At 37.4% G+C, this 121,896-nt stretch overlaps 1 protein-coding gene across 1 annotated transcript; it reads left to right on the plus strand.

Moving 5' to 3' along the window:
- Positions 1-21,580: 21,580 nt before the first annotated feature.
- LOC150091750 (CD151 antigen-like) lies at positions 21,581-121,450 on the plus strand. The gene is made up of 7 exons (XM_090376802.1): positions 21,581-21,741; positions 85,702-85,890; positions 89,771-89,845; positions 92,442-92,534; positions 106,785-106,901; positions 110,584-110,667; positions 120,716-121,450. Exons 1-7 carry the CDS (start codon positions 21,676-21,678, stop codon positions 120,776-120,778), a joined length of 687 nt encoding a protein of 228 aa, XP_090232928.1. The 5' UTR covers positions 21,581-21,675; the 3' UTR covers positions 120,779-121,450.
- The last annotated feature ends 446 nt before the right edge of the window (positions 121,451-121,896 follow it).

Raw genomic sequence — 121,896 nt, forward strand, 5'->3', positions numbered from 1 at the left:
AAGAAAAGGGAAGGGAAAGTTGGATAGAAGATAAGGGGAAGAAGAACAGACATCCCCTGAAATAGAAGAGAAAAGTTTAAAATAGTAAAAAGAAATAGTGTGTAGTGAACTACATTCTATTACAGTATATATAAACTCTAATCTAATGATACTTAGACATATTAGCTGCAAAGCTAGCAACAAAATAGTATCAATGAAAATTATATACACGCCTAAAATTATATACAAGTCTACAGCTTGTAGACAGGAAGTAACATTAACAGCCGTATGTCTTCTGAAAAAAAAAAAAAAAGAAAAAGAAAAAGAAAAAAATATTCGCAATAAATGTCAACAGCAAGAAAACATTGGTGTTTTCGACACTGTCTTCTAGAACGAAGATTCCTGAAAGTCAATACCTTTTGGTCTTGTACGCAGTCATTAAAATTCGATACATATAATGTATATCATTAAGAGGACTTATTTTCCTGCAAGACATGGCCATTAAACCTCTCATAAACAGAAGATTTAAATTTTCAACAACAGTTCTTACGAACAACTTACAATACAAGACTCAGTGAAACTCAGAGCCAAGAAAACCTTATAAACTCTTTGGTGTAACACCCCATTAAGGATTAATATTTACAATTTACCAACCGTGGAAAATCAGCGGGACTATATACATTTGTCAAAATCTGTAGCTGATTTCTAACATCTAAATAGTGGTTACATTCTAGGATTAAATGATCGACCGTCTCAACAGCTCCACAAGTGCAGAGAGGCAATGCGGACAATCCAAGTACATTTAATTTGGAGTTTACACTCCCATGACCAGTAATCATAAATGTGACATTTAAGCCTGGACAAAACCATTTTAACTGCTTAGTGTATTCAAAGACATTACGAATAAAACTATATGGAACCCTGCCCAAAAGAGCACCATTCCATTCCAATTGCCAGTTTCTCATAAACTCAGATCTTAATCTAGCAACACCCTTCTTTTCAGATAAATCCATGTTCAATGTATAGTTACCAATATTAGCTGGGGGATCCTTCTTCGGTGATATAATAGATACTGCAGTATTATTTCATAGTAAACAGGTATTCGGTCATTCAGAACCTGCTGAGCAACAGAAGAAACAGTTCTATACGCTCTGGAGGTGGCAAGAAGGAAAAAACCCTGAGATTGGATAAGATATTTTTTCACCATGCTATTAACCACCCTAAAGCCCCATGCACCTGCAGCATAGCATATGATAGCCAAAAATAGACTTTTATGTACTTGATTTTATACCCCAAACGTTTTTACTAATTTTAAGTATTTTCCCTGTTAAAGCCTTAATCTTCTTCAAAATATACTTTACATGTTGAATGAAAGAGAGTTTATGATCAAACATTAGTCCAAGATATTTGTACGTTCTTTCTAGTTTGATGCTTTGATTATTAAGTTTAATAACAGGCGGTCTGTTTTTAAAAAGAAGCTGTTTCGTTTTCGAAACCGAAATAACTAGTTTGTGCACATTGCACCATGAGTTAAGGTCATTCAAGATGTTATTTGAATCGCAATGGGACAGTACGAAGGGGGCCGTCGATCCCTTATGTGCGACCCAAAATTACCTGTTGATGTCACATTTCTTATGGAAAATAAGCTAAGGAGCGCAGAAATTAACCCTTTCCACGACTCTGTAACCTCTAACCTTTTGAAGAGATTATAGATTTAAACATTCTCGAAGACTTCTTGAGAAAATATCCTCGTGCCTATTGTACGATGTAGAAGAACAGAGTTGGCCTTGTCCATTTTAATTATAAAAAATGAATGCTGGTATTATCCTCACAACAAAAGATTAAAAATACAGTAAGAATGAGTCCGCTTTTGAGGTCAGGCAATTTTCCTCTGAATGTGAAAAGTGAACAGTTGAAGAAACTATTCACGTTTCCTTGAAGGTCTCACCAAAATTATATGAAGTTATTCATATAAATTCGTCTGCTGAAGTCTTTCAATGTTCGTCTATCGATGCAAGAAATGGCATAAACAACACCGTGGAAGGTTGAATCACATACTTTTACCTTCTTTCATTGGACCAAATGATGTTTTGTTTATGCCACACTTAGCGATGCCTATTATGCTTTGCGGTTTTTCAAGTGAGTCAGCTACGAAATCATGAGTTCCGCTAGCACGCTAAAATAAACGCGTGTTTCAGAAAACAGAAGAAAAATAGTAGAATACTGTTAACTTGTAAATGAAACCTTTGATTTATCGCTCTTTAAAAATCATTTACAATATAGTATTCGGGAGCAGTGGAAGGGCTATTATACCGCGAAAAGTCTGAAGGGGGAAATTGATCAAATGAACCTAAAACTATCAAATTAAAAATTACTACGGGGATTCATGAATTATACAGAAACGAATGCATCAGAATTCTTCATCCATTATTACAGCAATAAAATTCCTTGCTGTTGCGGTCATGTTCGATGAGTTTTAAAATAAACGGAAGTGGTATGTTGTAGTTCAAACTTCCTCCAACAGATGATGGTACAGAGATTGCCCAGTTGGCTGACAGGTTGTAAAAACTGTTTACGGTGATGAAGCATTAAGACGTAGCAGTGTGTTTGAATGGTATAAAAGGTTCTAAGACGGACGTGAGGATGTTCGCGTTGACCCAAGAAGTAGGCGTTCGTTAACCTCTCGAAATGAGGACAGAGTTGCAAAAGATCGGGAAATTGTGGCAACAAATCCCTCAGAATGATGGCTGATGAGCTGCATATGGATAAGGAGACGATTCATCAAATTCTGCATGAAGATTTAGGTTGTTATTGTTATTATTGGGTTTTAGGAGCACCAGCGACTAAGGCCATATTACTCCGTATATACTGTCTGTAAACTGCGTGTATTTTGTGGTCGACTTTCCGTTTGCTGGACGAAAATCCCGAGTTTCCGGGAGAAAAACCATGCTATCCTCGCCCGAGACCGACAAACTCGGCCACGTTGTGAAAAAGGCCATTAAAAATTCTTCTCATCATCGATAGGACTTGAACCCCGGTCTTTTCCACTCGGTGTGGGGAGGATGGTGATTCTACCAACTGTGCAACCCACGAGGGCATGAAGATTTAGTGAAAATGATCTGTGCAGACTTGTCAAGACAATCCTACTTACTTTACTTCCCCGACTGTATTGTTACTGGACTGGACTTATTTTTTCCTAAGGTGGAAACTGCCTCAAAGGAAAGAGATTTCCTTTGAGGGATATTGAGGGCATAAAGAAAAACGCAATGGCCGAACTAAAACATCATATCTTATTTATTTTTATTTTTATTCAGAGATTATTCTGAATAAAAATAAAACACTTTTTGAGTCCCTTCACTTTTTCTTTTTACTGCACCAGCCCAGAAACTTTACTGCCACACTTCGTATAGTATAATTAACATTAATATTAATTATACTATATATTTATGTGGTTCTAATGATTACGGAAAATCTAATGAATATAAATCTCGCACAAGAGTTGAACATTCAATTCCGTGGTAAGCTTAAAAATTTCTGGGAGATTTTAAATTAAACCGGCGTCGTAATCACTTGGTACATAGGCAATAAATAAATTTGACACATAATAAACTTATTTTTTATTATGTAACGCGTAAGAAGAGACACATAATAAACATATTTATACATTTATTATATGTATAATAAAGAAATATATAAATAAATAATTCGTAATAAACTTATTTACACTATTTAAAAGTTTGTTTCGCCCACTTCAATGATAAAAGAAAGCAATACCTTTATTGTCTCTTCTTACACATGACAAGGATCTTAACACTGTTGCAAAGCTAACATTAAAATCGCATCTTTATCGGTCATTTTTTTTCGTATGTAATTAACTTCATCATAAATGAAGTTAAGTATAAAGCTCCTGGGCGAAGCTTTATTGCTCGAAAGGACTTAAAAATATTCAATTAAAAATTCTTACAGAGGTATGAGTCATTCATGAATTAATGGGAACTAATACAACTGAATTTCTCATTCATTTTAAATAAATATAATTAACACTAATATCAGTTATCCTATATATTAATGACTAGTACGTGAAAAATAATGAACAGAAATAACACACAATAGTTGAACAATCAAATTCGTGATAATTTAAATTTTTGTTTGATAAAATATTGGGAAGATTTTTAAATCAAAAATTGCCTCGTAGTCACCATAAACATTTGGCATACCGGTAATAAATGTGTAGGGTGACACGCGTTTAATAAACTTATTCATAGGTTTATATGTAATAATAATTCATTATTATAAACTTATTTACATATTAAACTATACATAAGCCTGCTACTCACCTCAACCATAAACACAAGCACAAATGCCATTCTGTCAGTCGTCTGTTCTTTCAACCAGGTCTCGCGTTGATTGGAACGCTACAACAATTTTCGCAAGAAACCTCTACCGGTCGATTTATTATTATTATTATTTTTTTAATTTTTACAAAATAAAAATATTTATCCCTTTCGTAATAAACTTCATCATACGAATTTCGTTTAAATTCCCGTTAAAAAATTTTTCGTTAAAATGATTTAATACATCACACACACACACATATATATATATATATATATATATATAACTGAAAACAGTTAAAGGTAAATAAATATATTTCAGTTCAATTAATCAACAGGGTGCCAGACGAAATGGGTTTTCCCATATATGCAATATTATAAATTGTCAGCTAAGGATAAAACAACTGGATCGATAGTTGGTGGGGAGAAGTATCCCTTCAATGTCCGTAATCAGAGTTTGCTATTCAAGAACTTAATAAACTAAGTGGATTGGATCAAAAGTGGCAACTGAGGTTTAACATCAATAAATGCAAATTATTGCATTTGGGTAGTAGTAATCCTAGAATAAAGACCATTTGAGTAACAGCAAACTTAAGGAAAAAGACCGAGAGCAGTGCAAAAAGCGCTGCTTACGCGTCACTGAGCAATGCAAATAAGCTGCTAGAACAGTCTATGGGGTTTTGTCAATGATATACAAAACCTTTGTATATCATTGACGTCTCTTGACAAAGCATGTACTGTACATGCAGTCAACAGTAGATTACTTTTGCCAATGCAGCAAAAGCTTCTGGCTTCCTCGTGCTATATGGCTAACAAAATACCATTGCTATCCAACTTAATTAAAATTAAGTTTCTTGAGTAAGGCATCATCCTAAGCGCTACACCGACATCTCATCAAAACAAGACAACCAAACATAACTTTGGTTATGAGATTCGCGAAATTATCTTTTGTTGTAATTAAAGTTAATTCAACTAGCCAACTTCGATGAAGTAATTTGGCGTTGTTGAACATTGAGAAAGAAGTTCTCGACAAAACTGACGTTGATGAAATAATTCCAGACTGACTGGATTTATTTTCACAAAGAGGACAACACTTTTTTTCGTTTCGATGAATAAAAAGAAAAAAAATTGTGATATTAGGGTACCCTGTAAATGATTACATATACCCATATATTTATTTTGTCTGTAAATTACGTGTGTTCTGTGGTCTATTTGCCTGTTTGTTGGACGAAAAAACCACAGTTTCTGGGGGGGGGGACCCTTGCTATCTACGCCTGAGACTGACTAACTCAGCCACGGAGTGAAAAAAGCTCACTAAAGTTCCTCGGGTCATCGACGGGATTCGAACCCGGGCCTTTTCCCCTGGTGTGGGGAGGACGGTGACGATACCACTGTGCTTCCCGCGCAGACTGTTTCAATGAATAAATCGCTTACAGTTATTTCAAAAGAGTCGTTATTTGTTCATGCAAATTCTGCATAAATATAAATGTGACAATATTCGTTTTCTTTTATGTAAATATCAACGTCAAAGTCACTAACAAATAAAATGACCAAGTATGTACTACAAAAAGAACAATATCTGCTCAAAAATTAACGTTTTTATATTTATAATTAATACTTATACTGTATACTACTATTTTTCCTATGGTGTCAATGAGTTGTCTATGGTGTTTTTACACCGACATTAAATAAATATTTACAACTCATAATAATATTATAACTAGTTGCATTTAGTCTTACTTAAATAATAAATACTGAATCTTGTAAAATTTTAATAACCCACACTTTAATAAATAGGTAGAATAAATATACTTTGATAAATAGGTAGAATAAATATACTTTGAGCATATTAACATCACCCTTGCTTTTAATATTTTTTTTCGCGAAAATGATACAGAAATTTATACGGCAGTATGATAAAAACTAGTTTTTTGTAGCATGTTTATAGCCAAAGTATTTAACTGATGTACGCCCCCTTGTGGTTTCAACGGAATATCATTAAAAATTTTTTTTGTTGAAACAGGATTTTGCTGTAGTACTGAACATTGTAAAAAATTACATGTTGTAAACTTCCCTTTTTAGCAGCAGTTTAGTGTATGCAATTATGATATCACTCTATCATTATGCTGTATCTTTGGATAATAGGCTAGCACACAGTCACACGACAAAAAATTGTAGGTGTACAATCAACCTCTGACATATGCTGTACTACTGCCGTTCATCTGTTTATATAGGATGGAAGGTGCAGAATTTACCTAGTATTAGAATCAGGATATCTTACTCTAAATTGTTGATAATTAATGTTCAAACAGACCTCTTATATAAGGGAGAAAACAGTAGTAATTAAAATTAAATAGACAAAATAAGAATGTTATTTGGCTTTGGTATTTACACATGATATTAGCTCCAAGCCCGTGTTTCAAATACACGAGGGTGAAGCTACTTATTCAAACACCACTTTGTTTACATAGTTCAGAGTATAGACTCCATGATTTTTGCCCAACAACACATTGTGTTGTTGGGTAAAAATCATGGAGTCTATCTGGGATGGCCCTAATAGAACTAAGAACTTTTTTGCTGTAGTACTGAATATTGTGAGAAATTACATATTGTAGACGTCCCTTTTTAGCAGCAGTTTAGTGTATGCAATTATGATATCACTCTATCGTTATGCTGTATCTTTGGATAATAGGCTAGTATAAAATTAAGATAAGCAAAACACTACCCGTAAATAATGTTTCAGATCTTGCAAATAAACTAAAACTGGACCCATTATTTATTATTAGAATATTTCATGAAGCAGCGTATGGGTTCATGATATGGCCCATGTACACTTGTAATCCGTATGCCATAACAAAAGTTCAGGGCTCCCCATTGTTAACTGAGCGCTGTTGTAATAGCTACCGCAACAGTGATGTTGCAAAAGCCTCTTGCCTGATGATTGGTTATTCTGGAGTATAATAAGAAATTTATTAATTAAAAAAAATAGCTGTTAAATTTTTTATTAGTAGAAAATATGTCCTAAACCTTTTTATATGTTTGGGGCCACTACTCGTTTTTATTTATTTATTTATTATTATTATTTTTTCTTTAAAAATTCTGTATGTTCTGTAACAAAGGTTTAATATATAATATTAAAGATATTAGTATACCATAAGGTAATTTTCTTCATATTTAACTATTACAAGTTGCCAAAACGAAATCAGCATTGTAACAGAGGTAGGAGGCCAATCAACAGTGAACTTCTGGTTTGATTGTGGAACAGTGGAGTTTATGCAACTTGTTGCAATTAGAAGGTTCAAATAGGGGTTAACTGAACGACTTTTTTAGGAGCTATTGCTGTAATCTATAACATTTTTCCTCCCAATTAGATGTATGTAAGTTTATTTATTACAAATCTGCAGGGTTCTACCATGACCTCAAGGTAAGACAAAAGCTTAATAATTGCGACATTTGTAAACCAGTAAATGTAATGTAATTAAAATAAATCGCTTGTGGCAAAATACGATTAAATCTCCTTGATATTTGTGTAAGAGTGAATGCAGTAATGCGAGATGCAAGAGAGTCATGTACGTTTACTTTTAAAGAACTTTGTAAGTGTAATACAAACAGACTTTAGGCAACACCCTTACGGGTGTTGTCTGAAGTCTGTTAGTTCCCGCCTCTAAAATGTCAACAAACCTTACGATATGCTTGATAACAGAGAAATTTCCTTTGAAGTCCATTGTTATTTTATAAACTTGCTTGTCATCTCTAAATAATAAAACAGAGTAATAAACGAAAGTTTCTGATGATGGTGGATGTGTAACAATGACACTACAGTTTTTAATTCGTTTACCTCTACCTGGATAATTTTACTGGCAGCTGCATTTCCTCTCACCTGCGTTTCTTCAATTGAACGTGATCCGTAACTTCCTGCTTGACTGATATGTAATTTTAAGACAATGCCAATATGTATTACTTTATTAGACAGTCTGCCAGTGTCTTTTATGCAGCTGGATGAATGAAACCTAATTTACAAGCATTTTATTTACAACGTTTCTACACTGCAGCCCCTTCTAATAATTGGAGCCAGGATGTGACATGGGAAAGTAGAACTTCCAATGTATTAGCTAAGAGATGGCTGAAACTTATATTCAGTGTAATGGAGGTTAACAGATTTGAAGTCCCCTTCTGAACAGAAATGTGAATTTTGGGCGGGGGGGGTGGGAGGGAGAGATGAGAACATTGCTGTACCTAAAATTTATTGCTGTCCTTTTTTTTTTAATCGGAAGGTTTTGAATTTTATTTTCTTATATCTTAGTTAGCTTCCAACTTTGTATTCATAATCATTACACAATGCCGTAGCATATCATCCTATGATGCAAGTGATACAGCTGCATTAAAAGGAAAAGAGACACATTACCTTGAGAGTCAACAAAGCAACGTTGTACCAAGTTGTTGTTATTGGGTTTTAGTAGCATCGGCGACTAAGGCCATGTTGCTCCGTGTATATCGTCTGTAAATTGCTGTTTTCTGAGGTCGATTTTCTGTTTTTCTGGAAGAACCCCCGAGTTTCTTGGAGAAAAAAAAACCATGCTACTCTCGACTAACTGAGCCACGTTGTGAAAAAGTCCCATAAAAATTCCTCCCATCATCGACGTGATTTGAACTCAGGTCTTTTCCATCCGGTGTTGGGGAGGACGGCGATCCTACCAACTGGTTGCACCAAGTCTCATGCTCGTGATAACACGCCGCTGGACATAAGGCTGATTATTTAAAATACGGTCCTTATTTAAAATATCTGGACATGGTTGTGGAATGCATGTATTCTACGGTCAGGTTTTCTGTTTTGAGGGATGAAAAATTCGAATATCCCAGTTGTTGTTGTTGTAGAATGGTTTTAGGAGTGCCACATTGCTCTATGTATACTGTCTTCAAATTGCGTGTGTTCTGTGGTCGATTTTCTGCTTGCTGACGAAAAACCAGAGTTTCCGGGAGAAAAACCATACTAACTTCGCCTGCGACCGACTAACCCAGCCACGTTGTGAAAAAAGTCCATAAAAAGTCCTCACCTCATCGACGGGACTCAAACTCGGGTCTTTTCCACCAGGTGTGGGAAGGACAACGATTCTACCAACTAACTGTGTTACCCACGAGGACTGATTATCCTAGAGAAAGAACAATGGACAGGGGTAAGGGTAATTAGGTTTTTCCACTCCAACGACACCTGGATAAATTAGACAGATGGGCTGAAAAGTGGCAATTGAGATTTAATATTGATAATGCGAAGTACTGCATTTGGTAGCAATAATTACAGATTGTATACCAATTGAGCGGTACTACACTAAAGATAGTGGACAACAAAATGGTCTAGGGATAATTGTACTGTCCAACATGAAGTTCTCTGATGGTACAGACAGGGTGCTCGAACAGATCATGGAGTTACGTCAATGATAAACACAAATTTTCGTGGACAAATTCGTATTCAGCGAAAGAGTAATTGATTGTTGGAACAAATTTCAACCTAGTGTTGCCGAAGTTGACAGTTTGAATATCACAGTGGCTACAATGTTTCTTCCCTTCTACACCACTGTATGAAAAAGACTTGGGTTCACATATTAAAAATTCGGTTTAAGAATATTTTGAGGCTTTATTCCCATCTTTGCTCAGTCAGTGTTCGGTTAGAGTTGCACGATTCCTCCTTCCCCGTCCCCACCCCAAAAACTTTAGTTGTTTTTTTTTTGAGCAAAGCAGGCAAACCGACAGTGAAGCTTCAGCCTAAGTTGCTTTGCGAAAAAAAAACTTGAAAGATGCATATCAGCTAAACACCAAAAAATTTATATTTGTAAAAGAAAGGTGACTTGGTGTAAATCACAATTAAAACAAAGATAAAATCAGCACTAAAAGTAGATTTCATGGGCCGCCGTAGCCTAGTGGTCAGGCGCGCGGGTGTATAAGTACACGTGCCTTTAGTGACCGGGGTTCAAGCCCGTGACTGCTGAATACGGTGCTGTTTCTTGTATTCTGTGTATCATGTAAACTCCTCTGACCGTTTGGTCGTCCCGGAGTATAAACAGAAAATTTATTTATTTATTTATTTTCAGTATTTGCATTATAGCTTCAGAATAATGCCCTCACAAATGTACATAATCACCGTCACCTCACCACAGCGGGTGGAAAAGATCTGAGTGCTCTCGCCGATGACATGAAAACATTCTTAATTCTGCTTATTAATTCTTCTAAGAGATTAGAACTGAGAATCATGTTAGAACTGAGAATCATTATTCTAGCATCTCAGAATAATGTTCTCGCAATTGGAGGAACATTAATTTTTTTCGATGGCGAGTAATTCAAATAAAACAACTTAGGGTTTAATAATAATAATAACGGATAAGACCATCCCGCACAACAGACCGGACATAACCCTTGTGGACAAGGTGGAAAAGGCTACCTACCTGATTGACAAAGCGGTGCCCAACACTAGCAATGTCCAGATAACTCATGAGGAAAAAATTAGGAAGTATACGAACCTGAGACACGAGGTCAAGGAGATGTGGCATATGCAAGAAGATAACGACCATACCGATCATCGTGTCAACCACCGGTATGGTGCCAAAGATCCTACATAACAGCCTAACAGCAATAGATCTCTTAGAGAACACCTACATGGAACTCCAGAAAAGTCGCAATCCTGAACACCTGGTAGGATAGTCAGAGAGTTCCTCGACCAACAGTAACACCAGGACATTACAACCAACCTGTGTACTTGGTAGTAGTACCCGTCATGGTGTGGAATCACCCAATCAGGGAGAAATAATATAAGAGCAACAATAATAATAATAATAATAATTTCAGAAGGTACATAACCCAAGACAGGAGATCAAAAAGATATGGCATATGCAACAAGTAACGACCATCTTAGTCATTGTGTCAACCACCAGTATGGTGCCAAAGTCCCTACATAACAGCCTAGCAGCAATAGATTTTCCAGAGAACACCTACAAGGAACTCCAGAAAGTCGCAATCCTGAACACTTGTAGGATAGTCAGAGAGTTCCTCTACGGTAGTAATGGTAACACCAGACGTAATAACCACCCTGTGTACTTGGTAGCAGTACCCGTCACGAAGTGGAACCCCCCAAAGAGGGAGAAATAATATAAGAGCAACAACAACAACAATACAATACAATTTTATTTATCAAGAGAATTCGTTTACAATAAATAATAATAATAATAATAATAATAATAATTTTACAAATATTATTTATAAAGTTGCATGTCAATGGGAATGTTTTGTAAACATGATCCGAAATATTTTTACCGATACGTCGGAGCGTAACAAAATGTTTTACTACTAATCTGTAGTTTCAGCATTAGATGAAAGCCAAGTGCGTTAGAAACGAGGAGAATAAAATATATATATTTGGCATTTGCATTGTCTGAAGAAGTGACGTATACAGATATCATTGTAAGGAGGGCATGGCTCCCATTCAAGTATCATCATAAGGGGGACATGGCGACAAAATTTTTGAATTTTTTTATAGAACGCCTCCTGCGTTCATTTTCTTTAATTTAGAATTTTTGATTTGGGGGGGGGGAGGCATATGCCCTCTCTGCTCATCCCTGAATATGCCCTGGTCTGAAGTACAGACATTACTTCAGGAAGTTTTCATGACTGCTATCATTACTTTACTAGATGGACGGAATGAGGGCTGAAATCGAAACCGATTGCAGAGAGAGAAATTTTTTTTTTCTCTTCAAGCTGGACGAGTTAGTCCGTCTCGAACGAAAATACAGTACTTGCTTTTTTCTTCCTGAAATATTAGCTTTACATCCCACAACATACAACCATAGAACACTTTTTACTAACGTGATATATTGGCACCTTATGGGCTTAGTTGATTTGATGCCTATTGAAAAAAAAAAACACCAGCTCGTTTACTAACCTGTCAAACAGCGAGGAGCCCTATGTGACCAGCACAGTGGTTATTATTGTTGTTTATCTACACCATAACTTGAGATCAAATTTCGTGTGAGCCGGAGGTACTTTTACAGGCATTTCACATTGTTTCCTAGTTAGCGGTCTCGGGAGTTATTGCATAGATTTCTTCAAGAAATTACGGATTTTCATCCAGCAAATAGAATATACACAGTTTACAGACTAATATGTTGTAGCCTCATGGTGGTAGCTGCCTAAACGCATCATTTAAATCAAATAAGCAAATAAATAGAGCAGACAGATTATAATTACGGAGGCAACCCTCCACACCCTATATCAAGGAAATTTTTGGAGACTCGTAAATAAAGGAGAGAGAGAGAGAGAGAGAGAGAGAGAGAGAGAGAGAGAGAGAGAGAGAGAGAGAGAGAGAGAGAGAGAGAGAACATTATTAAATGTATATTTAAATATGCATAATTTAGGTGCAATATCAATTCTAACTACTGGATATGCAGTGCTACTGATGAACTTGATGAAGAATATCATCGTAGTTGGAATGAAACACGTAGGGACAAATAAATAGAAAACACAAACAGGATGTAGTTAGTGAGATGTTACAGCTCCATGCTCAACCACGTTGAAATGGATACGAAATCAAATGGCACTGTTCTTCTACAAAGGAGTCTTCAGTTCACCCTGGGTTTTATGGAGGCGAAATCAATGTAGTAGATTTTTGTTTTCAGTCTCTGTTATATACAGTATTTTGCTGGGCTCAATTCCATAGAGCATTTGTGAAACTTCAAAGAGTCTTGCAAATTCTCTATGGAGTCCTGCCGTTGGGAGGGATCAATAATGATCACTCATGATCACTCATGATCGCGCTGTATAAACCTTGGCATATATATCAGAATGAGTGCATCCAGATCGTAACAGAAAAATATGTCCCACATCACTGTGCAACTGACCAAAACCTTCTACTACTGAAACCAAACATTTGCAGCTGTAAATCTCCTAGTAACACTGAACCTACAAAGGGCGTTGTCGGTTATTATGAGCAGTCTGTGCACAGCAATCCAGCTATTGTATACACCCTACGTAATTTCTTTCGGACTGTTTTCAAATACAGGATGATCACAACCCACGTTCAACACAGCACACAGTTTGCTTGCGATTGCTCTCCTGTTTCGCCTCGCATCCCGACTAATGCCTGAATAACTCGCTTGTCGAGTGTGTGCTTCCGCCCACTATTGCCCTTCGACTATGACGTATTTTTCTTCTTTTTCTCCCAGGCTTACATTACTTTAGCTAATGTCCCTCGTGACAATTTAGCAATTTTTGCAGTCTCTATCACTGAGTCGCCTGCTAAGCACATACCAACCATTTGCCAACAAATAACCACACTGTGTACTCCATTAAGAACCGACATTAATTAATAAATAAACAGGATTAAGTTTCGAGACTGGTTGTATATTGTCTTTTTCAAAGCAATATTAAGGATATATTGTACAAAACTACATCTTTTGTTTTAAACTATATCGACTTTTCATCTAGGGTTGATACGTTATAAAATCCAAAAAAAATAAAATAAAATAAAAATGGCACTACTATAAAGTTTACTAACTGTGGGTATGACAAAGTTTGCAGTTGCTGGAATTCCCACAGAAACTCATCTTCTACTGACTTATTTTTGCACTATCTGGTCACTGGTATGCAATGTTATACATTTGTTGTATGCAGTAATCTTATATGCATCTATGTGATCCATGCACTCATAATTGTATATCTAATCAGATAGTTGTCTATATTTTTTTCTGTTTTTCTCTTATAGCATCCGCTTCAAGTCAATTACCGTATTTTAAATATTAGAATAAAAATTTTTAAATTTCGACTTTCTATGAAGAAAAAAATTATAAACATTGTATAGATGATTGTTTCAAAAAAATTAAATTTTTACATGAAGAAGGCAAAAAAAAAAAAAAAAAAAATATTGCTTTACAATAGAATCTACGCATCAGCGGTGAATAATATTTTCACTACTTAGCATTGTCAAGGTAAATATAACCATATGGAGAACGAGATGGACAGATGAATTTTGAAACAGTATTGAGACAACTTTTACTAGGTTTTACTGATACTGGAAGTAATTAACAACTCGCTGTCTAAAAGGAAACTTCCTGCAATCCAGTCTAAACCTCTTCCGATGTAATCTGAGTTTATGGTCCTTAGTTCTGGAATCAAATATCAATGACAGTATTGATTACATTGAAAATTAAGACAGTGCAAGGTGTCAGCTCTGAATATGTCATAACCTATAAATACTATAGGTTATGAAAGGGAAAAAAGTATAAGAGATTGTGTTAAACAGAAATCTGAATAGAGTAAAAAAATCAAATAAATAGATTCATTCGCATTTGCGATAGTGAGAACGGCATTACTGACGGTTTTCAAAGAAAAAAGGAACTCGGTAGAAAGACGAGAAGACTGCTGATGACGTTATTTGGGTATTATCACCTTAGGGAGAAAATTGATCATTTAGGTGTTCCTGGAAAAGACGGAGGAAGAGCAACTACTGATACTGGAAGTTGATAGGATTCAGACTAATCAATAAAGTCCTTTTCTTGATTCACAAATTTCACGCGTTCCCCAAATTCCAGAACGAGTGCAAATAAACAGATTTGACATAAAATTTAGCTATGAATATACACCTCATTTTCCTAAAATAAACTAAAATTTAAAATATTTACATATTTTTAAGAAAAAACATGTTTCAGCTAAAATGACGATATCTCCCATTTTTAATTATTTCATAAACTATTAATTCACATATAAAATTGAAAAACACTCCTCTCTGTAAACTGAGTGTACATGGTTTTTTCTCCCGAAAACTCGGGTTTTTCGTCCAGCAAAACAACAAACCGACCACAGACATATTTTATTCGGTGCAATATGGCCTAAGTTGCGGATGAAACCAGAAATATTTTTTTAAAATCATTTATTATTTTAAATACAACAATTTCAGAGTTTATCTACTTCAAAGTACTCTCCAGCTGCGCCTACTCAGCGCTCCATTCGCAATTTTCAGGATCTAAAACAGCAGCGGAAGCCCTCGGAAGATATTGCCTTTAATTGCTGCATTGTGTTCTTCTACATGTCTGCTAAGTCCTCAAATTATTATTATTATTATCTTTATTTTCTCGTAAAAGACACCCGCTTACAGCTATTAATCAGGGGCCTGCACATTCATATATACAAATATAAGTTATATACATAATTATCCATTTATAATTTATACAAATCATCGTCTTTATAAATTATACAAATTACACAGACAGATAGAAAGATAAGCATAAGCATAATTTGTAATTTTACAAGGAGTTAGAGAATGTTCACATCTACACCACTATTTACAGCGAGATAACAGAAAGACAAGATGTCTAATATAAACATAACAGGAGCACCAGTGCGGAGCAAAAACAGTCCCGACCAGTTCATTCTTCATTTCCTGCATTCTCTTTTGTTTTCATCTGTGGGCTTCACTCAACATTTATAAGTGGAGTAATGCATTTAGAAACATTTCAGTCCTGTACCTCTTCTCTGTGCAAAGCTTTTCTGGGTCTGCTTGAAGATCGTTGTAGATCTGGTATTAGAAGGAAAAAATCGCCGAAGGCTTTCCAGCTGCGTGAGCGCGCTACTGATTGGAGGAGATGGTGTTCTATTCGCGTCATGCGGGGCCAAGTCAGCAGGTAGGCAGTTTTCGACGAGTCCAGTCTCCCAGTCAGCAGTTTTGCAAGCGTGAGAATGTTCTTGACGACAATTATGTGAGACCAAGGCGTGACATCCAAGTTGTCATATAAAATGGCTCTTGAGATTGTAAATGGCAGCGTAGTGATCCTGTTTAACCATCTCAGCATCCAGTACTCTAAACCCAGGAAAGCCTTGATGATAGCATCTAGGGTAGAAGACCAAATCTGAGATGCATGGAGAGGGATGAGGATGACGCATCTTAAAATATATTGTTTAACAAGGTCAGGGTTCCTGATACCTACCAGTTCTTGTTTGGAGGTCCATAGCGCTACGTAAGTTTTCTTCTTTACATATCAGAAATGGGGTGTGAAGTTTAGGTTTTCGTCCCATTTCAGACCAAGATCAATATGTGTCCTGACTTTTTTGACCACGCTGCCATTTACGCGTATTGATATGTGGTTCTTTATTACCTTGTTGGTGAAAACCATTTGTGCTGTCTTGTGTTCATTTAGTCTGAGCCCCATGCAATTAAGATATTCTTGCAACTCGGCAAAATCGTTCTTGCAAAATCGTTTTCCTTTGAGATGGATTTTGAGTTTTTGGAACAGAAAAAGTCGCACGGCGCCAGATTTGGTGAATAAGGCAGGTGCTCCAATGCTGTGATCTTGTTTTTCGTTGAAACTCTCTCACTACGACAAAAGAATGACACAGCGCATTGTCACGATGAAAAACCATCTGTCAAAATTATCCTTACTGTTTCTTTGTCAACGTTTAACTGTTCTGCGATTAGTTGAGTGCTCATTCGACGGTCTTGGAGCATGATCTCTTGAATTTTTTCAACATTCTCACTAGTAGTACATTTTCACTGGTAGGGGAAAACAAGAACCAAGGGACACAAATGTAAAATTTTGGAGAGTAACAGAAGGCAGAATATCATGAAGTTTACGTTCGGGCAGCGTTTAGTAGATCATTAGCATGAATTACCTGCCACAGCGATCGAGGCGGATAATTTCGTAAAGTTCAAAGCAGAATTGGACCGCGACGTTTTGGCAACGCGGAAGGTATGAATGATTTTGACGGATGCAAAAAATGTCTTCTTCCTCACATAATTTAGCCTTTATAATACTATACTAATACTAATGTCAATGTATCGCATGGTATTGTTCAATTAACGACGACCAATAATCTAAGACCAAACTATGAATAAACAACTGAACTCCGGACGGTGACAGCACCTCTGTCGACCCCCATATTTGGGACTACACCAGGAGCAGCCATTCACATATATGACCTAGGTGGTGGCCATCTGAAAGGAAGGGGCAAATTCAGGGAAAAAATGAAAAAATACATAGAAGGATATCATTATTTCAAGTCCGTGCGCATAAGGAGGAATATGACTTAATTAATTTCTTTATAAATCTGAGAATTTATTAATGTTTCAAACGTTTTATTTATTTCAAGGATAAAAGAAACACAAAAAAAATGGGATTTTAGCGCCCCTAGAGAACTAACTCATCTGCCTATGTGTAATATGTCCATAAATTGCGTGTGTTCTCTAGTCGACTTGCCTGTTTTGCTGAAGAAAAACCCGGGTTTCGAAGGGAGTTTGGGGAGAAGCCTTACTATCTATGTTTTGGACCGAATAACTCAGCCACGGAGTGAAAAAGTTCCTCCAGTTATTCGAGGGATTCGAACGCAGTCCTTTTTCACCCTCTGTGAGGAGGATGGAGTTACAACCACTGTGCTACTCGCGTGGACTTACTGCAGCAATAAATAATTTTATAGAGAATTTTCCTTTTAATTTTCGATGTGGGAATGAAGGTTACCTGCTCAGCAATTTTGATAAGCAATAACTCAGCCGTAAAGCCACCCAGCAATTGTTTCTCACTTTGCAAAAAACCATAACCTGAATCTGCCCTTGAGGTCTGTGGAGCATCAATTCTGAAGTTCGCATAAGACACCGATTTTAAGCTCCTGGTTTGTAAGGCTCTGAAAGGAATCAGTAAAATTAAATTAATGAGGGAGGTATATTTTCCCCAATAGAAGATACAAGAACCAGGAGGCAAAATATAAAAATTTTAGGCGTAACAGATTTCTGGATCTCATGAAGTTTACTTTTGAGCAGCTAACTATTGAAATCTATTACATTAGGGCCACCCGGAAAGTTATTTCATGTACCCATGTGTATTGTGTCTGTAAACTGCGGGTGTTCTCTGGTAGATTTGCCTGTTATGCTGTACGAAAAACCCCAGTTTCTGGGGGAAAAACAGTGCTATATACGCCTGAGACCGACTAACTCAGCCACGGAGTGAAAAAAGCCCATAAAAGTTCCTCACGTCATAATTTTGGGCAACTTATCAAAAAAGCATCAGTTGCTAACAGCTAATTTACAGCTACTAATGGACTGTATACGCTGGTAAATAACATTCTCCGGGCACCTGCCATACTCAACGTAAAAATCATGTATATGTATATTTGTTAGGACGGCACCTAGAACGTTGGGTCATCTCTGCCTCGTATCATTTTACAGTACTGTACTCTGGAAAAAAGACCAGCTATGTGACGAATGTGTAGGGGATGTGTGTTATGTTGTTTTGGCCTCTTGGCTACCCAAAAGTAGCGATCACCTGGATACTCTACCATGGACATGGGAAGGTGGGCCAGGTCCCGTAGAATCACGCCCAGTCTGCAGAGAGACCCACCCAATGGAGGTAGTGCGAAACCGCTGTGTGACGGGAAGTCCTTGGTAGCTCATGCTGGGGAGATGGACACTCACTTAAAAAATATATATATAATAATAATTAAAAATAAATAAATAAAAGACAACAAAATAGTAATTATATACGTGCTGGCCAAAACTAAAAAACCAACCATTATTTAAGACAGTCACAGAAGAAATGTAAATAAATGCAAATACCTGCAAATAAACTATGACATGTTGCCTCGTTGTGTATAAAGACTGCACGTGCTGTTCAATTGCAGTAATGTGAAGCCAAAATGGGAAAAACGCGTGATCTATCAGACTTTGAAAAAGGTCTTATCGTGGGGGTGCATTTAGCAGAAATCATAATTATAGAAACGAAATATATCACTGGCTTCTCAAAAAAACATTCCATCTGAAAGGTTTTTAATGACTGGAAAGCAAACTTCTTCCAAATCTCAAAGGCGTAAATGCGGCAGAGAAATAATACTTCAAGAGAGAGAGAGAGAGAGAGAGAGAAGCCGTCGTACTCTAGGAGCACTGTACGGAAAAATAGGACATCCAGTGTGCAGCAAAAAAACATCTGAATTCAACCAAGCCCAGAACTGCCCTATTTCAACCCGTACATGTGCAGGGAATTGAAGAAATTGGGTATTGGCAGTTGCCTGCCTATTCGGAAGCCACTGTTTTCAGAGAAAAATCTGCTTCGAGTGGTGCCCAGAATCATGATTGGAAGAAAGACGAATCACGATACACTTTGTTCTTCACTAATGGTGGGCAGAGAGTGTAGCGAGAACCTCACGAAGCGATGGACCCTGCTTAGCTTGTTAAGACAACCAAATAATCTGGAAGTGGTATCATGGTATGGGGAATGTTTTTTCTTTGGCACAGACTGAGTCCATTGATACCGGTGGAAGGTCGAATGCCATCCAGAGAGTACCCGAATTTTGTATCAGATGTGCTGCACCCTGAAATGTTACACTTTTATCTCGAATGCGATGGCCACTTTGTGGATGACAATGCAACAAGGCATCGTGGCAAAATCGAGAAAGAAATTTTCGGAGAACATGGCAAATTTCCACAATCTTTCCTGGCATCCACATTCACCTGATCTCAATCCTATTGAGAATGCATGGGATGTGCTGAAGAGAGCTATTTGGCAACGAACTCATCTTCCTTCAACTTTGTTGCAGCTGCGCGATATTTTCCTGGAAAAATAGTTACAATTAGACTAAAACACCATATAAAATTCATGCCGCGCCGTACACTTGCTGTTATTCGAAATTAAGGTGGCCCGATTCCATACTCAATAATGGTTCGTATTTTTTTGGCCAGTATACGTATGTAAACACTGTTGGTACTGTAATAATGCGAAAAGGGATGATTTATGATATCGATTACACGAAGAAAACAGGAAGAGAAATAATTCTTAGATTGAACACTCTCATTCTAACCACTACTTTTATTGAATTTCTGAAATCATTCTGGTTGGATTGAAATCCTTTATTCGAGATAGAGTATATCACAGCAGCTTACATCCTTTACATCGTAATACCAGCTTCCTTCTCCACTCTAAATACGAAAACTTTCTATAGTTGTAAATACTCACTCAGTTTTGAAAGGAATAGAAAAAATCGCAGTCCTGATTTCCATTTCTTTGCTAAAGCTGTTTCTTGCAACTGATGTCCACCTCTACTTTTAAGTCCACGTAATTCCAGTATGATTTTAGATAATGTTGCATTATTAGCAACATACTTTTCCTCTAACTCCCGCTTTGGTGACTAGCAAATCTCTTCAAACTATGCTCAATACATCTCACTGAATAGCTCCATTGATATTTCATTAGAAAGAGATAGAAAGAATCTGAAATATTTTGATACAAATAATAACTGTAGTAGTGATGGTAAAATGTATCCAACGTCAATTTCATCGAACATCCAATATCACCAAAGGAAGGCAGAAGCGGCCCCGGGTCTATCAGCGCCCTGTGCGAGATTTTTTGGTGCGCCTTCTCCAACTTAAAATTTACAACAAATCAATGAATTTTTCACCCTGTTCGGGGGAACCCCTCGATCGTGCCTTAAGCCGGCCCTAACCAAAGCCTTAAATGTCAACCTTCAGTTTCTATATCTCTCAAACTGAATCTGTTTCACCTATAGTCACTTATATACTCCAGCACAAAATCGGTCGCTCTGTTTTAATCTTCACTACATACCAGTACTAGCAATGTTTAAAATCCAAACCAAACAGCACAAGCAAATATGTCTCGCTTGGGGGACACTTGTTGCGTAAAACTTAAAATCACTCAATGGCATGATCTACCTTAATATTTATCTTCTGAAAATTACAATGATAGAGATTTAAGTCCCATTTGTTAGTGAGTTTCTTTTAATATTTAAAGTCCTTAGCCCATTAATTGTACTAGAATTGTATAGGTATTTCTAATTCAACAACTTTTGCATTTGTGATTACCATAATATATATATATATATATATATATATATATATTTATACTGTATACATATTTTTTATAGTTTATTGCGAATTGTTAACAAGGGCGCCACTTATCGGTTTTGAATTTTTGTAAGTCTAAATAATGTCTATCTGTTGCTTAAAATAATTAAAAACACAGCATTTAAAAAAATATAATAAATGTGCTCTAGTATAATTATGCTATTATTTTTTCCTATAATATTTATATTACTGCAGTTGTGTTTCCAATCATCATTTGCGCTGGATTTATTTTTCAGTCATTCATACAAACTTAGCACGCTGTTTAAACATTATGCCTGGAAGCTGAATGTTAGTAAGCTTCCGGTGCGTCATGGAAATTGACGTAATGATGACGTTTACAGTGGCTGCGTTATTCGCTTAAGAGCGGTGCCTTAAGTTGTAGTTGGAATAACTGGCTTAGTTTTGGTCTGTAGCGTGTTCTCGAAGGATATTTTGTTCTCTGCTCCAGTTGTTCTTAACGGCATTTTCGTGTAATCATATTTCAAGATGGTGCAAGGTTGTGGTACAAGTTGTATAAAGTATTTGTTATATACTTTTAACTTTCTATTCGTGGTAAGTATAAAAATTCATAACTTTTATGAAAAGAAAATTTAGTGCGTGGTAGTTTCGGTACTTTCAAGAAAATCGTAACTACGCCGTTATAAGTCTGTTTGTGACAACGCCTTTATGTTCAGAAAAGTGTGCGCATCATTGAATAACTGGATTTCAAAGATTTAGGTAGAGATTTGAAGATAAAAGCACTTCAGTTGCGCAGCAAATGTACTTCTTTGTCCAGTTATCGAATAATAACCAAAATACCGTTATGTTGTCTTTTAAAATTCATTCAACCCACCCTTGGTGGATTGAATGATCTTAAAATACAGGGGAAATAATTACTCCTCTGATTATTCCAAAAGTGTAATATGCGCGTGTATTACATGTAAACAGAATAACTCTATTCATGCGTTGTTACCCATCTCAAGGAGGGTTCCCTTGCTTTTCTTGCTACTACCCACCGTCTCCTTTGAAACACGTAATTATTCCCTAAATTTAAGAATTCCCTAGATATAAGAATATATTTTTATCAAAACAAAATAAATAAAAACCCCTTATATTAAAACCAATGCTCCAAGGGGTCCTTGTTTAGTTTGAAGTTTTATAAGAAACAAATAAACCCTTCTTTCCCCATAACTGGAGTGCGCCAAAAACTAAATCATTAACCAATCGACTTATTCTGAATATTGCTGCTGAATCAGAAGTTAAGATCATTTATTTATGAACATTCGATTTTTAAAGCGTCAAATCGAATTGCCATAAGCGTATTCTTCGTATTTTATGAAGGTGAGTAAGTTAAAACAGGAATAAGATATGTTATAATTAATTACTAATATACATATATTGATACACCTGCAGTTAAATATAATTATGGCGGATTAAATATATGGCTTATAGTGGCACAAATATACTCTACCATTTTTCTATAAACTGGAAAACAAACTGTCTGCATAATACAGCTGGCATTCAATGTCCCTGTACGTTCATTTGCCCTGTATTCGGAAATATGTCTAATATTAAGTTGTGGTAATGTGTATGGCTATAAAATCTGTATGCAATGGTTTTGGCTGACTGGTACAAATACAATTTATCGACATTGTACGAGGCCATTGATTTTTTTTTTTTTTTTTTTTTTTCTCTCGCTCTAGTCTGGTTTCTATGGCAGAGATGAATATACGTGCTTTGTAACACGAGGTACGAGTAAACAATTAGTCTCGCAGGCAATATTTACGAATTATTTATATATTACGGTTAAATATCTTACAATTTAGTTCCAAAATTATTGGAAAGAACTGTTTTCAGCAATGCATATTGTCTCAAATTAGCGTCTCCAATATCATTTGAGTTAGTTCCTCCGGCCACATCCTGCCCCCACCCTCAAGGGCTTCTCCTGTATGGGCCCCATGTACTTTTTTTTTTTTTTTTTAGAAGGGTCAAAAAGTGTGTACCCCTTTCCCGACAAAGGTTTTACTAATAGCTACAGCTAGCCTCATTAATATACAGGGAAGAATATGGATCATAAATTGGACTTTCGCTTTAATTCATTTGTGCTGCTCGTTAACTGATAGGGATGCTACTTACAAAATAAGTAGCGCAGCTAACCTTCTTCGAAGGGCGTGACTTGGCAATAGTACAGTGGGACCTCACAGTTGGCGTGTGTTGTCTGCGGCCGGCAAGGATAAAGGGCCCAATGGGGAAAAGGGTTATGCTTCCATGGGCAGTACGACTCGCAAGGTATTTTGCATATCGACTGTCTTAATTTTGCCAAGTATACGCAGACAGTAGAAATATGAAGTCATTTGATTGGCTACGAATATTAAATACTTATTAGTCGGAGCTTTAGGAGATTCCCACCTTAACGATTTTAATTTATTACATCTGATATGATCAGAACCCTGTTTAGATTGTAGTTTAAGATATCGAAACTAGTTATACATTCTCGATGGGTACTGTTTATTTTCGCGGAATATGCATTCCGCGAATGGCAACCGTTTGTAGGACTTAATTTGTAAATAATTTTTGGCAAAAGTTCATGTGAACACAGTAATTCCAAGAATAAAGATTACTCGAGCGTGTAACCATCCTGCCATTTTTATGGAACCGGAATTTTATTCTTATTTATTATCTCTATACATTAAAATAAATTTTCCTCCTAGTGAATATTTATTCGAGTCAATGAGAGAAGAGCGCGGGGGAAGTACGTCACTACAAATGCGCAGGTAAATAATTACGTAGGTCCATTTCCTGATTATAAATCGATCATTGCGTTGTAATGTTAGTATAATGTTTTTGTTGTTATACAAATATTTACAATCATACCTCTAACTATATCGGGACGATGGGTCCGTTCATCAGCTGACATTTAATATACAAAAACGTTACAGTGGAACATCAAATTATGCCGAGTGAAGCATGTGCACGTGCTTCATTCTCTCCCCTCCCCTGGCATTTGTTGTTCCATTGTAACGTTAGCTAATGAAGGAACCCGATATAGTTTAGATATTTTGTAAATATCTTAAATATTTTAGTCCTGCTCTTTCGGATGCAATAATATTCCGCATGCATTATTGGAACCCGAAGCAAAAGTCACTTTTCGTAAGTGACCTATGTAAACGCGGGTAAATAATTAGTGATATTTATCAGACCTTGATAATGCTGTGTGGTGGGGTAGCCAATTGCCCCTCCCACTTTGACCATATTGGTCACATGGTAAAAGTGGGAAGGGCAATTACGTCACTACAATGCACAGGCAAATAATTACATAGGACATTTTCTGATTAGATATCGATCAGTGCGTTTCGACACTTTTCTTAAGTAGAAAAGATTTGACTTACTCCGTCATGTATCCGCGGGGGTGGGCAAGTAGAGGGTGGAGCCCCCTAGTTATTTATATATATTATTATTTTTTTGCGTATGGTTTTATTTTCTGGGTTAGTACCTCAAGGACAGTTAACTTGGTATAACACAGATTTCTGATACCTGTGACCCGATATCAGAAATGCGCCTGATAGTTTCATTAAAGTTGTTTATACTCCGCCACTACCACAAGTTCATTAGTCGCTTCACGAGAAAGTTAGTTTAACACATTGTGATCACCTGAATGCGAAGTTTCGCTCAAATGAATGTACTACCATACTTTTGCGGCTTTATGATGGACAGGTATGCCACAGAAAGGATGTGATTGAAGGAACAGTAATTGAAAAGGTGGAGTCATATACTTATCTGGGACAAGTCATTAGCTGTAATAATGATAAATGGCTGGAAGTCAAGAGAAGAATAAATTTTGGATGGATAGTATTCAGGAAATAGTCTCACACTGAGGAGCAATATCCTGATTTGTCTGAAACGTAAAATAATGAACCAATGTATACTCCCCAACATGATTTATGGAAGAGAAACTTGGGCACTCACCAAAAGAATGGAAGAGAAGCTGAGAACAACACAGCGAAGAATGGAACGAATTATATTGGGAATCACTGTTAGATAAGAAGAGAAACACATGGATTAGGCAGCAAACTCAAGTAAAGGACATTCTTATCAAAACTAAAGAACTAAAATGGTCTTGGGCAGGACACATAGCTCGAAGACATGATGACAGATGGACTAAGAAAATAACAGAATGGTACCCAAGAGGAGCTAAGAGAAAACCTGGAAGGCAACAACAGAGATGGACAGATGAAATTTGAGTTTGTGGGTAGTAAATGAATGGGCATTGCACAAAACAGAAGGATCTGGAAAGTTGCTGGAGAGGCCTATATCCTGCAGTGGATTGAAAATGGCTGATGATAGGTTGCCATAATTATAATTAATATTGTTTTAATTGAAGTGCTGGGGGGCTTGGCTGCGCTCGCTTATTTTGATAAAATATAAAAATACAGCAGCTTTCGACAGCTATGAATACGTTATATATGGAAATCAAGAATGGTACGACGTTGTCATGCTAGATAAACAAAGCGCGTGCACGAGGTTTATCTAACATGATCACGCTGAAAGAAGCGTGTTTTATCACAGTGAAACAAGCTTCTATTACGTGTTTTAGTATTTCTTATGTAACCCGCATCCCTTATTCTCCCATTGGCTGAATAAATATCACTAGTAGGAAAATTATTTTAATGTATAGAAAGATTAATTGCAATAATTGATTTATATAGCGGTTGTACTTTAGCTTTCAAGGCGACTTTTTCTCTTCTCTTGTGGTATTTAGATTATAGTTCTCCTGAGTAAACAGTTCATAGTTCTGTTTGAACTGCATCGTCTGTTTACAGGATTCATAGGACGCCGAGAATTAATTATGAGAGCATCCTTGGACTCAGGGGAAGTTCCTATGGACTGGAGATGTGCAAATATATCCCCAATTCACAAAGGGGAAGTGAAAGGGTGACAGCTAATTACAGAACTATTAGTTTAACTTAATTTTCCCAGGAAAATAATGGGGGGGGGACACGGGTTAAAGCTGCAGTGCAGGATTATCTAGACAAGACTGCAGTAATAATTCAGACACAGCATGGGTTTATTAAGGGAGTCTTGTCTGACAAATGATTGGATACTGTGGTTACGAGGGAACTGGATGAAAAAAAATTATCATGTATATAGTGTACTTCGATTTCAGGAAAGCTTTTGACACTGTTGCGCATGGAAGACTTGTGCAAATGCAAAATACTGCATATAGGTAGAAGTAACCCTAGTGAAACTTACACTTAGGGTGGTAGATAATGAAAAAGAACTGGGAGTAATTATGCACTCGGATATTAAGTTTTCTGAGTAGTGCCAACAGGCTGCTATAGTAAGTCATGGGGTATTGTCGATGATATACAGCAATTTTGCTAGTAAGGAAAAGGAGGTGATTATCCCTTTGTATAAGGCGATGGTCAGGCCACGCCTTAAGTACTGCGTACAGGTCTGGAGGCCACGTGTTAGGAAGTATTGAGCGTATGCAGAGAAGGGCAACAAGATTGGAAACGAAGGGGTCCTCTTACCAAGAAAGGCTCAAGTTCTGCAAATTACAGCGGCTGGAGTCCAGGCACCTGCGAGGTGAGCTGTTTTAGGTCTTGAATGGGTTGAGCACGCAGCGTTCTGATGGGGTTCTTCTGCTTGCTCAGATTACGAACTTGAGGGGGCATATTTTCAAATCGAGGAAAGACAGTTGTAGTGTAGAATAGATGCGGGGAAATTTGCCTTTAGCCAGCCGGTGGTTAATTGCTGGAATAAACTTTCATCTGCCGTTGTTGGAAGTTGATAGCTTAAATTCGAGGAGGCACTGGATTTTAGAGGGAATGTATGTTTGAACTTTTTTTGATGCTACATAAGATAATAAGTTTTCTTTCTTGCATCGCATGCCTCCATTACTACTACTATTTCGCTTTTGCACAGACGGGATTTAATGAAACAGTGTTTTAGAATTTGTTACCAAATCGAGATCTTTGTACTAATCTTTTGTTTTGTCTTCGTCACTAACAGTGATTGGTGTAAGCTTTTCCGCTCTTTACAGGTTATAGTTTAGTCCCACTGTGGCCTGTGTTCAGTGGGGCTAAACTCCTCTGACCGTTTGGTCGTCCCGGAGTATAAACAGAAAATTTATTATTTAAATTTATTTCGTTGATTTTCAGTTACCAGTGAACCCAAACATTTTAATGTATAAAACGCAGACTTCCGTCTTATGCACCAGACATTGGTTTGTATGTTGGTTATCAGTATTTCAACTTCGCCCCACATTATTCAAAAGCGTAATAAACAAGAAAGCACAACGTACGCTATAGGACTGTCACGTGAACCGAATCGGACGAGAGGTTCCAAATGAGTAAGCCCACAACCAGATTATGATCTCAGATAAGAAAGAAACAATAGATATAAAGAACAGTGTACGCAAAAAAAACCACGCTGGGTCTATCTGCTAACAACTAGGCACAAGTGACAACAAAAATGGGTTAGACGAAAAGTGCACGGAATCGGCCCTAAACTTAAAGCTGATTTCAGTGGTAGTGGAATTGTACAGGCAAATTATTTACAGTTAATTTGTTGCCTCCAGTGTATACACAGGGGGGGGGGAGTCAACACAATGGAAATACCCGATATGAAAGTAGTTTTTGTAATGGCTGTATGACGTATTTATAATCATACAATGATTGTTTCTTTCACACAGTACTGAAGGAAAGACTATAAAACCTTATATTCATTTAGAGGTGATATAAAAAGACATCAGGAAAATGATGGACCCTGTATCAACTCAGAGACACCAATTGTTGGTGCACGTTAAAGCGGGATCGGTGACTAAAACTGCTAATTTTGTTTAATGTATCAAGAGCAGCTGCATCGAAAGTGATGTCTGCATTCATCAAGTATCACAAAATCGAAACTGATTGAAAGAGACCGCAAGGCACTGAAAATGATTATAGCCCGAAAAAGATAAACGACTGCCTCAAAAATAACTGCAGAACTTAATGCGAGCGTCACCACTCCAGTTTCAAGCAAGTTCGGCTAGAACGTAATAAAGCTAAAATTATGACAGAGCTACCCTTGCCAAGTCACTCATTAGTGATGGTAACTCTGGAAAGAGGATGTAATGGTGCAAGTTGCACGAAAACCGGACACTGGAAACGTAATATTTTGACCAATCATCATTCACCTTTTTTCCAGTATCAGAGAGCGTTTACGTTAGGTGAATGCCAAAGGAAACTCATCCTGACTGTCGAACATGAGAAATCAAGTGGTTTAAGCAATCTATTCCAATCAGGCGACCCTGACAGACCAACCAGAGAACAGTGAGCAGCCTGGCTACATTCTATCGTTGTGTGCGGGCAACGTGGCATCCCACCGGGGGTCCTGCAGCCAAATGTCAGAACACAATACTACACATTGAAATAGAACATTTTTCTGTTATTTTACAATAGTACTATATTTCTTCACAGCGTACATATTGGGCAGATGTGGGAAACCACAGGTGGCGCCTGCACACTATCTTGATATTCTCTAGTTCCTATCATCCTGAACAAGCGAATTACTGCCACTGATTATTTTGAGTGACCAAGTTTATCCCATGGTGCAAACATCGTTCCCTGCAAACGCCATATTACAAGATAATGCTGCAATGCATTAACCAAGATGTGTCCAGATGGTTGAGGAGCATGGAACTGATGCTAAACATCCGATTACCTGCACAATCACCACTCTAATGTTATTAAGTCGTTGTGGACATATTTGGAGAGGAGAGCGAGAAGTAATTTTTTTTTCCACCTTAATCATTCAAGGACTTTTCTGTTCTTCCATGAAGAATGGTTCAATTTTCCTCTAAAGACAGTTCAAGATTTATTTGAATCTGTTCCACCTACAATGAAACCACTTTTAAAAGCAAAGCATGGCCCAAACCATATTAGTGCATACCTGTAACTTTTTCACAGGCGTTTCTGTTATTCTGTCCACCCCGTGTGTGTGCGAATAAGTAAAAGCTATTTTTGCTCCTCCCTCACCCCACTTGTGCGCCACTAATCTAAAGTATCTTGCATTGTAAAGTGGATATACTATATTTTAAAGAAATGTTTGAAATTTTTAATGTGGAGTCTTTAATAATAGCTTGATACATGTGTGAATAATTCTGGGCCAGTTTCAAAGTAGTAAGTAGTTTAGCTGAAATGTCAGGTAGGGGAGTTCACCTTCCCCGATTTGGTATTCAACTCCATCTGAAAACTAGTGCCATTGGATTTGGGTCAGGATTATACGGGACAAACCAATTGTCTTTTGGTTCTTGCTTTAGGCTCAGCACTGTAGCTGTCTTGCAAAATCAATTTCCGTATTACTACAATTTAAGCAGTAGGGTTACTTGATGTCTGTTCTGATATCAACGTGATCGTTCTGGGGAGTAGGATGAAATGTCTATTCCTAATTCCCCAGACTTCCTTGCGAATATTCCATAGCTCTGCATATGTTTTATTCATCATCGTATTGATGGAATGTTAAACTGTTTGGAATGCTACGTTAAGCGAAGATCGGTATGGGTCTCTTCTTTGGCGCGCCCCAACTCTTCTGCTGCTGGTTGCTACATTCCCGTAGTGGTGGACGTGTATCTGGCTTTGGTCGACCAGGTGTTTGCTGATTCCGTGGTAACCAAACGACCAGTTAAATACAAACATACCACACGCATCTCGCCATTTCTGGAGTCTTATCTTCACAGTGAAACGAGGCGGAGTTAAACTTTCCAGGTGCTGCCCTACACAAATACATACATGGGATGGTACTTTCTTCACTGTTGACTCAGTTCTCAGATTTTTTAAATTGCGTGCAGTGGGATCAGAAAATTCTAAATGAGAAATATTCAGGGAAGTAATCAAAAACGCTACTAGGCGTTTCATACCACCAAAGATATACTGTTCAAGGCTTATACCTAAATGGATGTCAGATGAACTACAGAGACATCTGACAGAAGTAAAGAGCATGGGATACATAAATTATCAGGTGATACAGAAGCTTATGGTAGATATAAATTAACCTAATGTCTAATCAACTCGCAAAGGTTAAGCAAGCTAAGGTAGATTATATGTAGTCACTGGCAAAGACTATGCTTATATTAACAGTAGAAGGAAGAGGTTGGACCACTTGACGGCTATGGGTTAACTGTTGCTGACAAATTGAATAGGTATTAGAGGTTGTCACAGACATTCTCTCAGATAGGCCAGACAAGCAGTACTTGCTACCTGGGAGTCTAAAATGCTGATGGAACTAATAATAGGCTGACACTCAAGTGGACCCAATTTCGGCGAAGTCCGGACGGTCTGTGACAACCAAATCCTCTGCTTTCACCTTCACGATGGTGGGACTGTTAGTAATTCTGGGTATAACCTCCATGCACAAGCACACTGTGGATGACCATCCAAGTGTGAACCAACGTAAGCAGGGGTCGAGGTGTGGCGCCCACACCACATGGAGGAATGCCGCCCCTCTGTTACCAGGCGTACTAAGTGGCAGATGACTCAAGGCTTGAAGTGGTGGAACCCATGTTTAGTCTCCAGAGCTAAGTTCTGGTCAACCCTTCCCCATCTCTTCCATCATGCAGTATGACTGACTTTTGAGGTTATGATGAACATCATGGCGAGATCCAATCTTACTAACATTTCGAGGGTGCAGCCCTAAAACGGTGTTCGCAAGCCGGCCGCTAGTGGAGGAGAAATTGATGGAATTAAAAAAAAAAAAAAAAAAAAACCTGGGGTAGATGTTTTTTACAATTATATTAAGGGAGGCAGCAAAGGTGGTAAGCAAACTCTTAGCCATAATTATAAGAACATCTCTGGATTCAGGGGAGATCCCTATAGACTGATGTGCAAATATATCCCCAATTCATAAAGGGATAAAAAGGCGACATGGATAATTACAGACCTGTTAGCTTAACGCCTGTTCCAGGGAAAATGAGGGAATCGCTGGTTAAAGATGTAATGCAAAATCGGAGGGATTTGTTAAGAGTGGTTAGACAAGACCACATCTGATAAGTTACTATGATGAAGTGACCAAGGAACTGGATGCAAAAAATAATGACATAAATTTGGATTTCAGGATATCAGACTTTTGATACTGTTGCACATAAGACTACTGTACAAACTAGAATAATGTGGCATTAAAGGCACGTTACTTCTATGGATACAAGTGGAAGAAGACAATGGTTATCAATAGGCACAGCTTTTGTGGACCAATGTTATTGGTGGAGGTCACCAGAGTTCAGTGCTATATCCATTGTTTTCAATATTTATCAATAATATTGACTGTATGACAGGCTTAATATCTGTTCGCAGATATACACGGGTTGGCAGGGTGGTTAAGTCATCAGGGTTCAGCTACTGCAACAAGATTTAGGAAAATTGGGTCGATGGGCTGAGAAATGGCAGTTGAAGTTTAAAATTGACAAATGCAAGGTTAGTGCAGATGGATAGTAGTAACATCAGCTGTGTGGCACTACACTCAGGGTAGTGGAAAATGAAAAAAGACCTGGGGGTAATTGTACTGTCAGACATGGAATTCTGAGCAGCATTCTGCCAAGACAGCTAATGGTGTTTTGTCAATCATATACAGAACCTTTTTTTATCAGGGATAAAGAGGTTTATTATCCCTTTGTGTAAAGCCATGGGTTAGGCCGCATCTTGAGTACTGTATACAGGCCTGGAGCCCTTTCTTTAGGAAGAAGGTTGTAGGGTGTGCTGGAATGGGTCCAGAGAGGGCAACCAGACTGAAGGGGACAAAAGGGTGCTTGAGCCTAGAAAGGCTTCAGTTCTGTAAATTACAGCGTCTCCAGACTAGGCACCTGCAGGGAGATCTGATTGAGGTGTTCAAAGCCTTGAAGAATTGAGTAAGCAGACTGTACAAGTACATAATTTTCCCAGCGGATAGAATAAATGAGTCTTTTCCTAGGTTAAGCATTACTTATTCGAGGTAGTGCAATATCATGGCAACTCGTTGTGAAAGTATTCACAATATCTCATTGTGAATACTTTCATGATGATGCCAATTTATAACTACTTAAGTAGTGGACTATGTACTGAAATGATGCAATTGCACTAACTTTTACATTAAACTCTTTACATAACCTGAGGCTTCAGCCCTAAACTATACCGTAAGCAGGATGTTAACTGCATTCTTTCACCTTCCTACACTACACACATGAGGAGGCATAAATTAAAGTTGAAGGATAGATGTACGGAAGTTTGCCAGCAGATGGTTGATTGTTGAAACAGGATTCCGTCTGTTGTGGAAGTGGATGGGTTAAATAAATGGGTTGAAAACAAGGGAGAACTAGACCAATCCTTGGAGGTTACGGATGGGTGAACTGTATTTATTATTTTTGTTTGATGCTATATAAACTTGCTTTTTTGCATCGTTTGCTACTACTTGCCCGCTTTTTTTTTTTTAATGTAAACTGCAGCCCTTATCAATCCTTTGCAGAATGGAAGTATCCTCAACGATTCATGTTGAGGGAAATCGACCATAACTGCCACTCTGGTCCAGTGAGGGTTGGCAGATCAACCGTATTTAGCAGTGACGGTCTTGAACCCCGGTCTACTCAGAGCGTGTGCTACTGCACTCTCGCTGACACTGTGTATAAACAAACATGACGTAAACAATCATTATTAATGATAGCATCGCATTAATACTACATTTATCACGTCTATAATACATGGTAAGTTTACATTTTTTTTTTAAAAAGATTTCATTAAATTATGCTTCTTAATGACAGACAAAGTTGGTGACAGAGCAAGCGTAGACAGATAGTATAAAACTATAAACCATTGACTTTTTTCGCAGCGTTTTTGAAGAAATATCTGGCAGGTAAAGAACTGTAGGTAATTGTATACTCAGACAATTTTCTGAGCAGTAGTAATGAATCAATAGTAAAGCTAGATTGGGGTTCTATCAATGAAATGAGGGAACTTATCCAGCAGGGACAAGCGATTATCCCGTTGCGAAATGCAATCGAAATGGTTGCATTTCGAGTACCGCAAGGTTTGGGAATCTCCTTTTAGGATGGACATATTCGTTGGAAAGGGTGCAAGATTAGTTGAGGGAGGGGAGAATACTATTTTCTTACAAAAAAAGTGACGAAAAGCCACAACTGTTTTTCGTCAATTTGCTAGTGCATAGCGTACCCACGCGGGATGAGGTGAATATGGGTTAAATGGTAATACGGCCATTTATAATTTGTCATTTCATATTTTATTTTTAAGTAATTTTTTACATGCAGTATGGAAGGGGTACCCGATAACGAATCTCGACCAACTTTTTATATTATATAATTTTATTTTTTTTTCTGTATTTATTGTATGAAGCGTGACCCTCTGAAAATTTGGTACCACCGCCATTCCATTTAGATAATTATAAACCACCTCCACCCATAACTTCTGGGTGCTCTAAAAGTCCAGTGGCATCTCAACATGCCATTGACTAATCATTTTACATATGCAGGCTTTATTTTCCTTAAAATTGGTATCAAACTTGACTATAGCTATAATACTGTCTTGGTTGACATTTTTCAAGCCTGTCAGGCAGTCGCTTTTATATGCCTCATTTTTAGAACCAGGTGTAAGATTATCATTTTTAATCTCGTTTCTTAATAAGAGTGCTTAGACTGTTCAGTTTAGCCACAAACTGGAATGAATTTCCAAATCTCCTGTTCTTTGGACGTATGCCACAATACTGAATACCCCTCTTTATCAAGTTGTGCACCAAGATTAAAATTTTTGGAAATGGATCATTGTATTGCCCATCTCAGTCATCCAGTGAGAAGCAAAAGGTATGCAGTTCGATAGCCTGTCAGGCCAGCGGAAATCTAGGTCTGTTAGATGACAGTTGGGAGGTCAATATGCATATTAGCTGTTTGTCACGTGTCTAATTTGCTTGTCTTGGGGTGCTTCGCATAAATTTTTAGCAGTAACGTTTGTCATCAGAAGTAGTTGATCTTTCTTAGATGTTTTGACAACTCGGTGATAATAGTTTGCTTGCGCGTTTTTGGCATATCCCCTAACCTGTTTCCCATTGAGGAAAAGTAGTATCTCGGCACAGATGCCTGTTCTCGATGCTTGCTGGTTCCTAAAATAGGTAGCCCAATGCGCGAGACTACGTCAGTGAGTCAGTTTCGGACAGCTATGTAGAGAGAATGTCTTAGCGTGCAGTGAGGATGATGGAATGATGTAGTGGGATAAATTTTGCGTGATGGTCAGAATGAAATAGAATATACTGTATCTTCGCCATACTGTAGGTGATTGGAGAATTCAGTCTGGGTTAAATCCAACATCGATAGGAACTTTGTTTTTATCACAAGCAATAATTGTGATTTCACTTAATGCGAGTTAAATCGAGCATCTATAGGAACTCGGTCGAATTTTTCAGCATTCAAAAATTTAATGAATTTAAACATTGGAATATGTTCTACGCGAGAGAAATTATGCTGTGCATATAGCAGCTGAACGTACTCTTCGGATATTAGCAATAGTGTACTGTATCTAAATGTACGTTCTGTTGCTAAGTAACTGTTGTGGCTTCTGACTTCTTGTTATGTATACAAGAACAAGTTTTTTCGTATTTATGGATACGAAAACCTGTGTAAACAAGGTATGCACGATGGAATAGTACCGTTTATATTACTGTACTGTATTTCAAAATTCTATTACATCACACCTGTTTTCTTCGAAGTGATCTGTATTCTAACGATAGTATTTTATAAAACAGTCATTCTCGTTTTGTCGTTGCTTTATAATCGAAAAAGGAAGTTTCGTTCCTTCTATTTTAGGAACTGTTACTGCTTTATAACAAGCCCACCACAGCCAATGGTGGGCTTGTTATAACAATCAACAGGACTTTCAGTCAACAGGACTGAAAAATAAATTAATACAAAAAAAAAAACTAAAATTTAAGCTAAACTTGAATACAGATTCCAAATGTCTTCTGCCATTAGCCCGGCAGACGCAAAATAACGTGGTGCACTTGGTGTTTACAGAAGTTTACTTTTTGAAGTAAAAACATAAAAAAAAAAAAACACGAAAGTTTATTTTTAGTACTTAAAACAATAGTAAATGTTTACTGCCGCGTTATAGGCTGCTAAAATGGAGCATATAAAAAGTCAATATCATGGAGGATACACAAATCTTGTTACGCCTGGACGGTCGATTAGGAGTTCATGAGAAGAATATTATTATACTTTCTAACATCACTTGGATTCAAACGCATGGCCTACTTACTCTGGAGTTGATGATTCGGCGATGGTCATGTGGCAATATCTTGAGGTAGAAAATTGAGTCCACAGGTCCCAAAATTATGAAATATCTACTGCTGTTATGAAGAAATTCTATTAATTTTTATGGATAAAAAACTTTTTTTAAATATTTCCCAGTTGACAACTGTTAGTAGGGTCGAAATCGATTTGCCGCTAATTTATCCGTACCAATGCAGTGGGTATATACTTTGTACCCATCAAAAGACACGTTAACTATCAAATCTCCAAATTGCTTGCAAATTTTGCTATTGTGAATATCGTGTAAAACGGGAAAAATTGAAAAGTTTGTTTATGGTGGCGAATATACCACCTCACAAGAAATCCCACCGATGGGGTACCGACAGTAACTTTTTTTTAATTCTGTTTATACTCCGGAACGACAACCAAGTCGAGTTTACAAAAAATCGTAAATACAAATATTTATCGTATTTAGTAGTCACGGGCTTGAATCCCGGTCCACTCGAGGAACGCGTGCTATGCACTCTCGCTTCTGACAACTCTGCTACGTCAGACCTATTTTGGTGAGGCATGGTTGTTTGAGATCACGTAACTACTGTTAAATTCTCGCGGGGAGGGTCAAAATTTAGTTTTGCCACTGACTAAGAATCAAAATAAGGCTCTCCAAAAAATGGCAAAATATTGATAAGAAAACTGGAACACCAATTTACATCAAACTTGGAAGTTAAACTGGAGTTATTCAACGAATAATGCAGGAATTTAAGTTTTCTACTTGGCGATTTTTATAAAGATGAAATACAAGATCTATAGAAGTCTCAGGTTATGCAACTACTCATGGAATATTAGTATTTACTAACAAGAAAAAATGTCACTGAAAGACTTCATATTGGAATTTTTTTTTTATTAGCTGTAATCAACTTCAGATTTTATACCTTATCATTAGCCATATGGTGCAAGGAAGCCTGGGACTTTTACTGCTGCACTAGCCAAAAAAAAAAAATCTGAGGCCAACCAACTCAGGACCCTGGGTGTGCCAAGCCCATACTCACCAGATCTGAGCCCCTGAGCCTAGGCAGTACCCAAAAGACTAAATACTGCTTACGATATTTTTTTTGTGGAATAAAGACAGCCAATTTGAAGTGGAAAACATAACTACCCTTAAGTGATACATTAATGCTGAATTATAGCGAAATTCGCTAATAACAGCGTTCTGTTATGCCCAACCTTATTTTAAACAGATTATAATCTAAAAAGGACTGTCGGATCTTAAATTATAATGTATAATTATAATAGTATATACTAGCTTTTTTGTATCTTTTTCCTCTCGCAAAATTGCAGCTATATTTAATTCTTAACTTAAGACCTACACAGACAATTAGCTCTTTAACCAAAGTATGCGCATGCTCCGATGCTGAGAAACTATTCAAAACAACTGTACGGTAGCACCATTTTGTTTAGGCACGTGTTAATACTGTCCTGCGCAACCATCGACATAAAGCTAGCATTACTTAATTTGCACGCGCAATTGGTAGTCAAACGAGTCAAGTTTCCATTTTGTGTGACGGCAGATGTCAAAATCAGCAAGGTTACATGTTAGCAGAAGAAAGATTAATACACGATTTACCGGTATTTTTATTTTCGTGGTATGAACTAGCCACGTAGTTATAACCCCCCCCCCCCCACTATTCTTTCACCACTTATTTTTTTATTACAGAACGGAAGAAAAGCGATCCAGCCTGTTTTCTACTGCATGAAGGTCACTTGTGAAGTGAGCCTTGAATTTATTCCAGAGTCCGGAAGGGACGCATGCATTTCAAGCATGACTTTAAATTACGGCAGTTGAGAAATGATTAGTTGATAATGGCGATAAGTTTTTGTATGCATATTTTTAATGCCGCGCCGACCTAGATTCGCAAGATCAGTTTTGATCACTGAATACGAGGATCAAGATGCCATAAATTAAGCAATTCGTTCTTAACCAAGTCTCTTTAATTTTTCTTGTGTTCATGCATGAGGCACTGAAGCAGATTCGGAAGTACTGTATTTATTGCTCCACGCAGCCAATGATTGCCACAGACTCATGTTTAACCATCTGTAATCAGACTACATGATGTGTAAAGTTTATTCTGGATTGTTACCTGGCCGTAACAAAATGGAGTCTAAGATATAATACGGTACTTGTTGTGTTTTTTTTTTTCGAATGTCTTCCTAGCAGGAAATTAATCGCTCCAGGATTACTTATATTGCGCACTCATTAGCATTAGTAGAGCCATTCGATGCAAGCTTATGCAGCATCAGCCAAAAAACCCTTCCCATTTCGTACCTCCATTCGTTCCAAATGCCTGTCCAGCCCAGCCTTAAATTTATTTAGGCTATTAGCTTCAACAACAAAAGATGGAAGCCTGTCCCACCAATCAACTACCCGCTGGCTAAAGGCAAATTTCCGCACATCTATTCTACAACTATCTTTCCTCAATTTGAAACTGTGCCCCCTCAGGTTCTTAGTCTGAGCAAGACAAATCCCATCAGCATTCAGCTTGCTCAACCCATTCAAGGCCTTATACACCTCAATCAGATCACCTCACAGGTGCCTACTCTCCAGATGCTGCAATTTGCAGAACTTAAGCCCTTTCTTGGTAAGAGCACCCCTTTGTTCCCCTCACCAATCTTGTTGCCCTTTGTACTCTTTCTAGCAACTCTACATTCCTTCCTAAAATGAGGTCTCGAGACCTGTACACAGTACTCTAGGTGTGGCCTGACCATTGCCTGGGAGGTGATAATGGGCTTATCACCTCCCTGTCCCTGCTAGCAAAATTCCTATATATCATTGACAAGACTCCATTAACTGCCCTGGCAGCCCGTTTGCACTGCTCATCGAACTTCCTATTTGGCTGCACAATTACCCCAGGTCTTCCACTTTCCTGAGTGTAGTACCACCCAGTCAGTATGTTTCTCTTGGGTTTTTGGTACCCATATGCAGTACTTTCCATTTGTCAATGTTAAACTCCAGTTGCCATTTCTCAGCCCATTTTCCCAACTTATCTAGATCCAGTTGGAGTAGCATACTGTCGTTAACAACCCTGCCAACTTTGTATCATCTTTAAACTTGGACATTAAACCTGATATACCTTCATCAATATCATTGATAAATATACAAAACAACAATGGGCTCAACACCGAACCTGGGGAACTCCACAAAGAGCAGTGTCCATTGATTACCACTCTGTCTCCCAATCAACCATCCCTTTATCCATTGTAGCAGCTTACCCTTGATGCCATATCTCTCCAATTTGTACAGCAGTCTTCCATGTGCAATAGTAACAAAAGCTTTCCCGAAATCAAAGTATATATATGAAAATTATTTTTGGCATTCGGTTCCTTTCTGACCACATAATAGTAAGCGATCAAATTGGTCAGACAAGACCTCCCTTTGACAAACCCATGCTGTGTCTTAACTATTACTGCAGTCTTGTCTAAATGATCCTGCAATGCTTATTTAACCAGTGATTCCATTATTTTCTCTGCAACATAAGTTAAACTAACAGGTCTGTAGTTACTTGTCACCTTTTGAACCACCTTTGTGAATTCGTGATTCCCTGAGTCCAAGGAAGCTCTCATAATTATGGCTGAGGGTTTGCTTACTTCCTTTGCTGCTTCCTTTAATATAACTGGATAGATCCCAGTTACCTTCCTTATGTTTAACTTCAACAATTTCTCCTCCACTTTGCTCTCAGTTGTTACAAAATCACTTAGCTCCCATGTTAGCATTTGAACTTCTGGCACGCTCATGTGTGAATGTAGATTCAAAATACTCATTCAGTTTATCAGCTGCCTAAGCATGATCATTAATAGTCACCCCATCTATGTTAAGTGGTGTAATCCGATTCATCCCTTTCCTTCTAGACTTTACATAAGTAAAGAACTCCTTGCTGTTTTTCTTTGCCAAAGATTTCTCATAATCTGCCTTCGCCTGCCTAACCTTCTTTGTGACTTAATCACAGACTAGTTTATACCTGCCATAGGCTTCTGTATCGCCTATGGCAGGTAGGTCTCAGACTTTTTTTTTTAAATTCTGTACAGTGGGATCAATTGACGATGTTACCAACAGTAAATTCTAAGTGGGAAGCATTCAAGGAATTAATCGTGGATGCTACTAAAAGTTTCATATCTATTAAAAACTATTGTTCAAGGTTTAGGCCTAAATGGTTATCAAATGAACTAATGAGACTCGTAACAGAGAATAAAAATTCATGGATGCATATAAATTATCTAGCGACTCAGAAGCCTATGGTAGATATAAGCTAGTCTGTAATCAGGTCACAAAGGAGGTGAGCCAGGCGAAGGCAGATTACGAGAAATCCTTGGTAAAAGATGCTAAGAAAAACAGATTACTTTATAAAAGTAAACTCTAAAAGGAAGGGGATGAATCTGATTGGTCCACTTGATATCGATGGTTCAACTGTTGATGATCCAGCTCAGATCGCAAACAAACTGAATGCGTATTTTGCATCTACATTCACACGTGAGGAATTATTACAATTTGAAAATGGAAGAAGGTTATCAAATTGTAGCAGGGTACTTAATGATTTTGTAATAACTGAGAGCAAAGTGAAGGAGAAATTGAAGTTAAACATAAGAAAAGCACCTGTGGTGGATGGGATCTATTCAGTTTATTAAAGGAGGCGGCAAAGCAACTAAGCAAACCCTTAGCCATAATTATGAGAGCACTTTTTTTTTAAACCTTGGACTCAGGGGAGGTTCCCCCTGACTGGAGATGTGCAAATGTATCCCCAATTCACAAAGGGGATCGAAGGGTGACACGAGTAATTACAGACCAGTTAGTTTAACTTCTGTTCCGGGTAAAATAATGGAGTCACTGGTTAAAGATGCATTGCAGGATCATCTAGACAAGACTACAGCAATAATTCAGACAGCATGGGTTTGTTAAGGGAAAGTCTTGTCTGACAAATTTGATTAGTTATTATGATGTGGTTACAAAGGAACTGGATGCAAAAAATTGATATCATATATTTGGATTTCAGGAAAGCTTTTGACACTGTTGCGCATGTAAGACTATTGTACAAATTGGAGCAGAATGGTATTAAGGGTAAGTTGCTACAATGGATAAAAGGATGGTTAAGTGGGAGAAGACAAAGGGTGGTAATCAATGGGTGCTGCTCTTCGTGGACTAATGTTATTAGTGGAGTCCCACAGGGTTCTGTGTTGGGTCCACTGTTTTTTGTATATTTATCAATGATATTGATGAAGGTATATCAGGCTTAATGTCGAAGTTTGCAGTTGATACAAAGGTTGGCAGGGTTGGTAATGGCAGTGTGCTACTGCAACAGGATCTAGATAATTTGGGCAGATCGGCTAAGAAGTGGCAACCGAAGTTTAACCTTGACAAATGCAAAGTACTGCATATGGGTAGAAGTAACCCCAGAGAAAAGTACCAACTGTGTGGTACTACACTTAAGGTGATAGAAAATGAAAAAGAACTGAGACTAATTGTGCAGTCTGATATGAAGTTTTCTGAGCAATGCAGACAGGCTGTCAGGCAGGTCATGGGGTTTTGTCAATGATATATAGGAATCTTTCTAGCAGGGAGGAGGTGATTGTCCCTCTGTATAAGGCAATGGTCAGACCCCGCCTTGAGTACTGCGTACAGGTCTGGAGGCCCCATTTTAGGAAGGATGTAGATTTGCTTGAGCATGTACAGAGAAGGGCAGCAAGATTGGTGAGTGATGAAGGGATCCTCTTACCAAGAGGCTTAAGTTCTGCGAATTGCAGCGGCTGGAGACTAGGCACCTGCGCGGTGATCTGATTGAGGTGTTTGACTGGGTTGAGCACGCTGAATTCTGATGGGATCCTTCCACTTGTTCAGATTACTAACCTAAGGGGGCATAAATTCAAATTAAGAAAAGACATGTGCGGAAATTTGCCTTTAGCCAGCGGGTGGTTAATTGCTGGAACAAACTTCATCTGTCGTTGTGGAAGTTGATAGGTTGAATAAATTTAAGGAGGAACTGGACCGGCATTTGGAGGGAATGGTGTTTTTTTTTTGCTGATGCTGTATAAGCTCATACTTACTTTCTTGCATCGCATGCCACTACTGCCTGATACTTTACATGCATCCTATACATTCTTTTCTGCCACTAGCCTCATTAATTCATCTGAAATCGATTTAGGCCTAAACCTTGAATAGTATTTCTTAGTTGGAATGAAAAGCCTAGTAGCCTCCCAAAATTAAGTCCCTGACGGCTTCCCATTTCACTGTTGGTAACATCAGTTGATCCCACTGTACAGACTTTAAAAACTGTGAGACCTCTGTAGTCTTTCGTAACCTTTACGAAAGCAAAAGCCCTTCCCACTTCTATTTTAAAGCCTTCTCCCACTAATATTTTAGCCTTGATGGTAGTTAACATCTTTAAATAATTCCCACATCAATACATTGTGATCACTGTCGCCCAGTGGCTCCTTTATCTGCAGATTCTTAATGCATGAAGAATCACTACTGATAATCAGATAATGAGTATTACTCCCTCTGGGTGCCTCCCGAACAGCTGATGTAGAAAACAGTCATCCAATAAATCCACAGAAGTCTTGCTAGTGTGAGAGTGACTAACCCACAAGTTCCAGTCAATATCTGGAAAGTTAAACTCCCATTATAAGACATTTACTGGCCCACTATTTCTCTGCACAATTGCTCATTATACTCATCAGATTCATTAGGCCTATAACACACACCTCATTTTTCCTTTCCCAGTGCTTATTTCACACGAGACTCAACGCTGCATTGTCCACTAACATTAATTGGATGCACTTCCTTAGTTTGTTTCTTAACTAACAGCATAACCCCTGCTCCCCGTCTATCCTTTCTATACACACTGTACTCCCCAAATTCCAACTCTGCACTGCCAATCTGTGTGACACCACGTCTCTGATATCCCAACAATATCTGCCTTTGATGTCTTCACTAACACTTCAAGCTCATCAAATTTATTAACTATACTTCTAGCATTGGTCTACATGCAATCTGTTCCTGCTCCTAGCCACCCTAACACAGCCCATGTATATACTTGTTCCAGTATGACTCCCAGCAGTCCTGGAAATCTCCATTACCTTGCTTTCCAGTCTGCTGCCGCTTTCTAATAGAAGCGGTGAAAGAATCACTTTTGCTTCTCCCTGCGGCCACTTAACCTTTTAGTCTGTGTATTCCCCCCACCTAACACTGCCTCAATAGCATCAGCTCTTTTGGTAGGTTTGAGATACTGCACGTCTGCTAACTGTTATCAAAAGAAAATTAAACAGATTGAGATAAAACCACGTGTTCTTTTATCAGTACTTGCCCCAAAACTCCCAAGTATAATCTTTAATGGCGTTTTGTATGTAATTTAGTATTGCAATATATATTGATTTTGTCTAGATCACGTTGTATTAATCGCTGAAATAATTGTTTTATAATTTATGCTAATTTCTTTGTAAATTGTATATTTTGTATATAATGGTGCACTTCAATGTTAACTAAATCTCTTGTTCTCCCCATTTACGATTAGCTCTCGCGGAATGACACTTAATATAGTGATTACCAGTTTTGTTAAATGTCCAATTTTTTAATTAAAAAACCAGTGTGTTTATTTTCGAGTTCTGATTTCTAAGAACTTTCTATAGTTCTTTATTTATTCCAATTTTACTGGGTTCAACTTCCGTCGTCGTAGACTCGAGAAATTCGTTAGGCCTCTTAATCAGAACTATAAATAGATCTATCGCAGAAAGTAACTTCCAGTTATTTTGATTTCAGTCCATTCTAGAATTAGCAAAGGCACATGATGCAAGAAAGCAAGCTTATATAGCATCAGCAAAAAAAAAAATCATTTCACCCATCCACCCGATTTTATATCTATTCATACCCGAACGTGCTTCTATGTACACTTCATCACATGAATTGGTGCTGTAGTCAAATGTCTAATAATCCCAAGCTAAACAGGTCGTTTGTCGAAAACATTACTTTCGTCGTAGGCGGTCACGGTTAAAATTATTTTTACCGATTCTAGAAACAGTAGTACTGTTTACTTTCCTGTTTATTTAAAACATGCAGTATTTATGACGTGACAGGAAAATCTAATTTTCGTTTTTCTTCAGTATGGAAACGAGTCTGAATAAGAGGATAAAGGTAAACTGAAGCCATTATCAATCCACTGCAGGATGAAGCCCCCTCAACGATTGATGTTGAGAGAAATGGACCATAATCTGCCGGCGCCTCCGTAGCCAGGTGGGAAGGAGCAGCAATGCGTAGCACACGCTTCTTGATTAGACCGGGGTTCGAGCCCGTCACCACCAAATACGGAGGATGCGGAAAGGTCAGGGATGACCACCGCATATCTCGGAGCAATATGGCCTTAGTTGCTAATGCTCCTAAAAACTAAATAACAACAACCATAATCTGCCACGTTGGTCCAGTGCGGGTTGGCAGATCGACGGTATTTAGCAGTCACGGGCTTGAATCTGTCTTCTCAAGAAGCGTGTGCTACTGACCACGGAGGCAACTAATGTACGTATTGCTGCATAATCTGAGGATTGTGTTACTGCAGTCGGGGTTTCTTTTAATTTAGTGTTGTATTCAAATGGAAGAGGGCGGCTCTCCTTCAAATCATGGCTTTATAAAATGTGCTACTTGGTGTTTGCAGAACTAACTGGAATCGCACATGAGACTGACAAAGGGGGATGCCTTTGTGTGTGTATTCAGTGAATATACTGAGAGGAAATTAGGCACTAAGTTCTCATGGGCGTCAGAGCTTGATGAGCATGGTTGATCTCCTCAAATGAATTAAATTTGATCCCATCAAGCTTTCAGCTGCCTACCTTAACGTCAGAACTTCCACTCGTCTATCAGAAAATGCAGTGATTATACCAACAAGCGCTGGTCTTAGAAGGGGGCAAATATTGTTGACGATTCTATCGTCAGAGAAACGTGAAATATTGTGCAAAACAAAAGTGGAATAGGACTAGGGTATGTTTGCCAAAGGCAAAAGTTAATGATGTAGAACAGTAGTCATCTTTTAAAGGCATTAATGGTGACTTTTGCACGTTGGCACTAAAGAACTTCAGAATAAGATCTTTGCTGTGTACCGGCAATGTTTTGGAAGTCGCAAGCTATGATTTACATTTGGGAGTACGTGATGATTAAGTTTGTCAATTGATTCCATCCTGGAGAAACTGGACAAGGCTCATGGGGTAGAATTTTTCACAGCATGGACTGTACTTGTTAACAGGAAACTTTTTTTGCTTTTACAGTGATGGAATACACTTAAATAAGAGGCGCAAGCACTTGCTTTGCTATCCAGGAAGTGTTAGGTAGGTCAAATCGCCCTCTTGGGGGGAGAGGTTGGGATACAAACTAATAATTTTATAGCAGCCATAGGCAGAGGTAGAATTGTTTCTTGTGATTATGTTATTGGAACACAATCAGGAAAACATGGTGAGGGGAGTAAAAGATATGCTGGCAGCCCTCATGGGACAAGCAGTTAGTAGCGGGTTACCCTATAGGCAAAAAAAGACATCTGTCTAGGACCCCGATCAGAGGGGCCCCCAAAATCACTGTTTCAAAAACTCATTGCCGGTCTGCGCGTGTAGTACAGTGGTATCGTTCTCCTCACACTGGTTGGAAAGGCCCAGGTTCCAAACCCCGTCGATGACGCGAGGAACTTTAATGGGTTTTTCACTCCGTGGCTGAGTTAATCGGTCTCAGGCGTAGATAGTTTTTTGGGTCCCCCCTCCAGAAACTGGGTTTTTTTCGTTCAGCAAATCGACCAGAGAAAATACTGTACTCAATTTAGACATAATAAATAAACGGGTATTTGTAAGAAATTACAGGTGACCCTAATATAATAATTTGAATTTTTTTGTTTTTTTTCTAATATTTAAGTGGTTTTTTTTTTTATCGGAAACTGAACTTTCTACCTGCCAAGGTCAATGAAGCCCTGGGGCTCCCATCTGGTGAGTATGGCCTTGGCAAACCCAGGGTACTAAGCTGGATATCATCATTCTTCTCTTCCTTGCTTTTCTTGGTGATTCCCTTCTCTCTCGAATTTTTTTTTTTTTGGCTGGTGCAGCATAAGCTTCATACTTCCTTGCACGATATGGCTAATAATAATAAACCCTGGCGCTCGTCGCCGTGATGGGATATTGTGCTGTAATTCTACTTCACAATAAAGATTTATTTATTTAAACTTCCAGATTAATTTGGAAATGACGCTTTTTTTCAAAAATGGTTTTACCAATTTTGTTAATTTAATATTTAGTTATGCCAATTTTTTTTTTTGTTGTCACAAAATGAAATTGAAAGTGTTCTTTAGTTTTTCCTTTAGATGGGGCTCCAAATTCCATTTTGCCTTGGGCCCCATGAAAGTATAATGCATCACTGCAGTCAGATGTATTAGGAGCACAAACAGATCTATATGTAATTGCATTGGACACTAATGCTATGAGTTTAGCAAATTCAAAGTATTGGTTGAATTCATGAAAGGTGGACATTGTAGGAATGTCAAACGTGGTGCCACTCGTATATAGGAAATGAAGAATTTGAATATAGAATACAACTTTCAATATTTAGACATAATTAAGACATAATTTAATGTCAGTTTTGCAGGTGATTAATGATCACCCTGCCAGAGAATCGATGTATTACTTCAACAAGACCTAGAAAATTAACTAGATGGGCTGATAAGCTGAAACTAACTTTTACATTCCCAAATGCAAGGTAAGCATATCAGAATAACATGCCAATTGAGTGGCACCGCACCCAAAGTCGTGGAGACGGAAAAAAAATTAGGGGTAATTGTAGTCGCTCAGTTTTCTGAGCAGTGTAGACACTGCTTAGACACTCCACGGGGTTCTGCCTGTGAAATGAAATAAAGCATTTTTGTCCAATAGGGACAAGGTGATTGTTCCACTCTTATAAAGGCAATGGTTAGACCGCACCTTACTGTCTGGAAGCCTAATTTTACAAAAATGTGGATCTGTTCGACCCGGTCAGTGAAGAACAAAGGTTAGTCAAGGACACAAAAGCCCTTATTCAGCTTTTCAAGTTCCGAAAAGTGGTTAAATTAGTTCTTACTTGGTCGTCACACCTTTAAATTGAAAAAGGGGTTTCAGAATGAAAATACATTGAATGAGCATGCCGACTATAGAGAGATGGAACAACGGTGGTGACTTTGAAATACTTCTGTGATCCACAAATTTCTCAAGAATTTGTCCATCAATTTTCCTGACCTGACTTTAAGCCAAAAACTTCTTACCCACAGCCCTTCGGTGACGTGTGCCCAACGTTAGCTGATCAAATATTTGCTTGTCATTTCCGCCTGCCCCAATTTGTTTAGCTTATATTGGGTAGTTAATCAGATGTCTTCAAGTCGGTTAATTAAGGGTGTTATGGATTTTCATGAATTCAAATGGGAAGAGCATTTTCCTTATTTGTCAATTCTCTCCCCCCCCCCGATATAGAACTGGTAATGTCACACCATTATAGTCAGAAATTAAAGGTCATTGGCCTTATTATGAAGGGTTTACTTAGTATGGTAACACGTTACTTTTCAACATACTCCCCATTGGAGTCGGTATACTTTTGCCACAGATGGTGCAATACGTTTATTCCAGCTGCGAAGTTTTTTTTTAAGATCTCTAGGAATGCATCCACTGTAGCAATGACTTCACTGTCGTGGAAAACGGATGCCAGGCAAGCAGGTATTTCTTCAAATAGGAAATGGTAGAAATCCGATGGTGCTAGATCTGATAAATATGGAGACGGTCCTAGTAGCATTCCAAGATAATTTCTTTGAATGCTTCCCATTTTGAATTTGCTGTTGGTAACATCAGTTGGTCCCACTGTATATAATTTAAATACTGTCTCAGACCATCGTAGTCGCCTTTACGAAAGCAAAAACCCTTCCCTTTATCCCTGATGGTAGTTACCTCTGAGTAAATCCCACTTCAGCACTATGATCACTGCCACCTAGTGGTTCCTTTATCTGCAGATTCTTAATGCATGAAGCATCACTACTGATAATCAGAGCAAGAGTATTGCTCCCTCTAGTTGCCTCCCAAACATGATGTAGAAAACAAACGTCCAATAAATCCACAAAAGCCTTGCTAGTGTGTGAGTGATCAACCCACAAATTCCAGTCAATATCTGGGAAATTAATCTCCCATTATAAGACTCTCTGATGTACTGGCCCACTATTTCCCTGTACAGTTTCTTATTATAATCATTAGGCCTATAGCACACTCCTACTCAGTTTTGATCTCACAAGCTTATGTCACACCAAACTGACTCGACACTGCACCATCCAGTGATGTCGACTAGCTTCACTTCCTTGGATTTTGTTTGTTAACTAATAGCATAACCCCTCCTCCCTTCCTATGCTGTCTATCCTTTCTGTACACATTGTACTCCCCAAATTCCAGTTCTGCATTCCTCATCTGTATGACACAAAGTCTCTGATATCCCAACAATATCTGTCTTTGATGTTTTGAGCAATACCTCAAATTTATTTACCAAACTCCTAGCATTGGTGTACACGCAAGTATACATCCACCTGTTCCCATTCTTAGCTACCCTAACACAACCCATGTGTTTACTTGTACCGCAATGACTCCCAGCAGTCTCTGAAATATCCTGCATCTTGTTTTCCAGGCTGCTGCTCATTCCAATAGAAGCAGTGCAAGAATCACTTTCACCTCTGCCAGTGGCTACTGTTAATCTATTAGTCCTTGTATCCTCCCAAGCTAGCAGTTTTCCGACCCACCTAACACTGCCTCGATATTATCAGCAAATATTCTTGCACCCTTTCTATCCCATCCCTGTAGAAGCAGTCTTCTGTTAACAAGTACAGACCAGGCTGAAAAAAAATCTACCCCTTGAGCTTTGCACAATCTTTCCAGGGTCGAATTGATCGACAAGGCTCTCATCATATACTCTCTTCTATTGTGTCTGGGCAGAATTGCACACACTTTCAAATTCAACCCTAATTCACGGCTTTTTTCAACAATGACCTGTACTTGTTAAGTAATCTTCTGTATTTAGGTATAACTGAAACGACACAGTTTCGTTTGGTGTACTTTGATGCATTGTGGGGAAAAGTTTTTTTTTTTTTTTATTTTTAAAAAAAAATATATATAAAAAATAAGCAGAACACAGAAACCCTAGTAGACTTTGTCACGTAAACGATTCAAAAGTGAAATGTTCGCCACTCCGCTTGGCTAATTTTGCAAAATAACCAGTCATTGAACCTTAAATCTCAGATACGATTTAGAAATGCTAATAAATAAAGTTTGTTACTATCAATACTTTTTCTATAAGGTTTTGCACTTAGCAGTAAGGAAAATTCTTTTTGTCAGAATGAAAATAGATCTACGGTACTTTGACTTGCTTACTTTTAACAAAGACATCTTTTCGGCTTTGTTGGACACTGTTTTATGCTTCTGATATATTTTATTATTATAGAAACTTTAAATCGTTATTTGCCAGTGCTTTTTTTTTTATACTGATGTCATTTCTATAACGGTTTTTTCCCCCTAACGTACCACTTAGCGGATTTGTCATATTAATCAAGAAATCATGGAAATATTACAACCCGATAGCATGGGTAGGACGGTGACTCACAGACTGTTCGTGAGAGTCACCTCCCCACGTGATCTGCAAGCGATCTCGGATTTTTATTCTTAGAATAAGGGTCTAACCTAATTAAAATCCTAACTAAATGTAAACAAATTAAGTAATACTGAAGAAACTTAGGGTCAAAAAGTTAAGGAAACGTTGTTTCTTATTTTGTTTACAGGCAATGAACGTCTTGTTTTTCTTTTATGGGGACGGGGCCACGTTCCACTAATTTTAACTTTAAACTGTTGCAAGTTTTCTGAGAGCCTTAAACAATTAGCTTTAATACAACTGTAAACTGAGCTAGTGATGAAGAGTAAATGGTTGCAGGATCCCGAAATCCAAAAGGGCCTTCAATTCAGGCGAGACGTATTTTTTCCACCATTATATCCCCGGGACCCTGAACTCTAGGATCATGTAAGCCACAGGTAAAGGTAAACTGCAGCTATTATCAACCCACTGCAGGATGGAAGCCTCTTCAGCAATTCATGTTGAGGGAAATGGACCATAATCTTGCAACGCTGGTCCAGTGCGGGTTGGCAGGTCAACCGTATTTAGCAGTCAGGGGCTCGAACCCCTGGTCTACTCGAGGAGCGTGTGCTACTGCACTCCCGCTCCTGACCACTTGGCTACGGAGACATACGAAGCAACTAATTCCACTTTTTTTAATGTATTGGCACAGGCATGTTATAATGGCTGTAACACTACAGGTAAAATATATTCTGTTTTGTATAGAACAGTATAGCTTCAAAATTCAGGGAATTCGTGCATTGTAAAACTGTCTTGAGCCTTATTTTATTCCAGTTTATATCGAGCTTTCACTAGTTTTTAGGGTAGCGTTTCATCTAGGAAGACATGCCAACAACTAGTTTGAGAGGTGCGCGCTGGTTACTAAACCGATGGAGCACAAATTTTATCAAATTATTATATTATATACGGGTTTATGTAGTCATTTTCTATATGACTACATAAACCCGTATTTGTCTGTAAATTGCGTGTGTTCTCTGGTCGATTTGCCCGTTTCTCTGGACGAAAAAACTCCAGTTTCTGGGGAGAAACCTGGTTATCTACGCCTGAGACCGACTAACCCAACCGTGGGGAGCACAGTGGAAAGTGTCCGTTCTCCCTTAGAGTTGAAATTAGCATTAGTAGAGGCATATGATGCAAGAAAGCAAGCTTATAGAGCGTCAGCCAAAAAAAAAAAAAAACTTTGAATTTATTTAAGCTATCAACTTCAGCCCTGGTTCGATTCTAGTCTCTGGCCGAAATTCCGGGACACATTCTCTGGAATGGATGAACTCTCCATTGAAGAGTTAGTTGGTCTCTGGCACAATCTCTGGCAGAGGATTGCATGATACCAACCCCTTCGGAAAATATTGTCCAGAAATATTCAACTGAACATGCAATAATCATTGGGGGTGTTTAAGGCTTTGAATGAATTGTGTAAGCTCACTGCTCATAACATTCTTGCTCAGATTACATATGAGGCGGCATAAACTGAAATTGAAGAATGGTTGCGGGATAATGTGTTGAAATTTGCCTTTAGCCAGCAGGTGGTTGAATGTCGGGACAAATTTCCATCTGTTGTTGCAGTGGGTAGTTTGAATAAATTCAAGAAACAACCAGACAAATTATTGGAGAGATGGATAAGTGATGTTGGAATTTTTTTTTTTGGCTGATGCTTTATAAGCTTGCTTTCATGCATCATTTGCCAATACTAATACAAGAGTAAAAGCAGATATAGCCAGGATTGCACAGTATGCTTAATTGTGGTCTGTGTGCAGGGGTATCTTCTACTCCTGCAGAACACCGCTGATCCCAACTGCTTGTGTAACAAGATAGCTTATACACGTTGGAGGAAACAGTCCTTGGACAAATCTCTACATGAGGGCGATTGACTACTGTGAAAGTCCTTATAGATAATTTGTAATGGATACTATCCAATGCATACGAAAATGGAAAGTACAAAATTCTTTCCAAAAGCTGCCACCCGAGGTTCTTTCGTTCTCTAACGGATAGAGTACAGTTAGGTATGCAAATTGTGAGATGTTCAGTAAGGTGACCATTTGCATATATTATATGCTAGAAATTGTATGGCATGGTCAGCTGTTGTCCAAAGCATGTCACGGGCAATGTTATCGACATTCCTTGGGTTTTCCTTCAGATCAATCCAGAGATTGGATACGTTCTTAATATTTTTACTGTCCTTGAGATAGGCTTTCATAATGAAAGGTCTCAAGGACTAAGGTCCAGTGATAGGTGAGCAAACCTTTCTAATGTGATGGGAATGTCATCTAAGTTGCGAAGCAGCTAGGTTTACTGGCCATCCTGCATAAGGTTTTTTAACATGCCCTATACTGAATAGTAGCAGAATCACACTATGAGAAGATCGCAATAATGCACGGCTGAAACGGTGCTCTGTGGACCATGAGCTCGAATTTGAAGTAAAATGGTCCAGTAAAGACTATAACCCACCCAAACATCAATACGTGAACAGTGGAGAGGCACTTCGTTGATCACTGCCGTCAGGTAGTGATTCCCATACCCATCGATTATGGGTATTCGTACTGCCATTTAACTGGAAATTTACCTCACAGTCCAAGGTGTCATCGACATCTCTTTGACAGAAACTATACAGCAGTGCTATCCGGGTGTCTTTTTTTTGTACGTAATGGAAGTTGAAGGCCGCCACCAAAGGAAGAATATAAAACGTTAAATTTTTATCAAAAATAAGCATAACGGAACTTTTTTTTTATACTTTCTAAAGCATTAGCGAAGGTCACGTGACTGAGTTTAGATTATTTGCATTCTCGTGCACGCGGTCTCAGTTATTCGAACTATTTATGCACGTCAAATGGGAAAAATGTCCGCTTCAGGTACTTAAAGATTCAAAGCTTCTTAGACTTGACATATGCCCTGTTTTAGGCATTCTCCATGCTATTACAGATATTAATAGCGAGTGCTATTCCACTGGGCAGAAGAGACTAATTTAAGTGACTTTCCTTAGTAAAAAAAATAACACGGTAATGTCTAACACGATGGGTCTCAGTTTTGTTTTAGGCCAGGGCCGGATTTAGTCATAAGTCATGGCTTCAGTCATTGCTGTCCGAGGGGATGCCATTCCGTTACCTTACCTGAAAATAAAAAGTATACCTACTTGAGGGCTTCCTTACATTCTTTGACTGAGGGCTTCGCATTTTAAATTTTGCTCTGCTTTAGACCTAAATCGCGATCTTCGTATTATGCTCTGTGGAGGATATAGGTATTTAAATATTTTGTTTGCTGTATTCTACTGTTATAACTACTGATGAAAGAAGCTATAAAAACACCGAAGAAAATAGGTGAGGAACCTAGATGCCCTCCTCCGAAAAAGAAGAAAAAAGAAATGGTTTTTGTTAAAAACCCAAAAGGCACTGCGAGCAGAATGTTTGTTCGAAATGATTTTGGGCACTCGTTGGTGCTTCTCAGGAGACGAATTTCACTGCAGACGGGCCATTTTGTTAAGAATTTTATATTTCACGATGACAAACCTGATTTTAGGAGTTGTTTAATCGGTTCGCTAATTGATTTAATTGGAAAATGAATCGTGCCCTATTAGAAAAAAATGAAGTGTCACTGGCATGATCGCTAGATCCCATGTTTTCTTTCGCAGCTTTAGCAAGGACGGAGTTGGATGAAATGTGGCCCTGGAATTTCTTGGTCCAGTGAACGCCATAATTTCCAGATACTGGGAGGTCATCACCGCATTTCCATGAAATCTCTTCATGGGCTACGATATGACGTAACTTCGAGCTGCTGTAGTTTTCATATTTTTTCCGTTACTTAAGAAAGCAAACTGTTATTGAAGTTGAGTACACTCATAGCTAGGAAAGAAGAAAACAAATGTATTTACCATTGCCATGTCGATGTTCCTGCTATAAGTTATAGAACTGCAAAAACACACTGTAGTACTTAAGGAGAAATACCGTGATCCCACTATGTTCCGTAATGGGGGCATAGGATTGTCAGGTGTAACTAATCCTTTTGTTTTATATTTTACATGTAATGATTTTTTTTTAGCTATAGGTGCAAAGCGCATGACGTTACTTTCATAGGTCTTTACTATTAAAAAAACCCTGGTTTTTAAGTGAAGGGCGGATAGCTTGTTTGAGTCGAGGAGGAAGAGTATTGTTATGCAAAACACTTCCGTTTTGAAAACAATAAGGTATTATTGCAAGGTGTATAGCAAGTCAAATCACCATTTTTATTAAAGGCGTGATATCACAAGTCAACTAATCGTGAGAAAAATTTAAATTTCGCCTGCCCGATTTTGTCTGAACTTTTCCCGATTTATAAATGTTTTCTGAAATGGTGAAATTGCCAGAAGATCAACGTCTCCATTTGCAATGCAAAAATTGAAAATAATCAATTTCTGGTTTAAGTAGAAGTGATGGTAAACAGCTGTATAGAGAGCATATCAACATTCTTTATAGTCATATCGAGAATAATTTTGAACAGGAGCTCGGTCTTTAAGAAGTCTGCGAGCCTTTTGGCAGTAGTAAGCTTAAGTGCTCCCCCAGAATTTGGGAGGATCACTTTAACATGGGCTTGTCATGCAACAAGCCAGATGTTCATCACGGTTTTGTGGTAATGGGTAAATACTATGTAACGCATCGTCCCCCACGTTTGATTTTTTTCCTCCTACATTCCCAAAACGGAAAGAGGTTGTTTGAATAAGGTTGCTGTCATATACCATGCAAGTAACATGCATCTGCAGTCCACCAGATGAAACAAACTCAATGGCCGTAGCTCCTAGGCTCTGTCTATTTTAAAACTAAGTCCGATACGAAAGAGATGGCTCTACGTATGGTCAGTTCTTGTGGTATTACTTTAATTTCCATCTGCCATCTTGTTTTAAGTTGAATAATCACTGAATCTTTTTAGAATGCCAGGTTCTCAAGATACCCAAAAGATGAAAGCCAAAACACTTTGACGAATGAGCAAGAATAATCCATACGTTACGCAACCATGCCCTTTTTTGAACTGATTGCAACGAAAACGAGACTCGTTTCTTGGATTTCTGTTTACTTCTCAGTTATCAGTTTTCATATGGTTGCCATGCGGAAACCTGATAAGAGTACTTAATTTGTTCACTTTAAGTAGGTCGGCTATTTTTGGAATTCCTTTCACAAATGGGGTTCTCCGGTAGTGAACTCAATGCTGGGTCTGTTTCTGTAGGTGTGGAAAGAAATGTAATGCAAAAACTAGTATGTTTTGTGGGAATTCGTTAAATTATTAATTTGTGATGCTATTAAAAAACATTGGCTCAACTCTATAAAATGCCTTTATTATAATAACATAAAAAATGTAAAATTATATGCGTACTGATCGTATAAACTGTATATTAAAATAAAATGATGTATAACAATAAAATTCGATAAAGTGAAAAGCACCAAAAAATCTTAAATCACTAAGAACCACAAGAACAGGAGCTTTCGGCAGCAGCAGCCACCTTCATCAGCAATAATGGTTACAGGCTATTGGACAATCTATATGTACATGCGTCTCAGCAGGTCCGGGACACGAACTATGTCATCTGCGCACGGTTCACTTCTCGTGCATTGGAACCGGAAATTGGACGGGCTACTCTAAACCGTGTCTTAGGATAAGGGCTGCAAAGAGTGGATGAATGAAACAGCCCTTTTCCCTATTAAGACTATGTAGCATTCGGACGAACATATCCTTAAACTCTCTAGCCATTTCCAGTTCCAAAAGCCATGAGATCTATCCACGATCACGGCTTTAGTTGTAATGCCAGGCACCCTGCCAATTAGTCTTGAAGGATCTACGGGTTCCCCCACACGATCTTGCAGCCTGCGTTTCGTTTCTCCCACAATCAGGACATTCAATTTCAAATAGGACCCCACTAGTGTCATTACCCGCAATAGGATCTTTCGTTGCGAACACTACTGTGTGCAGTCTCCGTCCAGGCAACTGGACACAACGTATTTTACACGAACGTAAGATACGGGAAATGGGTTCCGAAATGTCGAATAGTAGGGAATGTATGCGGTGGCAAAAGATGTAGAAGTATCCCTGTGGCTGTTACTCGTACCTCTCAATAATGCTCTGGGGGTAACGGCCCGTTACTAGGTCAGCCGTAACCAGGGCTTACAATACCGGGATCACGATAATTTTTTTTTTCCGGTATTCAAATACTGGTTTTGATCCAAATATACCGGTTTTCCGGTACTTATATTAAAAAAAAATTAGTTAATTTAATCACTTAAGGTGATTTTATAACCTTTGATTATGTCCTTATCTTTACTAACAAATGTTCGATAAATCATCGATAGGACACCATGCAACATTGCAACCTGTCCACAATTCTCGGACAACTTTATGTCTGACCGTATCGTAACTCCCAAGTCCCGTTCCTCCACTACTGACTTTAGTTCAACCCCACCAAGTGTAAGTTATTTTGGGGTTGCTGTTCCCCATGTGTTAAGACCTTGCATTTTTCTGAATTAAAGCATATATCTGACCATCCCGGAAGTCTATCTAGGAAGTTTTATCTTCACTCTGAAGAAGCTCTGCTTGGCGGCGATCATTAACTACTTTACTGACCTTTACATCATCTGCAAGTTTTTAGACATCACACCCTATATCCCTTTGTAGATGTCATTTAAGATGATCGAAAACAGTGGTCCCAATACTGATCCTTGGGAACCCCGCTTCTTACATTAACCCAAACTGAGGAATAATCATTTATCACAACTCCCCTGCCTGGTGCCCTCAAGCCATCGTGCTATCCATCTAAGGATTTTCCCAATGATTCCAACTTAAAGTAACCGCTCATGTGAGACTGAGTCAAATGCTTTGCTGAAATCCCAATAAACGATGTCGAAATTATTTTCTAAATCCAGCTTACGAGTGACCTGTCAAAATGGCTAACCAAATTTGTTAAACATTATTTTCCCTTTACAAAACCATGCTGTGTATCCTACGAAATTCCATCTAAATGATCCCGAATTCCACCCTTGATCATTGCCTCCATGATTTTCCCTATTACTGAAGTTAGACTGGCCGGTCGGTAATTTCCCGTTACACTCCTAGAACTGCCTTTTTTATATTCCAATTTACACCAATCCAACGGAATTTCTCCTGAGTCCCAGTGATGCTCTTATAACAAGCCTTAATGGTTCAATGCACTCGCTTGCCTCCTCCTTTAAGATTATAGGGTATATACCATCAACCACATGAGCCTTACTCGCCTGTGGGCGCGAAAGTTTTCTCATTAAATCATATGAAATTTCAACATCATTAATTGCATTTTTTTTTCAACTTCACTCCCAGAATTTCTCATTGACGTGAAGGGTTTTTCTTCTGTAAATACCGATGCAAAGTAAAGTAGAGTTCATCAACAACATCATGTGGGGGGGTGGAATTAGAAGAATGATATTCGTTTATATATTTTTTGTTTTTATTGTTATTTTTATTTCGTTTTGTTCCCTATTATGTGTTTGTCCACTTTATTCTTATTATCCCCACTTACGCATCTGACTTTGCTTTACAGGAGAATTCCAGATTCGAGAGAACTTCTCAATTGTGTATAATTCCCTTCGGAAAGGCTGAGTGTTCAGGAATAACAACTCACAAATTATAAAAACTTTGTTGTTTGTTATATATATATATATATATATATATATATATATATATATATATAACAAACAACATAATATACAATTGAATAAAAAAACATGTAATATGCATACAAGGTTAAGTCAAGGATACCTTGAATATTATTATTCTGATATTAACAATCAACATGCTATTTTCATCATTATAATCTGTGTTCTCGCCATTCTGTTACAATACACTGAAGACTAATCTTAACTTTCCTAAAGTCTATTTGTTATTAGTCTTTCAGTTAGATAAACAATTCTTCATCAATACAAACACTATATTCAATTATCTATCCTTAGAACATTCCAAGATTCTCACTAAACTTTATTATCCTTCTAACATATTATAATCATTTGAACAACAATTTAATCTATTACTTATCTTTCATTTCTCTTGCATTTTGCAATAACCTTTTTGAATTAATTAAACTCTGTTAGTGTGTGTGTATATATATATTTACTTAAGAGAATTTATCTATCATGTTACTTCTAGTGCTATCTCTGTTTTTCATTAATTAATCACTATACTGTTTCACTAACAGTCCTTGTTAACTTACAGTACTTAATAATATTTCACCTACTTCTATCTTTTTTCTTTCCTTTCCGGGGAGGTTCCAAGCTTTCCTGGCTCTCAGGGTACCTTCTGGGGATCTTTCATCAGCTACACCTGAATTTGCTACAGATGATTTTTAGGAACTCCTTGCTGCACTGGGACTGGCGTTCTTTCTCCACCTTATTCGGGCTACCATCCATTCGCTGCTTCCTTCCTTCCCCTGAGCTAATTTCGCATTTTCGCTCCTTTCTCTCGAGCTACTGATTCTGCGGATTTCGCTCCCTTTCTCTCCACCTTATTAAAACCTATCAAGGAAAACTCATAGGGCATCTCACACTAACTCCTCCACTTTATTAAAACTTTTCACAAGGAAAAACTCATAGGGTGCTACCCTCGTTTTTCCGCTCCACATATTAAGAACTCTTTTAAGAAGAAAGCGTCCCAGGGCGCTACCCTTCTCTTTTCCCACCACGACCAAACACTCAACTGTTAACTGACACACATTTCCTACCACAACAGAACCCTCAACTGTCCATGTTACTAACTCATTTTACTTATCTCGACGAAAATCTCGACTGCTGTGTCCGCTGACTATTTCATTTTCCCTAGCACCAACAAAAAACTCAACTTAGAATCCCACTAACTCAATTTCCTAAACACCCACATAGCTCAACTCGGGGATCTGACACTAACTCATCTTCGCAAAACACTCCCAAATTCTCAACTGTGTTCTAACTCATTTCCATAAACACACATAAAACTCAACTCTGTATCCCCCTCTTCACTCACTTTTTGTTCATCTCCTTTTCTGTACCGCCTACATATGTAAAATCGCGCCCTAGTTTTCTGTTTAACCAATCTTACTCATTTTATCAACTTTCTCTCTTCCCTAATTTTAATCTTTCTCATGCTGTTTCCTTATTGCCCGATCAAACTTCTTATTTTAAGAAGTTTGTAAACTTTCTCAGGCTGTCAGTACCTTTTGAAGTCAGCCGCTTATAGTTGTACTGTAGCAGACTAATTTCCCACGATCTAAAAACTTGCCATCACCGACAGTCAGAGCCAGACTTAATCTAATTCCCAGCATTTCTTCCGTATTCACTAAGTTGTCTCTCCTCGAGGTGTCACAGATTTAAGAAGTGTCCCAACAGCACATGGTTAGCCACGCTATTGTTTACCAGAGTTGACCCTTCTACTAATAGCAGTTGCTACTAGTTTCTATTGTTCTGGTTTGCCTGTGTGAGCTGAGAGTCGGTGTGTACCTAGCTTGCTAATAGCTTTTCACTTACCGCTCCCCTTATATAGACGTTGTCTAATTTAATCCTTGCCAGTGATCTTAGTAATATTCTTGACATATGGTTTCGCTCCCTCATATTGCTATATTATAAGTTTTACTTTAAGCTAATATCACTTCTGCACAAAATATTATATTTGTAAGATTTTACATCTTACAATCAGTTGGTATCTAATACTATCCCACGCAATTACATATGCGTCTGATCTGATTTGTCCTTCTCTTTTCATTTATATATGTGAAGAATTCCTTAACTGCCCTCTTCCAGACTCAGTAAAGATACTATAGTGAAAATTATACTTCGCTTAATAAAACTTCTTTCTCCTTCAGAAAATGAAGAACATAATTCAACTATGGAAGACCAACATGGAACAGAACATCAGTGTTCTGCAAATTCTTTCCAAAATAAGAAATTGGCTGACTCCAATGATTTTAAAAGATGAACTTGAGTCGGAAATTAATTAAATACTTAACTATTTTTGCTAAAAAAATTCAAAGCCTAGAAAATATGGACTGAGATCGTCTACGATTATCTCAGTACCAGAACAGAATCCGAAAGGGCGTTTTCTGCCGCTAATCAAATACTGTCTGTACCAAAATTAGATCCATTTTAAACGATCATACTATTGATTGCTTATGTTTCTTAAGAGCTCACTTTATTCGGACAGGTAGTGTGGATGCTTAAACATAACTAAACTTTGCAGTAACAATTTTTTTTTTGTTTTTAGAATAACTATTTTTAATGATTTTTCAGAATATTTATTATTGCAATAAATGTTTATTTAAAACTTTAATTCAAGTAATTTTTTCCCTTACTTTATTGCACCTAACTGTTCATCAAAATTTATTGATAAAAACGTTTTTTTGGAATACCGGTATCCCGGTTTCATAAATTAAAAATGCTGAAATACTGGTACTAAGATTTTGACTGGTATTGTAAGCCCTAGCCATAACCTTTAATCTCGTCTTTTTTTTTTTTCAGATGAGCAGTAGGACCCCACCCTTTCCATTAAGGCCTTAACCACTTTTTGGAGCAGCTGGCCTGAGCAGTTTTAAAGTGTATTGTCCACGACAGACTTTCTGTAAACCTTAGTTTTCAAGTGTCTGCTTTCTGCGTACGCGCGCACACACACACCTAGGAACTGAAGGGTTCCACCTGCTCAACTTAAGAGGTAAACCGAATATGGTACTACTAACATGGTGGCACTCTTTGAAAGATACGACAGCCCTAAGTGGCGAGAATATTTGGAAGGTGTTAGCTTATGTTTATCTAGTACTACCATGTTATTTCAAAAGGTTATGTACCAGCAAGTCCACGGAGTGGCCATGGGTTCACCTATTAGTGCAATTATATCTAACTTAGCCATGGAAGAGTTTAAAGACAGGATGTTGGGGAGCTCTAGTCCTTGCCCATTACGGGCATGGAAAAGATATGTAGACGACACGTTCACGGTAATACGAAGAGGATACGATTAAATAACAGTTCGCCCTATATTCGGTCAACCTCTTAGGTTGAGCAGGGGGAACCTTCCGTTCCCAGATCTGTGTGTACACAGAAAAGCAGACACTTGAACTAAAGTTTACAGAAAATCTGTGTCGTGGACAATACACTTTAAAACTGCTCAGGCCAGCTGCCACAAAAATAGTGGTTAAGGCTTTAATGGAAAGGGTGGAGTCCCACTGCTCCTCTAAAGAAAGAGGCAACAAGATTAAACGGGTTACGACTGACCTAGTAACGTGCGGTTACCCCCAGAGCATTATTGAGAGGTGTTTAAGAGCTATGAGTAATAGCCACAGGGATGCTTCTACACCTGTTGCCACCGCAATCATGCCCTATCCGGGCATTTCGGAACCCATTTCTCGTATCTTACGTTCGTGTATGATACGCTGTGTGCAGCTGCTGGGACGGAGACGGCACAGTCAGCAACCAAAGATCCTATTGCGGGTAATGATACCTGGTGGACTCATATGAAATTGAGTGTCCTGATTGTTATGAGGGGGAAACGAAACGCAGACTGCGAGATCGCGTGGGGAACGCGATAGAGCCCTCAACTCTGCCAATTAGATTTCAGCCGTAGCTGAACATGCCTGAGAAACCGGGTATGGCATTACAACTAAAGAAGCCGTGATCGTGGCTTTTGGAACCGGAAATGGCTAGAGAGTTTAAGGATGTGTTCGTCCGAGCGTTACAGTCTTAATAGGGATAAGGGCTGTCACATTCATCCACTCTTTGAAGCCCTTATCCTAAGAGACTAACGGTTGAGTGGCCCGTCCAATTTCAGGTTCCAATGCACGAGAAGTGAGCCGTGCGCAGATGCCATAGTTCATGTCGCGGACCTGCTGAGACGTGTGTACGGTATATATATTGTCGGATAGCCTGTAACCATTATTGCTGATGAAGGCTGCTGCCGAAAGCTTCTGTTCTAGTGGTTAGCGATTTTAAACATCTTATTTAGGCTTTTAACTTTATTTTAATCTTGTTATACATTTTATTTTATTTTAATATACAGTTTATACGATCAGTACGCATATAATTTTACGTTCTTTTTACATCATTATAATAAAAGGCATTTTATGGAGTTGAGTCAGTGTATTTTAACATCAGATGCATTAGTTCCTGACTCCAGAGGCATCTTCAAGGAATTCGTTAAGATTGGTTTTTATTTATTGCATGACTTCTATTTGTAAATAGTGGGCGCCGCTTAATGTGATCACTTCCGGACTCTGCTAAACTGATGGAACAAGAATGCAGCTGTTCAGCTTTATTTATTGAGGAAATGTGTACTGTACATAAGCAAGGTAGAAGTGGAGCGAAAGAAAACACTAAGATCAGTCAGTATAAAATACTTAACTATCTACTTTTTTTCTTCTTCGAGGAAGTCATCAATAAAGAATGAAACTGACTGTCGGTGTTCTTGGAAATCCATACGAACCATTAAAAACAATTATTAGAATCAAATCCTTCATATAAAAGGATCAATGCTGTACTGTAAAACAGTCGGATTGGGAAGAGTACAGATACTGTACATTACTTTCATGGAGTAATGACCAACCATGCACGTTGTGATAAGTAACAGCAATAATTAGACGTGCAATGTGTTATATTAGGGTCACCCGAGAACTAAATCATCTTGTCCATGCGTAATGTCCATAAATGGCATGTGTTCTGTCATTCTGCGTGTTTTGCTGGAAGAAAATCAATTTCGGGGGAGGAGGGGAAGAACTATTTCAGCCACAGTGTAAATAAATAAAAAGCTGAGTTCCAGGCGTCATTGACGGGATTCTTACCTGGGCCTTTTCCACGCGGCATGAGGTGATTTATAACCACTATGCTACTGCGATGACCAGTGTCGGAGCGTACGTAAAATTTGGGATGTTTCGTAATCACTCCCACTGCACAATTCTTAAATTGCAGATGTGGGAAACCACCGGTGGCTCCCGAACCTAAATACTATGTACATTCTTAAACCGCAATATGGCAAAAATGCTATTACATAAATCGAACTATTTAAAATAAAAGGTTTTTAATCCTATATATTAGTCTAATTCTGATTGGGTTTTTATAAAAGTGAATATCTGTGATTAGTGGCGTGCACTGTACTATAAATTTTTGGTATTCTTTTGTTAATTGCAGTATTAGTCTGAATAAGTGCAGAGTCATCAATTTGACCCTTCTCATATTAGATATGTTGCCCCATAACATACCCAATTACCTGATGGCAAATCATACCTTATTTTTAGCCAAAGAGTAACTAGTTAAAGAAGCTTACTTTATTTGAACTGGATAGATTATGTAAATTTTAAGGATTACTCCAGGTTCTTTCATCTAACAAAATAAAAATTGTAATCTGATTTTAAATTTTATTAGCGGGGAATGGATGCTCTCATTTCATTTCTTCTCGAATCTATAGATTTAGTATTTAGCTTAATACCGCTGCGCACTGTTTCCCCACGTTCTATTTCTGAGGAATAGACCACATTTGCAATATTAAACAAGACACGTTATGGGCCATATTTAAAAACAGGTGCATTCTGTTTCGAACGTCCGCGACATCTCATGTGACTAGTCGCTCTTGCATTATACAGTAAAATTGATAAGAAAACTTTCTGCCAATTTTTCCATAATGTAGATCCAAACACTTAATATAAATATGATCTTTATTGTAAGGTACCCTGACTTTAACACCTTTCACGGCACTGAGCCAAGGGTTAATATTTGGGAGAATACTAGTGACAAATGCTGCGACGAAGCAAGCTCATACATCAGTTAGCAAAAAAAAAAAAACACCTCTACCAACACCATTTGCCTATCCCATCTAAATTGTTTAATTCTTCCTTAAATATTCAAATTCCCAACAAACTGTCGCAGCAATCTTCCATAACGCCAGATAATTTGGTTAAATAAATTTCTGCTCATCTGTCCTACAACCATCTTTTTTGTCCAAGAGTAAGAATGCAATCAGCATTTAGTTCCCTCAATCATTTTTAATAAAGCCGTAAATATGTCATTCAGATATTGCAGGCCTGTAGTTTTTAGAACTGAGTACTTCTTTGTAAGAGTACTCTATTGTCCTAAACTAATCTTGTTGCTCTTCTCTACACCCGCTTCAGCAGTTTTTCGTCCTTAAAAAAGATCCCGAATAATCCCGATCCCGAATACAGATCTGGAAGATCTGTATTCGGTTCTCAAGATGCGGTCTGACCATTGCTGCAGAGGGATAATAACCTCCTTATCCGTGCTGGCAAAGTTCCTGTGTTATCGACAGAATTCCATGAATTTTAATGTCGTAGACCGTCTGCACTGCTCAAAACTATCGAACTGTAAATTTATCCCCAAGTCTCATTCTTCACTACCTTCCCAATTTTATTCTGGGATTATTCCTGCTCAAATATGGAGAATGATCGGCTAGGATAGGCGGCGCTGATGTGAAAAGATGAGCAGATACAGATAGTTCCTGCCATTGAAGATGGTCGGTGTTACTGCATTGAGTGTCGTTAACTTAATTGCGCAACTTTTGTGTGGGTTACTTTCGCGCACATCCCGTTTATAATAAGTTGGTATTTGGAGAGCTGGAAACATGATTAATTCTCACGTTGACTCACAGGATGAAATTTTGCCGACTATGGAAGGATTGGCAAATGAAACTATTAAATCTGAGAATTAATGGCAAGTACGACCGGATGAATGCTTGAACTTGGCGAAAATAGTTGCAGAGCCCTTAAATTATTACTGAAGATTCTTGTTGTAAAAACAATTGAATTTATTTTTTAGTAATATAAATATAGCCTTATTCAGTCTCATTTCCTGAATTTTACACTCTTAACAGCAGACAAAGTGCGGGCCCTCTGCCCCAGTTTCAAATTTTTTTTTTGTTAAGTACAAGAATTTAAATACGAGTTGTCTGTTTTGAGCTAATACTGCAACAAGTTTATAGGATATTATTAGCCATATGGTGCTAAGAAGCCTGAGGCTTATGCTACGCAAGCTGCCCCTGAGAGAGAGAGAGAGAGAGAGAGAGAGAGAGAGAGAGAGAGAGAGAGAGAGAGAGACTCAGGACCCCTTTATGGGGAAGACTTGCTTGGTCTTCATCCTTTCCACCTTGCAGATGTTTACTCTGCCACGACCGCCAAGTCGGTGGAGGTTACAATAAATCATTAATCCAAACGTTAATCGTATTTAGCAATCACGGGCTGGAACCCGGTCCACTCAAAGAGCACGTGCTACTTGCGGTGGGACAAATACGCTAGTTATAAAATAGTGAGAACGTTCACAGCGTATAACAAAACTTTTATATCTATAATGCGGAACATAAAAGGATTTCAGCTTGTATTATTGTATTCTCGAATAATTTAAATTAAAGATTATCTTTTGGTTGTTTGAAAAAACAACTGACTCTAAACCTCTACGGTTTTTAGGATTCAGTTCCCCCCCCCCCCCATACGCCTTCAAGTGGGGATACTTCATTTTACTTTACTATAATGCGGCTGTGTCGTAAGGGAAACTGTTAGGAAGAAACTAACTTTTTGGTCCTTTCATTGAACTGCTGAATGGAATATCAGAATTAAAGCCACTGATAACAGTTGGACGCTTATTTTGAAGTAGTGTCCTGTGTCGATGCTGGAAAGTAATTATTTCCTTATCTAAGCCAGCAAAATAACTGGCACACCAATTGTAACTAAAATATTTGGGCCGCTATCCAAAATGAGATTATGGTCTTAATCTTGTTTGCCCAGCTTTAACTTTATTTTTATTCTCACAAAGAAATAATCAAACGTGTTAGACTTAAATAGGCGTACTCTAGATATTCAACTATTTTTAAGTTGAGGCGCGTTCATGCTCGACTTCCTACCAAATCCTGTTAAAATGGAACGGCATCGGATGATGGCACTTATGACTGCATTTAGAGGTCATTACCACTTCCTTAATGGGCTTCCACTAGTGTCAGATTTTCTGAAGCCTTTTTTACGTGGTTTAAAGCTTGTATATCGAACACAAGTTGACTACGAATGAAACTAGGTTTTCTTATTTAAATTATGCGATTCAGTAGCAGTTTTTTCACTTCAATAATTCGAAGTAATCGCCCCCCCCTAATTTCTTATAGGTGTTGGATTTTTATTTGCTGTCTCGAATATGGGCATATAGATATCATCATTCTTCTCTTTCTTGGTGATTCCTTTCAACTTCTCTCTCTCAGGATAACTCAATTTTTTTTTTTTGGCTGGTGCAGCATAAGCCTCAGGCTTCCTTGCACCATATAGTTAATAATAATGTTGCGTCCGATAATGCAACTTTTTTTTTCCTGATACGGGGGTGAACAGTAAAGTTTCGTCCTGACCCAGATTTTCTATCCTGGGTTACTGGGGAGATGACGTTTTTCAGTTAACACGCCAATTGTGTTTTTAACACAATGTATGAATTTCTATTAGTGCGCTAAATATAGTTTTCACTTTAATCTGAAAATTAAGAAAACAGAGCTTAAACAACAGACGACGGTTAGCAATTATCTTTTTCGACCTTTTGATAAAATATACTGTAATGCATATTTAAATTACCGCAGCAGAGTCAAACTTAAAAACCAAAGTGGGTTTTTCAAAATTTAATTAAACAATCTAAAGTAAAACGTTAATTTTATTTATTCTAACATTTATTTCTTTGTAATACTAAAATTGTATCCTCGAAATATTTGATTTCAATAATAACACTCGATGCGGCGTTTGTGCACACTTTCAACAGTTTTTGGCGTGATATTTTCGGGTTAGAGAGGATCTTATAAACAGGACGAAACTATATAAAAATAAACTGCAAATCGGGCGATACAACAACTTCCCTCAAATCTGTTGCTGTAAATCCACGACTAGGATTACTTTTTTTTTTGTTCAATTCGGGGACAGACTACCCTTAACTCAGAATAGTCAGTCCTCGTATAGCACGATAGTTGCGTTTCTAGAAACCCTCGTGCAATATAAACAACAATCCCTATGGGAAAAATGGGGTTAAGTGCCGACCACCCAAGATTGAACACACATTTGTAACCAAAACATTACCAAACACAAATAATCGTAATAAAATACTTACACATTTTATTTCGTAATAAAATATTGCTAATGCTTTTACTTCTATCGTAAGCAAACTTGTTTTTTGTTTAATTTTCTATCCAAACAGATGACAGGCGTTCCATCTCTTCCAATTCTTTGTCTTAATCTAATGGATTTTAATTACACTTTGAGTTGTTCCTACTATGAAAGTTGTTTTTATTTTCTCTGCATTCTTTCTAATTCTCGGCGTTGCCTCATTTAGGTCTGTAGCACGTGCAATATCACATGGTCTTTCATTTCACTCAAAGCGTTTCACAATTTCATATTTTTTCTCTATCGACAGTGGCGGACTGGCCATAAGCCTTACCGGGGAAACCCCGGTGGGCCGGAGGCCTGTGTGATTTTGGCCATAAACCAGAGTATGAGGGCACTATAAATTTTCCCGGGTAAGAATTTTTGACCCAGTCCGCCTCTGTTTATCGATATTGCTTTTCTTTTTCTCTCTGAATCTGCAGTATCTTCCCCAGGACGCTTCCTTTTCACACCTTTTAAGTATTTTACTCATTTTTAGGGAATAAAGCACAATTACAAAACGAGGAGGCACGCTTGATACACATAAACAAAGCTGCGCGTGTGTAGCAACTGAATAAACAACACCGTAAAGGCAGAGATACACTATTAACACCTCACATTTTACTAAAGCACATTTCTAGGGGTTACTACCATAAAACAATAAAAACAATTTCTAGTTGCGTTTCTGCTAGTGGAATCAGTTATAAACTGGTAGTAAACTCGATCTAATTGCATTTGCGATTATACCGATAGCTGGAATTGTTGGTTTTTACGTTATTATGGTGAAATTGTGTTTTCCCCTTCACTGATATAAATTCATTTTCAGAATCTTCTCTTCATTCCTATCCTGTTGCGTTTGGTTGGGGTGATTCTGCGTTCGACTGCCATTTCTTGTAAACACAAAGGCGAATCGTACATAAGCGAATTCGGTTCGTGTTATATAAGATATCGTTCCCCTATTTATAAATCGTGTATGATCGAATTCGTGTAATGCAAACACGTGCTATACGAGGACTGACTGTATTGGAAAACAAATCTCCATTTTTAAATTGAATTTATTAAACAAACGAATGCCCACAATTTCAATTATGGGGACTTAAATAGGAAAAATCACTTTTTGCGGCCAGCAAGATTTAGCACTGCTTAGTTTAATTCAAGGTTCTTAATAATGAATTGATTATATTCTGACCTCTATACAGTTCAAGGAAGTTCATTTTTATTTAAAATGAATGGTATGCTATTTTTAATAAATAGTAGTAATGGAGGCATGTAATGCAAGAAAGCAAGTGCATGAGTTTATGTAGAATACCAAAAATTTCACATCCATTCCCTCTAAAAGCCTGTGCAAGTCCTGCTTTGAATTTAAGCTATGAACTTCCACAATGACAGATGAAAGTTTATTCCAGCAATTAACGACCTGCTGGCTAAAGGCAAATTTCCCCACATCTATTTTACAACTTTCTTTCCTCAGTTTGAATTTATAATCTCTTGCTCATAATCTGAGCAAGCATTAGAATCCCATCAGAATTCAGCATGTGCAATCTATTCAAGGCCTTATATACCACAATTAGATCACCTTGCAGGTACCTAGTCTCCATCAGCTGCAATTTGCAGAACTTTACCTCTTGGTAAGAGGACCCCTTTGTCCAAATAATGATAGCTGCTTAAACTTTTAAACATTTAAAATCCAACAAATAGAACTAACTTTTTTCATACATACTACATGCGATCCATGTATTGCATATTATTGTAGCTGGAGCACTGAATATTATATTGGTTGAGGTGCTGTGAATGGTCAATATGATGGATGTGCAGAAGCAATGCTCTTTTGACATGAGCAAAAGACAAGCTTTTGCTTCATGCAAAGTTGTTCCTTTTTTTTTTAAGTATTATTTGCTAACCTGCCTGAAATGTGCACACTTATTTTATGTAAAAATGTATCCAAGAGGTGGGAACTTGTTAAACTTGTCCTTTAGCAATCATGCTCAGATTGCAGTTTTTTCTCTCCAGGTGATGCAGTTGTGGATATAGTATTAATGGCAAATGATGCAAGAAAGCAAGCTTATCAACCGAAAAAACTAACCTGTTTGTATCCTCTAAGAACTTCTAGTTCTTGCTTGAATTTATTTAACCTATCCACTTCAACAACAGATAGAAGCATGTTTCAACAATCAACTACCTGCTGGCTGAAATTAACTTCCACACCTATCCTTCCTCAGCTTGAATTTATACTTATGAGTGTAGCCTCAGCAAGTGGAAGAATACCATTTATCATTCAGCTTATTTAATTCATTTCAAGGCTTTAAACATCTCAATCAGATGCCCCTGCAGGTGTCTGGTCTAGAAATATTGCAATTTGCAGAACTGACCTCTTTCTAGGTAGAAATGCTTTTTTGTTCCCTTCACCAGTCTGGTTACCATTCTCTATACCTGTTTGCAGATCTACATCCTACCTAAAGCTGGGCCTCTAGACATGTATACAGTACTCAAGGTGAAGCCTAGCCATGGCCTTGTACAAAGGGATAGTCACCTCCCTGTTAGCAAAGTTTCTGTATATCATTGACAAAACACCATGAGCTGTCCTGGCAGCATGGCTGCACTGCTCAGAATTTTGTCTGACTGAAATTACCCCTAGGGCTTTTCATTCTCCACTACCCTGAGTGTATTGCCACATACTTTAAGTCACTGTTACCCATGTGCAGCACCTTATCTTTGTCAATGTTAAATTTCAACTGCCATTTCTCAGCCCAGTTGACCCAATTTTTCTAGATCTTGTTGCAGTAGCTCACCCATATGACTGTTGTTAACCACTCCGCCAACATTTGTATCACCTGCAAACTTAAACATTAAGCCTGATATACCTTCAACATCATTGATAAATAACAATGGACCTAGCACTGAACCCTGGGGAATCCCACTAATAACATTAGTCCACAAAGGGCAGTGCCCATTGATAACTATTGTCTTCTTCCACTTAACCATCCCTTTATCCACATCATTAACCTGCCTTTAATGCTGTATTGCTCTAGTTTGTACAGCAGTTTTATGTGTAACAGTATTGAAAGCCTTCCTGAAACCCAAGTTATGATGTCAATTTTTTGTATCTAGTTCTGTGGTCTCACTGCATGATTGGTTAGACAAGGTTGCCCCTTGTCTAAAAGCCATGGTATGATTGCAGCATATTTGCATGCCTGTCCAAATGGTCCTGCATTACTTCTTTAACCAGTGATTCCATTATGCTCCTTGGAACAGAAATTAAGCCAACAAGTCTAATTACTTGTTGCCTTTTGATCCCTTTATGAATTTTGCACTTCTCCAGTCCATAGGGACCTCCCCCTGAATCCAAGGATGTTTTTATAATTAAGGCTATGGGTTTGCTTACCTCCTTTGCTGCTTCCCCTTAATATTATTGAATAGATTCCATCCACCCCAGGTACCTTTTTTTTTGTCTATCTGTCCAACAATTTCTCCTCCACTTTCCTTTCAGTTATTAGTCATTTAGCTCCTCATTAGTTTGATAAACTTCTGACATCAAGTTTATGAGAAGCTAAATGACATTGTGTGAATTGTAGATGCAAAATACCTATTCAGTTTGCCAGCAACCTGAGCAGGATCATCAACAGTTAATCCATAGACATGGCCCAATGTGATTCCCTTCTTACTGCCATTAATATAAGCATAATCTTTGCTGTTTTTCTTTACTGAGACTTCTTATAATCTGCCTTAGCTTGCCTAACCTCCTGTGTGACTTGATTAAAGTAGTTTATATCTACTATAGGCTTCTGTATCACCTGATAACTTATATACTTCCCATGAACTTTTCTGCCACATCTCAATAGTTTGCTAACATCCATTTAGGCTTTGAACAGTTTTTCTTAGTATGAAAAGTCTAGTAGCTTCTTTGAATACTTGCTGTTGGTAACAACGGAAGCCTTTATCCTTGCCTGTAGTTTTTAATTAAATTCTGCATTATAACACTGATTGCTGCTACCCATTGGATGTTTTACTGCAGATTCCACATTAATGCATGAAGAATCACTGCTGATAACCAGATCAAGAGTATTGCTTCCTCTTGTTGCCTCTCTAACATGCTGGTGTAGAAAAGTTATCCAAGAAATCCACAGGGCTTGCTAGTGAGTGACCAACCCACAAATTCCAGTCAACATTTGGAAAATGACTCTCTGCACCAGGAGAAAGGGTTCTGAAATTACAAATTAAACAAACCATTTAAAGATGTCTTCACTACAGTATAGCAAAGATTTCTTCTTTCTTTTGAAGAAAAAACAACAGTTTAGTTCATGAATGGATGTGACATTTGCATGCTGATTTCATTTTGCAAAAAAATGCTTTTTGCTCTATTATAAATCAAGAATTATTTGCTAACACAATGTAACTCTGCAAATGCAGAGTAACATTTCAAGTTTTATCAAGTAGTAATAATTCATGACTTAAAACAAATCAATTTTTTGGCAAACTTAAAACAGTGTGCAACTGACATTGTCCATTCATTTTGCCAGTTAATGCACAGCAACAAATTGTGCTCCAGCTACAATATCATTAAATGGATATAACCTGTGATATGTATGAAAAAAATGCCATAGTAAATTTATTGTAATTTGGAAAGGCTTTACAAGCTTTTTTTGTAAAAGAACCAAATATTAAACTTTATAAAAAAATCCATCCACTATCACTAGTATATTATTGGTAAATATATTGTGCGTTATACATATGCTTAAACTGTACATAATTTTTTTTTTTTTTTTTTTTAATTACTTAAAAATAGTGTGAGGATTTGGTTTACTACTTTTAGGCATATTAGTAATGTGCTTCTTTTCAAGAGTAAGAGAGCTGCAGATGTACTTAACAAGTACAGGTCAATGTTGAAGAAAAGTCAAGAGTTAGGGTTAAATTTGAAAGTCTCTATAATTCTGCCCAGACATAATAGGAGAAAGTATATGATGAGAGCCTTGTCAATCAGTTCAGCCCTAGAGAGATTTGTGCAGGGCTCATGGGGCTGAATTTTTTTGGTGTGGCCTGTGCTTGCTAACAGGAGGGACTGCTTCTACAGGGATGGGATACACTTAAATAGAAAGGTGCAAGGATATTTGCTGATGCTATCAAGGCAGTGTTAGGTGGGTTGGATTAACAGTAGCTGCAGGCAGAGGCAAAAGTGATTTTTGCACTGCTTCTGTTGGAATGAGCAGCAGCTTAGAGAGCAGTTGCTGAGGATTTCAAGAACTGCTGGGAGTCATCATGGAAAAAATAAATGTGGGCTGTGTTAGTATTAGTAACGGCCGCATGGTGCAAGAAAGCCTATGGCTTATGCTGCACTAGCCAAAAAAAAAAAAAAAATCCGAACAAAACAATGATAAAAACAAAAAATAACTAAATAAATAACTAAATAATAATAATTAATAAATAAAAAAAAATAATAAAAAATAAATAAAAAGGAAATTAAACCTATCATCCTATGTGCTTCCCTTACCCAAAAGTACTATCCAGATGACCTTTGAATTTCCCCAGACTGTCAGCCTCTACCACCCATGAAGGCAACTTATTCCAGTAATTTATAACTCGCTGGCTAAAATAGAACTTCCTGCAGTCCAATCTAAACATTTCCCCCTGTAACTTGAATTTATGTCCCTAGTTCTAGCATCATTTATAATCTTAAATTTTGTACTCATTCATTTTACTGATGCCTCTCAGAGCCTTAAACACCTCAATCAAATCTCCTCTAAGGTGTCTAGTTTCCAAACTCTGCAACCCACATATTCGAAGTCTTTCTTCATAAGGACGCCCTTTTTCCGATCTCACCAGGCGAGTTACCCTTCTTTGCACCCTTTCAAGAAGCTCTGTCTTTCTTCAGGTGCGGTCTCCATACTTGAACACAGTATTCCAAGTGTGGTCTAACATAAGCCTTATATAATGGGATTATCACGTCCCTATCTCTACTTGCAAAAGTTCGATAGATCATCGATAGGACACCATGGGCCTTCCTTGCAACCTGTTTACAATGCTCAGAGAATTTCATGTCTGACCGTATCGTAACACCCAAGTCCCTTTCCTCCAGTACTGGGTTTAGTTGAACTCCACCAAGCGAATAAGTTATTTTGGGATTACTGTTTCCCACGTGTAATACCTTCCACTTTGTTGGATTAAAGCACAGCTGCCATTTTTCTGACCATTCTTGAAGTCTATCTAGGTCTCTCTGAAGAAGATCAGCTTGACAGTGATCATTAACTACTCTCCCAATTTTAACATCATCTGCAAATTTAGACATCACGCCCTCTATCCCTTCATCAATGTCGTTTATGAAAATTAAAAACAGTGGTCCTAATACTGATCCTTGGGAAACCACTTCTTACATCAACCCAATCTGAGGAATAGCCATTTATCACAACCCTCTGCCTCCTGCCCTGAAGCCATCCTTCTATCCATCTAAGGATTTTCCCAGTGATTCCAACCTGTTCCAGCTTATAAAGCAGCCGCTCATGTGGGACTGAGTCAAAAGCTTTGCTGAAATCTAAATAAACAAACAATGTCAATTATTCCCTAAATCCAGCTTGTGAGTGACCCTTTCGAAATAGCGAACCAGATTTGTTAAACATGATTTTCCCTTTACGAAACCATGCTGAGTATCCTTGAGAATTTCAATTCGATCCAAATGATCCTGAATTCCACCCTTGATCATTGCCTCCATGATTTTCCCTACTACTGAAGTCAGACTGACAGGTCGATAATTTCCAACTTCACTTTTAGAGCCACCCTTATGTATGGGAGATACATTTGCACTTTTCCAATCCAAGGGAATCTTCCCAGAGTCTAATGATGCTCGCATAATTAGCCTCAATGGTTCAATGCACTCGCTTGCCGCCTCTCTTAAGATTATAGGGTATATTCCATCAACTCCAGGAGCTTTACTGGTCTGTAGGCTCGAAAGTTTTTTTCATTAAATAATCTTGCGAAATTTCAATATCATTAATTACATATTTTTAACTTTGCTCCCACAATTTCCCTTTGCCACAAAAGGCTTTTCATTTGTAAATATCGATGCAAAATAACTGAGTTCATCTACAATGGCAGCTGGTGTATTTATTACTATCCCCTTTCCCTTACGTAAAGGTCCGATCTGGTTTGTCCTGCTCTTCTTGGCATTTATATATGTGAAGAATTCTTTATCCCCCCTCTTTGCTCTGTTTGCTAGTGTTTTCTCATAAACTGCCTTTGCCTGTTGAACCTTTTCTGTGGCTCTATTACACATCACCTTGTAGCTGTTATAGGCTTCGGTACTTTTTATTGTTCTGTAACCTTTCCATGCCACCTTTTTCTGCTCAAGTAATGCGGCAACTTCACTAGTCATCCAACTTGGAACCCTCCTCGTGGAGTATTTTTTTTTTAATGGTATATATGCATTCAAGGCATCTGTGATTAATGTTTTAAAAGCGTACCACAGTTCAATTGTATTCATTCTCTGCGCGATATCTACCCAGTTAATAGATGCCATGTAGTACCTTAAGGCATTTTAATTTCCTTTTCTGAAATTAAAACCCATTCCTTTGCCTTTTACTTCTGCTACCTCTCTCGTCAGTGCTAGAATTGGTGTCACACAGATATAAGCAATGCACAATTAGAATTTGGAGTGTACAGAAAGGATAGACAGGGTAGGAAGGGAGGAGGGGTTATGCTGTTAAGAAACAATCAAAGGGCATCCAGTTGGGTGATTTTGAAAGGTTGTTTTTTTTTTTAAGAGCAGTCGATTATAGTATTATTTTTCTAAAGTTATTTAATTTTCTTCTGAAATAAAGAAGTTAGCTCACTTGACAGAAAGGCAAAACACCTTTCTTTTTGTATATAGGAATAACTTATTAACAAACTAACTAATCTCTCCTTATCGATTGGTCACTGGTGGCACTGCTCCTGTCTCCATGTGGTGGGGCTGAAAATCTGGGAGAAGAAATCCACTCTTGCAGGGCTAAAAGAAACAATGATGGAAAACAAGAGTCCAGCTGCATATCTACTGATCTAGATAGGGGCATGACCCAGATCATGAATTAAACCCATCCCATGCTAAAAGATTATTCTGCTTTTTTTTTTTATATTTCATTCCTCCATAGACAAACCACTAAGTAAGTTCTCCATTTTTGATTCAGAAATGTCTCAAATGGTTTGCCAGATTAAGATCTGGAGATGAATGAACTCAGACGTGCTGAGAGACTCCTGAAAATCTACCTTTGGTGGAATTCCCACAAAGGTTACCCCACATGCGACCTTGAACTCCTCTAAAGGGGTAATATCAGAATGGATCTCCTAAATGTATTGGAAGATGAACTTGTCCATGAAATAAACAACCAAAATGTAATCCATGCAAAAAGAATCCATCAAAAGATAGGGAGACTGTCTCTACTTGTACAGTCATACTGGTGTTTAAAACACCAATTCTCTCCACAGCTATAAAAGCTGGATACCTCAGATGTCATCAGCATTAGCAGAGGCATATGATGCAAGCTTATGCAGCATCGACCAAAAAAAAAAATTCCACTTTACCCCTCCATTCGTTCGAAATACCTGTCCAGCTGAGCCTTAAATTTATTTAGGCTATCAACTTCCACAACAAGGGATGGAAGTCTGTTCCACCAACCAACAACCTGCTGGCTAAAGGCAAATTTCTGCACATCTATCCTGTATCTGTCTTTCCTCAATTTGAATTTATGCCCTCAGGTGGTTTTTTTTTTCTAAGGAAAAATCCCATCAGCATTGAGCATGCTCAAACCATTCAAAGCTTTATACAACTACCAGATCACCTTGCCAGTGCCTAGTCTCCAGACACTATAATTTGTAAAACTTAAAGCTCTTTCTTCGTAAGAGCAACCCTTTGGTTCCATTCACTAATCTTGTTGCCCTTCTCTGTACTCGTTCCAGCAGCTCTACATCCTTCTTGAAATGAGGCCTCCAAACCTGTATACAATACTCAAGGTGTGGCCTGACAATTGCCTTATACAAGGGAATAATTACCTACTTATCCCTACTAGAAAAATTGCTGTATATCATTGACAAGACTCCATGAGCTACTCTTGCAGCCTGTCTTCACTGCTCAGAGAACTTCATATCCGCCTGTGCAAGGTTCTTTTCATTCTCTACCACTGTCAGTGTAGTACCAGAGTTGATACGTTGCTCTGGGGTTGCTGTTTCCCATATATAGTACTTTACATTTGTGAATGTTAAACTTCATTTGCCATCTGCTCAACCTTTCCAGATCCTGTTGCAGCAGCATAGCATCAGTAGTGTCCTTAAAAACCCTGCCAACCTTTGTATTGTCTGCAAACTTGGACATTAAGCTTGATATACAATCAATATTATAAATACAGAGAACAATAATGGACCTAACACTGAGGGACTCCACTAATAACATTAGTCCATGATGAGCAGTGTCCATTGATTACCACTGTCTTCTCCCCCTCAACCACCCCTTTATCTATAGCAGCAATTTGCCTCCAATGCCACACTGCTCCAATTTGTGCAGTAGTCTTTCATGTGCAACAGTATCAGAAGCCTTTCTAAGATCCAAGTATATAATATCAAAGTTATTCCCTGCATTCAGTTCTCTTGTGACTGCATCATAGTATCCAATCAAATTGGTCAGGCAAGACTTTTCCTTAACAAAACCATGCTGTATCTGAGCTATAACTGAAGTATTGTCTAGATGATACTGCAGTGCTTCTTTACCCATTGCCTCCATTAATTTGTTTCTTGTGTTTATCTTCAACAATTTCTCCTGCACTTTACTCTCAGTTATTACAGGACTATCTAGCGTACTGCCAGAGTTGAATACACCTCTGGCATTCCTCTTGCTGAATAACTCGTGTGAATGTAGATGCAAAATATTCATTTAGTTTGTTAGCTACCTGAGCAGGATCATCAACAGTTGAACCATTGATATCAAGTAGACCAATCTGATTCATTCCCTTCCTTCTAGAGTTTACATAAACTCTAGAAGTAAAGAACTCTTTGCTGTTTTTCTTTGCATCCTTTGCCAAAGATTTCTTGTAATCTGCCTAACCTCCTTAGTAACTTGGTTACAGATCAACTTATCTATCATAGGCTTCTGTGTCACATGTTAATTTATATGTATCCCATACATTTTTCTTCTCTACCATGTCTCATTAGTTCATCTGACATCCATTTAGGCCTAAACCTTGAACAATATTTCTTAGTTGGTATGTAAAGCCTAGTAGCCTTCCAAGATCTTTGAATGCTTCCCATTTTGAATTTGCTGTTGGTAACATCAGTTGGTCCCACTATATTGAATTTTTAAATACTGTCTCAGACCATCGTAGTCACCTTTACGAAAGCAAAAAGCCTTCCCTTTACCCCTGATGGTAGTTACCTCTTTGAGTAAATCCCACTTTAGCACACTATGATCACTGCCACCTAGTGGTTCCTTTATCTGCAGATTCTTAATACATGAAGAATCACTACTGATAATCAAATCAAGAGTATTACTCCCTCTAGTTGCCTCCCGAACATGCTGATGTAGAAAACAATCATCCAATAAATCCACGAAAGCCTTGTTAGTGTGTGTGTGACCAACCCACAAATTCCAGTCAATATCTGGGAAATTAAAATCACCCATTATAATGAGGATTTTAATTCGGAAATCAAATCCCAGTCATGTTCAACCCTACATTCCTAATCTAGTACAGTGCTTAAAGTGCCAAAAATTTGGTCATTTGCAAACTGTATGCAGAAGTGTAGTCACTTGTGCTGCTTGTGTGTTCTAAAGAACACACATACACACTGTAACAAGGAAACTCAAAACTGTCCTAACTGTCATGGTAATCCTTCTGCCTTCTCTAAGGACTATGAGCAATGGAAATGAGAAAAGAATATTCAGAAATATAAAATAGAGCACAAGGTGTCATATCAAGAGGCAAAAAAACTTCAATTCCTGTTAAATCATATATGTACGTGTCAGTTATTCAATGACTACACTCAGTATCAACTCAAACTGACTGTTCAGCCCCCCCCCCCCCAAATATCTCTATCTGGTTGGGCTAAATCAGTACTTTCTTCATCAAAGGAGCAATCTCCCTCCAGATATGCAACTCAAGTAAATACACCAGTAACAATACCTCCAGGTAAGAATCCCAATCAGCAACAAAGAACAAATCAACAGTTCTGAAAGAACTGATAGATACAAACTCAGATCTGATACCATGGACATAGATGAAAAAGCAGGTGAACACGATAGTTCTTGAAATTCATCCAGAAGATGAGATTGACACAGGCAGACCAGTTTTCTCAAAGAAGGAAAAGGCAAAAATAGACAAGTGTAAGCAGACTACTTCACAGACATTAGCAGACACCAGTTAAAACCAAACAACGGGTACAGTTATTCAGTAGAATTACCGTGGGCTGTGTACTAACTTAGTTGATTTTACAATCTATTAAGTAAATATAAGCCTGTTGCTGTATGCATTCAAGAAACCAAACTCAAAAATACAATATCTATGACAATTAAGCATTATACTATATATAGAAATGATAGTTCTAATTCAGCTCATGGAGGAATAGCATCCATAGTGAACTCTGTTGTTCCATGTAGACCTGTCCCCATGCAAACATCTTGAGGCGGTTGCAGTTGTGTCACCATTGGTATAACACTAACATTTTTTAGTTTCGTTGTATCTATCACCAAACCATACATACTGTTGATTTAGATGATATAGTAAAGCAAATACCTTTTGTATTATGGGTGACTGGAATGGCCATCACCCTCTATGGGGTTGCCAACATCTTGACTCTAGAGAGGACAGACAAAAATTTTTAGATAAACAATCTAACTATTCTAAACACTGGTGATCGCACATATGTTCACTCTCCATCTGGCTCAAGCTCGGCTATTGATCTTTCAATATGCTCCAACGATATTTCCTATCATAGACTGGACTGTTACTGATAATCCTTGTGGTAGCGATCACTTTCCTATAATCTGTACTTTCAGTTAAAGTTCTCCTCCCCAGGAAATTTCCATGTCAACCTGGAAATTTGACAAAGCTAACTGGACTATATACCAGGAAATAGCTCAAATAAATAATTCTGTCATTACAACCCTCAATTGATTCTGCAGTCAGGTTCATTTCACAAAAAATAATGAAAGCATCAGTCTGCTATTCCAAAATCATCATTGAAAATCTGGCTTCATCCAAAAATGTGGTAGAATGAAGCATGCAACAATAACAATGCTAAAAAAAAAGGAATAAGTATTGGAATATTTCGAAAATAGCCAACCTTCAGTTTAAGAGAGCCAGAGCAAAAGCTCGTCATATAAGACAGTAAAAAAGAAGCACAGGCACTTTATACTTGCACCATAAACAGATGCACAGATACTTCTTTAATCTGGAAAAAATCAAACAAATAAATGGTACATACTCGCAAACAACTTCTCCTATTCTACTTGTAAAAGGGAAGGAAGTTTCTGAACCTGTAGAAATCGCAAATGCCTTAGGTACTTTGTTCAAAATATTTTCAGCCGCTGCAATGTATGATCCAATATTTCAATTGGATCATACGTCGTAGGTTATCATACTGCACAGGTCAAACATGATCAGAGGTAGGTTATATTTCATATAACCTACCTCTGATCATGTTTGAACTGCGCAGTGCACTTTGATCGAAGAGCAGTGCTCCAGGCCCTGATGGAATTTTTTACACCATGATCTGTCATTTAAGTGAGGATTTGTTAACTGCCCTCTTACAACTGTATAACAGAATTTTCCTAGAGGAGTATTACCCTGCTAGCTGGTGCTATTATGTGCTAGCCTTCCCAAAACCAGGAAAAGACCAGACAGATCCCAGAAATTACTGCCCTATTTCTCTATCCAGTTGTCTGGGAAAAACATTGGAAAAAATAGTTAATGCTAGACTGACATGGTTTCTAGAAACAGAAAACATTCAAAGTCCAAACCAGCATGGCTTCCAGAGAAGATCTACTCTTGATCTCATTATCAAAGCAGAAACAAATATTCAGAATGCTTTGCTCAGAAATGAGCACCTACAATATGCATTGACATAGAGAAAGCCTTCGATACAACTTGGCAATATGGGATTCTTCAGGACTTACATAAATGTGGACTTCGGGGTCATCTGCTGAAATTCATTAAGATCTTTCTAGACAATAGATAATTTCAGGTCTGATTCCATTCTTTGTCTCAAGCATATGTACAAGAGGGAGTTCCCAAAGGTCAGTGTTGAGTGCCACACTTTACCATTAGGATTGATGCCATAATGAAATGTATACCTAATACAGTTGATGCATACCTATATGCTGACAATCTTGTCATTCTCAAAATATGCAACTAATTGAAAGACAACTACAAGGTACCATTAACAAAATAGTCTCTTGGGCCAAAAACAACTGCTGTACACTTCTGTTGCAAATGTTGTTTACATCTTGATCCAGACCTTCAGTTAGATTCTCATTGTATTACTTTCCAGCCCAGTATTAGATTCCTTGGTATACTACTTGATAAAAAAAAAAAAACACTTCCTGGAACATAAGACATTCATACAAGTTGTCTTAGAAAACAATCTTCTCAGAGTAATTTCTTCTATGTCATGGGGTGCAGATCATTAAGTGTTGCTACACCTATACTGCTGATTAGATCCAGGGTAGACTATGGGTCTCCTGCATATGACTCGGCCAGACAGAGTGCACTGAAATGGCTCGATCCCATACATCATAGTGCACTGGGGGCTTTTTGTACCTTACCAATTTTAAGCTTATATACCATGGCCTGTGAACCGACGCTACACCTTTTGGTGAAAAGTTATTCTACTAAATTATGCAGCCGAAATCAGCAGTCTCCCACATCCCATATGGCAATATCTCTTCATGCCAAAATGGAGAGACCTTTATGAACGTAAGCCACAGCTCAACAAACCATCTGGCATTAGGCTTCCAGCTCTTATCACAAACTGGGACCTGAATTTCACTAACACTCTTCAGGATACTACTATGGAAACCCAGCCATGGCAACTGCCTCAGACATATTGATAGACTATTTTCAACAATAGGGAAGGAATTACCTTCTAGATATCAACATTAGGCAAATACATATGGCTCACTCATTAAGTTCAGAAGTTTCTTTCAAATATACACAGATGGATCCAAGACTGGTAGTAAAGTTGGTACAGCTGTAGTACTACAAAATGCCACCATCTCCAGATGGCTCCCATTGGAATGCAGGACGTATACCTCAGCTATACGGTAGCTCTACTAGCCCTAGAGAATATAAAAGAAGCCTCGTATGCTCAATCGATCATATATATATGGACTCGTTAAGTGCTGTAAATGCTCTACAGTACAGATCCTTCCCTAGTCATCCTCTGATACATAATTTGGGAACTATTAGAATTTCATGGACAGCTTGTAATATTTTGTTGGATCCCTGGACACATTGGAATCCCAGGAAACGAGCAAGCAGTTTAGCTGCTAAAAGGGTTACAAATGTGATGCCATCTAATTTCAGGACTCCTTATACTGATCATAAATCCATTATCAAACAGACATGTAAAGAACAGTGAACCTTCATGTGGAGAGATCAAATAAATAATAAACTACTTGAAATCAAGAGAACCCAAACAATGGCAATCCAGTCTGAGACAAAACAGAAGGGAAGAAACCATACTAGCCAGATTACGTACTGGTCATACATTCCTCACTCATAGCTACCTACTAACAAAAGATGACCCTCCACAATGCAATAACTGCTCATTAACAGTAAAACATAATCATAAAATGCCCACAATATCTAAAAACAGAAAACTGCTTTCTCCTCATTTTCATAAATGCAGAGTTATTACGGTGTTCTAAGAGATCGCAAAGACATGGATATTTTTCTTTCAAAAATTGATAAATATCACATTATCTAAACCATATCACTTGTAAGATAAAGGAAGAAGATATTACAGTAATTAGTGCATTATAGCCTAAGTTGCTGATGTACCAACAAATCTAACAACAGCATCCAGTTGACATTAGTGGATAGTGCAATGTTGAGTTAGTTTGGTGTGACCTAAGCACTGGGAAAGGGGGAAAATGAGAGGAGTGTTATAGGCCTAATGATAGAGTATGCTTAACTAGATTATTTTGCATCTACATTCACACATGAGGAGTTATTCAAGGAGGAGAGGGCCAGATGTTTATCAAACTAACAGGAAGTTAAATGATTTTGTAATAACTGAGAGCAAAGTGGAGGAGAAATTTTGAAGTTAAACAAAGGCACTGGGGCAGATGGATCTATCCAGTTATATTAAAGGAGGCAAACTTAGCCATAATAATGAGGGCATCCTTGGAACTTGGGAAAGTCCCCACAGACTGGAGATGCACAAATGTATCTCCAATTCAAAAAGGATCAAAGGTGACATGAGTAATTAGACCTGTTAGTTTAACATTCAGTTCCAGGAAAAATAATGGAGTTGCTGGTTAAAGAAGCATTGCAGGATCACCTAGACAAGACAGCAGTAATAATTCAGACACAGCATGGGTTTGTGAAGGGAAGTCTTGTTTGATTGGATACTATGATGTGGTCACAAAGAAACTGGATGCAAAAAAAATTGATATCATATACTTGAATTTCAGGAAAGGCTTTTGATATTGTTGCACATGGAAGACTACAGTACTGTACAAATTGGAGCAGTATGGCATTAAGGGTAAGTTGCTATAGTGGATAAAAGGATCATTGAGTGGGAGAAGACAGTGGTGATCAATGAGTACTGCTCTACATGGCCTAATGTTATTAGTGGTGTCCCTCAGGGTTTGGTGTTGGTCCCATTGTTTTTAATATTTATCAGTGATATTGATAAAGGTATATCAAGCTTAATGTCAAAGTTTGCAGATGATACAAATGTTTGCAGGATTGATAATGACAGTATGCTGCTGCAACAGGATCTGGAAGAGTTGGGTAGATGGGCTGAGAAGTGTCAACTGAAGTTTAACATTGTACAAATGCAAAGTACTGCATATGGGTAGCAGTTACTCAGAAATGTGCCAACTATGTGGTGTTTACACTCAGGGTAGTAGGGAAGGAAAGAGACCTGGGGGTAAGTGTGTAGTCAGATATGAAGTTTTCTGAGCAGTGTATACAGGCTGCCAGAGTAGGCCATGGGTCTTGTAAATGATATACAGGAATTTTGCTAGCAGGGAAAAGGTGATTGTCCCTTTGTATAAGGCAATTGTCAGGCCACAACTTGGGTACTGCATACAGGTCTGGAAGGATGTAGAGTTGCTAGAATGAACACAGAAAAGGGCAACAAGACTGAAAGGAACAAAGGGGTGCTCTTATGAAGAAAGGCTTAAGTTCTGAAAATTTCAGCTTCTGGACACTAGGCACCTGCAAGGTGATCTGATTGAGGTGTATAAGGTCTTGAATGGGTTGAGCAGGCTCAATTATGTGATTTTTCTCTTGCTTAGATTACAAACCTGAGGGGGCATAGATTCAAACTGAGGAAAGACATTTGTAGAATAGATGTGCAGAAGTTTTTTTTTTTTTTTAGCCAGTGGGTAGTTGATTACAGGATCAAATTCAAGACAGAACTATTCATTCATTTGGAATGAATGGATCAGTGAAATGAAATCCCCCCCCCTTCTTTGGTTGATGCTGTAGAAGCTTGCTTTCTTGCATCATGCACTTTTGCTAATGCTAACTACATTTTTAATGCAGTAGGAAGCATGAGGCTTATGCCACACACTTTCACACAGAGAGAGATTTATGCATTAAGAATTGGCAGATAAAGGAACCACTAGGTGACAGTGATCAGTGTACTGATATGGGGTTTACCTAAAGATGTAATTACCATCAAGGGTAAAGGGAAGGATTTCTGCTTTGTAAAGGTGAGTACAGTGGTCTGACAATTGTTTTTTTTTTATTTGATACAGTGGGATCAACTTGTGTTAAAAACAGCAAATTCTAAATGGGAAGCCTTCAAGGAATTAGTCTTGGAAGCTACTAGGCTTTTCATACCAACTAAATTATCAGGCAATATGGAAGCCTCCTCAAATTCATATTGAGGAAAATGGACCATAATCTGACACTGCTGGTTCAGTGCAGTGTGGGTTAACAGATCAACTATATATTTAGCAGTCAGGGGCTTGAACTCCAGTCTACTCAGTGTATGCTAATGCACTCTCACTCCTTACTACTTGGCTATGGAGGCTAGTTTGTAATAAAGTCACAAAGGAGGTTAGGCAAGCAAAAGCAGATTAAGAGAAATCCATAGCAAAGAAAAGCAACATTTCTTTAGTTATGTAAATTCTAGAAGGAAGAGGATGAATCACATTAGCCCACTTGATATTGGTGGTTTGACTGTTGATGATCCTGCTCAGATAGCTGACAAACTGAGTATTTTGCATCACATGGAGAAGGAGAATTCTCTATCTAAGGATTAAGCCAAAATTAACATTTTGGCTTAATGCACTAGACCAATACTGCTGTATTGGTCTAGTGCAGGATCCTTTTTAGGGTGGTTTTGTAGGGCCTCCATATTTTATAGACATATTGCATGGGCCATTTCATTAATAATGGAAATGTAACTTCTCATTTTTCTTACAATGTGCTTGACAAAGAATCTTTCAATAGATATCTACTGTTAGACATAGGTCTGTACATAGTGATTTCTCAGCTCTTTTTGCATAAATGGGCACTTAGTTTATAACTATAGAGTTTATACTTGGCATCTAATCTTTCTTGCTTTCTCTCTAAGAATTTCTTTATTTTGGCAAATCCAAAGGTCTTTGCCACACCACATTTAATGGTACATGTAGTAAAAGCAGTGGCATAGCCAGAATTGTCTTGTGAGAAGGTACATTCAAAAAAGGTGCCAATTGCCTAATACTAAAAGTGACACAATACCAGATTTCTGCATCAGGGGGAGGTACAATGTACCTGCTGACCCTATTCTGGGTATGTCACTGGGTAAAAGAACTTGGTGCCTGAAGCTATTTTTTTAAATGGTTTGTGAATTCAATGCCAAAACAGTTGGACAGGTAGGGCCTGATTGGGTCTAATTGGCTTAAGGCCACTTTGGTCTAGTGGGCTATTTTATTTACCTAAGAAATAAAAGTTGTGGACTTGAATGCTACATCTAGTATGTGTTTTGATTCTGTTTTTAATACGTAGTATACTGTAAATATTGCAATATTATCAATTGAGCTTCCTTAAACTAAATACGTGCTGCTGTTCTATACTTTGAACAAATATAGAATGTCTTAAAATGAATAATTTTATGTTACAAATGTACAACAGACATACAATCCAGGAAATATATATAGCAGAAATTGGTGTTTAGAAATTATTAATGGAACATAATACAAATTTTGTACTTGTATTTGAACATAATATATATTACAATAATATATTAAACTAATAACATAATTAATATAATAACATAATACAATTTTGAACATAGTACAAATTTTGTACTTGGCCAGCTTAAGACCATTTATACTCTTTCCTTGTCTGCTCAACTACCATCTGAAATATTTTAAAAGTACTGCATTTTTGAGGTTCTACTATATTACTAAATTATTTGCCCTCTTACTCTTGTTAATATTAGTCCATATATAGCTTGATTTCAGGATCTGGGAAGGGTCCTGAAACCTCACTAACAAATTTAATAATTAGGTCTTATTTTCTTAACTAATTTTGTATTATTCACATGTTGAAAGCGGTTCCTTAGACCAATTTATATATGGATAATTGCCACCTAGCATCGGCGCCTCCGTAGCCGGGTGGGAAGGAGCAGCCGTGCATAGCACACGCTTCTTGATTAGACCGGGGTTCGAGCCTGTCACCACCAAATACGGAGGATGCGGAAAGGTCAGGGAATAACCACCGCATATTCACGGAGCAATATGGCCTTAGTTGCTAATGCTCCTAAAAACTAAATAACAAAAACTAACAAGCCACCTAGCATCATTCTCTAAACTGTTTTTAATTTTAGTTATTTTTTTATTTTCCCTAAATACTGTACTACCAACAAGCAAATCTTGTTAATTTTATGACTTCTGCTTTTTAGCAGGAATAGTTTTCTTTTGTCTGATATAAAACCTGTCTAAAAGTAATTTCATATGCTCAATGTAGTGAATGCAAATGACCTGCATGCTGAGTGTACAGGCATTAGATCAAGTGCTGGCTCTAGAGTTTGGGGGAAGAGGTTGTGGGTCTAAGTTTGCTGAGAGTAACAAGTGCTCCTTGCTAGAGCTGAGGAGCCCTTTGTGATTTTGGGCCCCTTAAGTTGGGGCAAGCATAACTTTGCACCAAGTTGCATTTTCACTATTTTAAAATGTTAGTTTTATCAGCATTACTATTGGCCTATTTTGTTCAGTAGTTCAATTAATTTGATTGCCTTTGTAGGGTTAACTCTACACAAATTATAGTATAGTTCATTTGAGCCTTTATGTCTAGATATGTAAGTGACAATGCTTAATGACTTAATTTTTATTTCTAGCTTTCTGGAATTGCAATTATTGCAGTAGGCAGTTATGTTTATCACAATGCTTCAAATTTTGGAGTTATTGTTGGAAATACATACTCCTCGCCACCAGTGATTCTTATCATAGTAGGATGTATTGTCTTCATAATAGCCTTTCTAGGTTGCTGTGGTGCTGCTAAAGAAAGTTACTGCATGATTACTACAGTAAGTAAACAGTTTAATGCTGTTAATGTATAGGTTTAGTTTTGTAGGTTTTTTAGTTTTGTTTTTAGAAGTTAACACTTCCCTAATTCAACTTGGTCCATCTTGCACTTTTTAAATATACATTGCCATGGTCATTTTATTAGACCATGGAGTTCAGACTATACAACAGTGTAATTAAATTTATAATAAATGCAGGAATAATCAATTTAATAATGAAATTCACTATACTCTTTGAACATAATTTTGACAACTATACAATAGGGGTGAATTTGGCTGTGTGCCTAGGTGTTAATTGCCAGTATCATTTTTATTTTTTTTACAGTTGCTAAAATTGTGAGCCACTGGGCTCCTAGTAATTTTTGAATATTACATTACAATGTTTAAAACATTTAGGAACGCTGTGGTTCCTCTATGTAAATAGCTAATTTAACTTGCTTAAATAGCTACATAACTATCTTCACATATGTATAGGGTTCTCTGTTTGTCTTGCTGGATACAAAGAATGAGAAAGCAAGGAAGAAACAGATCAGAAGATCCAGAGATACTCCTTGATTGGATGTAAAGTGTCTAAGGATAAACTGATTCCTCCTTGGTTTCATGCCACCTTAGAGAATGGGGTAGTAGAGCCCATGAATTTTATCTCTGGTTGTGATAAGGTTGGAAGCTATTTGACTCTGGCTGTCAAGTCTGTACTGAGGCAAAGTTATTCTTGAATATTGTAACTGATGTGTAGTTAACATGGTTCTTGACAGGTGGCTTGATGTCATGTCTATTGCTGGTTCCATGGTTAGTATGGAAAAGTTATCCAGGATTGGATATTGGTGAACATAGTTCCCTTTTTTTTCCCTTAGTGTGCAGATTGAGTATTGCTTTTTTGCTTATCTTATGCTGTTGTACAGCTGGTTGCCATACATTTTTTTAACACATGATTTGACAAATTTATTTAATAATACTTAATTTTACATAACTTTAAAAGCCATTCTTTTTTTTTTCTTTTTTGTAACTATCAAAGCTATAGAGTGAAGATTAGGAAAATAAGCTGTATTTCAGCTGAGTACCACTTTCAAGGGCCCAAACAGAAACTGCTTGTGCAAGGTTTAGTATTCACTATATAGTGGAAGAAGCCACAGGCTCTTATTGTGCCAACCAAATAAAAGTAGATAAGTAAAGTTATGTGCTTACTTATGTCAGTAACCATTTAGTTGACCTTAATTTCTTCAAACTGGCTGTTTCTCAGCTTTCAAGACTATCTGCAGAAGAAGCTTCTTCCAATAAACAACTTGCTGGCTAAAAAAACTTCCTACAATCTAGTCTAATTTATGGCCTCTAGATCTGGAATTCTTTTAACAGTGAATTTTGTCTTCAATTTGCAAAAGGGATCAAAGGGTGACAAGTAATTAGACCTGTTTAACTTGTATTCTAGGGAAAATAATGGAGTCTCTTGTTAAAGAAGTAATGAAGGACCATCTAGACAAGACTGCAATTATACTTCAGACTTGGCATGGATTTGTTAAGGAGAAATCATGTCTGACCAACTTGGATACTACAATACACTCAGAGATACTGAATGCAAAAAAAATTTATATTATATAATTGGATTTCAGTTAAGCTTTTTATACTGTTTTACAAATCTGAGTAGTGTGGCATTAGGGCAAGTTGCTGCTGTGGATGAAGGGATGATTGAGTGGGAAAAGACAGTGGTAATCAATGGACACTGCTCTTCATGGACTAATGTTATTAGTAGAGTTCCCCAGGGTTTGGCATTTGGCCATTTGCTTTCTGTATTTATCAATGATATTGAAGGTATCAGGCACAATGCTGAAGTTTGCAGATGGTACAAAGGTTGTTAGGGTGATTAATGATGGTATGCTACTACAATAGGATCTATAAAAATTAGGCAGATGGGCTGAGAAATGGCAGTTGAAGTTTAACATTGACAAATGCAAAGTACTACATGGGTAGCAGTACCCCAGAGTAACATACCAACTGTGCAGTACTTTACTCAGAGAATAGAAGTTGGATATTTTTAACTACTGGAGGTAATTGTGCAGTTAGTTAGGAAGTTTGATGAGCAGTGCAGACAGGCTGCCAAGACAGCTCATGGGATTTTGTCAATGATATACATCAGCTTTGCTAGAAGAGATAAGGAGATTATCCTATTGTATAAGCAGTTGTTGTTGTTTGTTTGGTTTTTTAGGAGCATTAGCAACTAAGGCCATATTGCTACGGGATATGCGGTGGTCATTCCCTGACCTTTCCGCACTCTCCGTATTTGGTGGTGACGGGCTCGAACCCCGGTCTAATCAAGAAGCGTGTGCTACGCACTGCTGCTTCTTCCCACCTGGCTACGGAGGCGCCTGTATAAGCAGTAGTTGGGCCACATCTTGACTACTGAATACAAGTATGGAGGTCTCATTTTAGGAAAGATGTAGAGCTGCTGGAACAAGTACAGAGAAAAGCAACAAGATTGAGGAGAACAGTGGATGCTCTTACCAAGAAAGGCTTTAGCTCTGTAAATTGCAGTGTCTAGAGACTAGGCATCTGCATGGTAATCTGATTGAGGTTTTGAATGTATTGAGCAAACTCAATGCTGATGAGATTAATCACATGAGGAGGCATAAATTGAAGGAGGTTACAGAATAATGTGCAGAAGTTTGCCTTTAGTCATCAGGTAGTTGATTACTGGAACAAACTTCCATCTGTTGTCGAAGTTAATAGGTTAAATTTAAGAAAGATAGAAACTATTGGCAGAAATGAATAGGTGGATTGAGGTTTTTTAATGCTATATAAGCTTGCTTTTTTGCATTACTTGTCATTACTAATGCTAACCTCTCTAAGCCTTTTGACCTTGATCAGGTCTCCTCTTCTAAGGTGCTTGGTTGACAAGCTCTGTAGCCCATCTAATCAAGGTCTTTCCTTATACTGTTGTCCACTTTCTAATCTTGCTATGTGAGTTTCCTGTCTTTGGACCTAATCTTTTATGTATGGTTTTCCCAAAATAATTTCCTTGCATTGTTTATGCTGTTGTCATTCTTGCAATTTTTTTCCCCTGCAAATATGGTTACTAACAAATATACTGCATAATTTCATATTGCAATATGAAATATGCAAAACCATGACAGAATCATTTCTAAACTATGAACATACAAGATTTTTCAGTAGCCCTTATGATTAATGTCATACTAACAACACAACACTGGCTCTGGCTAGCTGGGACCCAGGCAGGCCATCTTCCATTGCATTCAAGAACATGTATGCTCAAAATGTGATATGCAGTATTGAAACTATTGCGCATGAATCCTGTTGGTAAGCTGAAATTTCTGTCTTAACTGTTTTCCGGTACTTTTATATATGGAATGATTCAAGGAAGTCCCTTTTTTCTGCTAATGTCCAACATTTCAATGCTTTGGGGTCTGAGATAGTATGGATGAAGTTTGTCCTGTTACTCTGCCAACATCTCCAATCTTTGTTGACCATGATAAATATAAAAATGGGTAGTATTCTAATCACCCTAATAGGTGGATGCACACCCCTATAGATTTAAGAGTATCTGTATATAACTGAAATTTTATAGTAGCATTGAAATAATGTTAATGTATGATGTGTTCTTATTCCTTTGGTCCTTTATATGAAAAAAAGTAATTACAATTTTTTTTAACATAAATTAACTCAAACTATGCTGTATATAATTAAATTTTAATCTGAATTCTATGGATAAACTTGTTCATTTTGTATTTCTTAAGTCATATGTTAATTAAGAATTTTTGCAGTGTATGAACAGCTATTTTTAAACAACTTTAATTATAAGAAACTTTATATTGACAATTTTTAATAAAATTAATTTTAATTACAAATTACCATTTAACTTGTCTTTCTCTAGTTTGCTGTACTTCTTGGCATCATTTTCATTGCTGAATTAGTAGCAGGCATTCTAGCATATGTTTATAGGGGTGAGGTAAGTTTCATTTTATTTTTTTTAAAGAAATAGTGGTATAAAGCAGGTATTCTGTTATTTGCATGTTATTTATACATAGGATGATTGCATCGTCCTATGTATAAATCTCTGCTTACAAACATTTAACTTCTGTTCAACAATAATGTAGCATATAAGCGCACCTCCCAGGAGTAAAAGTGTAATTACTGCTGCTCCTGATTGGGAGGAGTTTTCTATAATAAATTTACAGATTGGCCATACACATGTTTTCATCTTTCTTAAACATGAAAGAGGAAATGTCAAATCTGAAACAGGGCTGAAGCAGATTAATACTCCAGCTCAGGATAGACTTTAAAACTACCTTGGCCTCTCTGATCAAAGTCCAGAGCTAAGTCATGTAAGTGGAATATACTGGCATAAAGGCAAGTGAAATACTTATGAGTAGTCAAAAGCTTATTAACCTAAGGAAGCCCTTAATTACAAAATTGATGGGTTGTTTAAGCTTAAAACCAACTAATTGGATAGTTGAGTAGTAGAAATCCATTTCTGAGTCAATTTAACCTCCATGCATGAAAATCATTATTTGTCAAATCCAGTGAAGCTTATCACAGTGGCATTGAGTCAGCAGTATGATTCCATTGAGGTTAGATGCATAACAAATGAGCTGAATAAGCTTAAGTTCTTTTATTATTACAAAAGAAATAGGGTGCTCTGTCTTTATTATAGCCAACTTTTTTTTTGTCTTGACAGTGACCCTTGCTCCATTACAAGCAATGTAAGTATAGCATTAAATAATCATCCTAGGATATTAATGGTTTATTTTTAGGCAAAAGGATTTTATGAATCCTGTTTTGCTATCTTGATTTGGCTAGGAAATTAAGTTTAGTTCCTTTAGCTAAGAAAAGGATAGTAACTAATTAGTTTATACTAATTTTACTATTTTATAATTAGTATAAACTAATGAGATGTAAGAAGTCTGAAAGAACATTTATTGCCTTGACTGCTTCACAAAACCAGTAATAAGCAGTGTATGTTGAAGTCTGTTGCAGTTGAGTATAAAATTTGGGTTCAAATCTTGTTAGTGACCAGGAATTTCTTAAGCATTTTCACTTTGAAGTCTGATTTTTAGATAAGTGTGGGGGATTGTTTTCTAGGCACCTTTTCATCCTGTAAAATGCATAAACAAGCTCACAAATACTTTTCTACAGATGAAAATATTTCAACCTATGTGGAAACTTTTAAACTTGTATTACTCTGCTTGGTTGTACAATGAATGTTTCTTTTTGAAACAGTTATTTCCAAAATCTTTTTCTTGATCCTTTCAGAAGTGTAACATTAAAGTTTTTGTACACAATTTATGAATTGCTGTTCATTTGTATGTTTAATTGTGCATTTCATACTTTTATTTTTTTCTTTACTACAAAAAAAGTATCCTAACATTTTTTATATCCCCTGCAATTGCACTGTCTATTCTTCATAACAAGATCTCTTTTTTTGGGGAACCACTCTTTTTGGTCATTTTGAGTAGGGGTAGGCTGGATTTGGGTTCTAGATTCCATTTTAAACTGCTTAGACCAAAATCCCAACTGGTATTCAGATGGGACAGCCTCATACAATTTCATATCCTTGTTAACTTTTGGTTCCTTTCTCCTCCTAATAATTTGATGGGTTTGTTAATTTTGACATCTGTTTCTTTGGGTTGAATGTGCTAAATCTTTGTTCTGTGCTTTTATGCATTGAGTTGGGCGTTCTCAAATAAGATGAGAGTATGATAACACCAGTTTTTGATATATATAAGATTTATATATATTATATCAAGCATATTGATAAGTTTAAGCTCATTGAACACCATATACTGCAGGTTTTGCTTTCTTCAATAAGCTGTTTTTATGGGTGTCTTGGGAAGGGTCTTTCCTCATGAAACTAAATGATAGGATAAAATGGAGGAAAGTTCTAGCTGAGTACTGAAACTTTAGCTTTCTTATTTGCATAATAGGCTGACCAGAAATGTTTCCACCATAGGTTGGCCACAATTACTACTAAAATTAAGTAGGTTTTCTGTAATAAGACTTGTTCATTTGCTGTGTAATTGTAGTTATAATTTAATTATAAAACTCTAAATATTTCTAAGTGTGCAAGTGAGGAAGTTCTCAAATAAGAATTAGTTATGAAATATCATTCATTTTCTGTGCTTGGTCTCTGATATTTGACCAGTTGCAGAGCATATCAGTTTGGCTGCTTATTATAGAGCATATAAGTATATACAGTATCAGGTTTTCTTGGTTGGCTATTTATAGTAGAACATGCCCATTGATCATAAAGGTATAACCCCTGGCCTTTTGGCCACAAAGGGAAAGTGAAACACTATTTAACCTTGTAACCAGCTACTATGTTTCAATAAAGATATTTTTTTTTCTCTCTCTCTCTCTCTCTCTCTCTCTCTCTCTCTCTCTCTCTCTCTCAAAAAACCAGCAACAGTGTGTGAAACTTTTTATAGCCATAAAGACTTCAATATGACAACATGAGTGAGCTTTCATTTTAATGCTATATAAATGTTTTTCTTCTTGAAGACCTGGACATGTTCTTTTTATGAATGTGTTCTTTTTTCTTGCCCTAGGTGGAAGATGCTTTAAAAAAAGAAATGGATGATGCTTTGACAAAGTATAGCAGTGCAGACTATAAACTTGCTTGGGATGAAATGCAGCAGAATGTAAGTAATTTCTTCTCTAATTTAGTAATTTTTTCTAATCTTAATTATTTTTCATGTTTTTCTAATCTACTTTAAGCAAAGTATAATTTGTATTTTATCAGGCTTAATACTTAATTGAAACTACTTAGTTTACTCTTCAGCTTTTATATAAAGGAATTTTCACATTCATTTAGCTGTATTAAAGTATTTATGGGCTGTAAGGCCTTAAACTGCAAGGATTGCACAAATGCATGTGTATGTAATGCATAATTTCCATGAGTGAAATTAATGAAGCAAAATAAGTTTTCTCAATGGTATCATTACAATGTATCATTGTTAAATTCTTCAATGAATACTGCCTAGTCTTGCATTTTGAATAAGCAATGTTTCCCAAATAGTTTAGTTGAATTCCACAACCCAGACTGCACATTTTGGGAATAGTTGGTGCTTCATCAGTAGGTGGGTAGGCACTTAATATAAGAGACAATCCAGTTGTAGGTCATTTGTTTTTATTCTGAGCTCTGGATGAGTCTGTAAAATTTCAAGCAAATCTGTAAATATACAAATGTAATTTGTTGATACTGCATTAAAGCAACCTTCAGAACATATGTTCATTATCCTTTGGACCTGCACATTAAAAAACATGTATGCTTAGTTAAAGGGTTGATATTTCTACATTTTGATTAGGAGAAATGTAGGTGGAATATTGCCTGGTGGGTGCACTGCATCTGGTCCCTGCACTCAAGATGACAATTCTGACATTGCATTTTACTTTAACATAATACAACAGGCTCTTTTATTGTTGAATTAATTTCCAGCAATGTTTTTAATTTAAAAAATTAGCAGCAATTGGTCTTCAGGCCCTGTTATTTCCTGAATCATTTGTGGAGGGGAGCAAGTTTATTCAAAGCTCTGAGCAGCCTGAACTGGCACTTTCTAGTTGATGTTCAACATTTGGGTATATGGTATTTATATACAAAGGTAAGGATCTATTAACTGTCAGAACCATAGTTAGCAGTCAACTTTTTTTATCATGCTCCTTGCTTGGTAATAGGTAAGCTAAGCTTTTCATAATTGACCTTTTTTTCCTTCTTTTTTATAGGTTAGTTTTCAGTGATTTCAATATAGATTAGTTTTGGATAAATAGTACATAAAACCAGTTAAAAAGAAGCCTGAAACTCAAAAATTATTACTCTTACTAATACAGATGTTGACTATATGACTATTTTATATCATGGAGCAAATATGAACAATGCTGATTTGTATTTGTAGGTATCCTGATTTGTTTTAGAAAACTAGTTTTTATTTCTGAAATCCAATTCATGTATTTAACATTTCTAAGTGTAAAATTAACATTTTAATTTCCACAGCAGTACTGCTGAATTCAACTACTGTATTACAATAAGGTATTCTTCTGGCTCTAATTTATCATTTAATCTCATACCATTGTATTTGTTGAAAGGCCTATAAAACACTAGAATCTGTTGGAAAGTTCTCCACTTGTAAAGATACATTATTTTGCTATGTGTACAAATTTGGTTTATCTTTATAGAACTTTGGAAGGTAAATAGTAAAATGAAATATGCAAGTAGATCTTGATCTGCATGGAATTATTAGACTAATTTTGTTGGTCAAAGCCAGAAAACTTAAATTTTTCTTTAAATTTAGTTAACACATTGACATTATATAAATTTGAGTTATTTTGATTTTTATATCCAGATATTATGTTATTACACTTCTAAGTAATAGCTGTTTTCAGTAATAAATAATTGCATTCACTTAAGTGTTTAACCAACTTGATCTCCAGTTTGATTTGTATTCTTCACAATTCAAGAAGAGGAAAGGGGTATAAAGACTATTCTTGTATATAGGCACAAGAATACCTGTGGTCATGGTGATATACAGTGCTCAAACTGTACATGGCCAAGTATTATACTCTGTCACTTTCCCAGTTTATTAGTGGTATGACTGTGGACATGAGTATTATAGAAAATTCTTATCCAAAAGAATTTGAGGTAAATGAAACACCTGTTCAAGGTTTAGGCCTAAATGGATGTCAGATGAACTAAGACTTGTGGCAGAGAACAAATGCATGGTATGCATATAAATTATCAGGAGACATAAATCATATGGTAGATGTAAGAGAAATATTTAGCAAAGGATGCAAAGAAAAACAGTTAAGACTTTATGTGAACTCTAGAAGGATGAATCAGATTGTTCCACTTGATATCACTGATTTGGTGGTTGATGATCCTGCCCAGGTAACTGACAAACTGAATGAGTATTTTGCATTTACATTCATACATGAGGACTTCTTTAGGGAAGTGGAGGTCAGAAGTTTATCAAACTCTAACAGGGAGCTAAATGATTTTGTGATAAATGAGAGCAAAGTGGAGAAGAAACTGTACTTAAACATAAAGGCACCCTGGGGTGGATAGGATCTATCTAGTTATTAAGGGAGGCAGCAAAGGAAGCACACAAACACCTAGTCATAATTAAGAGCATCCTTGGATGCTGGGGAGGTCCCCATAGACTGGAGATGTCCAAATATTTCACAAAGGGATCAAAGGGTGACATGAGCAATTCCAGATCTGTTAACTTCTGTTCTGGGGAAAATAATGGAGTCGCTGTTTAAAAAAGCAATGGAGGATTATCTAGACAAGACTGCAGTTATAGCTCACACTGCATAGATTTCAAGCAGAAATCTTGCCTGATCAATTTGATTGGATTCTACAATGTGGTCACCAAGAGTGGATGCAAAAAAATTTTTGAAATCATATACTTGGATTTTAGGAAAGCTTTTGATACTGTTGCACATAAGATTGCTGTAAAATTGGAGCAGAATGGCATTAAGGGAAAGTTGCTATGGATAAAGGGCTGGTTCAGTGGGAGAAGATGGTGGTAATCAGTGGACACTGCTCTTCATGGACTAATGTTATTATTGGAGTACCCCAGGTTTCTGTGTTGGAGCATTGTTATTTTCTGCATTAATCAATGATATTGATGGTGTATCAGGGTTAGTGTCCAAGTTTTCAGATTATACAAAAGTTGATAGTTAGACAGTACACTGCTGCAACAGAATCTAGACAAGTTGATTGACAAAAGTACATTGCATTTGTCAAAGTACTGAATATTGGTAGCCATAACCCCAGATTAACTTACTACACTCAGGGTAGTAGAGAATGAAAGACCTTAATTGTGTAGTCAGATAGTTTTCTGAACAGTGCAGACAGTTTGAGGGTCTTATCAATGATGTACAGGAATTTTGCTAGCAAGAATATGGGGGTTATACACTATACAAGAATATGGGGTTATCCACTTTAGCATTAGTAGAGGCATTTGATGCAAGAAAGCAAGCTTATGCAGCATCAGCCAAAAAAAAAAAAAAAACACCTCCACTTCACCCCTCTGTTCGTTCAAAATACCTGTCCAGCTGAGCCTTAAACTTATTTAGGCTATCAACCTCCACCACAAGGGATGGAAGTCTGTTCCACCAACCAACCACCCGCTGGCTAAAGGCAAATTTCCGCACGTCTATCCTACATCTGTCCTTCCTCAATTTGAATTTATGCCCTCTCAGGTGATTTTTCTGAGCTAGAGGAAGAATCCCATCAGCATTGAGCATGCTTAAACCATTCAAGGCTTTATACACCTCTATCAGATCACCTCGCTGGTGCCTAGTCTCCAGACACTCTAATTTGCAAAACTTAAGCCTTTCTTCGTAAGAGCACCCCTTTGTTCCATTCACTAATCTTGTTGCCCTTCTCTGTACTCGTTCCAGCAGCTCTACATCCTTCTTGAAATGAGGCCTCCAGACCTGTATACAGTACTCTAGGTGTGGCCTGACCATCACCTTATACAATGGAATAATCACCTCCTTATCCCTGCTGGAAAAATTCCTGTATATCATTGACAATACTCCATGAGCTACTCTTGCAGCCCGTCTGCACTGCTCAGAGAACTTCATATCTGCCTGCACAACCACCCCCAAGTCCCTTTCATTCTCCACCACTGTCAGTGTTGTACCACAGAGTTGATACGTTGCTCTGGGGTTGCAGTTTCCCATGTGTAGTACTTTACATTTGTCAATGTTAAACTTCATTTGCCACCTCTCAGCCCATCTGCTCAACCTTTCCAGATCCTATTGCAGCAGCATAGTGTCAGTAGTGTCCTTGACAACCCTGCCAACCTTTGTATCGTCTGCAAACTTGGACATTAAGCCCGATATACCATCATCAATATCATTTATAAATACAGAAAACAATAATGGACCCAACACTGAGCCCTGAGGGACTCCACTAATAACATCAGTCCACGATGAGCAGTGTCCATTGATTACCACTCTGTCTTCTCCCCCTCAACCACCCCTTTATCCATAGCAGCAATTTGCCTCCAATGTCACACTGCTCCAATTTGTGTAGCAGTCTTCCATGTGCAACAGTATCAAAAGCCTTTCTAAGATCCAAGTATATAATATCAAAGTTATTCCCTGCATCCAGTTCTTTTGTGACTGCATCATAGTATCCAATCAAGTTGGTCAGGCAAGACTTCCCCTTAACAAAACCATGCTGTGTCTGAGCTATAACTGAAGTCTTGTCTAAATGATCCTGCAGTGCTTCTTTAACCAGTGCCTCCATTAATTTTCCTGGAACAGAAGTTAAGCTCACAGGTCTATAATTACTTGTGTCAGCCTTTGATCCTCCTTTGTGAATTGGGGTCACATTTGCACATTTCCAGTCTATGGGTACCTCCCCTGAGTCCAAGGAAGCTCTCATAATTATGGCTAAGGGTTTGCTTACTTCCTTTGCTGCCTCCTTTAATATAACTGGATAGATCCCATCCACCCCGGGTGCCTTTCTTGTGTTTATCTTCAACAGTTTCTCCTCCACTTTACTCCCAGTTATTTCAAGATTCTGTAGCTTACTGCTAGAGTTGAATACACCTCTGGCATTCCCCTCGCTGAATAACTCCTCATGTGTGAATGTCGATGCAAAATATTCATTGTTTGTTAGCTACCTGAGCAGGATCATCAACACTTGACCCATCAATATCAAGTGGACCAATCTGATTCATCCCCTTCCTTCTAGAGTTTACATAAGTAAAGAACTCTTTGCTGTTTTTCTTTGCATCCCTTGCCAAGGATTTCTCGTAATCTGCCTTCGCCTGCCTAACCTCCTTTGTAACTTGGTTGCATATCAACTTGTATCTATCATAGGCTTCTGTATCATGTGTTAATTTGTATGTATCCCATGCATTTTTCTTCTCTGCCATATGCCTCATTAGTTCATCTGACATCCATTTTGGCCTAAACCTTGAACAATATTTCTTAGTTGGTATGTAAAGCCTAGTAGCTTCCAAGATAAGTTCTTTGAATGCTTCCCATTTTGAATTTGCTGTTGGTAACATCATCAGTTGGTCCCACTGTATAGAATTTAAATACTGTCTCAGTCCATCGTAGTCGCCTTTACAGAAGCAATAACCCTTCCCTTTACCCCTAATGGTAGTTACCTCTTTGAGTAAATCCCACTTCAGCACACTGTGATCACTGCCACCTAGTGGTTCATTTATCTGCAGATTCTTAATGCATGAAGAATCACTGCTGATAATCAAATCAAGAGTATTACTACCTCTAGTTGCCTCCTGAACATGCTGATGTAGAAAACAATCATCCAACAAATCCACAAAAGCCCTGCTAGTGTGTGAGTAACCAGCACCCAAAATCCAGTCAATATCTGGGAAATTAAAATCTCCCATTATAAGACACTCTGATTTACTGGCCCACTCTATTTCCCTGTGCAGTTCCTTATTATACTCATCAGAGTCATTAGGCCTATAGCACACTCCTACTCTCAATTTTGATCTCCCAATGTTTGTCACACCAAACTGACTCAACACTGCACTGTCCAGCGATGTCGACTGGCTTCACTTCCTTGGTTTTTATGTGTTTCTTAACTAATAGCATAACACCTCCCCCCTTCCTATCCTGTCTATCCTTTCTATAGACGTTGTACTCCCCAAATTGCAGTTCTGCATCCCTTATATCTGTGTGACACCACATCTCTGATATCCCAACAATATCTGCCTTCGATGTTTTCAGCAATACCTCAAATTCATCAAATTTATTTACTAAACTCCTAGCATTGGTGTACACACAAGTATACCTGCACCTGTTTCTATTCTTAGCTACCCTAACACAACCCATGTGTTTACTTGTACCGCAATGGCTCCCAGCAGTCTCTGAAATACCATGCATCTTGTTTTTCAGGCTTCTGCTCATTCTAATAGAAGCAGTGCAAGAATCTCTTTCACCTCTGCCAGTGGCTACTGTCAATCTATTGGTCTTTGTCTCCCCCCAAGCTTGTATCAGTTCACACCAGGTATTGCATACATGTTTTGAGTCCTCATTTTAAGAAAGATTTATGGCTGCTGGAACAAATACAGAGAAGGGCAACAAGGTTGAGGGGGAAAAAAGGTATGCCCTTACCAAAAAAAGCTGCGAATTGCAACATCTGTAGACTAGGCACCTGTGATATGATCTGATTGAGGTGTTTAAGGCTTTGAATGGCTTGTGCAAGCTAAATGCCGATTGGATTCTTCCTCTTGCTCAAATTATGCACTTGAGGGGGCATGCATCTGCAGACGAGGCTAGTAGGAGCAAGACATGTTCAAAGCCGCTAAGTGGATTTTTCTTATTGATTTGAAATTGTTTTTCTAAAACTTTTTTTTTTTTATTTAAATTTAGAGTATAGCATTATTTTGTGATTTTTCTGATTATCTGGTGTATTTATTCTTTACCTGGCCTTGTAATTTCATAAAATTATCGGTAAGGGTATCAAATCCACGTGTTACAAGTTGTAACTCCGCTAAATGAGAAGTTTTTTAGCCATATTTAGCTGCTTTATTGAATATTTTTTACATCAAATTAATTTCTGTAAGTAGCTTATAGACCTAGTAAGGATCATTAGTTTATTCTGAATTGACAGCAAGATCTGAAACTTAATTAATACTTAAGTGTCCGTAGATTTACTGTTCGTAACTTGCCGCCTTTGTCATACGATACGTTAAATACCGAACTAGATAGCTATAGTATAGGTTATAATATTGTCAGTTGATCAGTAGAATCTGTTGAACTTTGTTGTCAATTAAATTGTACTTTTAACTAAATACATAACGACTTGGATTACAAACGTAACTTAATTAATATATAACTGATACAGAAGTTATATAAAGGGAACTCTTAGATAATTAATACTTGACACTGAAAAATATATATACCGTTATAACTGTGGTGGGATAAAAGTTTAGGGTTATAATTTTGAATTGAAATTAATAGAAATCATGACTCAGAACAGCAAAGCAAAAGGCTCAAGCTAATGGAAGTACTGTGGCTCAGAGGAGAACTGAGGTGGGGGGGCAGTTGCCTTCTGAATCACAGCCTTTTTAAAATGCACTGCTTGCATGATGTTTGTGGAGCATTCAGGTACGGGACATGATATTGCCATGGGGGATGTCTTTGTGTGTGCGCATGTAAGGAGTGTATTGAAATCAGCAGTAACTCAGCATTGTTATAGGCCTATATGAGAGCTTGAAGGACAGGGTGCATGCCCTCGAAGGAACTAAATTGAGGGGCTCATCAAGCTCTCAGCTGGCCACATCAACGTTAGAGCTTGCACTTGGTCATCATGCAACACAGTGGCAACCCCAAGGCAGAATGCACTAGTCCCACAGGAACTAGTAGTTGGTGACTCTATTGTCAGGGAAACAGGGAACATCCTTTGTAAAAAGGATAGGTGAAACAACCAGGGTATGTCTGCCAGGGGCAAAGGTTGATGACATTGTAGAAGGATATCATCTTTTAAGGGCAAGAAAGGTGATATAGTTGTACACGTTGGCACTAATGATATCAAGAGTAGGAGACTGGCAGAATTAACAAGTACTTTTGAAAAAAAGCCGTGAATTAGGGTTGAATTTGACAGTGTGTGCAATTCTGCCCAGACATGGTAGGAGGGAGTATATGATGAAAGCTTTGTCGATCAGTTTGGCCCTGGAAAGATTGTGCAAAGCTCAAAGGATAGAATTTTTTTTTTTTTTCCAGACTGGACTGTACTTGTTAACAGGAGACTGCTTCTACAGGGATGGGATACCCTTAAATAGAAAGGGTGCAAGAATATTTGCTGATGCTATCAAGGCAGTGTTAGGTGGGTTGAAAAACTGCTAGCTTGGGGGGAGACAGACTAATAGATTGCCAGTAGCCACTGGCAGAGGTGAAAGATTCTTGCATTGCTTCTATTGGAATGAGCAGAAGCCTGAAAAACAAGATGCAGGATATTTCAGAGACTGCTGGGAATCATTGTGGTACAAGTAAACACATGGGTTGTATTAGGGTAGCTAAGAATAGAAACAGGTGCATGTGTACACCAATGCTAGGAGTTTAGTAAGTTTGAATTTGAGGTATTGCTCAAAACATCAAAGGCAGATATTGTTGGGATATGAGAGACGTGGTGTCACACAGATATAAGGAATGCAGAACTGGAATTTGGGGAGTACAAAGTCTACAGAAAGGATAGACAAGATAGGAAGGGAGGAGGGGTTATGCTATTAGTTAAGAAACACAAAATCCAAGGAAGTGAAGCCAGTCAACATCGCTGGACAGTGCAGTGTCGAGTCAGTTTGGTGTGACATAAGCATTGGGAGATCAAAATTGAGAGTAGGAGTGTGCTATAGGCCTAATGACTCTGATGAGTATAATAAGAAACTGTTCGGAGAAATAGTGGGCCAGTAAATCAGAGAGTCTTATAATGGGGGATTTTAATTTCCCAGATATTGACTGGAATTTGGGGGCTGGTCACTCACACAGTAGCAAGGCTTTTGTGGATTTATTGGATGATTGTTTTCTACATCAGCATGTTCGGGAGGCAACTAGAGGGAGTAATACTCTTGATTTGATTATCAGTAGTGATTCTTCATGCATTAAGAATCTGCAGATAAATGAACCACTTGGTGGCAGTGATCACAGTGTGCTGAAGTGGGAGTTACTCAAAGAGGTAACTACCATTAGGGGTAAAGGGAAGGGGTATTGCTTTCATAAAGGCGACTACAATGGACTGAGACAGTATTTAAATTCTATACAGTGGGATCAACTGATGATATTGCCAACAGCAAATTCAAAATGGGAAGCATTCAAAGAACTTATCGTGGAAGCTACTAGGCTTTACATACCAACTAAGAAATATTGTTCAAGGTTTAGGCCTAAATGGTTGTCAGATGAACTAATGAGGCATATGGCAGAGAAGAAAAATGCATGGGATACATACAAATTAACACGTGACACGGACGCCTATGATAGATACAAGTTGATCTGTAACCAAGTTACAAAGGAGGTTAGGCAGGCGAAGGCAGATTACGAGAGATCCTTGGCAAGGGATGCGAAGAAAAACAGCAAAGAGTTCTTTACTTATGTAAACTCTAGAAGGAAGGGGATGAATCAGATTGGTCCACTTGAGATCGATGGGTCAACTGCTGATGACCCTGCTCGGGTAGCTAACAAACTCGATGAATATTTTGCATCGACATTCACACATGAGGAGTTATTCAGCAAGGGGAATGCCAGAGGTGTATTCAACTCTAGCAGTAAGCTACAGAATCTTGTAATAACTGAGAGCAAAGTGGAGGAGAAATTGTTGAAGATAAACACAAGAAAGGCACCTGGGGTGGATGGGATCTATCCAGTTATATTAAAGGAGGCAGCAAAGGAGGTAAGCAAACCCTTAGCCATAATTATGAGAGCTTCCTTGGACTCAGGGGAGGTACCCATTGACTGGAGATGTGCAAATGTGACCCCAATTCACAAAGGGGGATCAAAGGCTGACACAAGTAATTATAGACCTGTGAGTTTAACTTCTGTTCCCGGAAAATTAATGGAGGCACTGGTGAAAGAAGCACTGCAGGATCATCTAGACAAGACTTCAGTTATAGCTAGGACACAGCATGGTTTTGTTAAGGGGAAGTCTTGCCTGACCAATTTGATTGGATACTATGATGCAGTCACAAAAGAACTGGATGCAGGGAATAACTTTGATATTATATACTTGGATCTTAGAAAGGCTTTTGATACTGTTGCACATGGAAGACTGCTGCACAAATTGGAGCAGTGTGGCATTGGAGGCAAGTTGCTGCTATGGATAAAGGGGTGGTTGAGGGGAGAAGACAGAGTGGTAATCAATGGACACTGCTCATCGTGGACTAATGTTATTAGTGGAGTCCCTCAGGGTTCAGTATTGGGGCCTTTATTGTTTTCTGTATTTATAAATGATATTGATGATGGTATATCAGGCTTAATGTCCAAGTTTGCAGACGATACGAAGGTTGGCAGGGTTGTCAAGGACACTACTGACACTATGCTGCTGCAACAGGATTTGGAAAGGTTGAGCAGATGGGCTTCGAGGTGGCAAATGAAGTTTAACATTGACAAATGTAAAGTACTACATATGGGAAAAAGCAACCCCAGAGCAACGTATCAACTCTGTGGTACTACACTGACAGTGGTAGAGAATGAAAGGGACCTGGGGGTGGTGGTGCAGGCAGACATGAAGTTCTCTGAGCAGTGCAGACGAGCTGCAAGAGTAGCTCATGGTGTATTGTCAATGAAATATAGGAATTTTTCTAGCAGGGATAAGGAGGTGATTATTCCCTTGTATAAGGCAATGGTCAGGCCACACCTAGAGTACTGTATACAGGCCTGGAGGCCTCACATCAGGAAGGATGTAGAGCTGCTGGAACGAGTACAGAGAAGGGCAACTAGATTGGTGAATGGGACAAAGGGGTTCTCTTACGAAGAAAGGCTTAAGTTTTGCAAATTAGTGTCTGGAAACTAGGCACCAGCAGGGTGATCTGATAGAGGTGTACAAAGCCTTGAATGGTTTGAGCATGCTCAATGCTGATGGGATTCTTCCTCTAGCTCAGAAAAATCACCTGAGAGGGCATAAATTCAAATTAAGGAAAGACAGATGTAGGATAGATGTGCGGAAATTTGCCTTTAGCCAGCGGGTGGTTGGTGGGTGGAACAGACTTCCATCCCTTGTCGTGGAAGTTGATAGCCTAAATAAGTTTAAGGCTCAGCTTCACAGGTATTTCGAACGAACAGAGGGGTGAAGTGGAAGTGGTTATTTTTATTTATTTATGTTACTTTTTTTTTTTTTTTTTTGGCTGATGCTGCATAAGCTTGCTTTCTTGCATCAGATGCCTCTACTAATGCTAATGCTAATTTTGATTTCCCAGATATTGACGGGAATTTGGGGGCTGGTCACTCACACGCTAGCAAGGCTTTTGGATTTATTGGATGATTGTTTTCTACATCAGCATGTTTGGGAGGCAACTAGAGGGAGTAATACTCTTGATTTGATTATCAGTAGTGATTCTTCATGCATTAAGCATCTGCAGATAAAGGAACCACTAGGTGGCAATGATCAGTGTGCTGAAGTGGGATTTACTCAGAGGTAACTACCATTAGGGGTAAAGGGAAGGGTTATTGCTTTTGTAAAGGAGACTACAATGGACTGACAGTATTTAAGTTCTATACAGTGGGACCAACTGATGTTACCAACAGCAAATTCAAAATAGGAAGCATTCAAAGAACTTGTCTTGGAAGCTACTAGGCCTTACATACCAACTAAAAAATATTGTTCAAGGTTTAGGCCTAAATAGATCTCAATGAACTAATGAGACATATGGCAGAGAAGAAAAATGCATGTAATACATACAAATTAACATGTGACACAGAAGCCTACGATAGATGCAACTTGATCTGTAACCAAGTTACAAAGGAGGTAAGGCAGGTTACGAGAAATCTTTGGCAAGGGATGCAAAGAAAAACAGCAACAAGCTCTTTATGTAAACTCTAGAAGGAAGGGGATGAATCAGATTGGTCCACTTGATATTGATGGGTCAACTGTTGATGATCCTCCTCAGGTAGATAACAGACAAAATGAATATTTTGCATTGACATTCACACATGAGGCGTTCAGTGAGGGGAATGCCAGAGGTGTATTCAACTCTGGCAGTAAGCTAGAGAATCTTGTAATAACTGAGTAAAGTGGAGGAGAAATTGTTGAAGACAAAGGCACCTGGGGTGGATGGGATCTATCCAGTTATATTCAAGGAGGCAGCAAAGGAAGTAAGCAAACCCTTAGCCATAATTATGAGAGCTTCCTTGGACTCAGGGGAAGTACCCACAGACTGGAGATGTGCAAATCTATTGGATAGATGTGTGGAAATTTGCCTTTAGCCAGCGGGCAGTTCGTTTGTGGAATAGAATTCCATCACTTGTTGTTGAAGTTGATAGCCTAAACAAATTTAAGGCTCAGCTGGACAGGTATTTCAAACGAACGGAGGGGTGAAATTCAAGTAGTGGTTGTTTTTTTTTTTTGGCTGATGCTGAATAAGCTTGCTTTCTTGCATCATATGCTAAATGTGACCCCAATTCACAAAAGGAGGATCAAAAGCTGACACAAGTAATTATAGACCTGTGAGTTTACATTCTGTTCCAGGAAAATTAATGTTAAAGAAGCACTGCAGGATCATTTAGACAAGACTTGAGTTATAGCTCTGACACAGCATGGTTTTGTTAAGGGGAAGTCTTGCCTGATCAATTTGATTGGATACTATGATGCAGTCACAAGAGAACTGAATGCAGGGAATAACTTTGATATTATATACTTGGATCTTAGAAAGGCTTCTGATACTGTTGCACATGAAAGACTACTGCACAAATTGGAGCAGTGTGGCATTGGAGGCAAATTGCTGCTATAGATAAAGGGGTTGTTGAGGGGGAGAAGACAGTGGTAATCAATGGACACTGCTCATCATGGACTATTGTTATTAGTGGAGTCTGTCAGAGTTCAGTGTTGGTCCATTATTGTTTTCTGTATTTATAAATGATATTGATGATGGTATATCAAGCTTAATGTCCAAGTTGTCAGGGACACTTCTGACACTGTTGCTGCAACAGGATCTGGAAAGGTTGAGCAGATGGGCTGAGAGGTGGCAAATGAAGTTTAACATTGACAAATGTAAAGTACTACATATGGGAAACAGCAACCCCAGAGCAACGTATCAGCTCTGTGATACTAAACTGACAGTGGTAGAGAATGAAAGGGACCTGGGGGGTGGTTGTGCAGGCAGATATGAAGTTCTCTGAGCAGTTCAGACAGGCTGCAAGAGTAGCTCATGGTGTATTGTCAATGATATATAGGAATTTTTCTAGCAGGGATAAGGAGGTGATTTATTCCCTTGTATAAGGCAATGGTCAGGCCACACCTAGAGTAATGTATACAGGTCTGGAGGTTTCATTTCAAGGAGGATGTAGCGCTGCTGGAAAGAGTACAGAGAAGGGCAACAAGGTTAGTGAATGGAACAAAGGGTTGCTCTTACGAAGGAAGGCTTAAGTTTTGCAAATTACATTGTCTGGAGACTAGGCACTGGCGAGGTTATCTGATAGAGGTGTATAAAGCCTTGAATGGTTTGAGCATGCTCAATGCTGATGGGATTCTCCTTGCTCAGAATAATCACCTGAGAGGGCATAAATTCAAATTGAGGAAAGACAGATGTAGGATAGATGTGCGGAAATTTGCTTTTAGCCAGCTGGTGGTGGAATAGACTTCCATCCCTTGGTGTGGAAGTTGATAGCCTAAATAAGTTTAAGGCTCAGCTGGACAGGTATTTCGAACAAACAGAGGGGTGAAGTGGGTTTTTTGGCTAATGCTGCATAAGCTTGCTTTCTTGCATCAAATGCCTCTACTAATGCTAAATTCAAACCGAAAGACAGTTACAAAATAGATGTGCCAAAATTTGCCTTTAGCTTGTGAGTGGTCAGTTGCTGGAACAACCTCCTTGAATCTGTCAAACTTCCACAACCTCCATGTGTTGTGGAAGTTTAGATTCAAGGAAAAATTGGACAAACTTTTGGAGCAAATAGATAGGTAAAATGGAAGTGTGGTTGTTTTGGTTGATGCTTTATATAACCTTGTTGTCTTGCCTCATATGCTAATACTTAATGACGAAGTATAGAATATTAGAACAAATACACCAAATTAATCAGGAAATTGTGAACAAATATTACACTAATTTTAAATCCAAATGTTCAGAAATTTTGAAATCAAAGTTCCACTTTGCATCTCAAACATGTAGTCAGTAGCTTCAGTGAAAAAATACTTTTTTTGTACATACTGTATATATTGTGTAACATTTAATACAGTTCTTCCTTTTATTTTATAGATGAAGTGCTGTGGTGTTAAAGGATCCACAGATTGGATTCCAAATCTTATACCTCCATCTTGCTGCAAAGGAAATATGTCTCCCTGCATCCCAACTCCTCTTACTGGCTATAATGATGTGAGTATAATTTAATTTCAGTTCAGTATTAATTACAAGTATGTTTTCAAGCCTCTTTTCTAAAAGGAAAGACAAGCAGGATACTACATAATCTTTCAACATAGTAATGAGTATCTAACAGTGAATTTGTTAGGGATTAATGGACTAAAATATGAACTGATTAAAAACTGTTTTGAAAAATCAACTAAAATACAATCTTGGGAGTTTTTTTTTTTACAAAGCACATTTTCCCCGTGCTGAAGGACAAGTTTTTCTAAATAACATCCATTCATTACAATTTGGTTAATGTGTTACTAAGTACATTTTTATCCTACAGGAATTATTATTTTGTATAGATAATTACAGGCTTTGTATAGTCTTAAAGCAATTTTTTTAAAACTTGCTGTTCAAAGTCCGTGCAATAATAAAAAAAATTAGTAGCAAACAATGTAAGAAAACAAGTCTTTCACTTGTCCACTCCTAACAGTTTATCTAGTTCCTGTGATGACTATTGCTATGTAGTGAGCAAAGAACTGGATGCAGAATATAATTTTGATATCATATACTTGGATTTCAGGAAGGCTTTTGATACTGTTGCACATTGTACTGCTGTACAAACTGGAGTAATGTGTCATTAAGAGAAAGTTACTGCTATGGATAAATGGATGTTTAAGTGGAAGAAGACAGTGGTTATCAATGGGTGCTGCTCTTTGTGGACTAAAGTTATTAGTGGAACTACCCCCTCCCCTAGTTCAGTGCTGAGCCCATTGTTTTCAATATTTATTAATGATATTGATGAAGGTATCAGACTTAATGTCTAAGTTTGCTGATAATGCAAAGATTGCCAGGTTGTTTAATGACAGTATACTTCTGCAACGAAATCTAGAAAAATTAGATCAATGAGCTGAGAAATGGCAATTCAAGTTTATCATTGACAAATGCAAGGTACTACATATGATTAGCAGTAATCCCAGAGTATAACTTATCAACTGTGTGGAATTACTCAGGGTAGTGGAAAAAGACCTGGGGTAATTGTGTAGTCAGATATGAAATTCTCTGAGAAATGCTGCTAGGACTGCTCATGGGGTTTTTTAATGATATACAAAAACTTTGCTAGCAAGGTGAGGTGATTATCTCCTTGTACAAGGCCATGTTTAGACTGCATCTTAAGTACTGTATACAAGTCTAGAGACTTCACTTTAAGAAAGACGTAAATCTGCTGGAACAGGTGCAGAGAAGGGCAACCAGATTGGTGAAGGGAACAAAAGGGTGTTCATACTTAAAGGCTTCAGTTCTGCAGATTGCACCATCTGGAGACTAGCCATACCATGGAGATCTGATTGAAGTATTTTAAGGCCTTAAATGGATTGATAGGCTAAGTGTTAATGACATCCTTCCTCTTAAGACTACACAAGAGGGGCATAAATTCAAGTTGAAGGATGGTTGTAGGGCAGATATGCTGAAGTTTGCCTTCAGCCAGCAGGTGGTTCATTGTTGGAACAGGCTTCCATCTGTTGTGGAAGTGGATGGTTGATTAAATTCAAGGAAGAAATAGACAAATTCATGGAGGGTATGGTTGGGTGAAGTATGTGTTTTTTTTTTGTGGGTGATGCTATATAAGCTTGCTTCCTTGTATCATTTGCCACTACTAATTTCCACTTGAATTTATTTAAACTACTCACCTCCACAACAGCAGCTGGGCATTGTTTGTTTGAATGATCAGTGACCCATGGCTGAAGGCAAACTTCTGTATACATGATCTACAACCATCCTTCCTCAATATGAATTTATTCCCCCTTGTGTAGTCTGAACAAGGATTTTTACCAGCAGTGGGCTCAGTCAAAGCATTCAGGCTCTTTCAAAATTCAAGTATGATGTCAATTATATTTTGCATCCAAGAGAATTAATATTCCATTTTGCAGATGGCAGTACAAAACTGAACTTTAAACTGACAAATGTCCAGCAGCTTCCAATCACAATGTAATTGGAAAATTTTTTTTCCAAGCCAACTTTTTCTTAAAGTAGTTGGCCAACTTTTGTGCTTGTGGGAGCAATAAGTTGCCTAGCTTGCAGTAAACTTCTTGATTGAGAGTGGATAGAAGAATAGATTAAAAAAAAGGAATGATTGTAGATCATTGTACAGCATTGTCTGCTAAAACACTAAAGCCAAAAATTCCGTAGTGTCCAGAAGGTCATAACTTTCTGGTACCACAAGTTTTATCCAGCAACTGGATCAAAGCATGCTTTATAACCTCAAAGCATAATGCCTGCCCGATGAGCCACATTCATCCTTAATAATGTAGCAGAAGGGAAGCATTTGCAGCCAAGAGTGGAATGTTCTAAATGCTATTTGTCATGTTATTTCTTAGAATAGTTTTACATCAGTAAAGTAATAAACTTTGTATGCAATTAATAGCTTTGGCAAGAATATCATTAAAAAAAGATTGATAGGATGGGATATGGAAAGAATGGCACTTTGAAGAAACAGATTTTTGTTGGAGGATTAGAATTTAAGGTGAATAATAATGCTACTATGGCAGTCATAATGCCAGAAAACTGCTGACCATCAAGCGAAATAAAGTTTGTTACCAGTGGTGAGAGTTTAGTGTCTGACTGTATTTAAGAATGTGTGTAAAACATAGGGCAATTACAAATGAATTAAATTTAATTCATTAGAGTTAATTGTTTCATATTTCCTTTAATACTGTGATTCTACTTTAACTAGTTTGTTATTAATATTTCATTTCAAGTACAGTTTCTTTTTGTGGCCCTTTTTTATAAAGGGAAATCTAAGCAATATTATGGTTTTTCCCACTTCTCTCTGGAGAATTTTAGGCTAGTCTCTTATATTAACAGCAGATTCTTACATAGAAGTGAAGAATTCCGGAAAGGATTCTCTAAAAAGTAATACTGGCTTTGCCTTTTTTTTTTGTTCTAATTGTATCGTTTATCAAAGCAGGCTGAAAAAACTGTTGCTTGTTTAATAAGTTGCTTTTTATAAAAAAGTTCTTGACTTAAAGGAGTTCTCAACCTGCTTAATCTGTTGTGCATCTTTGGTGAAAACAAATGAATCCTAGTAAGTAAAAAATGCTAAACCTTTGAGCTCTAATAATCCACCACAAAATATAAACAAATTTCAGGGTACAATGAAACAACTAAGAATTAACCTACATCAGCAAGACTTTCAATTTAAAATGAAAGACTGCATAAACAGAATCTTCAGCCATGTGATGCAACTTCAACTATTTTGATGCTGAAACAATTTAAGGAAAGTCCTAGGCATGAAAGTTCCTACAAGACTTGGACTGATCAGAAGGCTATCATAGGTTTTAGCTGTAATCAGTTATCTGTATTTAGGTGTTCTTGTCTTTAACTCTGACAAGATTTCCTTGGTTAAGGAAGGATAGGGCAGTGCCTATATGTGGAAAGAAACTTTGCAATGGAAAATAAAGGTTCCACTATTTTCATGATTAAAAAATCAGTTTTCATCCTGATTAATTTCTTTTTTTTATATATGAAAAGATAGTTGTGTTAATTGCCCCTCGCCATACAAATTATGTCAGTTGTAGAATCAAAATGGTATTGTAGAAAATAGATTACAATAATGCTTCTTATCATAGTTACTTTGTTAGTCAATTAGCAAAAAACAGTGTTGGTCATATTTTAAACTAGCTGAAGTTACTTTTTTATTTTTAAATACTAGGGTTGCTATGACAAACTGAAGGAAGTTGTGGAATCAAATATTGCCATTGTTGGTGGAGTTGGCATTGGAATTGCATTTATTGAGGTATTTTCATGTTTTGTTGAACTATTTTGATGTGACTTAAATATTTTTAAATTGCATATGCAGTTTAAACTCTAGATTAATAGATATCAGAACATATTGTGTGCTTAATACTGTCTGGGTTGAAGGCTGAGAAGACATTTCACATTAGACTTAAATTTCCATAGATTTATTTAGAAGGGATAAATGGGAAAAAAACTTTGGAGTTGGATAGTGAATATATTCTGGGTGCTCATGCATGTATTTCGAAGGGTGAGGATTTTTTTTATCCCCCAGTTCGGAAAACAGTGCCCATGGACGTATCTATAGAAAAGGCATGCAGTAGAAGCAATATCTGAGATGGAGTGGAGACTTTGTAAGAGACCAAGTTATTAATTTGGCTGTTCTCTTTGAATAATCTAGAAGCTTCAGAGGATTTTGTGGGCATTGCCTGAGATGTGCAAACATCCCCCACTGGGGGATGTTTGCACATCTCAGGCAATGATTTGAGATTTGTAGAGCAGCTCTTTAGAAGAAAAGTAATGACACAACCAAAAAAGAAAACCCAGTTTTTTTATGCAGAGAAAGCAATATTTGATGTGTTTATGCCCAAAGATTGGAAGTCAGTCAGGTAATCCCTAATACAGATGACCTTGTCTAGAAATCAGTTCATTTGAAGATGAGCATAGGAGCAGTAAACTTTTGTGAGAAGTAAGACAGGACAGAGTTTTAGGAGTGAACTTTTAAGTTATTATTCCCATTAGGAGAATTACCTGAATATTTGGCCAGATTTTAGTTATTGGGGTGGGTATTATTTGAGAAGTTGATGCTCTTTGAGCAGGGAAGTTCTTAAAATTAGAAGGTGGAATTTAGTATTTTATCTTTGCCACAAACCCATTGTGGGTTGGATTTTCAGTCAGTGGAAGAATATAATTGGCATTTACAAGAGGTAAAGAGTGCAATTTGCAGGATAGAAAAATTTATCTAGGAAGTGTTTTTAGTATTAGTAATGGACATATGGTGCAAAGAAGCCTGGGGCTTATGTTGCACCAGCCAAAAAAACATTAAAGGAAATAGACAACCTATGCATTTCCCTCTGCCTGTAGGTAACTATCCAGCTGACCTTTTTTAATTTCCCCCAACTGTCAGCCTCAACCACCCAAGTAGGCAACCTATTGCAGTAATTTATAACTCTGGCTAAAATAACTTCCTGTAATCCAGTCCACCCCCCCCACACACTTAACTTGATTTTATGGCCCCCTAGTTCTAGAATTGTTTATAACTGAATTTCATCCTCATTCATTTTGCTTTTCCCTCTCAGAGCTTTAAACACTTCAATCATGTCTCCTCTAAGGTGCCTAGTTTCCAAGCTGTGCAACTCACATTTTGTCTTTCCTCATATGGATGCCCTTTTTGCAATCTCACCAGGTGAGTTACCTGTCTTTGGAACCTTTCAGGACACTGTCCTTTTTTAGGTGTGGTCTCCACATTTGAACACGGTATTCAAAGTGTGGTCTAAGAATAGCCTTATATAATGGGATTATGACATTCTTATCTCTACTAGAAAATGTTTGATAAATCATCCATTGGCCTTCCTTGCAACTTGTCTACAATGCTCAGAACTTCATGTTTGACCCTATTGTAACTCACAAGCCTTTCTTCTGCTACTGGTTAATTCAACACCAAGTGTAAAGTTATTTTGGGGTTGCTATTCCCCAGGTGAATATTGCTGAATTAAAGCATAGTTGCCACTTTTCTGACCATCCCTGAAGTCTATCTAGGTCACTCTGAAGAAGCTCTGCTTGGCAGTGATCATTAACTACTCTACCAATCTTTACATCTGTAAATTTAAACATCATGCTCTCTTCCTTTGATATCATTTAAGAAAATCAGAATCAACAGTGGTCCCAATACTGATCCTTGGAGAACCCCACTTCCTACATTTAACCCAATCTGAAAAATAACCATTCATCACAACCTTCTGTGATTTTAATATTTTAAAGGTATACTATAATTCAATTGTATTTGCTCTGTGAGTTATCTACCTAGTTAGAGGCCAGGTAGAACCTTAAGCTGTCATAATTTCCTTTCCTGAGATTATAAACTAGTTCCTTTACCTTTAATCTCTCTCTCTCTTGATAAGAATCATGACCCCCAACACCTATTTGCCCTATCCTTCCTAAATACATTGTACATACCATACTGAAACTCGTCCTCCCCTATTTCTGGGTGGCAGCATGTTTCCCAAGCCCTATTATGTCAGCGTTACTTGTCCTAGCCAGCAGTTCAAATTCACTCATTTTATTGATAACACTTCTGACAATATAGGTAACCCTCATAACATGGTAGTTTTGGTTCCTACAAAATCTTATGTTATATGGAACTAAGAACCAGTACAAAAAGGGGAGAATTACACTCCAAATGCTAACAAAAATGAATTTTTTTTTATATAACTATTGGAAACTTAATTTTTATAGTAGTAATAACTTAATATTTTAAGTTTATTTTTATAATAGTAGTAACTTAAATAGTAATAACTGAACAAACATCTTGCCTTACAAACTATGATACTTATGTTATTAATTTAATTTTCTTCCTCTTCGTCGCTGCTAAGCATAATCTCTTCTGCAGCATCTAGGTTTAGTGTACCTTGTGCTCTTTAAAAGTCACTAACTTCGAAGTCTCAATTTTTTATGGTCTCAAACAAGCAAAAGTTCAAAAGCACAGAACCTAACCCAGGTATCTCCCAACAAAATACAGTGGACCTCCACTTTAAATGATATGTGAAAATCGGAAAAATATTTTTCCAAAATAAAAATGTATGCTTATGCACCTAACTTAATTAATAGGTACTGCAATATGTACATACTAATTTATATTTCTGTTCACTAACTTTTTTGGTTGTAAAATTAAAAATGATAAGCAATAATAACAAAACACGGCAGGTACAAGTTGCAACAAACAAGATACACACAAGTGAGATACGGAGTAATGAGTTTCCGAAAATTGTTTTTTATATGATTGAATATTTCATAGAAGGGAAACTTATTTCGCCATAATAACATGAAAACCCACAGAATTCCAGCAATTGGTACTATGGCAAATGCAAGAAGATAATTTACTACCTGTTTATATTGATTACACTAACAGAAAAGGCATTGTTTTATGGTAGTGACCTCCAGAAATGTGCTTTAGAAAAATACCATGAAGGCAATAACTATTAGCAAATCAACAGCAGGGATTCACAAGAACGAATGGAAATGTTGAAAATTACATCTAACATAATAGCAGGGTTTTCCCAGCACAAAGCTCAAAATTAGTGTTATGCAAGATTTCCCACAATGCTCTGTGTTAGAGCAAAACCATGTTATAAGTACCATGTTATGCAAGGATTGTCACAATTTATCAATCATATTAGAGCAAAACCATGTTGTAGAAGTAGTGTTAAACAGTGGTTGCCTGTACTGTAAAACAATTTAGACTTGGGTGTTCTTGTATAGTTTACTACTCTGGCACACCCCTTGAAGTTATTTAACCTTGCTTCCTAGCATTAGCTACCTTCTCATTTGAAATGTTTCTGCTTTCAGAACATCTTGCTAATATCTGTTATGGTAACAAACAAGGCACTTGAGATATATCCAAGTGTTACTTTGACCAATATTATCAGATATTGGTTAAAGTAATTTTTTTTTCCCTCTCTCCATTAAAAACAGTTTAATAAAACTCTATTCTTAACTCATTTTGTGGCTAGTAAGACTTGAATATAATCTTGGCAACATAGCTAATAGGTTTTAAATTAAATTTTGCTACTTTATGCTATAACATTAAAACTAATCTTTTATACTGCCAAGTAGTTTTTTTGGAGTGTAATTAACAATTACAGTTAATGATTTGAGATTTGTTTTAAACCTTTTTTCATCCAAATAAGTGCAGTTAAGGTATCAAATCATCTTGTTAAGTTTACTCTGACCATAGTAAATGATACTAACAACTTGGGTTTTTTTATGCAAAAAAACAAGGAAGGATAGGGTAACACTAAAATAAGCCTTATGTTGAGGGATCAGTGTCATTGTATTGATGTGCATTAATACTATTACACAACAGATGGAGCAGAATGAAATAACTTCAGCTTATGTATAATCTATTATCACACATCAGGAAAGTGGTCCACAAATGGCATTGAAAAAGGATTAATACTTAGCCTTATGGAAAATTTAATTCCAATAAACAGAACAAGGTTTTTCTGAAAGTGAAACAAGAACCTTGTCAATTAAATCAGCCTTGGAGAGACTGCAAGGCTCATGGGATAGAATTTTTCTCAACATGGTCTTTGCTGATGCTATTGAGGCAGTGTTAGGTGGGTCAGAAACTGCTGGCTTGGGGATACAGACTATAAATTAATAATACTTGCAGGCAGAGGTGACAGTAATTCTTGTACTGCTTCCATTGGAACATCCAACACCCTGGAAGGCAAGGTGTTGAATTTGAAGACCACAAAGACCCCCAGGTTGGGGGGTCTTTGTGGTATAATCAAATTTATGGGCCGTGTCAGTTACCAAGACTAAAATTAGTTGCATGTATACTAATGCTAGGATCATAGTAAATAAATTAAAGTACTGGTCAAGCCATCAAATGCAGACATTGTTCAGGTTATCACAGACAATATCACTGAAATATAAAAAATTCAGAATTTGAACCAAGTGTACAGACAAGACAGGATGGGGAAAGAGGTTATGCCCTTAGTTAAGAAGCACAAAATCAAAGGCAGTGGACATAGGTGGCCAGTGCAATATTGAATCAATTTGGTGTAACATAAACACTGGAGAAAAAAAAGAATTGAGAGAAAGTGTATGTTATAGGCCTAATGACCTGAGTATAATGAACAACTATACAAAGAGCTAGTAAATGAGTGTCTTATAATGGTGGACTTCCAGACCCTGTGAGTTGGTCACTCACACAGTAGCAAGACTTGTGGATTTAGCAAGTTATTTTCTACACCAGCATGTTACAGGCAACAAAAGAATGCAGTCTTAATTTGATGGAATAGTCTCCCTTCTTGCATTAAGAATCTGTAGATAAAAAGACCCACTAGGTAATTGATAGCAGAGTGGTCAGGAGTGAGTGCAGTAGCACATGCTCCTTGAGTGGACCAGGCTGCTAAATACAGTCAATTTGAAGACCTGCCAACCTGCACTGGACCAGTATGGCAGATTATGGTCCATTTCCCTCAATATGAATTCAGGCTTCCATCCTGCAGTGGGTTGATAATGGCTGAAGTTTTTAGGTAATTGATCAGTGCATTATGGGATTTAAACAATTACTGTCAAGGGTAAAGGTGACTAGTGGTTTAGACAATTTAAATTTTCTGTGGTGTGACTAACTGATGCAATTTACCAGCAGAAAATCCCAAATGGGCAAACATTCAAGGATGTAATGGTCCCACAGTGTGATCCAGAATATAACCTAGCTGTATAACTATTTTCTGCAGAAAATAATTTCTGAGATGGTATTTGCCTATGCAGTTATTTCCATAAATGCTTTAATTGTAACTTGAGGTACCTGTTAAGAAAAAGCTTTTTTTTTTATTTAATCTAATGGCATGGGAAGTGTACCTCCTAAAGTTAAAACTTTAGATTATGATTATTGGGTCAGTAAATCAATGTCTTATAATGGGGGATTTTAACTTTCCAGATATTGACTGGAACTTCAGTTGGTCACTCGCACACCAAGACTTTTGTGGATTCATTGGATGACTGTTTTCTACAGGCACTATTTTGAGAGGCAACCAGAAAGAGATACTCTTGATCTGATTATCAGCAGTGATTATTCATGCATTAAAAATTTGCAGATAAAGGAACCACTGGGTGACAGTGATCACAATGTACTAATGTGGGAGTTACTTTGATGTAACTACCATCAAGGCTAAAGGGAAGGACTTTTGCTTTCATAAAGGTGACTACAAAGGTCTCAGATGGTTTTTAAATTGTGTACAGTGGGATCATCTGATGTTACCAACATTGAATTCTAAATGGGAAGTCTTGAGGGACTTAATTTTGGAGGCTACTAGGCTTTTCATTCCAACTAAAATACTGTTCAAGGCCTAAATGGATGTCAGATGAATTAATGAGGCTTGTGGCAGAGAAACAATGTATGGGATGCATATAAAGTATCAGGTGACTCAAAAGCCTATGGCAGGTATAAACTGATCTGTAATCAAGTCACAAAAGAGGTTAGGCAGGCAAAGGCAGATTACAAGAAATCTTTGGCAAAGGATGCAAAGAACTCTTACTTATGTAAACTCAAAGGAAAGGGATGAATCAGATTAGACCACTTAACATAGATGAGTTGACTATTGATGATCATGTTCAGGTAGCTGATAAACTGAATGAGTATTTTGCATTTACATTCACACATGAGTTATTCAATGAGGGGATTGCCAGAAGTATTTTATCAAATGCTAACAGGAGCTAAGTGATTTTGTAATAACTGAGAGAATAGTGGAAGAGATTGTTGAAGTTAAACATAAGGAAGGCACATGGGGTGGATGGCATCTATCCAGTTATATTAAAGGAGGCAGCAAAGGAATTAAGCAAATCCTTAGCCATAATTATGAGAGCTTCCTTGGACTCAGGGGAGGTCCCCATAGACTGGAGGTGTGCAAATGTATCACGAATTCACAAAGTGGGTTCAAAAGGTGACAAGTAACTACAGACCTGTTAGTTTAACTTGTGTTGCAGGGAAAATAATGGAATCACTGGTTAAAGAAGCATTGCAGGATCATCTAGACAAGACTGCAGTAATAGTTAAGACACAGCATGGGTTTCTTAAAGGGAGGTCTTGTCTGGCCAATTTGATTGAATACTATGTGGTCACAAAGGAGCTGAATGCCAAGAATAATTTTGATATCATATAATTGGATTTCAGGAAGGCTTTTGATGCTGTTGCACATGGAAGACTGCAGTACAAATTGGAGAGATATGGCATTAAGGGTAAGTTGCTACAATGGATAAAGGGATGGTTGACTGGGAGATGACAGTGGTAATCAATGGACACTGCTCTTCATGGATGTTATTAGTGGAATTCCCCAGGGTTTGGTGTTGGGCCCATTGTTGTTTTGGTATATTTATCAATGATATTTATGAAGGTATCAGGTTTCATGTCCAAGTTTGCAGATGATAAAGGTTGGTGGGGCTGTTAATGACAGTGTGCTACTCCAAGTGGATCTAGATAAGTTGGGAAAATGGGCTGAGAAGTGGCAACTGAAGTTTAACATTGCATTTGTCAAAGTATTGCAAATGGGTAGCAATAACCCAAGAGAAATGTACCAACTGTGTGGTACTACACTCATAGAAGTGGAAAGTGAAAAAGATCTGGGGGTAATTGTGCAGTAAAATAGCAAGTTTGCTGAGCAGTGCAGATGGACTGCCAGTGCAGGTCATGGAGTCTTGTCAATGATATATTAGAATTTTGCTAGCAGGGACAGGGAGGTGATTATCCCATTATACAAGGCAATGGTCAGACCACACCTAGAGTACTGTGTACAGGTCTGGAGGCCTCATTTTAGGAAGGATGTAGAGTTGCTAGAAAGTGTACAAAGAAGGACAACAAGATTGAGGGGAACAAAGGGGTGCTCTTACAAAGAAAGGCTTTAAGTTCTGAAAATTGCAGTGCCTGGAGAGTGGGCACCTACAAGGTGATCTGATTGAGGTGTATAAGTCCTTGAATGGGTTGAGCAAGCTGAATGCTGATGAGATCCTTCCTCTTGCTCAGACTAAGAACCTGATGGGGCACAGTTTTCAAATTGAGGAAACATAGTTGTAGAATAGATGTGCAGAAATTTGGAGAGGTATGGCGTTATAAGGGTAAGTGGTAGTTGATTGGTGGAACAGGCTTCCATCTTTTGTTGTGGAAGCTAATAGCCTAAATAAATTTAAGGCAGAGTTGGACAGGCATTTGAAACAAATGGAAAGGTGAAATGGGAGATTTTTTTTTTGGCTGATGCTGCAAAATCCTGCTTTCTTGCATTGTATGCCTCCACTAATGCTAATGGTTAAATTTTATACAGCTCTATTTCCTTTTTTTTTTTTTTGAAGGGATTTGAGAAGGCAACTGAATGTTGAACTTGGCTTAGTGTGTACTTATGCTAAGCCAAGTGCAACAGTTTTAATGCACTTCATTGAAAGAAGTTAACAGCTCTTTAAAGAACATTTTAGTATTGAATGTTAATAGATTTTAATTTAAGGCTTGTTTTACTGTATGACATCATATTGGAAAAGGAGATTTATTCATGCTTGATATTAAGCAACCTTTTGCACCATAAAGTTGAATATTATCATCCTTCATAAGAGTAGCAATTGTGGAAGGAAAAAATGCTACTCCTTTATGAAGCTCATAGAACCCAAAGCTTGTAGGACCAGACTGATTTGACATTCTGATGCTTCATATTCATGCATGAAGCTACAGTGCTATACTGGAAATTGGATTCTCTGTAAAAATCTCATTTGGAATAGTGGAGTCATTATTAGAAGTTTAATTTTGAAATTAAGTATATTAACTATTGCTATTTTAATATTTTTAGTGTAGCATTATTTAAAAAAAAAAATAATGGTGCATTTGAAATGTTTAACCTATTTCATTCATTTGTGTCACACTAAAACTGAGGGATGAAAATTTTGCTCACTTAAATGTTTAAATAGATCTTTTATTGTATTCATTTTTTAAAAAACTGGAAAATTGTTATTTTTGGCTATAACAATGGCATTAGTTATCCCTCTATATTACATCAAAGATGCACTGTAGTTTGTACAAATTTTTAGCCCTTGTATATACAATGAAGTATATCCTATTGAAACTCCTTATTGGCAGTTATGGACAAATCATTATTAATGAAACTCTCAGTATGGTAAAAGTAATAAAGGGTCGTTTGAAATAAGTGTCCATTTTTGAAAGAATTAAGTTTTAATAGTAAAAATACATAAGAATCCTTTGCCATCTTCCTCGTAGACTCGGCTCTGAAAAAAAATTACTATTGATATGATAAAATTAATTTTAGGTTTCCATGAGGGCCCAATTTATGCCCAGACAAATTACATATTGTCTAGGGATGATAATTTTGTAGCCTGTAATATTTAGCCCACGTTCTATTGCAGTTAATTGGATTCTTTTGAAATTGGGTAGCTCTAAATAGCATTCTTCAGAATGCAATGTGTGCTAATGCTGCTACTTTTTTAAATAAAAGTAGACTAAAATTAATGGTTAAAAAAAGCAATTATTTAATTTTCTAGTGTAATTGCAGTTAGCAGTAGCAAACAATACAAGAAAGCAAGCATATATAGCATTGGCAAAAATTTCCCACATCTCCTGTCCATTCCCTCTAATAGTTTGTCATTTTTTCTGAATTTATTCAGCCTATTCATCTTTATAGGGAAACAAACCTATACAAGCCCTCTCTATTAAAAGCCCTCTAGAATTTCTGTAAATTTTTTTTCTGAATTAAAAAAAATATTTTTTCCCTTAAGGCAGACTTTAATATATATACACACTCACAACAAAACTGGGATTTGAAAGCTTTTGTGAGCAATTCATTAAATTTCTTTTTTTTTGTGCAAGAATAAAATAGTTTCGGTAGATAAATTAGTGGTTACTAGAGCTTTGTTATGAAAATGGAATTAGCCAAATCATTAGGTTGACCTTTAATACAATTAAGGTTAACTGGAATTAGAATGCATAGAAATCTTTTGGTTTTATGCCCATATTCAATCTTGCTCTTAAGCATTAGTCTTCAGCATAAGTATGACAGCCCTAGGGTTAATTTTAAGAATTGAAGGAATTCCTGTATGTAAAGGAAGATCAAAGGAACATATTGTAACATTCAACTTAAGCATACTAGGAACAGGACAATCTTCAATGTTTGTTTACAAAAACTTTTACAGTAAATGTGACTTTAGAATTAAGTAAAACTTTTAAAAGATTTTTCTAGAAATCCATGTACATAAACTCTTCATTTTTTTAAAATTTTGTACTTTGCATTATGAGTGTACAATTTGCTAATTGTAATATTTTCCCTTTTCAGCTAATGGGAATCATATTTGCTTGTTGCTTAGCTCAGGCTATAAAGAGAGAAGGATTTGCATGAAGATTTTGAGCAACTTTTTGCTGTATATAAAGACTTCAGCTGTTACAGTGTTCTGTAATTGTTTATGTAGCTTGCTTTTTATTGAAATTTGAGAGTTGGTTAGCTTAAGGATAAATAGAAAAATCATCTATTTATCCTTAAGTTTCAACTTTAGTTGTTACATCTGAACAATTTTATTTTGTTGTTGAAGTTTAATATGTAAACAAAGAAATCTAGCCATTTTTGTATGATAATCATTCAAATAGATCCTATGGTGAACTGTTATACCTTACTTGTCAGATATGCACAGTGTACAGAAATTTCATACAATATAAACCCATGCTTAATGTATCGTCTTGTGAAATGGCTTTTGCTTTTATACTGTACATATAAAGTAATATTTTCTAAGAAATCCACAAATTATTTTGTATTTTAAGACACTTAACTGTCCAAGTTTGGAAGTGTCCAGTTAATTACCCAGTGTAGATCTGTGCAATGTATTCACAAAATTATCTTGTGCCTTTTGTTTCTTATTTGCTAACCCTTTCATGAGTAAATTTCCAGACACTGTAATAATCCACCTCGGGGGGTTTTTAGGAATTTGGAAGGTTAAACATTAAAGCATTTATGTACATAATTTTCAGATTTACTTTTTTTTTATTTAACCAAACAGAATGCCATTGTCAAAAATAAAATCAATTAAAGTAAAAAAAAAACAAAAAAAACTTGTTTATATATTTAGGGGAAGGGAGAATACCCTCTACACTGGTGTATTTGATTGTTTCAACTGAATCGTAACTCTACAGTTTCTTCAGTTTGCCTTGTGCAAGTTTGGATTACACAAGCCAGAAATGTCCAAGGTTGTTGAATGAGAAACAACTACTAAATGAAGAGCTAAATATATTAAAGTTAATATTAGGCTTATCACTAAATATAAATTAGTCTAATCTTGTACTCTCCTATGCTGTTTTTTTAAACCATCACAAATAAAAACTGCTACTATTTCTAAAAAAAAGTAATATCTTGCAGCAGCGTATAATATCTATTACTAATGTATATGACAAACTGGCACAGCATTCCAGTGCCCTCGGGCTCATTGTGAGTCCTGGATGGCAGTATCTTCCTATAGAATTTAAAGA

Source organism: Mastigoproctus giganteus, chromosome 1, assembly GCF_048544385.1.
Source record: "Mastigoproctus giganteus isolate SK-2022 chromosome 1, ASM4854438v1, whole genome shotgun sequence".
NCBI classification, from domain to species: Eukaryota; Metazoa; Arthropoda; class Arachnida; order Uropygi; family Thelyphonidae; genus Mastigoproctus; species Mastigoproctus giganteus.

Excerpts from the sequence above, each read along its gene's own strand:
- LOC150091750 (XM_090376802.1), top strand. The coding sequence starts at position 21,676 with ATGGTGCAAGGTTGTGGTACAAGTTGTATAAAGTATTTGTTATATACT. Across the intron at positions 85,891-89,770 it reads GTTACTGCATGATTACTACA|TTTGCTGTACTTCTTGGCAT; the intron begins GTAAGTAAACAG and ends GTCTTTCTCTAG. Across the intron at positions 110,668-120,715 it reads TTGGAATTGCATTTATTGAG|CTAATGGGAATCATATTTGC; the intron begins GTATTTTCATGT and ends TTCCCTTTTCAG.